This window comes from Rattus norvegicus, chromosome 4 (genome assembly GCF_036323735.1).
Source record: "Rattus norvegicus strain BN/NHsdMcwi chromosome 4, GRCr8, whole genome shotgun sequence".
NCBI lineage: Eukaryota > Metazoa > Chordata > Mammalia > Rodentia > Muridae > Rattus > Rattus norvegicus.
This window is the reverse complement of record NC_086022.1, coordinates 40,545,777-40,689,955: the sequence shown is the minus strand read 5'-3', so window position 1 is coordinate 40,689,955 and position 144,179 is coordinate 40,545,777. Positions and strand designations below refer to the sequence as shown.

At 38.4% G+C, this 144,179-nt stretch overlaps 1 long non-coding RNA gene across 1 annotated transcript; it reads left to right on the top strand.

The window, feature by feature from the left end:
- The first annotated feature begins 45,359 nt into the window (after positions 1-45,359).
- LOC102547989 (uncharacterized) lies at positions 45,360-125,477 on the top strand. The gene is made up of 3 exons (XR_353145.4): positions 45,360-45,631; positions 117,178-117,261; positions 124,146-125,477. It is a non-coding gene; the product is annotated as an uncharacterized LOC102547989 (long non-coding RNA).
- The last annotated feature ends 18,702 nt before the right edge of the window (positions 125,478-144,179 follow it).

Genomic DNA, 144,179 nt, shown 5'->3' with positions numbered 1-144,179 from the left:
TATTTTCCATTTAATTTGATGTTGGCTATTGGTTTGGTGTATACTGGTTATTTTTGAGTTTATATACTAATGGAGCCTTGTATCTATATGTTGGAGCATTTTTGGGGTATATGCCCATAAGTAAAATAGCTGGGTCCTCAGGTAGTACTATGTCCAATTTTCTCAGTAAATGCCAGACTGATTTCCAGAGTGGTTTTACAAGCTTGTAATCCTACTAGCATGGAGAAATGTTCCTCTTTCTCCACATCCTTGCCAGTATCTGCTGTCCCTATATTTTTTTAGGGTTCTTAGCCATTCTCACTGGTGTGAGGTGGAATCTCAGAGTTGTTTTGATTTGCATTTCCCTGATGACTAAGGATGTTGAACATTTCTTTAGGTGCTTCTCAGCCATTTGTTTTCCTCAGTTGGGAATTTTGTTTAGCTCCATAACCCATTTTTAATAGGGTTATTTGGTTCTCTGGAGTCTATCATCTTGAATTCTTTGTATATATTGGATATCAGCCCTCTATCAGATGTGGGATTAGTAAAGCTCTTTTTCCAATCTGTTGGTTTCCATGTTGTCCTATTGACAGCGTTCTTTGTCTTACAAAGCTTTGCAATTTTATGAGGTCCCATTTGTGGATTCTTGATCTTAGAGCATATGCCATTCATGTTCTGTCCAGGAAAATTTCCCCTATGCCCAAGTGTTTGAAGCTCTTGCTCACTTTCTCTTCTATTAGTTTGAGTTTATCTGGTTTTTGGTGGAGGTCTTTGATCAACTTGGAGTCAAGCTTTGTACAACGGATTAAGAATGTATTGATTTGCATTCTTCTACATGCTGACCATGAACCAGCCCCACTTGTTGAAAAATGCTGTCTTTTTTCATTGGAATTTGCGAATTGCTCTTTTTAACTCTAGGAAGAATTGAGTTGAAATTTTGATGGGGATTGCACTGAACCCTTAGATTGCTTTTGGCAAGGAGGCCATTTTTACTATATTTTTAGGGTTCTTTAGTCATCTCAATGGCTTTAGTTCCTGGTTGTTTCTATTGTTTTAGATAATGGAATGGAACCTAACCTCAATGATCCTGGTGTGCCAGGCTTCTGATGGCTCTCTTTGGGCTATATGATTCCAAATCACAGCCATACTGCTCAGGGCATCTGCTGTTCCCCAGAGGACTCAGTGCACTGGGAAGATGGGTGTGGGAAGTAATTCTAACCTGTATGCTTCCAGATCTGCAGGTCTGATAAAGGTGAGTGAAGAGGTGACAGGTAATAGAGGTTTCCTATGATAGCAGGCAGCTTAGGGGAGCTCTTAACTTTTAAAGTCCTGGTATAATGAGAATCAAATCTTCACAATTTATTCAGAAATTTAAATAATTGAAGAACAAAGTTCAAAAACATGATTTATATAAAGCACCTGCTTAATTTTAGGTTAGCCATGAGTTTCTTTGTCTCATTATGAAATTGTTTCCTCGTTTCTGTATACTTGTGGAAGAACATTTAATTGTTATAGTTGATGTTCTGTTTTGGGTAAATTGGCTACATGGGATATTAATCCATATTCAGACTTCAATAACAACTTTGCCAAAGATATTACTGACCTAACTATATATTCTTACCTTTACATTGTCAAAATATTTACTCCCTTTAGGCATTTTTCTTTTGATTTTTTAAAAATTTATTTTTCTCATCAAATCCCATTAGCAGCTTTCCCTCTCTTCCCAGTACCCACTAATGCAGATCCTCCCTGCATTCCACCATCCTCATACCCCTCCCTATATTACCCATCCTCATACCCAGCCCAACCCTTCTCTCCAACCTCCATCCCACCCCACTCCTGGCACATCAAGTCACTGCAATACTAGGCACATCTTTTCTCACTGAGGTCAGGCAAGGCAACCCAGTTAGGGGAACAGGATCTGCAGGCAGGCAGGTAGGCAAGCAACAGATTCATGGACAGTCCCCACTCTAGTTGTTGGGGTACTCACATGCATACCTGCACATTTGATACATATGGGCAGGGGGCCTAGGTTCAGTCTGTGCTAGCTCTTTAGTTGGTGATTGTTCAGTCTCTGGCAGGCCCCAAGTGTTCAGGTTGATTGGCTCTGTTGGTTTTGCTGTGGAGTTCCTGTCCTTTTTGGGTCGCTCAATCCTTCCCTCAACTCTTCCATAAGATTTCTTGAGCACCATCTAATGTTTAGCAGTGAGTCTCTGCATCTCTTTCCATTGGCTGCTGCGTCAAGCCTCTCAGAGGAAGCTCTTGTAGGCAGGAAATTGGGGTTTGGGAATAGCCCTCACTCTAGTTGTTGGGGAATCCCACATGAAGACCAAGCTGCACATCTGCTACTCTTGTGCAGGTGGTCTAGTCCAGCCCATGCCTGATCATTGGTTAGTGATTCAGTCTATCAGAGCCCGAGAGGGTCCACGCTAGATGATTCTGTTGGTCTTCCTGTGGAGTTCCTGTCCTCTTTGGGTTCCTCAATTCATGGATAATATAGCAATCTTCAGTGTGTAGAGGAATAGCATTATTATGTAAAACTCCCTACTCCAATAATTGTAACCTTCCTTATATGCTTTCCTATTACAGAGTACTCCATGAGTGAGTTCATTTTTATGTTAAAGTAGATGTTTATTTGTATACAGACAAAACCCCATGTTTTTTATTTCACTCTATCTAAATGCCATTGCACATAATAGTCACTATCATTTGCCACTAAGAAAGGAATAAACGTTAATTAAATATACATTAGCACTAATCAAAAGAGTTCTCTAGTATTCTACAGTGACTTAAAGAAGTGCATATCACCTTTATGTACACAAGAAGAATATATAAGTGAAAGACATTTTCATAATACTCTCTTTACATCATTTCAAATTTTTATTCATTTTTAGAGAATTCCATGTAATGTATTTTCATCATATTCTTTCTTGTCTCCCAACTTCTCTCAGATTTTCTCCTCCATATGGACACAACTTCCTATTCATTCAATTAAAAAAAGGCCACTAAAAACATTGAGTCTGATTTATGTTGACCAGCTGCTCCTGAGCATTGGACTTGCCCTGGTGTGTTTGATATATTCAGTGAGTGATACACCATTGTAGAAAACCTATTTTTCCTCTTAGCCATCATTTGTAAATAGCTTAAAATATCCTTAATAATTATTTTTACTTAAATTTTGCTCTTTTGAAAATTTTGTACATTAGCACTGTATTTATATCATTTCCACTCCACAGGTCTCCCGATTCCAAACCCTCTAATGCCCCCACTTCTCTTAAATCAACAATTATTATTGTTACAGAAACACACACACACAAACACACACACACACACACACACACACACACACACACACACACGCTGCCTATAAAGTCTATGTGGTGTAACTAATGGGCACATGTATATAGCGCTGAGCAATTGAAATTAGGTTTGTTCTTAGAAAAAACTTGTTCTCTCTTTCCCATTAGCCATTTATTGTACGTAGCTCTTCATCTAGTGACAGGGCCATATGTAATTTCTCTCACATACAAGTTATGTTATTATATAGGCAACCATATTATTGAAATTTTACGGATGCAACATCCGTTATGTTTCGAAGGTGATATCCAGCAGCAGATATGCTGGTTTTCTGACTTTTATTCACACATATCCTTGAACTTTTCCCTTCCAGGGTGCTCCTCATGTGCTCCTCATGTCTTAGGTGTAGTGCGTGTGCTGTAGATGAACTAATGGAACTGGACATGTGATTAATTTTTCTCTATATTTTGATCAGTTTTGGATTTTTGTAATAGTCTCTACCGCAGAAGAAGATTTTATGGGAGAATAAAAGCTACAATTATCTGTGGGTATAAGGGAAAGTACTCAGGACACAGGAATCATTTGGTAGTTTCTCCTCTATTGTATATGACTTAACAAGTCACAGATAGGTGGCTATATTTACAATACCTGGCATACCAGGCATAAATTCATTCCTATTGAATAAGTGCAATCAGATAGCTGTTGTTTATCCCCCAAGAAAATAGTGCTAGTATTGGATCATTAGGCATATCTTGCCTTGCCAGTCATCTGTCCATAGACTTTACAGATGAGTTGGACTACTGCTTGTTTTTCTCTCTTATCAGTGTAATTAGCAACTTCAGATACTATGAGAACTAGCTCATGAGGAGGAATCTTCCATTTCAGTTACAAATTGATTCTTCTAAGCCACATATCTGAAGCATGTAGTATTTTCAGCAATAGTGTGAGATCGACCTTCAAATTCAGAAATGCAGCTAAAAGCAATAGTGGGAGTATATAGTTTTGGGAATTTCTCGGTCCCACACAACCAACTTGAGGAAGCTTTTCTGGTTTTTGTTACTGGGGTTTTGTTAGATAGTCTGTGAGCCCTGGGAGGAGTATTATTACACTCTGTGACATAACTCTAATTAAACCATGTTCACACACACACACACACACACACACACACACACTCACTCACACACATGCACACACACACACGCGCGCGCACACACACACACATATATATAAAATCATACATACAGAGGTGTTGCTATCTGGCTTGTTTTCCATATAAAATAATCTTGTATTACCCCATGCAATGGCCAATGGCAGCTAAATATTGTGTCTTCTTTCAGTGTTTTCTCTTTGGTTTCTGTGGACTCTTGTTTTGTGTGGTTGGATAAAAGGAAAAAGATAAAATATCACTGTAGTACAATGACTGGGTGACAATACCGCTCATGAGTAGGCCAGATACTGTACAATGGCTGCTAACAATCATATGGCCCATCCCATTGAGAAATAGTTAAAATAACATAAAATTCACATTTCCTATGAAGTTCAAGCACTCTCTGTGGCTATTTTCCTACTTACTATGGAAATTAGTCTAGTACAGGAAAGAAGAAGCTGTGGTGGATACAGAGCTGAGAGAAACAGGTGTCCTACTGAAACCATAGCCCCTGGCTCCAAGAGATACAACATTACCTTTTCTTTTTATAACTTTGTTGTTCTGTCAAAGACTTCATTCTGTAGTAATAAATCCCATCATAGTTTAAACTAGCTTGTGACTCCCAAATTCATGGATATAGATAATATTTGCTATATTTGTAAGAATTTTTGTAGTTGTATTAACCTAATAATTGTAGGTGGAAAACACATGATTGGCCTAAAGCTTGACTCAATATTCTAGATAATCAAAACCTTAAGCAACAGGTGAGGTTTGGTATGATAACAATAAGGTTCTTGGGCAAGTTGGATGGGTCATGTAATGGGGAAGCTAAGCATTGTGGTTCTCAAACTTTCAAAAATTTATCCTGGGCCACACTAGTTTCTTTTAGAAGGAGCAGAATGTTGGAATTCTATCCTTATCACTCTGTTGACCTGGAACCGAAGTGTGATGTGACAAATTTAGTTTAAACTATTTCCCACAGGAATGACTCTGAGCAGCAGATGGCTTTGAGAAAGAACTGTTTGTCATCCAACCAGTTTATTCACTGTTTAGCAAAATTGGCTGAGGATGGTTAAGCAAAGGGATATATTTTTACAAAGCACCTTTTGTGACCTGAAGTGTTTTTTTTTAGATACAAAAGTCTATTTACTGTTTTCTTATGGAGATTCTTGCCTTTCACTTTATGAGACAGAATAAAAATAAATGTAGCTTACAGGAGGTTTACCTCACTGACGGGTTGATGTTTTCCTTTGTATAACAGGTACAGCGTCAGCCTGTCTCATTTTATTAAATATGACATATATATTCTGAGGTACTGGTATTCATGTGCCAAGTTAGAACATATATGATCTACAAATGTTTCTTTTGTTTATGAGACTTTTGTTTCCAAGCATCATCCTCCTTAGATGTTGATTCTTCTCTGTCAGCCGAGGAACAAAGTCACACTATCTTATAAAGCAAATCTCTCAGATTAATGAATATGTTCCTGTCTTTGCATCTTGGGAATAAAGGTATTGAAAAGTGACAAGGCACCATTTTTATTTGTCTAGTGTGAGTTCATGAATACTCTTATGTATTTATGTATGAACTGATTAGTTCAGAGAAAAATGTGTCAATATATATTCTTCTTTGCACAGCAAAAAGGTTTTTTAGTTGCTAGTATAATTAATTTGCAGGGAGAAGCATAATCTATAATTTAGATCAGCTGTCTAGGGAGGAAATGCTTTGTGTCTGTGGCAGTTAATGTATCTTACTAACCATATGATCATTGTCAGTAATGTTTTAGAAATATAATGTCAAAATAAAAGCAGCACTCAAGTTCAAGTACTCATAATGTATTTTCTTCTGCAAAGGAAACATTTGTTTATCACAATATTTATAAAGATATATGACAAATTAATCTGAGGATAATAGGGTTCAAATATGGTAATGTAATCCAGGGACTGTGAGGGAAATGATGTAAGCGTCTTCACTTCATTATCGTGAGTGTTCTTTCCAATAGATCTCATCTTGAGGTTCTTTTATAGGTGGTTAAGAGACTTTATAGAATGGTACAGATGTCAGCATGCAAGCCACTTAGCCTTCTTCCCTCAGTTTTCCAATTGTGACAAACATATTACAACACCCACCTTTTAGTCGTTTGTAGACAGAGTTCTATTTGTGTAGCTTTTACCACAGTGCTTGGTGCACTGAGAGTGCTAAGTCAAAGGAAGGCTGGTGACTACGAGGCAAACAGTCGCCAGTGTGGTCATGGAAGAGCATTCTCACTATTCTTGGGCATAAATGAGAATGGTGTCTTAAGTACTTCCACACTACTTCATTACTTCTTGAAAAACTACTCAGTCTTAATGACTATTTGATGCAAGGCTGCTATTTCACACAAGACCTTCTGTGAGTCCTAAAAATCAGAGTGTTCAAATATTCTTTGATCAGAGAATTGAGGAATTTATATTAATTTGAGATAATGGTCTTTAAAGGGTATTAGAGAAACCATAGGAAGAAAGTAATTGTGCTTTTTAATTTTCTGCACATCTTGTCTTTTTCCCTCTAGAAATGAAGGAGTGCAGATTCTCTCTGTTCACTTGGGTCCTGCTTATTAAATGGAACCACAGGCTAGAGCAAGAAACATGGAGGAAGAACTCTGGTCTTGTTAAATGGCCAGAGCTGTTACTGGCTGATATACCTAATGGGAGCAAACATCGAGATGGGACACAATCACCAGCAGAAGAGACAGTGTCTGGTTCTGCCTGCTCTCTTCACACATTGCCATGACCAACCTTTTCTTGGTTCTGCTTAGTTGTAGGCTCTTTCCCTAATTCTACTAATTGACTAAAACATTACTTGGTTCCCTTCAAATAAAGCCATTTTATTTTTTCAAGTAACTTAAAAATTGCAACATTTTTTTCATCAGTATACAACCCCTTTTATAGAAAAGAGTTAGGTTGTTTATTTTTTCATGTGATAGATTTTTGAACAAACTATATAGTTCAAAAATATAAAATTCACATAGTTAGGTGTGAGTGAAAATTTTAAATTATTTTTCTCATACAATATAACTTAACTGCTCCTCCCTCTCCTCTTCTGCTGCTGCTGTCATCAGATTGGGCATAAAGCTGCAGATTCCTTAGGTTTAGAACACTACCTAGTTTTTGACTGTAGAATGGCAACCCCATCCCTCCACTTGATGGCAGGGGTCTTTCTACAGGAGGTAGACACTACAAGTCTCCTTTCCCCCTTGTTGGGCATTTCATCTAAGAACATTTCATCCTTTGAGTTCTGAGAGTCTCTCACCTCCCAGGTCTTTGGTATTTCCTAGAGGGCCCGCCCCCACCTCCCAGTCCCTGAGCTTGTATATTTCCATTCATTCTGCTCTGCTCTTTCCTGCCTTTATACCTGATCATGTTCCCCGTTTTTCTTCCTCCTCCCCTCTTCCATTTAGGTTCTCAAGGACAAAAGTAGAGAAGAGCCAAAGGGAAAGGAGATTGGTCTAGTGACCAACCCAACCTAACTTGGAATTCATCTCCAGTGGATGCTCCAAGGCCTGACACTATTACTGATGCTATGGTGTGCTTACAGACAGGAGCCTAGCATGGCTGTCCTCTGAGAGGCCCAACCAGCAGCTGACTGAGACAAAGTCAGATACTTACACCCAACCAATGGACTGAAGTCAGAGACCCCTGTGGTTCAATTAGGGAAAGGTTGGAAGAAGCCGAGGAGGAAGACGACCCCATAAGAAGACCAGCAGTCTTGACACTGAATCACCAACCAGGCAGTACAAATGTACTGGGTAGAGGCTCTGACACATATACAGTAGAGGACAGCCTGGTCTGGCCTCAGTGGGAGAAGATGCACTTAACCCTCTAGAGACTTTTGGCCCCAGGGAGTGGGGAGCTCAGGTAGGGGCATCCTTTTAGAGATGGAGATGGGGGTGGAGGAATATGATGAGGAATAGTAGGAGGGTGGACCGAGAGGGGCAATGACTGGGCTGTAAAAAAAATAAACGTTAAAAAAAAGAAAAGAAGCTTCCTGGTTGCTGCCGCTGCAGAGAGCCCCTGGGCAGCACCCCACGACCGAACCTGAGCCTCGGGACACCAGGTAAGACCAAATTTTCTGCTGCAAGAAAGCTGCCTGGTGAGCTTGGGACACACGGAAACAGAATTTCTCTAGGACCGGGCACGTTCTGTGTTTACCGGAAGTCCCACACCCGCGGATCCAGGCCTGCAGCAGCTCTCTGCTCCCAGACCCGGTGAGAGAGAGACCCAACCGCCTGGTCAGGTGGGCACTCCTGAGGCTGCAGAGCGGAAGAGACCACCAACACTGCTCACCCCTGCCCACAACCCTGGCCCAAGAGGAAACTGTATAAGGCCTCTGGGCTCCCGTGGGAGAGGGCCCAGGAGCGGCAGGACACCTGCCTGAGACACCCCCTGAACCTGAAAGAAACAGACCGGATAAACAGTTCTCTGCACCCAAATCCCATGGGAGGGAGAGCTAAACCTTCAGAGAGGCAGACAAGCCTGGGAAACCAGAAGAGACTGCTCCCTGCACACACATCTCGGACGCCAGAGGAAAAAGCCAAAGACCATCTGGAACCCTGGTGCACTGAAGCTCCCGGAAGGGGCGGCACAGGTCTTCCTGGTTGCTGGCGCTGCAGAGAGCCCCTGGGCAGCACCCCACGAGCGAACCTGAGCCTCGGGACCACAGGTAAGACCAAATTTTCTGCTGCAAGAAAGCTGCCTGGTGAACTCAAGACACAGGCCCACAGGAACAGCTGAAGACCTGTAGAGAGGAAAAACTACACGCCCGAAAGCAGAACACACTGTCCCCATAACTGATTGAAAGAGAGGAAAACAGGTCTACAGCACTCCTGACACACAGGCTTATAGGACAGTCTAGCCACTGTCAAAAATAGCAGAACAAAGTAACACTAGAGATAATCTGATGGCGAGAGGCAAGCGCAGGATCGCAAGCAACAGAAACCAAGACTACATGGCATCATCGGAGCCCAATTCTCCCACCAAAACAAACATGGAATATCCAAACACACCAGAAAAGCAAGATCTAGTTTCAAAATCATATTTGATCATAATGCTGGAGGACTTCAAGAAAGACATGAACACACTTAGGGAAACACAGGAAAACATTAATAAACAAGTAGAAGCCTACAGAGAGGAATCGCAAAAATCCCTGAAAGAATTCCAGGAAAACACAATCAAACAGTTGAAGGAATTAAAAATGGAAATAGAAGCAATCAAGAAAGAACACATGGAAACAACCCTGGATATAGAAAACCAAAAGAAGAGACAAGGAGCTGTAGATACAAGCTTCACCAACAGAATACAAGAGATGGAAGAGAGAATCTCAGGAGCAGAAGATTCCATAGAAATCATTGAATCAACTGTCAGAGATAATGTAAAGCGGAAAAAGCTACTGGTCCAAAACATACAGGAAATCCAGGACTCAATGAGAAGATCAAACCTAAGGATAATAGGTATAGAAGAGAGTGAAGACTCCCAGCTCAAAGGACCAGTAAATATCTTCAACAAAATCATAGAAGAAAACTTCCCTAACCTAAAAAAAGAGATACCCATAGACATACAAGAAGCCTACAGAACTCCAAATAGATTGGACCAGAAAAGAAACACCTCCCGTCACATAATTGTCAAAACACCAAACGCACAAAATAAAGAAAGAATATTAAAAGCAGTAAGGGAAAAAGGTCAAGTAACATATAAAGGGAGACCTATCAGAATCACACCAGACTTCTCGCCAGAAACTATGAAGGCCAGAAGATCCTGGACTGATGTCATACAGACCATAAGAGAACACAAATGCCAGCCCAGGTTACTGTATCCAGCAAAACTCTCAATTAACATTGATGGAGAAACCAAGATATTCCATGACAAAACCAAATTTACACAATATCTTTCTACAAATCCAGCACTACAAAGGATAATAAATGGTAAAGCCCAACATAAGGAGGCAAGCTATACCCTAGAAGAAGCAAGAAACTAATCGTCTTGGCAACAAAACAAAGAGAATGAAAGCACACAAACATAACCTCACATCCAAATATGAATATAAAGGGAAACAATAATCACTATTCCTTAATATCTCTCAATATCAATGGCCTCAACTCCCCAATAAAAAGACATAGACTAACAAACTGGATACGCAACGAGGACCCTGCATTCTGCTGCCTACAGGAAACACACCTCAGAGACAAAGACAGACACTACCTCAGAGTGAAAGGCTGGAAAACAACTTTCCAAGCAAATGGTCAGAAGAAGCAAGCTGGAGTACCCATTCTAATATCAAATAAAATCAATTTCCAACTAAAAGTCATCAAAAAAGATAAGGAAGGACACTTCATATTCATCAAAGGAAAAATCCACCAAGATGAACTCTCAATCCTAAATATCTATGCCCCAAATACAAAGGCACCTACATACGTAAAAGAAACCTTACTAAAGCTCAAAACACACATTGCACCTCACACAATAATAGTGGGAGATTTCAACACCCCACTCTCATCAATGGACAGATCATGGAAACAGAAATTAAACAGTGATGTCGACAGACTAAGAGAAGTCATGAGCCAAATGGACTTAACGGATATTTATAGAACATTGTATCCTAAAGCAAAAGGATATACCTTTTTCTCAGCTCCTCATGGTACTTTCTCCAAAATTGACCATATAATTGGTCAAAAAACGGGCCTCAACAGGTACAGAAAGATAGAAATAATCCCATGCGTGCTATCGGACCACCACGGCCTAAAACTGGTCTTCAATAACAATAAGGGAATGCTCTACTCAATGATAACCTGGTCAAGGAAGAAATAAAGAAACTTTTTAGAATTTAATGAAAATGAAGGTACAACATACTCAAACTTATGGGACACAATGAAAGCTGTGCTAAGAGGAAAACTCATAGCGCTGAGTGCCTGCAGAAAGAAACAGGAAAGAGCATATGTCAGCAGCTTGACAGCACACCTAAAAGCTCTAGAACAAAAAGAAGCAAATACACCCAGGAGGAGTAGAAGGCAGGAAATAATCAAACTCAGAGCTGAAATCAACCAAGTAGAAACAAAAAGGACCATAGAAAGAATCAACAGAACCAAAAGTTGGTTCTTTGAAAAAATCAACAAGATAGATAAACCCTTAGCCAGACTAACGAGAGGACACAGAGAGTGCGTCCAAATTAACAAAATCAGAAATGAAAAGGGAGACATAACTACAGATTCAGAGGAAATTCAAAAAATCATCAGATCTTACTATAAAAACCTATATTCAACAAAATTTGAAAATCTTCAGGAAATGGACAATTTCCTAGACAGATACCAGGTATCGAAGTTAAATCAGGAACAGATAAACCAGTTAAACAACCCCATAACTCCTAAGGAAATAGAAGCAGTCATTAAAGGTCTCCCAACCAAAAAGAGCCCAGGTCCAGACGGGTTTAGTGCAGAATTCTATCAAACCTTCATAGAAGACCTCATACCAATATTATCCAAACTATTCCACAAAATTGAAACAGATGGAGCCCTACCGAATTCCTTCTACGAAGCCACAATTACTCTTATACCTAAACCACACAAAGACACAACAAAGAAAGAGAACTTCAGACCAATTTCCCTTATGAATATCGACGCAAAAATACTCAATAAAATTCTGGCAACCCGAATTCAAGAGCACTTCAAAACAATCATCCACCATGATCAAGTAGGCTTCATCCCAGGCATGCAGGGATGGTTTAATATACGGAAAACCATCAACGTGATCCATTATATAAACAAACTGAAAGAACAGAACCACATGATCATTTCATTAGATGCTGAGAAAGCATTTGACAAAATTCAACACCCCTTCATGATAAAAGTCCTGGAAAGAATAGGAATTCAAGGCCCATACCTAAACATAGTAAAAGCCATATACAGCAAACCAGTTGCTAACATTAAACTAAATGGAGAGAAACTTGAAGCAATCCCACTAAAATCAGGGACTAGACAAGTCTGCCCACTCTCTCCCTACTTATTCAATATAGTTCTTGAAGATCTAGCCAGAGCAATCAGACAACAAAAGGAGGTCAAGGGGATACAGATCGGAAAAGAAGAGGTCAATTATCACTATTTGCAGATGACATGATAGTATATTTAAGTGATCCCAAAAGTTCCACCAGAGAACTACTAAAGCTGATAAACAACTTCAGCAAAGTGGCTGGGTATAAAATTAACTCAAATAAATCATTTGCCTTCCTCTACACAAAAGAGAAACAAGCCGAGAAAGAAATTAGGGAAACGACACCCTTCATAATAGACCCAAATAATATAAAGTACCTCGGTGTGACTTTAACCAAGCAAGTAAAAGATCTGTACAATAAGAACTTCAAGACACTGAAGAAAGAAATTGAAGAAGACCTCAGAAGATGGAAAGATCTCCCATGCTCAAGGATTGGCAGGATTAATATAGTAAAAATGGCCATTTTACCAAAAGCAATCTACAGATTCAATGCAATCCCCATCAAAATACCAATCCAATTCTTCAAAGAGTTAGACAGAACAATTTGCAAATTCATCTGGAATAACAAAAACCCAGGATAGCTAAAACTATCCTCAACAATAAAAGGACTTCAGGGGGAATCACTATCCCTGAACTCAAGCAGTATTACAGAGCAATAGTGATAAAAACTGCATGGTATTGGTACAGAGACAGACAGATAGACCAATGGAATAGAATTGAAGACCCAGAAATGAACCCACACACCTATGGTCACTTGATTTTTGACAAAGGAGCCAAAACCATCCAATGGAAAAAAGATAGCATTTTCAGCAAATGGTGCTGGTTCAACTGGAGGGCAACATGTAGAAGAATGCACATCGATCCATGCTTATCACCCTGTACAAAGCTTAAGTCCAAGTGGATCAAGGACCTCCACATCAAAAAGACACACTCAAATTAATAGAAGAAAAACTAGGGAAGCATCTGGAACACATGGGCACTGGAAAAAATTTCCTGAACAAAACACCAATGGCTTATGCTCTAAGATCAAGAATCGACAAATGGGATCTCATAAAACTGCAAAGCTTCTGTAAGGCAAAGGACACTGTGGTTAGGACAAAACGGCAACCAACAGATTGGGAAAAGATCTTTACCAATCCTACAACAGATAGAGGCCTTATATCCAAAATATACAAAGAACTCAAGGAGTTAGACTGCAGGGAAACAAATAACCCTATTAAAAAATGGGGTTCAGAGCTAAACAAAGAATTCACAGCTGAGGAATGCCGAATGGCTGAGAAACACCTAAAGAAATGTTCAACATCTTTAGTCATAAGGGAAATGCAAATCAAAACAACCCTGAGATTTCACCTCACACCAGTGAGAATGGCTAAGATCAAAAACTCAGGTGACAGCAGATGCTGGCGAGGATGTGGAGAAAGAGGAACACTCCTCCATTGTTGGTGGGATTGCAGACTGGTAAAACCATTCTGGAAATCAGTCTGGAGGTTCCTCAGAAAATTGGACCTTGAACTGCCTGAGGATCCAGCTATACCTCTCTTGGGCATATACCCAAAAGATGCCTCAACATATAAAAGAGACACGTGCTCCACTATGTTCATCGCAGCCTTATTTATAATAGCCAGAAAATGGAAAGAACCCAGGTGCCCTTCAACAGAGGAATGGATACAGAAAATGTGGTACATCTACACAATGGAATTTTACTCAGCTATCAAAAACAACGAGTTTATGAAATTCGTAGGCAAATGGTTGGAACTGGAAAATATCATCCTGAGTGAGCTAACCCAATCACAGAAAGACATACATGGTATGCACTCATTGATAAGTGGCTATTAGCCCAAATGCTTGAATTACCCTCGATCCCTAGAACAAACGAAACTCAAGACAGATGATCAAAATGTGAATGCTTCATTCCTTCTTTAAATGAGGAAAAAGAATACCCTTGGCAGGGAAGGGAGAGGCAAAGATTAAAACAGAGACTGAAGGAACACCCATTCAGAGCCTGCCCCACATTTGGCCCATACATATACAGCCACCCAATTAGACAAGATGGATGAAGCAAAGAAGTGCAGACCGACAGGAGCCGGATGTAGATTGCTCCTGAGAGACACAGCCAGAATACAGCAAATACAGAGGCGAATGCCAGCAGCAAACCACTGAACTGAGAATAGGTCCCCTGTTGAAGGAATCAGAGAAAGAACTGGAAGAACTTGAAGGGGCTCGAGACCCCAAAAGTACAACAATGCCAAGCAACCAGAGCTTCCAGGGACTAAGCCACTACCTAAAGACTATACATGGACTGACCCTGGACTCTGACCCCATAGGTAGCAATGAATATCCTAGTAAGAGCACCAGTGGAAAGGGAAGCCCTGGGTCCTGCTAAGACTGAACCCCCAGTGAACTAGTCTATGGGGGGAGGGCGGCAATGGGGGGAGGGTTGGGAGGGGAACACCCATAAGGAAGGGGAGGGGGGAGGGGGATGTTTGCCCGGAAACCGGGAAAGGGAATAACACTCGAAATGTATATAAGAAATACTCAAGTTAATAAAAATAAAAAAAAAAAAAAAAAAAAAGAAAAGAAAAGAAAAGAAAAGAAAAGAAAAGAAAAAAGAACCCGACCTTGTGTGAATGACTAAGCATGGGATCTTCTGGCCTTTAGTGTCAAATTTGGGCTGCATCATTGGTCATTTTTGTATTGAGGTTTCTAGATCCCAGAAATGAGCACTTTATAGTTTTCCTGGGTTTCCAAACTGCAGATGACAATTATGGGACTGTTTACCCTAGTATGTAAACTAATCAATGAATTCCCATTGTAATTTGCATATTCTGTTTTTTCCATTGCTTGGGAGAGTCGTAACTAGTTTACCAGTGATACAGATTGACATTGAGAACTGAAGGTGACTACAGAAAGCTGCATCATAATAATAGATCACCCAGTTCTTATCTAGTGATGTCAGGTGGTGCTTTCTAAGATAAAGGAGATAGTTTACATTTACATTATTTAAAAAATAGCCCCTAGCCAAATGTTGCATTGTTCACTTGAAATGTGGCTAATAAAACAAAGGGAGTGGATTTCATATTGTATTTATTTAATACATTTAAATGGAAATAGTTACAAGTATCTATAGAGAATCTTATTAAATAATAAGCACAGCCCTCTGCATGTGCATTTTATGATGCCTTTATATAAAACCTTGAGTACTATCCAGGCAGTTTCTACATGCAGGGATAATGTCTAGGAAACAAAGATGAAACCAACACCTTTTTTGCCTCAAATGTATTTTGCTTATGACTCCTAATCATGTAATGTGAACTTTACTAAGCACAGTGTTTGCTACTCTTGCATAAGAATGTCTTAATGAGCAAGAATGTAATGAATGAAAGTTATAGGCAATCTCAGTGATACCTTGGAATCTAATAAACCAAGAACCCAGCAGCCAGGTCAATACAGAGAATGACTACATTCAAACACTTTATTAGTTCAGTAATTAATTACTGGAAGCTCTGACTGATTCTTGAATAAGTAGTGCTCTTCCATACACGGAATAATTAATAGGTTTAAAAAGTGAGAGGTATGCTATGTACCTTTCAAATATATATGAATACATGGGTACATGTTCACTAAAATATATAAAATATACTGTGTTAGTTGCTAACAATAAGTACATGATTTATATGTTGGTGATACTTATTTAAGAAGAAACTAAAGTCCTTTACGGAAGGTGTGAAAGACTGACCATGTGTTAGAGAAGATGATGCTGAATTTTATACAGAGTGTCTAGCAAATAGTTGAAGAGTAGATCATATTAGGATTGTTCTACATGAGAAAAAAAATAAAGCAAGCATCTAGAGGGTCTATATAGAAGGAGCCCAATACTGCTGTTCAATGGAGTAGGATGGGGGGAGTGTGCTGTTGTGTAAAGGAAGAGGCCTAGCAAGAGAACAAATCCAAAATCCACAAAGGACCAAATTTCTTGGGCCTTGTAAGGTCCTTGGCCTTAAGGAATAGATTTGCACTGAAAATTGTCAAGACTCAAGTATAGAGATATCAACAGTAAAAAAGTAAATAAAAAAGTATCCAATGAACTAATATAGCTTTCTACTTTATTTTGAGTCATATTAATGACACATTCTTCTTGTAGTTATTATCTTGGACTTTTGCTGGAGAACTGAGCTTTGATCTTAGGGAAATATGAGGAGATACATCGGTGGCTGATGCAGTGTATGAAAGGGAGAGAAGACCTGTGTAGGTGATTAGGAAGAGAGAAATCACATCCAGAAATCCAGAAGTAGAAGTCTTTAAACCATATCCCTAATTGGTGCTGGAATCCTCATCGTAAGCATCCATCTCATGTCTTCACAGTGCTTTCTCAAGAGTAGGTTAGTGGGATTTAATGAATACTACTTAATACTTTCCAGAAATAATTTTAAAGATTTTATTCAGAGGAACTAAGAGATTCTCTTGACAATTTGAGGTAGGTAATATGAGACACTGAGTGGGTACTACTTATTGGGAGTTCAATGATACATGTAGATCAAATTAACAAGACACAATTTTTTTTTCAAACAGGAATCTGCACAAAAGAATCTACAATATCATCTGTTGTGTAGTGAGAAACATGGTAGAATTCATGAGATGTTTTCTGGGTGGGTTGAAAGACAAAAGATTGTGCATACCACAGGAGGTCTATCAAAACGTGCCCAACATTCTGATGAGGAAAATTACTTTGAGCTTGAATTAAAGCTCTAGTCCTCCTAAAGACCCGTTGTTATTACCACTAATGATTAGCTTTTGACCAGAGAATTATGTGAAAATTTGACTGTTTTGCTAACTCTCTCATTACTTGGTCCTGCTTGCACACCTGTCATAATGCATGCTCCAGCACACAGTATAATTATAGGATTCAAGCGGTGCTCTCTGTCCAAACTCTTTAAGGCACCAGGCTTAGAGCTTTGAAAATGCCACTGCCTTCTTTGAAGCAAGAATACTGCTTCCTAATTGGGGGTTGATATTTGAACAGAACCATTTCAAAAGGGACACTACATAAAAAATAATAATAAAGGGTTGGATTTAGGATTACAATGGAAGTCTATTAAGAAAATAAAACATTTATAATATATGGTACTGAATTTTCTGCCTCAAATACCTTGGCGAATTAGCGCTTTGGGACATATATGTGGCCAATCTAACACAAAGCAGAAAAATGAAATGTTTTATTTTACTAAATGCCACCGGGCGTGTATGACTAAGACTGCTGTAGATCTCAATGGACCAGAATGGGAGGAAAGGAATTCAATAATTTAAGTCAGTTTTATTGATAGAATTATATTTATGATAAAGTGACCTTTTCCTGCTTCTGGCCTGTGGCTGGCTACAATTGAAATGGTAATACTTATCTCTGTGTGTTTTGGCTTCAACATTTCATTTTAAATTCTCCTTTTGCCCCTAACTAACTACCTTGCTTGCTTTGTTGTTATAAGTAGACGATATACTGATGAGTGGCTTGTAGATTTGACCTGTCAACTACCTCTCTAGTCATCTGGCATCTTCTGTTGCTTCATGAGTCATCAGGAGAAGCCAAGTTTGCTACTATCCACCTTTGCCATAGTCAGCCTGAGTGGAAACTGTTCATCCTTCCTTTCTGCCGATAGAAAGATACATGCAGGAATGGGGGTAGTCTTCTGTTCAAATTTCCTGAAGACAGTGTGGTAAATACACACTCCATCGGTCAGTATAGGGAACTGAAACTTTGTCAGGGATTCAGTGCAAAGTATAGTTTAATGGAGTCAAAAGTGCTCACAAAATTATCCTGGTAGCTGTCAGAGAAGACACCTGAGAATTGCCACAGGACAGGGCACTTGATACTACTACCAAGTAGTGTGGAGGATACACCATGAATGCTCACATCTGCTAGAAATTGCTTCATGGCCACCCATGTGTCCACTTTTTTTATTATGACCTTGGCTTCTTTTCTACATTACAAATAACTCATGGACACATCCTACTGGAGCATGTTACATCTAGAACCTGACAGCTAGAGAGTCTGGGGAGACTAGTTAACCGATTGTTATGATAAGAATATGTGTCAGTAAACAATAGTTGGTAAGTAAAGAGAGTTGAACCACCCATTTTGAAATATATATGAGAGTTCAAATGAGAAGAAAAGCACTACCTTGATTAATCCATTGTTAATGATGTTTTCATCACTTGCTGTTGAACCTAGTATTAATTCAAAATCTCTTCGAGCTGGAATGCTGTACTCAGCATGTGGTATTGGATTGTCCTAATAAGACCTTATAACAGATTGGCAAGCTGGTGACCCTTATTGTGTCTCTGCAAATATCTAGGAACAACATCCCCAGAAGTCTCCTGGAAAGTGGTCCATCTGTCAGCTGAGGATAAGCTTTAATAATAATGGTAAGGTTAATTCAGAATGTTGGGCTTTTGTTGTTGTTGCTTTCAACAAGGCCATAGAAGTAAGGTATTCACTTAGAGAAGAATTGGTTAGCCTGCAAGCAGAGATAAAGGCAATATTGCTACGCTAAGCTCCTCCATCTCTGCCTCTTACTGCAATGCAAACTGAGTGTTTGGAAATTTAAGGCCTTCAGGGTTAAAATAGCCAGCTGTTTCTATAACGCAAAGCTAGACAGCAACTTCAGCAGAGGGAAGCATTTCTAAGCCAGTTATGAGAGCAAAGCTGGTGGCAAAGATCAGATGAAAGGTCCTGCTCTTTACTCAGTTTTACTGTAGTAGACTAAATTGCTGATCCCCTCTATAAACCTCAGTTCGTATGTTAAAGCCCCAGCCTCCAAAGAGACTCTATTGTGTTTTAGGACTTTTAAAGGGGGTAATCAAGATTAAATAAGGTCATTAGGCTATGGCCTTAATTCAACAGGACTATAGCATAAAAAAGAGACTTTTTCTCCCTCCTTCTCCTTTCTTTTCTCCCTCATTCTCCCTTTTCATCTCCCTTCCTTTTCCAACCTCCCTCTACCTTGTTTTCTTCCTCCTCTCTCTTCCCTCTCTCTCCATCTGTTCACGCAGACAGGAGGATACAGCACAAGGATAGTCTTCATCAATCTAAGAAGGGTTAGCCTCTAACTTTGTTGAAACTTTGATTTTGGATTTCTAGCCTCCAGAAAGATAAATTTCTATTTATTCACAATACCTGTGGTGTTTTTTCATGGCAGAAAAGCACACTAAAGCACCTAGTTTTTTTATATTGCTTTGGTGGAGTGAAGTTCTTGGTTTTAAAAAGCCACAAGGCTGTTGACTAATTAGCATCTTATGATTGCAAGGAGCTGGGCTGTTACAGATCCACAGCCAAAGTGCTTTGGGTTATTTTTAGCTCCCTTAGTAGTCATTTTTTTGTCTACCACTATATCTGATCTAATATCCTTTTAATAAGAACTTTCGTCAGGTATTAACCAACTTCTGTCTTCCACCGATTCAAAAGCTAAGGAAGTCAAGTTATCAAATAGCACCTGACATCTACCTCAGAAATTTCTTCACTTGCTATAACTTTCTGGACTTTTGCTTCTACTAGTGTAATTATAAAATCTTTTATTTTGCAATTGTATGTACTGTTTCCATGTTGAACCAAATTATTTAGGATATCCTGAATTTGTGCTTTCAGTTATGGTCATTTGTATTTTGACTTAACAATAATAATGATCGAAAATATTATTGATCTTGAGGTGAGGTGGGATAGTAACTGTCATCTCATAATAAATAACAAAAGAATAGGCAGAGCTCAGTAATTATAATTAAGATTCTTCATGCATAAAAACTACGCCTTCCTAAGATCTTTGATTTTGGTTGTTTGTATTTGGAATTGGCTGGAAGAAAAAATTTGAAAGTCTTCTAAAAGCTGATGTTATACAGCTGTAGGCCCACCAAATATTGTACTAATTACTTAATCCTAATGCTGCCTGACATACATGGATGTCTATTAGCCGGTAACAGGATATGTCATCTTTAAAGGACACTCTAAGGACCAAATTTCAAGGCTCCCTGTACAGATCAAAACAGGCATGATATAGCAGGGAGAAATTTGCAAACACTGACAGCAGAATTTGATAATTGACAAAGTAGTTGCTTACCCCACATAAGTAAAGCTTTGCCAGAGTACCTACTGTGGAAACAGACTTTGTCATGGAAGCTTCGTATGTGGAGGTTTTATACCCAAGCTTGATGCTTTTTATTACCCACTCATTGTAGACTTTGAGGTGGTTGCTAATACTGTAAAGGGCATGGACTTGGGCTCTCAGGGAAGAAAAGAAGTATTTCACACAGAAAAACAAAGATTTTAGAGCTGGCCAAAATGCCAAAGTGTCAGGTCTACTGTTCGCCCTTTGCTATCTCTTTCTTCTAGTTTGAGTGTATCACAGCTCAGTACAGGCAGAACTTTCCCGTTTACTTTGCTTCCAGGTGCCTTTTTTTTTTTAATTTTTAAAATTTTTCTATTTATTTACATTTCAAATGTTATTCCCTTTCCTGGTTTCCCATTCATAAATCCCTTAAATCCTATCCGCCCTCCCCTTCTTGTATGAGGGTGTTCCCCCGCTCATCCACTCATCCCTTCCCGCCTTCCTGCCCTGACAGTCCCCTACACTGTGGGGGGGGGTCAAGCCTTGGCGGGACCAAGGGCTTCTCCTCCCATTGGTGTTCAACAAGGCCATCCTCAGCTACATATGCAGCTGGAGTCATGGGTCTGTCCATGTGTACTCTTTGGTTGGTGGTTTAGTCCCTGGGAGCTCTGTTTGGTTGGTATTGTTGTTCTTATGGGGTTGTAAACCTCTTCAGCTCCTTCAATCCTTTATCTAATTCTTCCAATGGGGACCCTGTTCTCAGTTCAATGTTTTGTTGCTAGCCTCCACCTCTGTATTTGTCATGCTCTGGCAGAGCCTCTCAGGAGACAGCTATATCAGGCTCCTCTCAGCATGCACTTCTTGGCATCAGCAAAGATGTGGAGAAAGAGAAACACTCTTCCATTGTTGGGAGTGGGTTGCAAACTGGTACAACCACTCTGGAAATCAGTCTGGAAGTTCCTCAGAAAATTGGACATTGTACTACTTGAGGACCCAGCTATACCACTCCTGGGCATATACCCAAAAGATGCTCCAACATATAACAAGGGCACATGCTCCACTATGTTCATAGCAGCCTTATTTATAATAGCCAGAAGCTAGAAAGAACCCAGATATCCTACAACAGAGGAGTGGATACAGAAAATGTGTTACATTTACACAATGGAGTACTAGTCAGCTATCAAAAACAATGACTTCATGAAATTCATCGGCAGATGGATGGAAATAGAAAATATCCTGAGTGAGGTAACCCAATTACAAAAAAATACACATGGTATGCACTCATTGATAAATGGATATTAGCCCAAAACTAGGATCACCCAAGATACAATCCCTAGACCACATGAAGCTCCAGAAGAAGGATGACTAAAATGCGAATGCTTCAGTCCTTCTTAGAAGGGGGGCCAAAAATATTAATAGGAGAAAAGACAAAGTTTGGAGTAGATACTGAAAGAAAGGCCATTCAGATGCCTTTCTAGTAGTTTTTGCCAATGGTACTTTAGAATATATGTGATGAAACTTCCTCAAAGATACTGTATGTGCATGCGCACTGAGCTTTCTCTATTACTTTTCATATTGTACCATATGAGGTGATGGATATAGTTATCTTGGACAATAACATATTATGTTTTGGCTTTTTGAGTCATAGCCTGGTTAGCCTTGAACTTCCTATATATAACTGGGAATGACATCAAGTGGTTGATTCTTCTGACTCTATTTCACTGTCTTTCATAAGCTGCTTTCTAAAAACTTTCGAATTAAATAAAATCACGTAAGTCTGATGACAGCTTGGTTAACATAGTGGGTTTCGGGTCCATCAAGGATACATAGTGAGACCTTGTCTTACATAAAAGAAAGCAAAAATTAATGCAGAGTTTCAATGATTAGCTTGTTGGCTGACAGAAAGTCCTTGAGTTTTTCTCATGAATCAGGAAATGGTTAATATAAGCATCTTATATATTCTAGAAATGATAATACATTTCATTCAGTCCCACTACTATTTTAAATGTGCTTTGGAATGTATAAATTTTCTTCACTAAGAAGGAAGCCAAATAAGTGTAGAGGAAGGGTTTACTTATAATACAAAATACCCCATTCATTTTTTTTCAATTAAAAAGAAAGAATTCAATACAACCCCAGTGTAGTCTTTGTTTTTCTCTGGTTTCCCTTTTGCCTTAAGCAATAAAAGGATTAATTCTTTACAGTAATTTGAATAGAGTTACTTGTTAAGAATTCTCTGCCAAGATCAGTTAAAAGGGATTAGTTTTAAGCTGCCTTAATCATAATATTTTTAAAATAGAGAGTATCAAGGAGTAATGATTAATATAGCTACATCTGATTTTTTTATTGTGTTTTTTATGGAAACTAAGAGCTTGCACTTGCTAGACAGGTGCTCTACCACTGAGCTACATCTCAGCCAAGTTCACATACCCACAACCCCCCCCCCACTTTGTGTATTGAAAGGTGATGTATTGGCTCAGGACCCCCAAAATCATGTTCTTAGACCAAATTCTTAGCAGAAAGAAAATATATTGTCCATAGAGGGAGAGAAGATGGGATACAAACAGGAAATAGAAGGAGAAGGGAAAAAGGAATGAGGGAGAGGGGGAGGGGTATTTGCCCAACAGGGGAATGGGACAAAAGACTGCCTCTGGATAAAGAAGAGATAGACAGACATGGCTTCTAGGCAAATGGCAGTTTATAAAAGTAAAATGGGAAACCCTGTCTTAGGATGAAGTGTTTAATTTGTTTGGGTGTAAATTAGATAAGGGGGGTTGGTTGCTGGACTTCAATAATTTGATAGCCGGACCTTGGTGGTTAGCCTCTGAAGGAGGAGGTTAGCTAAATAAAGGTATAGACCTTGCTGGCTAGCTTTAGGAATGAGATCTAACAGTTTTTAGCAAAAAGAGGGGATAGGGGAGAAGGGCAAGTCTTGCCAGAGCCTTGCTCAACATGCTTCAGCTGGCCAGAGTCCCTTCATGAATTCTCTTAAAACTGCTTATATACATTTATCTAGAGTTCATGGTTGTAAGTTTTTAATGCTAAAGCATACTCTGAAAGGTATAAGTTCCTCAATTTATAAGATTGTATTGTATAGCATGTCATAAAATACATTCCCTTTGGCCTAAACCGATGCATGAAGATTATGAATTTATTTCCTATTTCCGTATACTCTCAATGAACTTTTACATGGGTACACCAAGTCTTTGATTCTTAAATAGTGAGTAAATCACTGTAGATAAGATATTAAACACAACAGGGGATCAACAGAGATATCTTTATATGTATTTTTGAATTTACGTAAAAATTTCAAAGAAAACAGAAAGTAGAATGTTTCTGCTTTAGGGTTTGTATCATGGCAGAACTGGTTTTGATCTACATATTTCCCAGCTTACTATCTATCCTATGACAGTTGTCCCAGGGCTATTAAAATAGTTTACAGGGACGTACAACATTATTCAGGAACCTCTGCCTCACAAAGAATCTGGTAAATTATTAGGCTGTGGGGGCAAGAGAGGAGAGCCATTCAGGAGAGGTCTGGAGAAATAGTCTAGAAGTCAAATGTCTAGTCTTAAGAGTTCACAGAAGAGAAATGAATGCACAATTCAGAGTCTGGGAGGCCATTAAGTTCAGCACTGCAGACACAAGGCACATTCTTATTCTGTGGCTCTTATGTCTTTCACTCTATTTTATATTATTTTCTGAGTGTGTTGCAAAAGGACTTCAGATACTGTAGCCAAATCCTCTCTCTGGCTGGGACAAGAGTAGAATCTAAATACAGCTACACAGAAGCCTTTATGGGATGCTTTAATAGCTAGAAAAGCTGAAGGGGAAAAAGAACGTCTAGGTAGAGAAATTTATGTAGGAAATTCCTATCATTTTTGCATATAAAAGGTATTTTCATTAACCTTATTAATCCCCAAATAAATAACCCCCAAATAAACAATCCCCTTTTCTACCTTTAGAGCGTTCATTCCTCTATCATGGACTTCAATCATTTTTACCCACGGCCATGAAAATGGGAGGCTGAGAATATGGAAGAATATTTTCTGTAGTCTGGCACCCATATTTCTTAATTAGATTGTAGTTTTACATTCACTGTTTCTTACATGGACAATGGGCACAGTGGGCCACCTTTCACAGTGCCTGGTAAAACATTTGTTTTCTGGTTATAATCAAGAAAGAAAGGGCTATGCCTCAATAAACATTTCCTGAGGAAAGAAAGCTGTCAATCATCCTGTATCATGTTTATTGACAATACAGGAATCTGATTGGCTAATTTCAGCCCCATGCTTTTCACAGCAAACTGATCTGCTGGCTGTGATTCTGTATTTCTGTTTGTTGTTGTTTTGCTTTGTTTCTTTGTTGTGGGGGGTCCCTTTATCATCCCAAGGCAGGCCATTTTACTTTGGTAGCCTCATTTAATCTATTCGTAAAATGAAGACAATAATGGGACTTACCTTTTGATGGCCTGAAAGGACTATGCTAAGTGCTTAAGCAGGTTAATAATACAAAACATGTGCTCACAAACTGTTTTCTATTATTCTCCACCTCAAAAATTCTAATCAGTGATGCTATCAGCCATCTTCATTTAATAGACTGTTGAGTTTTAAGTGACTTGTTCAGTTATCAGTAGGTGGTAAACACATTAGAACTAAGGCCTTTGTTTTTTTAAATAATGTTTTCTTTCCTTCCTTTTTCCTTCCTTCTCCATTCTTCCTTTCTTCCTTCCTTTCCTTCTGTCCTTTCTCTTTCACTTTCCTACAGTCCTTTTCTCTTTCCAAATCACAACTTTGGTCTTCACAAAGTAGACGTAAGAGTATCAAAAAGCAAACAGTCCAATACCAATCTGTATTTACATATCAGTGATAAAACACTGATGATTCTTGAGAATGTTCATCAGCTCCCTGGGTAATGGCATCAACAAGATCTTACGATGTGCTCATAAAAATCTGCGACATCAATTTTGGTCATATAGAAGGAACATTTTCCACATGTTAAAAAAATTATGGCTTTTATCTTTGAAGAAACTGCAACCACAGCTGTCTGAAAAGGTAAGTAAATTACTATTTAGAATGTTAATATATAGTTTTATTCTTTCTTTATTTATTCATTTATCTTTTTTTTGCACTTCAGCTTTTATTTCTCTTCTGTCAATCATCCTGTATCATGTTTATTGACAATAGAGGAGTCTGATTGGCTAATTTCAGCCTTATGCTTTTCACAGTAAACTGATCTGCAGGCTGTGATTCTGTATTTCTGTTTGTTGTTGTTTTGTTTTGTTTTGTCTCTTTGTTGTGGGGGGTCCCTTTAGCATCCCAAGGGAGGCCACTTTACTTTGGTAGCCTCATTTAATCTATTCGTAAAATGAAGACAATAATGGGACTTACCTTTTTGATGACCTGAAAGGACTATGCTAAATGCTTAAGCATAGGTTCACCCTCTAACTGTTCCACAGCCCATACCTCCTCCCCCTACCCTTTATCTCCCCAAGGATGTCTCCAACCTGCCCACCTCACCAGAACTCTAAACTCCCTGGGGCTTCCAGTCTCTTCAGGGTTAGGTGCATCTTCTCTGACTGAACCCAGACCTGACAGTCCTTTGCTGCATATGTGTTGCCGGCCTCATATCAGCTGGTGTATGCTGCCTGGTTGGTGTTCCAGTGTCTTGAGAGATTTCATGGGTCCAGGTTTAGTTGATACTGCTAGTCTTCCTATGGAGTCGCCTTCCTCCTCATATTCTTCCAGATTTTCTCTAATTCAACCACAGGGGGCAGCAGCTTGCTCATTAGTTGAGTGCACATATCTGCATCTGACTCTTTCAGCTGCTTATTGGATCTTTTGGAGGTCAGTCATGTGGATAGGTCCCTTTTTCTGAGCACTCCATAGCCTCAGTAATAGTGTCAGGCCTTGGGGCCTACCCTTGAGCTGGTTCCCACTTTGGGCCTGTCACTGGACCTTCTTTTCCTCAGGCTCTTCTCTATTTCCATCCCTGCATTTCTTCCACACAGGACTTTTAATATTTTCAATATAAGAAGGTCTTGCCTGGAAGATTTTCTGAGTGTATGACTTGGAAAAAAGTAAGTGCATTTTCTCTGTATGACAGCAAGTCCAGTGAGAGCTGTCTATATGTGTATAGGTGTGGGGCTTTCCATGTGAACATGCAAACATACCAGTAAACACATTCTCCTCTTCCTTCAGCATCTATTAACTGCCAAGAGCCTCTTGGTGAGAGGTGGAGACCAGAAACCATTTATGTCAGCTATGCTAGAGTTTTTCCTGGCTTGATCTTGAGCAGGTAGCCCCAGCATCTGTGAGTTCATGAGAAGATAGCCACATCATCTAGAATATAGCATTTAATAGCATTTCCCCCATATTCTTGCTCTTGCAATCTTTTTACCTTCTCTTCTGTAGTGTTCTGAGCTTTAGGGCATCGAAAGATTAGAGTTCATAAAAATGTCTTTCCTGTTAAGGGCTAAGCACTGAGAATTTTATTATGCTTTGCTACATTGCAATCTATTGGAAAAAGAAAGTTTTCTAAGATTGAAAGAAGTCTGGGTGTATGGGCATAAGCATAAATATTAAGAAGCTTACTCTATCCTGCAGCAGAAGGTTTACCTTAGGGATTGTGACTCCATTGTCAACTGCTTTTGACTAGGACTTTTGCCAGGTATGGAATTGCCTCCTGATGTGCAGACTTCACATCCAATCAGAAAGTGGGTTGTTACTCCATATAGTTGTGCCACTATTGCAACAATAAACACATCTAAAGTTGATATTGCACTATTCGGGATCTAGTAGTAGGAAAGACCAGTGATGTGTTTCTCCCACTGGCAGCCTGCATAGCACCTTCTGGTCAAACAAAACAAAACAAAGCAGAACAGAACAGAACAAAACAGAACAGAACGAAACAAAACAACAAAGCAAAACAAAACCAACCAATCAAAAAGCCATGAAGTTGGCAGAAAGACATGTTGAAGGGTGATATCAGAAAACTTGCATGGGAGAAATGGAGGAGGGGAATGTGATCTTACTCTGTTAAATACAGGTATGAAATTCTTGTTGTTAAAATAAAAATAAAAAAATTTAAAAAGCAAGGAACTTCATACATTTTGGCATTTGTCAGTTCCATATTTTGCTACAGGTACTGACTATGTTTCTAACCTTTCATTTAAGAGCTACTTAAAGGCAAAGGTCTTGCCTGGTCGGCCAGGGTCTAGTGCACAGTCAGAGACTGAAACTAAATTCTTAGATAACTAGTTATGCTGAACTAACTTGATTGCACTGAATATGTTTCAAAATAGTCTGTTTATATGAAGGATGTGTGAGATTTCTCAGCATCTAAACTATACCAGGGAAAGACTTGACCTGTGTTTAAGACACTTGAACACAAAAGAGGGGCCAGTGCAGACTGTGAGACACAGGTGTTCCCTGCTCTGTGCTGGCAGTCGCCTGTTCCTGACAGGCTGCCGCGCTGGGCACAGTCACGCTCCCAGGTGGTCTTCAAGGACAGTTTGCATTTCAGCCAAGTCATTCTGCTGAGGTCGAAGAGAGGGCTTGGGCATAGACCCAAGCATCTATGGACGGCAGAAGTGAGTTATTGGAAGGCAAGCTTTGACATTTGGGGAAATAATTTCTGACTAGTAATAAAGAAATGATTAATTCTCTTAGGACAGTTATGCGGTATTTAGTTCTATCTGAAGGTCAGTAGAGACTGAATGAATATTAAAGAAAAAAAAGATTCTATTGTTAATATTTTAACATGATGTTTACTTAAACATTAGCCCATAGATGAATCTTAGAACCTATGAATATACAATTTCTATGCATTTCACTGTACACTTTTTTAGGAGACCAGTAAAGGCCATGGGGGACTATCTAGGCACAAACTGAGACCTTAGTATGGTTTCCTCCTGTGAAGCCTATTTTGGACTCTGTAACTTGAGGGTCATGTAAGACTATAGGGATAATTAAAACTCAGCCAGACATTCAAGTCAGAGCTGCTTCAGAAAGATGATTAATCTACAGTACCAGAAAGTGTGACCATACCATCACACCGCTGTCTATGCCCCATTCTACCCATTATGCCCTCTTATCCATAAGACCATTCATGTCACCCAGTCTGCCTTTTAATTCCACCTTCAAGCTCTCTGGGCTTGTCCTCTCTTCTTCATCTCCAAACACAAATACATACATCCAAACCCTTGCTAAAAGCACTGTGATTTATGGTTTGAAACTTGGGCTTTTTGACATACAAATCCTTTTACATCATTAAGATCGTCAGGCAACTGTCTCTTGACTATTTCTGAAATAGAACTACATATTAAATCCATGCTGTTTTACAACTATGATTGGCAACATTTAAAAATGTTTCTCAATGAAGCATGACATAATTGCGTGTCTCATCCCTGAGAGCACCACTGATGGATGGCATATTGTGGTTTTCCCAGAGTCACTTTTCTTGCATGGATACTTACATTTTTTTTCATGTGCTTATTTGGGTTCCCTCTCTGCTTCCAGTTTCTGTTTCTGCTTTGAACTCTGCACAACTCCAGGTGGACTTTTCCTACATTATAGACACAAAGTATACTGTGTTTCTTTGCAATGCTGGGATAGTCATTGACTCATGAGGTATTTCTTATTGACTTGTTTATTTTCTTTTAGATAAGTGAAGTGCAGTAGAACTGGGAGAAACACATGCACTTTATGGAAACCAATTCCTTGAGACATGAAATGGAATTACATAAAAATATTCTTCCTTATAAATATCACCAACTATTTTCCTCATTTAAAGCTAGCATTTGTCTTAGTTAGCAGAGTAGGAGGATAGTTATATATTTTCCATTTGTGGTTTTGATTAAAAGTAAAAATTTGCTCATAAAGTTAAATAATTCTAACTATCTATATTTGCTAAAAAGAATTAGTGAATATAAACATAATGTGGGCATTATGACTTAAATTTTCATGGAAATTTTATTTTTAATGTAAGTCTTTAAATATTTTTGAGATTTAAAATAATTCTTTTGAGTGTAAGAGTGGATTGCTTGTAAAGATGACTGTTCACCACACATGTGTCTCTTGCAGATGCCATAAGATAGCATTGTATCATCTAGAACTGGAGTTACAGATATCTGTTAGCCATCGTGTGGGTACTGGAGCTTAGCCTGTGTCCTCTGTAAGAGCTGCTAGTACTCTTAATTACTGAAAAAAAAATCTCTTTAGGCCACTATGCAACCCTTTTTAAGGATTTATGCTCTTTACTTCTACTGATAGACCTGATTAATTTTTCCTTTTGTTTACAATGTTCTTGCAGTCCTGATATTAAAGCAATTTGGAACTGATAAATCACTGCCAACATATGTTAAATACATTTGGAGGCAAACCTAGAATTCTGTTCAAACTATAATGATGTTACACCTTTGAAAATTATTTTAATTTCTTGATATCATATCTTTAACTCTCACGTGTGCTTTTCGTCTTCCTTCATGCCCCGCCCATGCAATTGAAAGCCAGGCCTCGTGTTAATGAGAATATGTACAGCTTGGGATGTATTATGCTTTAAGTCATGGTGAGAAAGTATCCAAATAAAACAACTTAGAAGAGGAAACCATTATTCAGGCTCATAGTTTCAGACTGTAGTTGGCTGGTTTCAGTGCTTCTCGGCCCGTGAAACAGCAGAAACGTCATGGCAGAAGGTTATGAAGTACCAAAACTCATGACTTCATAACATCCAAGATAAAGGGGAATGAGAGATATGGGGGATGAAGAAATAGATGAACAGACAGATGATAGGATGAATTCTTCAATGGTTACTTCCACTGAGAAGACCTATCTCCTAATATCCCTTTCAATAAAAATTAATCAATGGACAAGTCCCTAGATGATGTTAACACCATCATGATCAGTAAGACTGTCAGATGGGACCAAATCTTCAGCACTTGAAAATTTGAACGGACAGTCAATAAATAAATATATATTTATATATATATCACATTTTAATAATATAGTATACATATTTTTTCTAAGCCTTTTATACTTATTAGTAGAAGTATTATTATTGGAACTCAAATGAACTTGTAAGTGAAAATAATTAGCAAACATAAACAATTCATTTCTCTAGAGACGAAAACACTGTTTATGGAATATTTATGAAAAGTTCTGTTTTTATGTTTTCTTAAAGGAAAATCATTTCAACTTCTTACATAGCTCTTAGTTAAATATATGCATATATGTGTAAAATTATGGTTGGTGTATGCACACACATACAAACACACCTCCTTTCTCTCTGAATGGTCAATATTGGAGACACCAGTGAAAACAGATGAGTACATTGATTATGCAGTGGTTAGTTTTTCTATTTCTGGGACATAACAATTCTGTGTGTTCCTTCCTATACTTTGTCTCTTTAAGTGGTGGATGCAATGGCTTTTTCTATGTGCAGTGTTTAATGTCAGCTCCAATGTAGCTCCTGTGTGTCCATTCTCCCTCCTCTCACCAGGCTATGTGCCACATCTCTGAACTTAACAAGGCAGAAAGGAGCATCTTTAGTTCGGAACAAGGCACACAGTTCAGAGACCTTCTACAGTCAATAGTTCTTGAGCAAAATGAAAACTGAAATAACCATATGCTCAGAGAAAATTTCACAGGAGCTTTTAAGTCCTACTGGCTCTTAACGAATGAAAACTCAGATGCTTCCGGTCAGAAAGAGTTTGTTAAGACCCGCAAGATGAAAGGGACCGAGTGCTGTGTCAGTTTCCTCCGGGTGCTGCCATTACAATTCAAGATCCTTTCAAAGTGTTGAATCCAGAGGCTTACTATCTTTCAGTGCAGAACATTCTTTTCCCTGAAGTAATGTTATGTTCTCCATATTTTATATTTTAGAAAGTATCTGAACTCTTGCACCATTCTTTGGTTACACTTGGAATTTTCTGATTGTTTTCTACTTTTTTAAATCAAGTATACATCTACGTATGAGTTTATGTGATTTCCTAATGTATGGAAGGATAAAAAATACAATTCATTTCTATCTGATTCATAAACGTGAATAACAGGAACTGGAACACTGTGTTTGGTTAGACATCAGGCTTAGATTCGCTTCAGGCCTGCAGGAACAGAATCTGGGTACTGCCTGATAGTGCTTTTGGGGTTTTACAAATAAGTGTGTTTGGAGACAGTCAGCTCATTTAATGGGATGCATGGTGAGAATGCAAGATATTCAGATATTGCCTCAATGCCTTGAAAAGCTATTGTAATAATTTTTATGACCTTGCTTTTAATGCGGATAGCCAAAATCCACTCAGGGGAGTCCTCAGTGCTGGTTCACAGGGATTCTCAAGGGCACCCAATTGATTTGTTCAGTAGAAATGTGAAATAAGTGTGTGTTTCAGTCACTAAATTGGACACAAAGTATAAAGTTGCCCCCTACAGTACTTCCCTAGCCCCAGCAAGGCACAGTCGGAGAAGGAAGCTTGGCTGCTCATCTCCACGTGCCAGATCACCCTCAGCTAAAATGTTCATTCTACCCTCTAAGTTATTGAACCATGTTTATAAAACTTCCCCTTTATGTTCCCTTTTGTTAAACAGACTCCATACCTAAAGATTTCAACCCACACTGTCTTTTTTTTTCCTGTTTGTAAGAGACTGAATGCTTGTTTACACTTCAAATTCATAGGTTGAAACCAAAACTTAAGTTATAGGAAAGGAGAATCAAGGGTCATATAATTAGGTCTTGATTTGATCAAGGGGGTGGGGAGATCCTCATTATGGTATTAGTGAAACTGTAGTCAGAGAAAGGGAAACAGAAAAAGGTTTCTTGGGAGCCAGGAAGCCTCTTACTAGGAACTGATTTTTCAGCACCAAACTGTACGGAGAAAGAGACACTAAAACTGTGAGAAAGAACTTTCTGTTGTTTACAAGAGTCTCTGATATTTCACTACAGTGACAGAGGCAGACTAAGGCAGTGTTGCCATAAGTAGTCCAACGAAAAGTGATGTCATCACCTGCACTCTGGATTTTATCTTGTCTTCAATGTTTTCAAATTGCCAGGTCAGCTCTTACTTTATAATAAACCATCATAGATCGTCAGTATCTACATCCTATTTAGTACTCACCACTGTAGCCTTACTTTCAAGCTTACTGAGTCTTTCTGAAGAGTTTCAAGTATAGCAAGATAGTTTTCCCTATATTTATTTCTTAGGTAGTATAATGGAGATGGAATGTGTTGTTTGCATCCGTTGGCAGTGCTGAAAAGAATATCCTAAATGTATGGATGAAATTTTATCATTTTAAGGATGAAATTTTCTACAGTATTTCAAGTGATATGACCTTCCTGACCTGGTAATTTTCTTATTCTTTGCAATGACAATAAAAATTAGGATAGTGGATAAATTATGATCAAAGTAGTTCATATGCATGTATGAAAATGTTTCAATAGGACCTAGTATTTATATAATAGCTGGTAGAAAATAAGGATGGGACGTGTTAGCTCTATTAACATACATGTGAAGGCAAAGATGTGCTTAGCCTTAAATCTAGTGACACTGAGTCTGTCTGAGGAGGAATGCTTCCTGGTGTCTTGTCGTGCACTTATGTTATAGGCCTGAAATCTTGAACTAAGGGGATAATAAAAATCCCAACCTTCAAACACGCTTTGATCTCTGTTTGTAGCACAGCTAAATGGTGCTATTGCCTTACATGAAGGAACAGGGAAAGACAGAGGGCAACGTTCATATGAAAACTTAATTTCTATTCAATCATTTGCTACTTTGTTGGTAGTCTGCAACTGAAATTTACATCCTCCGTGTGTTTTCTTCATGCATGGAACAGGAAAAACAAAACGTGATTTGTGAAGCAGAGGCACGGTGACAGCCAATGGGGATTTTTTTATTTGTCCTTTCCTGTGAATTGGCATAGGCACCACGAAGAAGTTATAATGCAGAGGTTAATTGAAAAAGGAGATAAACAAAGCCCCTTGAAGGTCTCTGAATAATTTCTCCTGGCAGCATTGACAGTCTACAACCATGAGCCACTAACACCTACACCAAACTGCTGGAGATTAAAAAAAAAAGTTAAAGTTAATTGTCTTTCTGTTCCTTTCACCTCATTTCAGACCAATTATAACTTGGAAAAGTCATTCAGTCTAATTTGCATTAATGCACCTCTATGGAAAAATAGCTCAGACAGTATATTTGATTTTTTTTGATGTTATGGATATCTTTAAAATACCTGTCAAAATTCCCAAAGGTAAACTATTTGTGAAGTTCCTAGACAGCAATTCTGAAATTTTAAATTACAGATGTTAGCAAAAATAGTTAAAAATCTTAAGGGGATAGTATTCTCTGGAGTCTGTCAATGGATCCACGAGTGTGTCCCATTTATTTCTCTCAAGAGCCCCTCTTTGTGCACCTTTTAACCAGGCCTACTTCCTGGATAAAGATGCTCAAGGGGAGGGAAGTTGAGTTGCAAGGGAAGGTTACTCAGCTACAGAGAACGAGAAGACCATTTGAAACCCATACCACCGGACTTCAAATTCCTTATACTACAATAAAATGATGGTGTTTCATTGCTATCTTATGCTTATTTTGTTTTTGAGTGTCATAGCAGTATCAATTAAACCTCTCTTTCTTCATCTATTGGTAGGGCAGGGTATCTATGATAGGTCACACTTCCTTCGTGATCAAGCTCATGTGCTCATTCGAGCTACTGTCTAGATCTGTAGTATTTAGACTATTCTGTTTACCAGTCAAAGCAGCTGCAAACCCAAACAGCGACCAATGTTTTCTTGTGTTAGTTTCCTCCAGGTGCTGCATTCACAATTAAGTGTTCAGTGTTAAGTGTTAAGAAGTGTTCAGTGTTTTCATGGGAATATTTTTTGTTCATATAGTCATTCAAAAGACATCATTATGGGAGAAGATTAGGCATCCCTGGATATGCTTGACGGCTTGTTTTCTCTTGGCGTGGCATGAAAGTATTATTTTTATTGCTTTTCACTGACAGAGTAAGGAGCAGAAGCTGAATGTATTCAGAACCGTTTGTATTAATAGGTGTGAGTTTCCACAGAGGCCTTTGTTTCTGAAGTGCTGAGCTCTCGGCCCCTTTCTGTGCCTTTCTGATGGTAAAGTGTTCATAATCACTAGGAACATCTGGCCGCAGACCATCGCTCCTCATTTGGAAGACACAGCTCTGAGGCTATTAGGGCTTCTTTGTGCTGAACACTGTGCTCTGACTATTTCTCCTTTCCTGTACTCTGTGAGAGTGTCTCACCACTGCTCCTTCTAGCCTAAGGTATGTGTTTGGCAGTTGCTCAGTGACAGCTTCCAAAACTTGAGATGGGAAAGCAACAGAGACACTGTGTTGACTGACATTGTGGTTTCTGTGTTTTCTGTCGTCTGCCAGAACTAAATAATAAATCCACAAGTGTGATGAAGGAGTGAATCTGCAATGTCTTGGGGGGAGGGGCATATAGGATGTTTGCATCTACACATTCAGCGTTAGGACCATGGCCTTTTGACTCAATGCCAGCTATTCCAGGAGAAGGAAAACTGGACTGGGAGCAGGGATTCCAACTCCAGCCATAAACCTTTTCGAGCATTAACTTCATCCTCACTGAGGAGAATTATTTCCCCACTGCTTCCCTGGTGCGCTCATGAGTTCCAGCAGGCACTGGAAAGAAACTGGCCCACTAAATCAGTCTTTTTCATCATCATAACAACTTCTGTTTGGCCTTCACAATGTACATTACCTTCAGCCACATGCGCTGTGCCAGAGCATCCTCCTCTGGTTTGACCTCCGTGCTTCTGCCTTGGTGATACATATTGTGTCTCCTCCTAGAGTCATCTGAAAACAAGGCTGGGAGGGGACCATGGTAGTGATGGGAGCACCAGGCTACTCATATTTGCCTCCAGGTACTCATTCAGTTTGGTTTCAGGCATGAAGACTGGAGCCAGGTTTACTGAAGAAGGGGAAATTAAGTCAGGGCAGTTAATATGACTGCTCGGTTTTACTCGATTGGAGGGGAACAGGAAGAGGGGGGGGGAGAAGGGAGAGGGGAGAGAAAGGGGAGGGGGAGAGAGGGAGTCTGAAGACATGGAGATACAAAGAACAACAGAGAAACATGGAGAGATACTGACACAGGGAGACAGAGAAACAGAGAGAGGGAGGGAGAATAGGAGACAGAATTAAAAAAAACATAGCAGTTACAAACAATGAGGAAATAGAGCTGTACTTTCATTAGTGATAAATACATAAGAAATGTCAAATTGTGATGTCTGCTGCTGGTTTTCTGTGTAGGGTTTCTAGTAGGAAGAGTGGTGGTAGCTGAGAAAAGCAAGTGGCAGAAGGGGGAACTAGTGGCCTGAGCAAAACACTTGCCAACCTCTAAGACACGGTTATTCGGTTTTTAAATCCTGTTCCATTTTTAAAACCATGTGTTTAGGGTGCAGCCCTTCTCACATATAATTGTAATCATCATTGCGAATGACTACTCATATGGTTCTGTAAACACACATATCCACTCACACACCACAAACACACACCACATAAACCACACACACACACTCATAGACACACACACATACAACAAACATGCACACCACATAAACACACTACACACACATATCACACACTCATAGACACATACACAGCACACACACACACATACACAGCACACACACATTCATAGACACACACACCTCAAACACACCACTACACACACACACCACTACACACACACACCACTACACACACACACACAAACACGCACACACACAGACACACACACAGCACACACACATACACACACACACACACACACACACACACACTGGAAAAAGAAAGAAACTTTTTTCTGAAAGAAAGCTGTTCACATATTAAAGAAAACTTTTAGGGATTTAAGGGCTCCCTTAGAGGGTGACACAAGCCTGAAGGGCATGAGGTAGATGAGAAAAAAAATAGTGAGGACTTCTGCAAACTGACTTAGCTGGAGTGTAGGCCACTGAAAACTGGCAAAGATTTAATTGAATTGGGTAGGGACTGGAAAGGTTAGAAAGGGGTTCTTGATGTAAAATGGCTGCTGTAATCACACCTGTTCTTCTGCCAAAGTTTAATTACTTCTGTTTGTTTGTGTCTGAATTTTTTTGTAGAAATGGTGATTTCCAATTTATATTAAATAAATATAGATGTAAATAGAGTGTGTCTTAACTATACCATTTGAATGGTAATTATGGGATTTATAAAAGTCCAAATGTGTTGGTACACTCTAGATGGCTCATGTGGCTGGAGGTAAAACCGAAGTTTAAGCTTAAACAGAAAACATTTATGAATGTTATATAACCTCACCCAGAGCCAATGTCCAGCTCTAAATATTTGGCACCTCTCTGTGAAGTTCAAGTCTCTATGATACCCTGGATATCCATGAAATTGATGATTACAAAGAAACTCCAGAAAGCTTTGTTATAAAGACATCGGCTAGCAGAGCTTTGAAATATTGTTAAGAAAGTAGAATGATAAGTTAGTTTCTATCTGGTCGGAAGGCTTGTTCTGAGCAAAATGAAAAGTACATTTGACAGTGCCTTATAAACATAGGTTATGTGTGTAAGCATCCCACCAGATCAAAACATCACGTTAAACCCTCCTCAGCTCAAGGGCGGGGCCATCGTATTTCTTATGAGGGTTGGCAGTAAACAGTGGAAGATTAAATATGAGTTAAAGCTTAGCCGTCTTTAGCTTCTTACTTCAAAAAGAGCTTTGCAAATTACACCAAGAACTAGTCTGAAAGAACAAGCAAGGACACTTAAAGTTAAATAAGAATATAATGTCTTTGGAAGTGGAACATGAAAACTAGCATTCCTTTGCCAACCGTAGCCCGAATTTATTGCCATGTGCTTCTCTTATTAGCATTGATAATTAAAGTAGTATAAGGAATGTCTTGTATTTGATGTTAATAGTGTCGTGCTGGCTGCTGCGGGACCCTGGGCCTGATCTTTATCCCCTCTGCAGGTAAATCTTTGAGTTCACCTTTAAAAAGCACATTAAACATTCTGGAAGAGAGTCTTTAAACTTGTAGGTTCTCCAGTGATCTCTAAAGTGTCAGAAGCTCAGATTAGAGGGCAGCATGTTATAACCGACTGACTGCTGCCTGTGCTGGGTAGAAACTGGACAGCATAGAAACCTGGCATTGCAAATCTTACGCTTCTATTTTTACCTGGGGTTGACCTTGAGGATCCACTGAAGCCTTGAAGAAAATATTAATACAACAGAGCTATACAGTTTTTGCATGGCATTATTTTTAAAAATTGAAACACAACATTTGGTAAAATTAGTGATGATGTACTTTGTATTTGTAGTATCTTGTCAAGTAAATATGTGATTAGATCATTATTTATCCTAAGGCAAGTGCATTTGAATTACACATTTCTATGATGTTTTATGGATCTTGATAGTTTTATGTTTTTTCTTTTAAAGCCAAGGAGTGCACTTAGTGCTTCAAAATTATGTGCATAGGTGTAGGGTAATCTACTGAAGCATAGACAGCCTCGTCCTTGGAGAAAGACACCTCTCTCCTTTTCAAGTTGCACATTGTCCATTGCTCCTCATCAATGGTTGGAACTTTGTGAGTCTCTGTTTTAATCATCATGTACTGCAAACGGAAGGTTTTTTTGGATGAGGTTTGGGAAGGTATTGTGAAGTCATTAGAAGTCAGTTTGATACTACAACCACTTAGAATAATAATAATAATAATAATAATAATAATAATAATAATAATAATAATAATAATAATAGCAGGTTCTCCTTAGGGACCTATGGCATGACTAGCCATGTTCTTGGCTTCATTAACAGTGCCCGTCATTGATTCAATCTTATAGAGTGAGCTTTAACTATAATCAGGAAGTGTTTGCTTAGGTTTTACTTCACTATTGCAGCAGTGGGTATGTGACTTGCCAGTCTAGTCATTATTAGTGATCACAGGGTTAATATCTGCCTATGACTAATAATTACCTTCTCCCACAGTCTCATGGCAAAGCATCCCTCAGCACTAGGAAAACTAGTTAGTAGGGATGGAGCATCTAGATTAGTGTTCTATGGCACAAGTTTGTGGTGCTTTCGGCAACATGGTTACTCTTAAATTCTGGAGGGTTAGCCAAGAGATGTAGCCAGAACCTAATTGTTTGAGGGTCAATGGGACCCCAGTGACAACCAACTCCAAAAGAAGTATTCCACACCTGACCTATAGTGTCTAGGAAAGATGAAATCCCTCCCCATTATAGTAATGGTAACTCCATTTAAACTCTTTATGCATGTTTCTATGTATGTACTTTAGGGAGTTTCTATGGTGATATGTTTCCATTTGGCCTTTCAAAGTCTTTGGTCTTAGTTCTTCCTCTCTACATTCTGTACTCTACTATGTTTGCTCATATCCCAACCCCTTTAGTTCCTTTTACCCCGTAATACAGTTTCATTCTTATACTCAGTCGTGTGATGTAACACACTCATGGGAGGGGCTATCCGATCATATTTGTAGTCCGACTTATACTCCATAATGGGTGGGAATTACAAGGACTTGCACACTGGGGCTGGAATCTGGGGGTCTTCTTAGCATTTTGCTTTCCATATTAGCCTTGCACAATACCCAGAGCTGGCTAATTGTAAGTATTTTGTTTTTAGATTTGTCCCACAGCTGTAACTTGGTAACATTATCCTAGGTCTCGGTATTTAAGACAAACTTAGACCGTTCTATATTCTATCCATATTGAACACACATGAGAATTATAACAGAATTTTTTAGAATGTGTAATTAAAATTCCTGACTTCATCTGTTAATTTCACCTTTTTTTATACTTAATACTTTAGAGAAACAATAGGATTATTTTACTTGCTTTAACTTTTAATAAAAATTATAAAAAATCAAACAGAAAAAGTTCAATCAGGATTAGTGGTTGAAAAGTTTTTTTTTTTTTAAGTGTTAAGCTTCACTTGACAAACATTTATGAGATCAGCAAATCCTATTCCAACAACCAGTGAAGGTACCATTCTGGGCTTATTTATATCATACAGTGCTTTAAGGTGTATATTATTGGTTTACAATCCATAGTAAATACTAAAATGAGGGGGAAAGAACACAGTTCCCTACTCATTTTATGAGAAAGCCCCTCTCCTGGGCACACTTGAAAAATGTCCCATTGAGAGCAAAGATGTACTATGAAGACAAATAGGCCTAAATCAGAGGAACAATTCAAACAAGAATATTAACAAGTTAACGATGGAGCAATCCTGTGGCTAAGGTATAAATACGTGCCACATCTGTGAGCCCAGCTTCTGCTGGGGCAGCAGGGTCCAGGGAGCAGCTAGTGTGTGCGAACATTGTTACTACTTGTTACAAAGACTCCTAGTCAGGACGACATAAACAGTTCTCTCAGTCACTGGTTTTGAAAGACTGCAAGGCGAATTCCAATGCTCCTTTTCTTTCTTTCTTTGGTTTGTAGGTATTGTATTGTGTGTATAATGTATGCATTTGCTAGTATGGGCAAGTGTATGTGGATGCTCATGTTTGTGTATATTAACCTTTGTGTGGATGTCAGAGGTCAGCATAGGACATCTTCCCCAGATCATTCTTTATCTGTGAGCTTCAGAGATCCCTCTACCTTTCTCCATCTCCTCAGAACTGTGGTTACAGATGCTTACTGAAAAACCCAGTGTTATATGGCCTTGTGGATGTTCAAATTTAGCTCCTCAGATTACACAGGCACTTTACCAACTGAGCCATCTCTCCTGACTACCTAAGATCCCTTTTTGAGCAGTTAAGTGGTTACGTTTTAGAAACGCTGCACTGCAAAACAGAATTTAATGTCTAACTACCTGAGTATAGTGTTTTTCTTTCCTTTTTTTTTCTTTCTTTCTTGTTATCATGCCCTGGACCTTTGATGTCTGAAAACCAACAGTGGTCTGAGAGACTGAAGTAAGCTCCTGTCTCATTATTACCAGCCTATTCTTAAGGCTTGATGTTATTTTTATTGCACTGTAACTAAATCAGTAATCTCACTTCTCAATTAGGACCTTACCTCCCACACATGTAGAGCCAAGTTGAGGTATTTATAGTTCTATTAGATTTAAACACCCAGACAGAAACTGTCTTGACTTATGAACGCTGTGCAGACTTACTAGTGCCTCTAGGCACATCTAGTATGGTAGAAGCAATTTTATTTTTCTTCAAACATTAATGTGTTTGACCAAATGGTCATTTTCCTTTCATGTGTTTTTCCCCAGGTCCTATTGAGTAGAGTGTAGGCTGCTTTCTTTCAGATATTAGAAAGTTTAGCTCAGGATAATTAATATAAAGTTTCTAATTCATTTCTAATTTATGCCTTTTCTATATCCCTCTGCATTTGTGAGGAGCCAGCCTGGAGACTTGGAGAGGGGAAGAGTTGTGACTTGCCATTTACTGTCTCTGTTACTATATCCTTGGTCCCCGGTAGTATTTGAGATAATAATTCAAACTCAGTCATTGACCCAGGGCTGATCTCTTTTGTGTATTGAGGTTTCTCCAATTAAAAGCAAGTGGCCCCTTGGCTCCGCATGACTGGCATTTGAACCACACCCACATATGAGGTTCATGTGTAAATGATTCAGTTTATTGCTACTTCTTCACAGCACCACCTGTGATGCAAACAAGCCTGCTCCAGCTTTACTTCTCAGGACTTGAGCTGCTCACCTTACCGGGTGTGTACCTTCCTCTGAATTGGTTCCATCTGACGGATTGGAAACACAGGTATCTGTGTGACAAGAAATGGTTGTGCTATTTTATAGTCTCAGAGGGCTTCTCCGTGACAACAAAAACTCATCCAAACAAATAACGAGATGCTTTGACTTGTTTTCAGTATTGTAGTGAAAACTATTCTTCCTAGAAGGACAACCTTTCTTCTTCGAGTACTAACTAGATTTGCCACTACTTAGCTTCTGACATGAGATAAGCCAAGATTTTATTTTTTCTATCCATCCATCCGTCCGTCCGTCCATCCATCTGTTCGTCCATCCATCCATCATCTGTCCACTCTTCCATTCATTCTTCCATCCATCCGTCCATCTGTCCATCTGTCCATCTGTCCATCTGTCTGTCTGTCTTTCCATCCATCTGTCTGTCCATACAGCCATCCATTCGTCTGTTCATCCACCCATCTATCTATCTATATCTATCTATCTATCTATCTATCTATCTATCTATCTATCTATCTATCTATCTATCTTTATGTAGGGTGTGTATGTAGTTTGTATCTGTGTCTCTGTGTGTTGTGTTGAGAGGTATTTGTGGGTCATGGGGATTTCTAGTGCTCACACACTGCCTTATGATTGTGATCAAATTATAAGCTATCAGCTATTCCTTTGCACCTCCCTTAGGAACTCAGAGCCCTGACACTTTAAAATTAGTTAGCATTCTAACTAATTTGTGTTTGATTAGAGCAGTAGAAATGCAACTAAGTCAGTTTCTGTTTGTGTTGCCCACCCTTCCTTGTAGCAGCAATTTATCCTAACAAATCTTGGGTGTTTGAAGTATCTGGAGCTTGTAGTGTGACAAGGGGAATCTTGGGTACAATTTAAGACTTTCAAGCTTTAAACAGAGGGACATAAGCAGAGTAAGTTCATAAAAGAGATTGTAAGGGAAACGTAACAAAAACAACATAAGACTGAAGAAAAGAGGTTTACAGAAAAGTTGAATAGAATCAGACTGATGTGTTGCTTATTTTAAACCAGTGCTGGTATATAACTAGGTGCAACTCATGCAGTGATTTCTCTGCATTACTGTCACTCTTTCCTAGGTTGGTTGAGTTCTGGTGTCTTCTGCTGTGTTTGGGGTGGTGGGCACTTTTGCATGGATCAAATAGGCTGGTTATCAGTCCTTGATGCATTTTAAAAGAGGACAGAAATATACTACAACACAGCCAATAGAACTTTAGATGGCATTGGACATTAGGATAACGATGTTTAGCTCTAAGCTATTCATTAGGAGGCTATGTGATATGTCATGAATCAGGCTTTCTCCACAAACTGATTTAATTTGTGATGGTAAGTGCTTTGCCTTTAATTGTGAAGAGATTTTGTGACAGCTCATAATCATGGTCTTCTTGGTTTATTCATAAATAGAATGTAGATTATGAATGAAAAATGTTAAGGGAGATATTGTATGTAAGACATGTAATACAGTGCCTTTCAGATTTTAATAGCTCAGGGGAAGGGTATCACAATCTTCACTGTGAAATTTGAAAGCAATGGCATAGTTGAGTTATAGGTCACTTTGGCACATTCTTTTAAATAGAGGACTACCAAGCAGTCCTAATTGCGTGTATGTAATAGCTCTTGAATGTGTATTTGTGAACATTGACATACGTTTGTCTATGTGTGCACATGAAGGTCAGAAGTCAAACTTGGGTGTCACCTCTCAGGAGCCATCCACCTTGTTTGTCTGAGACAGGGTCTTTTATTTGGTTTCAACTCACTCTTTAGGCAAGGCTGGCTGGCCACAAATTCAATGGATTCTTCTCACTCTGCTCGCTGGTATTGGTGTTCCTGGCTAGTGTTACCATGCCTGCCTCTTTTAAAAAATTGGTTCTGGAGGATTGACCTTAGGTCTCCATTTTTGCTTGCTAACCACTTTACCTAATGAACCATCTCCCGAACCTTTATGTCATTAACAAGATAACATTAGTGTGCTACAAAAGCTAGCTTAAGTTCTATTTACAGATTCATAGATGGAAAAAGTCAGAAAAGTGGGAGTTCCACTCATTTGGGAGATTAGTAATGAAGCAGTCTGAATTTTTTTTCTATCTGGCTTGCTGCTTGCTTTTACTTATTCTTTGTTATAAGCAAGTTAGTTCCAAAGAGATGTTTAGCTGTTTCTTTATTTCCTCCCTCCCTCTCTCCCTTCCCCCTCCCTCCCTCTCCCTCCCTCTCTCCCTTCCCTCTCCCTCCCTCCCTCCCTCCCTCCCTCTCTCCCTCCCTCCCTCTTTCCTTTCCCTCTCCCTCCCTCTCTCCCTTCCCTCTCCCTCTCTCCCTCCCTCCTTTCTTTGTCTCCTTTGAAAACAAAGGATCAGGGCATATTCTCAGCTGTCCTTAAGCAGGGCAGCTTTCTGCCTCCAGCCTCCTGAATGCTGGACTTGCAGTCAGCCATTGCTATAATGCTAGCCTCTGCTTCACATCATAGGAGGGAGCCTTCGTGCTTTAGCAAATATATCTTAGACTTGCCCAGCCAGCCCCGTCAAACATTTTAGGACTTAAAACTTTGCTAAGTGTATTAAGTACTGAACTGTTACCTATACTGTGTTTTTGTGTTGAAAGTCTCAAGCATCTAACTTCTGCTTCTCTTGCTCCAACCCGGAATTTACACCAGGTTAATTGTGTGTGTGTGTGTGTGTGTGTGTGTGTGTGTGTGTGTGTGTGTGTGTTCTCTGTTTATTTTTTTTTTTTTGAGGAATTTAGTTTAAGGGAAGTGTAGGCATTTTATTTTGAAAGCTTTATTTATAGCAGCTTCATTTATGGCTCATGACCTTTATGTCCTATTTAGAAAGTCTTTTCCCTGTAAAAGACCATAAATTTACCTATCAAGAAATCCCTATGAAATTCAGGGCATTTAAAACTTTAATTCATTGGAATTTATTTTAATTGGTACAGTGTGCTTCGAGCTATTTTAATTTTTTTTTTTTATGTAGACTACAGGAGCTCACACCTGTAGCAGGGGATCTGCATGGGTTCAAACAAACACTAAATGCCAGTGAGGAGCAGTTCCCATGCACACAGGGATGCTGGCACAAGTCCCTGCTCCCTCCTGGCCTCTGCTTCACATCACAAGAGGGAGCCTTCGTGCTTTAGCAAATACATCTTAGACTCACCCAGCCAGCCCCTTAATTCCTAGCTTTTTGTCCAGCCTAGATTTGTTTCTTTTGGTTATGCAAAACTGTGTATTGAGGTGGCCCGAAAATTTATATGAGAAAGTGTTCTACAAGGTAAAAATCCTAAATATTGCTAAACTCATTAAGATACATTCTTCTACATAAGGAAGAAATTTAACATTTATTTAATTAGTCTTTCACTCCCGACACAGTTATTGAAATACCCTTTCTTAATAATGGAGTTCAGGTCAGATTCAGAGTTGATCGCCGAGGTCTTAAAGTGAAAAAACTAGGCAGTCAATTCCCCACCCCCTTTCTTCTGTATGTGCAATAGAAGCCTGCATGTGGCACAGAAAATAATGAACACTAACAAGTACCACTGCTCATTCCATGTTTGTTTATCAAATGATCACTTTATTTAATTAAGCAGATATATTTTAATTTACTCCTACCTGTTGGTATCACACAGTTGCAAAATTTTGTTACCTCCACGGTTGTGGGTCTAAGGTAACTGCAGAGGAGAGTCTATTGTTTCCAATCAATGGTAAATTGATACTTTCCTGATTTTTCCTCTATATAATATGGAACATTGAGACTGTTTTGAGTGCAAGCCGTTTGTACTGTGACGATCATTTGCACTTCACCTTCTAGAACATGCCATAAGAAATACACACTGTCAAGCTGTCTCTTTCCCTAGCTGTGAAGCATATGCATTTATGAATGTTCAGATGATAAGTGTAGTGTAAATGTGAAGTCCTCTCAAAAGACGGAAAAGGGCTCCCAACTATTCGAGCACATATCCGAGGCTAAACATACGGCCCTGTCATCACAATTTCCTACATCCCCTTTCTTGTGGTTTTAACCTTCTAGTTTATTTATTACTGGACTGCCTTATCTCTCCAGCCTGCTGCTCCAGACTGCTAGGCCAGGATGCAATGAAAGCATAAAGCAAGGCAGCCGCGGCTGATCATAAAATAGAAGGGAAATGGCCACAGCCTCCGCTGTGCTGCAGCTGCCCAGGTTTTATAGCCTGAGCCAAACCGTTGCGCAGTGCTGATCATGCTTAGCTCCCGTTTCATTTGGCATCGCCAGTGAACCTTAGACTTCGCGAATGTGAAGGTTGTTCTTCGAATTCCGGGAAAATTGTCAGCCCGAGGAAGAAGAGAAAGGATATAGCTGGAGGACCTCAAATGCCAAGATGCCTTTTAAAGGGCAAACAGCCTCTCAGGTGAAGAAATGTCATGCAAATGAGATACATGGTAGGAGGAGGGTGGGGGGGAGTTAAGAAGACCTCTTTTATGTCCCCCCCCCCTTTCCAGTGCATCCCCTTCAAGAAGTGAGCCAGCCAGAGACTTGTGTCGCCTGCTGGTTGACTGAAAGTAGCAAACTGGGTGACAGCTGATTCAGTATTTTCTGGGAGTTCATTAGGCCTATGGGTTATGTAGTGTGTGCCAGGGTTTCTCAGGCAGTGCCAAAAGAGAAGAAAGAATTCACTAAGTCTAGATGCCCTGCACATCCTCAGTAAAATGTATCCTAATAATGCAGCATTAATATTTTTATAGCAATAATAAGGATGATGGTATATTTTTGATCATCAAGTTCAAAGAGACATTTTGAGTGCTGATGTATGATTTTTCAAAAAGGCTGAGCAAACGGTAGTTGCAGTGATCAGCTGACTGGAATATCGATTGATACTCTTATTTTAGAGGAAATTTCCAATTCCTATTGCAATGTAATATATTTAATTTTTCAATATACCCATAGCTAGACATTTACTTGTGTAGAATGTCAACCTGGCTAAATGAATGCTATGTACAAAGGTTAAATGACAAAAGATATTATTCATATTTGTGGGACCAATACAATATTAGGACACATTAATATAATGGATAAAAGTCAGTCAGAGAAATGAGTATACCTGTCACACCAAGTATCATTTTTGGTAGTGATAAATTCTCTCAAAAATTCCCTTTTCTTTGTAGAATGTGCTATCTTCTGAGTTATAATTATCCTCTGTCATAGTACCCATTTACCCGTTCTCCATATCTCTCCTTCCCAGCCTCTGGTAAACACTATTCTATCCTTGCTTCTTTGAAGTTGAATTTTTGGCCTGCAAATATGACATATGGTACTCAACTTTCTGTGTCTAGCCTATTTTACTTGAACATAATGTTCCCCAGATCCATACATATTCATTTATGATATCTACTGAAAATTAATGAAGGTGGTCCAAATGTACATTATGAAGGAAGTTGTCAAAGATGGGATGCTAAGCAGTTATTAAAGAAACAAAAAGGAAATAAGCATTTTATTTCTGAACTCAGCCATTTGAGGGCCATGTGATCAAAATATATGTCTGTGCCTCTGTCTTCACATCTGTACAAAGGTGTCATTGCACTATCTGCTCCAGACAGTGGGATGGGAAGGGAATGAATGATCCATATGAGACTTTGAACATTGTGAGGAACACAACAGATAATAACTGTTACCTCATCAAAGCCATCATTTTTCTGTATTTGCAAGAGAACTGGACAAGCTAAATGAAAAGGAAACGCAATAATTACATATATTGTCATGCATACAGATAAAAATGTGGTGTAACATTCACTATATCAATGATTCTTGTCATCTCTCTGGCTGGAGTTACGATAGGGTTTCATATTTTACCCTGTGTATTTCTAAAATGTTTGAATTTTATCATTAAACACTTTCAATCCCTTTTTCTGTTTGCAGTTAGTAATTAGTCTCATACCATCATGGGTCTTGGGTTTGATAAGGGTAATCTGTTATACTTCATATGGTCAGAGGATCTAGTAGACCCAGATTCTGGGTAACAGACATTGATTCTAGATCTGTCTCCCTCAAACCAACTTCTTTTGTGTCAATTGAATTGGATCAATTGTAAAAAGAACAAAGACCCTTTGTTTTAAGGAACACATTTTAGGATTACAGAAAGTTGAGTGGAAGATAAGGCCATTCCTCATAAAGCCTCTCTCCACATACCACAGCTTTACCCACCATCAGCACACAACTGGAAAATATCACTGGGATATCATTACAAATCAAACTCCAGGGTTCCATCTTATTGGCCACTCCTGGCTATGCACATTCTGTGTGTGTTTTCATATGTATATATATGTATATATATATGTATATATATATATTGACATATATCAATGATGTGTGCCATACAGTTTCACTTCCCTAATATTTTTTCTGAGTATAATCTATTTCTCCCTTACTCCCTGCTAGACCCTGACAACCAACCTCTTTTTCCATTGTTTAGCTTTTTCTAGAATTCTGTGTTATAAGACGAACACAATGTATTGATTTCTTTTTTTTTTTTTTCTTTTGGTTCTTTTTTTCCGGAGCTGGGGACCGAACCCAGGGCCTTGCGCTTCCTAGGTAAGTGCTCTACCACTGAGCCAAATCCCCAGCCCCGATTTCTTTATTCTAGTCTTATACCACTCAATGTTCACATTCACATTTAAATTTCATTTATACCTTTGTGTGGCTTGTTAGCTCATTCTCTTTCTCATTGAACAATATTCCACTCTTGGGACATGTTTACTTATGTGCTCATTTACTGGAAGACAACTTTGTTGATTCCAAAATTTGGTAGTCATAAATGAAGCTACTGTCAGCATCACAAACATGTTTTTGTACAGCCATCCATTTGAAAATCAGTTTTAATTTTTTTTTTTAGTTTCCAATCTATTATCGATTAATACTTTAAAATGAATTGTTAGCATAATGAAATAAATGAACGGGTTCAAAATACAATGCTTCACTGTTTATTACTTAATTCAACAGACCCATTAGTACTTCATCAAATGAATACAGAAGTTTTTAAACATTCAATTTACGTATTTCATTTTGAGCCATGAATAATAATAGTTCTGGACTGGTCCCCATCCAGATTCTATGTTGAGTAGCACTTACTCCAACAATTTAGGTTACTTGTAGAAACAGGGGTGGGAGTACCTCCCCCTTTAGTGTGGTAACACCTCCTTCACCTTCCCTGTCTGCTCGTAGATTTCTCTGAGTCTTGCAGTGAGGTAGATCATCTTCTTCTGGTTCCTTATTCTCTGGCTAGGATAGCTCATTGCCTGCAGCCATCTGCCTTGGCGTTCGTAGACAGATATCTATCATAGGACCAGTTTTAGTTAGCTAACTAACTAATGAATAACTACAAACTAAACAGATTTAAGTGTAGAAAATAGTTGCAACCTTAAGAACAAGACCAGTTATCTTTCTGCTTTCTGTAGAGAGAAGACATTAGCCTCCATGTATATACTAAATCTCCACTGTTCTTTCCTTGTTCTGTGGTATGGAAGTAGACTTGCATTCGTTCAGTTTATATTATAGCCAAAATTTAACAGCAACCGAAAGCTACTAAACTCCATATTTATAGCTGTACAGACATATTGAGTAATGTATTAATTTTACATATAAACAAATATGTGAGATCTATGAACATTTTATTCGGCTTTCATGTAATAATTTAGTACTAAAGTTCATTATTTTTGATGAGAGTCATTTTCCCTTACCAGTTTTAATTTATCTTAGATTTTCTTTTTTTCCTAGCTTGTTTTGATGCTAGAGTAGGCCCCTTCCTTCCTTCCTTCCTTCCTTCCTTCCTTCCTTCCTTCCTTCCTTCCTTCCTTCCTTCCTAACTTTCTTTCTTGAGTAGGTGTCGCTTTTTATCGCATATTTTACTTATATACACTTCCTGGTTTCCCCTCCGGCAGCCCCCTATCCCATCCCCTCCCCCTGCTTCTATGAAGGTGCTCCCCCAACCACCCAACCAATCCTGCCTCCCTGTCCTGGCATTCCTCTACACTGGGGCATGGAGCCTTCACATAACCAAGGGCCTCTCCTCCCATTAATGAGTAGGTGTCTTTTTAAAAAACCATATAAATAGTTAGCAATGAAGTGAGGAATGTGCCACCTAATTAGAAGCATGGTGGTTATATTTTTGTTACATCATTTTCTGTGATAAAATATGTGTTAGCAAGTCCACATTCTTCAGTGTCCTCAGCAGTTCAAAGTAAAAATCATAAAATAATTCCTGTGGTTTTTGTCTATATTGACATATAGATACATTGATCACTTGAGAAGTTATCATGAAAAATATAACACATTTCTAGGCAGAAGTACTTATATACTTCAGAATATAAATTCACTGTACAGTGGTTTACTTCTGCTTTACATTATTTTGCATTAATCTTTATTTGTGATAACTATTCTAACCTTTTCCTCCTCTTTATAACCCCTATTGTTTACTTTCTGAGACCAAGGCTGACTTACAGCTTCTCCTCTCATTCCTCTGTGTGTGCTCAATCAGATCTTAAATCTTGTCTTCACTCCTTAGGTATTACAAGTCTTCCTCTTCCCTCAGTTCTGTGGGGATTTATATCGGTTATTGCTTTGTATCTAACATCACCTTGCTGATTTTGTGACAATACGTTTTCTCTATTTTTTTCTCTCAAAAGTCTCTTTCTTGATCAATGTTTCTGATTTTGCCGGTTCTTTCTCGTTGGATGGAATTTTCGATTAAGGCAGTAGTAGTGGAGATGATAAAATGAAAATAATTAATCCTAGACACACAATTTAGGTAGAGTTGACAGAACTTGCTGATAAATTTGGTAAGAAAGAGTTGAAACAGAGGCATCATACAGATTCTGGCTTTTTAATTAGAACTATTGGTAAAATGGTTGCATAATTTACTGAGAACTAGTGGGGTAACACTGCTAGAGTAACGGATATTGAGATTTCTAAATAGCTGGTTTTAAGTCTGATCTGTTAATCAACTAATAGGGAAGGTCAGTGTAGCAGTCGGATATACCATCTGGAATCTAAGATGGGCTTTAGATGAGGGATATAAGAGCTCAACTCATACAATGATTTGCGTGTGTGTGTGTGGTGTGTGTGTGTGTGTGTGTGTGTGTGTGTGTGTGTGTGTGTGTATGCCTGAATGAGAAAATCTATAACTGTTGTCCTCAAGTATCTGTGTGCACCAGAATCACACTGAAAGCTGCTTTGCCAAGACAGATTTCCAAGTACTAATTTCCAGGTATTTAATTAATTTGGGTTAGGATAAGGTTTGATAATTTTCATTTTTAATACCTCCAGATGATATCTCCTGCTGGTCCCAAGGACACATTGAAGTTCACTGAAGAGGAAAAAAGAATAATTAAGTAAATACGGAGAAAAGATTGAGAATCGGGATCAGGCATACCAATAGTTAGGATGTTCACAGAGGAACTTGAGAGGAGATGGTCATTGAAATTAGAAGAAATTTAGAACACAGTGATGCAGAGACTGAGAGAAAAGTGTTGCAGGAAATGTCCTGTTGAGTGAAAAATGGAAGCCGAGTAGCCCAGTAAGAAATGACTCTGCAAAATATTTTATACAGCAGACTGGAGAACTGCCGACAAATTCTTCTTGGGACCAAAGATGATCAGCTTTGTGATCATTTGGAACAGTAGTGTATCCTTATGTGTCACCACATAAGTGGTGTGACATATACAGCTTGGTTATGGTGTTTCTTTCATCAATACCTGTGAACCACGATAGTTTATAAGAGAAAAGAAACTTAAGGTAGTGCTATTGATCAAATGTTGATTTGCTCTAACATGACTCCACTTCTAAACTAGCTTGCCTCCCCCCTACTTACTGAGCATATGCATTCTGCCTCATTTCTCAGTGTCCTAGGATAGTGCTATTAACTTCCGATTTTATCTGACTCCATTCTGGTACTAGATGGGTAAGGCATATAATGAAGCCATGGCCTCTCACTTCGTATGAGTGTTTTCATTCTCAGATTTCGGATGCCTTTGGATGAGCCCAGTTCTTTGATCTAGTCTTCATTGGCACTACTTTTGGCCTAAGGTGCTTGCATGAAAATCCTTTGAAAACCTTAAGAAAATGAGTTCAAGGCTCTTCCCCACTTTATCTTCTGTTAGTTTGAGTGTAACTGGTTTTATGTAGAGGTCCTTGATCCCCTTGGACTTGAGCTTTGTACAGGGTGATAATTTGCATTCTTTTACATTCTCGTTCTGACTTCCAGTTGAACCAGCACCATTTGTTGAAAATGCTATCTTTGTTCCATTGAATGGCTTTAGCTCCTTTGTCAAAGATCAAGTGACCATAATAGGTTTATGGGTTCAATTCTAAACCATTGATCTACCTGCCTGTCTCTGTACCAGTACCATGTAGTTTTTATCACCATTGCTCTGTAATACAGCTTGAGGTCAGGGATGGTGATTCCCCAGAAGTTCTTTTATTGTTGAGAATAGTTTTTTGCTATCCTTGGTTTTTTGTTACTCCAAGTGAATTTGAAAATTGCTCTTTCTAACTCTATGAAGAATTGAGTTGGAATTTTGATGGGAATTGCATTGAATCTGTAGATTGATTTGGTAAAATGGCCATTTTTACTATATTCATCCTGCCAATCCATGAGTATGGGAGATCTCTCCATCTTCTGAGCTCTTCTTCAATTCCTTTCTTTAGAGACTTGAAGTTCTTGTCATACAGATCTTTTACTTGCTTGGTTAGAGTCACCCAGAAACTGCCCCACCTGGGGATCCAGCCCATATACAGCCACCAAACTTAGACAATATTGCTGATGCCAAGAAGTGCATGCTGACAGGAGCCTGATATAGCTGTCTCCTGAGAGGGTCTGCCAGAGCATGACAAATACAGAGGCGGATGCTCATAGTCAACTATTGAACTGAGAATGGGGTCCCCAGTGGAGAAGTTAGAGAAAGGACTGAAGGAACTGAAGGGGTTTGTAACCCCATTAGAACAATACCAACCAACCAGGGTTCCCAGGGACAAATCCATCATCCAAAGAGTATACATGGACAGACCCATGGCTCCAGCTGCAAGGCCTCCTGCAGAGGATGGCCTTGTTGGGTATCAATGGGAGGTGCCAAAATAGATTATCAACTTAGAGGTACTGATAAAACACTCAAACTCTGACAATAAGGACCCCTGCCCTTGTTTTAGTGGACTATTGGAATATAGTGTGGACTGTTCTCAGTTTTGAGACAAGCCAGTTTAAATGAATGAATCTTGCAGTCATAATTCCCTAATGTTTTACATACAATCAGTGTTGTATGTTTGAAGTATCTGTGGGATTAAAACCATACAAACACAAAATTTCATTGCATCAAAGTAATCGGATATCATTAAAAGGCCTGCATGCATGCAGAACTATACCATTACATAGTAGAACCTTAGTCTGGTTGATCAGCTCAACCCTGAAGGAATAGAGTTAGGGTGAATAATTATTACTGTGGTAAGATCGTTGATCTCAGAGAGCTGATCATGAGTTATTGAAATATGGGGTCCCAAATGCCAAGACAACTCCTTTTTAAGGTCACCATAATTTTTAAGGAAGGATGAAAGGACAAATGTACGATTTAATGGCCTATTAACAATTTCTTGAATGGCCAACTCAAATTGCAATGTTTGAACATAGGTTATTGTAGGTGCACACTTTTAAGTGTGACCTTAGCTTCAAATTTCTTTTAGGCCAATTACTTTTGCAAGAGGGCAATTTTCAATGAAAACCAGTAAAAAGAAACATTTCAGGCTGATTTTTCTCCATTAGATCTATTGTATCTTTTTAGTGGTGGTAATTCTTACTAACTTCTAGTTTCTAAGACTAAAATTAAAACCCATGGCCAGAAATGTATATTTAACTTAACCACTTATAAATTAAGCAATGAAACGGAGTGTTGTAATTCAGTGTTTGGAAGTCTTTGAAAGGTTGTTTTTCCTTCAGTACATGGCTTGCCACTTGAAGGTTACAGTGATAGCAAGACAAACACATATTGTACAAGAAAATTTACCAGAAGTTTGATGGAACATCCTGGGATTAAGCAAAACTAGGGAGGATCGTGAATAAGAACAGCTCTTTGTAAACCGTAAAGCATCGTGCAAATATTCATTGTAAGAAAATATGAAAGGGAAATTCACTTTGCAGTCATCTAGTACTTCTCTGAGGCTGACAGAAATATCACTTCTCTGCTAGGAAAAGTGATGCTTCTGATGCTGAGACCATATATACACAGTAAATAGAATTGACATGATTGTTAGGGATTTTATTGCTTTGTAAATACTAACAAAGTTTTTGCCACATTGTTAAGCCAGCTAGTCTATCAAACAAGCATGCCAAGGGCAGTGAATTGGTACTGAAAAGAAGTTAGACTCCATAGAGAGGCATAGTGTTTTGTTTTGCAATTACTCTGCAATTAAGAAGAAAATGTACCACACAGCAAAACTTTATGTACTTATTCAAGTGGTGTGTTTAATTTTTTTTTTAGAAAATAATGATCTTATATTATCTTCCTGCTCATCTTGTCTTCCTCTCTCCCTCATACTACTAAAGGTCTTTATACCAAGTACTAACCACTTCTGGATGTCATATTTCCCCATTGACCTTATTTTTGCCCATAAATGTATGTCTGCCCTGAGGATGCTGTCATTTAATCTTAATGTTTTACTCCTGAGCCCCTGTGTTTGAATATTGCAGTGATTTCAGAAGTATTTATGCTTTAGGATTTAAAGGCAATAAAATGCTTTCTAGGTGAACATAGTACATCTTGTGTGTGTGTGTGTGTGTGTGTGTGTGTGTGTGGTATGTGTGTCTTTCTCTCTATGTGTGGCTATTTGTCTCTCTGTGTATTTGTGTCTTTTTGTCTCTGTGTATGCATATCTCTGTGTATGTCTGTGTTGGTCTATCTGCATGTGTGTGTCTGTCTTTGTGTCTGTGTCTGTATGTGTCTCTCTCTGTGTGTATGTGTGTCTCTCTCTGTGAATATGGTGTGTGTGTGTGTGTGTGTGTGTGTGTGTGTGTGTGTGCATTGATGTTCCTTTCATTACATTGCTGTTTTTACTACTTCTTAATGTTGAGGCTTTGAAATAATAGTTATTTCCTAAAATAAGAATTGTCTTTAATTTTTACTTTTTCAACACACACACACACACACACACACACACACAAACACACAGTGTCAACAGTAGGTTGTTGATTTCAGAGATAAATTTTGGATGCTGGTATTTCCTAATTTTGATCATTTTGCTTTACTTGTGTGTTTCTTTGCTTTTTCATGTACTCAGAATTGCACTGATTTGCTGAATTGGCTTCCCTTTTGCTGTTTGGTAAAGAGTATAGCAAATGAGCTTTAAATCTTGTTAAAATTACAGAAATTTCTTTTTCCCAAGGCTCCTTACTCCAAAATAATCCAATTTTAAACCTAATTCTTTTATGGTTGCTAGATAACTATTATGTTGAATGAAAAGTGACTTTTGTTTTCCAAGTAAATGGGGGAAATTTTCTGAAGCATGTCATGGCTGTGATGAACTAAGGTGTTCTTTTAAAACATGTTTTAGGGGCCAAGACAAGTGTATGTTCAGCATTGAGAGCTAAGGGACTCAACAATTGAAGTAGAGTTGATTGATCTGCTTAAGAGAGAAAACAACCCACGTTTTTTGACAAGTGTTAATAAATTCTCGCCAGCAGTTGTAGGCTCCTTTCAAGATCTTACTGTTTGTTTTTGAAGTAATGAAATAAATAGAGAACTATTATAAGGTTCTAATTGAATTTCACAGAAGTAGCCCTGATGTGACCCAAAATGGAGGAGCAAAAAGAAAAGCCCAGCCCATAAACCTCCATGCTATGAAGCAACACTCTGAGAATATCTAGTAAAGCACATGGGGTGGAAAAGACAGGACCAACAATTAGTAGTACTAAATGAAGACTTTTAAGATATGGTGAATGGATGTTGATAACTTCTGTGGAACATGGGGAGATGATAAAAATGATTGGCAGCCATAAAAGAGAAGTGTTTATTAAAACACCTCTGAAATGGCTATGGGGGTGTAGCAAAACACCATCTTGAAAGGAACTTATTAAAATTAGCCCAGATGAAATTGATAATTTTACCACCTGCAACTTTCACAGTGTTTTCTTGGCTTCCTGAAAGCTTTACACACTTCATGGAGTTGTTAAGTAGCTTGGGCTTCTCCTTTTTGGTTGCCATGTTAGACTTCATGCTAACAGGAAGGTTGCCTTATAACAACATATGTAAAATGTTTTGTTCTTCTTGCTGGGCAATGACTAAAGAAGGGATAAATCTGTTATCTTCCCAAGATAATACAGATACAACTTTACCTATGAGTGTATTAGTTTATACAAATGAAGCTTCCTGTCTAGTATCGCTTGAACTCTTTTTGCAGTAATCAATGGGGTTAAGAAAGAAGGTGATGGGTTCCTAATTCTCATGTATATGAAGTGAGTCTAAGAGCTGAAGAGACTTACAGAACATCAGATAATTTTACATTATTCCCACTACCTATCAATGGGAAAGGGGACCCAAGCACCACATTTTCACTATACGACTACTAGTATCTCCTTTCCCTTATAGGTGTGTTATGAGAATCTGGTGAAATCATGCACCCAGGTTTTGAACTCTGTCTCAGAGCTATCAGTAACCATATTGTCATGTGCTACTAATTCTTGGAATTCATAAAACAGGTCTATGTATCTCTCTCTCTCTTTCTGTCTGTCTATCTGTCTATCTATCTATCTATCTATCTATCTATCTATCTATCTATCTCTTAAGTTATAGTATAGATCATGTTCTCTAGATAATAGAACCTCTAACACTTGCTTAAATTCCTCATAAAAGAACTGCAGTAAACAGTCAGTATTGTTTCTACCCATTCCCATTATGATGATTCTGTGACTCTGTGAGTTCAAATTGACACATGTAGGGATATTCCTTATATCTACAACAATGACATCTCAATGTCCTTGAACATTGATTTTTTTTAAGTTCTTCTCATTTGGTTGTACAGTTTGTCAAGGGTTAATGTGGATCTGAGGATATTTGGATGGCATAGAATTCAGTTCTCAGAGGAACAAAAACCTGTGTTTCCCATGTCCGAGTAAATCCCTGGGGCTGTTTGTCTACTTGTTCTGCATATGATGGCCAGACATCCTGTGTCCTCAGGGAAGAGAAGCTGGTTGACATTTTTTCCATGTTTCTTTATTTGTAGACAGTGTGAACTATCCAGAGCCATTTTCAGCAGTAAATGGTATGAATAACACTAGTAACCTGATGCTTGCCTTGGAATTTGACTTGGGCTGTGAATGTGTCTGTCAGGGTTCTTGCCTCAGTACCTGAGGGACCAGAAGTGCAGAGAACAGTCTTTCTTTGTGAATGAGCGTAAAAGCTCTGACCACGAAAATATGTTTATGTGTGCTTCAGGGAGTCAAATTAAGATACAGTCATAAAGATGTTCCCAATCTTCCTTTTTTTTAAACATCATTATAAATGTTGGTGGGAATTTATTAACACAGCCACATGGAAAACAGGATCGAAAACCCACAAAAACTATATTAATGCTACTGCAATTCAGCAAATGGATGTGTATACAAAGGGTACATAAAGAGCCATCTGCACTCTGCTCATGGTAGCCCTCACCACAGCAGCCCAGGAGTGGAAACAATTCTAACAATTCTAATAAAGAAATGGGTAAGATGCTACTGGCTCTGAAATAAGAAGTTGCATTTTGTGTGACAGTGGATGAAACTTGGAGGTCGTTGTGTTTCAAAAATAAAATAGGCCCTAAGTGGCATTTATGGGATTATCTCACCCAATGTGAAATCTAAAAGCATTGATGTCACAGAGGTTGAAAGTAGTAGAGCGGTTTCCAGGGACTGGAGAGGAGATGGGAAGAGAAGGTTGACGGATGGTAATTGGGTTTTAATTGATAGAATAAATCGGTTTCTCCTGTGCTGTTATTGAGCAGTATGATGATTTTAGATGGTAACTTTTGTACTACCAATTTTAAAACATGGAAAGAACTTTGAATATATTCACCATCATTTCATGATTATTGTTTGTTCGTAGATATCTGCACCTTGACTTACACGACACAATGAGTCCATGCATAATGGCATCAGACGATGCTCCTAAAGTATGGATTATTTTAATGTATCAATTAAAATTACCAGCTTATATTCTTGCTTTAGCAGCAAATACACTAAATGTCGGAAAAACAGAGTTATTACAACTCCTCAATAAGCCAACAAGCAAATTTGTGAATTGTTCCATAGTTCTTTTTCCCCCCTTACTGCTGTTGGTTGCTTTTAAGCTCTACACATGGCAGCAGAGGCAAGCAGGTAACTGAGTTTGAAGGTAGTCTGGGTTACATAGCAAGCTCTAGGCTGAGGGTACATAGTTAGTCTCTATCTCAAAATGTTCCCACATATGACAAGGACACATGCTCTACTATATTCATAGCAGCTTATTTATAATAGCCAGAAATTGGAAACAACCCAGATGTCCTTCAACAAAAGAATGGATACAGAAAATGTGGTACATATACTCGATAGAGTACTACTCAGCAATGAAAAACAATGACTTCATGAAATTTGCAGGAAAATGGATGGAACTAGAAAATATCCTGAGTGAGGTAACCCAGATACAAAGAACACACATGGTATGTACTCACTGATAAGTGCATATTAGCCCCAAACCTCACAGTGCCCATGACACAACCCACAGACCATATGGAGCTTAAGAGGAAGGAAGACCAGGGTCTGGATGCTTTAGTCCAGCATTGAGGAGGGAATAGGATCATTACAGGAGGTGGAGAGAGTAGAGACCAGCGAGGGAGAGAGGAAGAGATGGAATAAAGGGGTCAGTATCAGGTACTGGAGGGGTTGGGTGGTTCAGAAAATCAAATAAAAATATGTTACTGGGTAGGGTGCGTGTGTGAGGGACTGAAGATAGTTACTGGAGGGTCCCAGATACCCAGGGAAGTGAGAGGCTCCCAGGACCCAACACGGGCTATTTTCATCAGAGAAGGGGGAGATAGAGCCTGTAGAGACCACCTGCAGTAGATAGGCACGGCCTCTGCTCGAGGGATGGGGACACCCACCCATCTCAAAGTTTTTAGCCCAGAAATGTTCCTCTCCAAAGGAAAGACAGGGAAAAAATCATGCAGAGATTGAAGGAAGGGGCCTCCACTTGGGTATCCACCATGTCTGCAGACACCAAACCCTACACTGTTGCTGTGGTCAAGAGGCACTTGCTGACAGGAACCTGGTGTGGCTGTTCCTTGGTAGGTTCCTCCAGCAACACACCAATGCAGATATGGATACTTGGAGCCAACCATCAGACTGTGAACAGAGACTTTGGCGGGGGATCTGGCAGAAGGACTGGCAGAGCAGAGGGGGATTACAATCTCACAGGAAGAACAACCAGCTGATCAGACATCCCAGTACTCCCAGAGACTAGACCACCAACCAAGGAGTGTACAGGGAAGAGGGATCTATGGCTCGAGATACATACGTAGCAGAGGATGGCCTTGCCTAACAGCAAAGGGAGGGCAGGCCCTTGGTCCTGTGAAGGTTTGATGCCCCAGCACAGGGGGATGCTGGAGTGGGAGCGGAGGGTGGCTGGGGGAGCAGCCTCATAGAGGCAAATTGGAAGGGGGAGAGGCGGGATGTGCGATGGGGAGTTTGTAGATGGGTAAACAGGAAGTAGGATATCATTTGAGATGTAAATGGTGGAATGAGTAAGAAATTAAAAAACAAAAAATAAAAAGAAAATCTCGTTATAATGTATAGCAGCTTTTTATTAATTATTATGCTTACTTACCACTTTGCTATATTCGTGAATGCTGGAAAGCTTTGCTTCTTGTGATACACACACACACACACACACACACACACACACACACACGCACGCACACACATACACAAATACACACACACACACGCACGCATGCACACACATACACATGCACACACACATACATGCAAACACACACACACACACTCACGCACATACACATACACACACATGCACACACACACATGCAAACACACACACACACACACGCATGCACACACATACACATACACACACATGCACACACACACACACACACATGCACACACACAGATAGTGGTGAGGGATTGACAAAACAACACAGTTAGCACCATGCTGTGCAGAGCTAACACGCAGCTTGGGCTATTGCTCAAAAAGTATAGCACAACTCTGTGGTTTCTGGTGCTCAGGCCTAAGAAAACAGCAGCATCGAGAAACTGGATTTCTCATTCTCTTCCCTGCATCACACTTTAATGTAAACATCAGAATTCTCATCTTTACCCCAATGGGATGTGGACATGTTCGTCAGGGACCTAGGAACACTTAGGAAGAAGAAGGACGACAAGGGACCTCTTTGTAAAGGACAGCTCAAATCTGAAGTAAGACAAGATAAAGGAAGAGGGTGAAAGTCTAACTTTTTATAGCTTTTGATTTTATAAAATTGCATTACCTCAACTCCTATAACCTAAAAATAAAATCCAAGTTTTTCCTTAGGGGAAAAAGGACAGGTCATAAAAAAGGGAAAGGAAAAAAGAAGAAAGAAAGGAAGAGGAAGGAAGGAAAGAAGGAAGGAAGGAAGGAAGGAAGGAAGGAAGGAAGGAGCTTCAGCCTATTGTTAGAAGCTAGGATAAAGGAAAGAAGGGTAATTCTTTATTTTTATAAGAGCAGGCATCTTATAAAAGGACATTTGCTTAAATGTACTTCATTGTTCAAAGCCTTGGCATGTATTTTCTTGTTTTTCAAGTAATGTGAATATAATTTGTTGGATCAAAAGTGAATATGTCTAAACAAAACAAAACAAAACAAGAGAAAACAAAACATGGTTCAGCGTGCAGAGTAGAGCACCATAGCGGGGTATCTCCTTTGAACAAAATTGGTGTTTCTGTTTTCCTGGTGGAAGCATTTTTAGCTCGTCTCCGACTTTAAAACACATTTTCTGACCCTATTAGTGAATTCAGGTTTTAGAGGCTTTCTGTAATTTAGAGAGCTGGCATAAACTGGAGGGATTTCCATATCTAGATGCAGTTGAAGAGGTTCAATCAGGACTCTGGCAAAAATCAAGCTGGCTCAGAAGTGTTTTCATAAAGATTTTATCCCCATCAAATACCTTTAATGAAAATCTTTCCCAAATCATCACACATCATCAACGGGTATTTATTTAGTGTCCGTTTGCAAATCAGTTGATGCTGGATAGTTTTCAAACAGATTGAACTTCTGCAATGCCTTCCTACTGAAATTTACAGTAAATAAGAACCTAGGTAAAAAGAAAAACCACCTCCAGATGATTTTATGTGGAGACAAATGATACCTTTATTGGCAGACTTGTGATTTTCGCTGAAATGTGGTGGCCTTTTAATTTTAAATGGCATATGCAGATTCAGGTAGTGCAGACACAAATAATAGACACTCTCACATTCATGCAAAAATGCTTGAGAATCCATTGTCTGGTTGTCATTTAAAGGTTTGGGGGAAAGGGGCAGAAAAATAGAACAATAAAAACACCCCACGGAGCCTGAACATTTCCAGACCACACAAGGCACTACTTTATCAAGGGATGGTGGGCAAATGCACCATAACCATTTCAAAATAGGGAGTTTCTGTGGCAGGGCTGAAGAATAAATGAGAGCAAGTTCTACTTTTTTCTTCCTGGTCTCCAAAGATATGTGTTCTTCTTGCGGATAGAGAATCACCACAGCTCATCATCTCCCAGTGTAACCACCTAGGCAGAAATCTGTGGTTTTGGTAAAACGTCATCAAGGCACTATCATCCATTGAGGATTTTCTTTAAGCAAACGAATCTGTAAAAAACTACTTTTGAAAAATTTACGGACATCGATAGCTATGTGAGAGCATCCCAAGCCCCTCCCTTCCCAGGTGTCAGTAAAGGAAGACAGCAGAACTCATGATTTGCGGGCTGTGGGAAAGAAGTCTTTCTGCTTTTCACACATTTCTACTTATCAGAAAGTGAAGATACAAGTCAAGCTGTGGATGGTCTCACTTCCATCCGACCTTTCATATTGCTCTATCTACACTTTAATGCCCAGATTTGGATACAGTAGTATCAAGACTACAAGTTAGCTTACCCACTTCAATCTCTTAGGTCTGGTCGAGTAGTGTCTTTCTCTTCTCTGAATATCCCGTCAGATAAAACCAACAACAACAGCAGCAACAAGAACGAGAACAAGAAAAACAACAACAACAATAACAAGACTAACAACACATTAACTGGGTAGTGATAGCCAAAAAAGGAATGATTGCAGTGACATTTTATGGAATAAACTGACTGTATTTACCTTTGGGATCTTAGCTTTTGGCCAGCCCCTTGAAGCAAACCTAAATTTTACTGAATTGTAACTGGCAAGATAAATCACTATTTTGTCATCACAGGTTATGAGTCTTGAAGGACAAGTTGCTTTCTAATTTGTCTTTAAAAAATACAACTCTTTGTAATGGCAATAGGAATAAAATGATCTCAAAGCAAAACAGCTGTAGCAGACACTTTGCTTCTATGTTCCCCTCAGGCCATGCTCAGCTAGCTGCAATGTATCAGGTTGCCACTTAATTTTGTCTTTTTCCTATTCTCAATTTGTTGCTATTTTTGTGAGTCGGAAATAAGATGGCCTCCTTCAGACTTGCCTTACTCATCTATTAGATTCCTTACAAGAAACAGAAGTCATAGCAGCACCAGGATAACAATGTTTCCAACAGATAATGGATACATTTAAGTGGCTTGGTTGTGGTACAACCTTCTGTGCCTGGACCAAACGCCTTTCACTAGGTTGGTGCTTTAGCTGCCAGCGTCTGTGGGAGCTATACTCTGACAGCCTTCAATTCCATGTTTCTGGAGTCAGGCTGATAGGCAGAGTCAACCAGACTAGGGTTATCTGGAATTTCCCATAACTGAACATTGCCTGCCATGGATGTGCGATGGCTTAATCTTTTTGTCTCAGGCAGGTATCACCTATGAGATTCAGTGCATGCCTTCCAGCTACCTGTGTGACCAGGAGTGAGACTTTGGAAACTTTTATCTTTGCTTAGCTCCCTTCCTTCCTTCCCTTCTATAAACTGCTTTATTTTTTATTTTTTATATATATTTTTTTGTTTTGCCTCACAGTAGATCACTTGCTAAAGAATATCCTCTTAAGGTCTGCTTCTGCTTCTAGAAAACTTGACCTAACACAAGGTGAAGAACAGGCAGATGCTGTTTTCATTCAAGTTTTTGGGAGATGGTGGAAGCCAAATGTAGGAGAAAGGGCCTAAGAAGGGAGCATAGTTTTCTAATTTCAATATTTATAATGGCTGGTTAGCAATCCAGAAAGTGAACATTTAAAATTAAGTATGAAATAATTCAGTCAGCCTGCCTTAGACCAGTGCAGTATTCTCTTTGTTAAGAAATGAATTTTGCTAGTTATTTTGAAACCAAGCCATGTCTTCTGGCATGGTGTGACATTTGTCCCCTGGTCAGGGTCAGACATTCTGTGACACCAGATAGTCAATTTCAAGCATTGTTGGAGCCACAAAATGAGCCATTTCTATGCTAACAGAAGAGGCAGGTGATAGAGCCGGCTTGGGCTTCTGGCAAGCCTGTGGCAGGCTAAAGCCAGATGCCAAGCTGTTTTTCCGTCTGCTGTTGAATACACTCTGAATCAGTGAGAGGGGCTCTACACCTGTTGATTCGGAAACAGTGACAGCTTTGAAATTAGCAAATGATCTTTCCTTTCTAAGGTTTAGAAATAAACCTCCACAACAAAATCACTGATAGTAAAGAAGTAGTATGAAAGTTTGGGTCCTTCTTTTGAGCTACTCAAGAAAAGCTTTCAAGGGCTCAAGCAAAGAAGCTGGGCATTTGTAGTTTATTGAGCAAACCTTTAAATAATTATTATCTAATTGAAACTCAAGAATTCTCCCAATGGCTTGATGTCACTCCATCCTTAAACAAGGAGAGGCCTGGACATATCACTCACTTACTTAAGGTCACAAAGCCATTGAGTGGTGGAACAAAGACTGGCCTCCAGTTCAGATGATGCTTTCTGGATGTTCAGAATATTGCTTCGACAAATGAGAAATTTCAGACCAAGATGGGTTGGGGGAAGGGCAGTGATAGGGGGAGGATGGGGAGGGGAACACCCATTAGAAGGGGAGGGGGAACAGTTACAGGGGACGTTGGCCTGGAAAACAGGAAATGGAATAACATTTGAAATGTAAATAAGAAATGCCCAATTTAATAAAGATGGGGAAAAAATGATGGCCGATGCAGCAAATGTGGCAGCTGACATGATGGTTTAACATCATAGAAGAACAAGAACAGGTCAAGGGAGAGGCAGAACCTGGGCTCTTGGTGTTTCATGTGGTATCTCATTCATATGCACAAGCCTCAGTCTCTTCCTGGGAAGGGAAGCTTTCCTAATTGTCTTGGTTGCTCTCACACTCAGTCTAGAGAGAACATGGACTGTTTTCTAAATACTAGGGAGAAGCTTACGTCATTAAGGTGTCCACAACTGAAGCATTTCACTTTTTTTTTCTCTTTTCTTTTGCATTTTATTTTCAAATGACTGGATTTTTGGTCCATTATTTAATCTTTTTAAGGTTTGCATCACAGAAGGTATTTTATTGAGGTGACATAGTAAAGACAGGCAGTCTTATAGAGGGTCAGTCTCAGGACAGGTGTCTAGGATAGCCCTATTGGCCAAGATACCTGGTGGTGGTTTACACACCCCTGGTGATGCTAAGTCAGTGGTATAGGAGGCATTGCATTGGGTTTTGATATTAGAGTATTTTCTTCTTCCTCTTCCTCTTCCTTTTCCTCCTCCTCCTCCTTCTGATTACTATTCAATCTTTTCTTTTTACAATCCAGTCATTATGCCCCTCCCAGTCTGCCTTCTGATTGTTCCTCATCCCATTTCTCCTCCTCTGTTTTCAAGAGGATGTCCCCACTCCTCAGCCCCACCCCATTTCCCCACCTGCACTCCACCATACACCTCCCCACTCCCTGGAGCCTCGAGTCTCTCAAGAGTTAGGTATATCTTCTCTCACTGAGGCCTGCAGTCCTCTGTTGTATATATGTTGGGGACCTCATGTCTCAGCTAGTGTATCCTGCCTGGTTGGTGGCTCAGTACCTGAGAGATCACAGGGTTCAGTTTATTTGAAATTGCTGGTCTTCCTATGGTGACACCCTCCTCCTCAGCTTTTCCCTAACTCACTCACAGGAGACCTTGCCTTCTGACCGTTGGTTGGGTGTAAGTATCTACATCTGACTCTTTCAACTGTTTGACCCCTTGGAAGGCAGCCATGCTGAATGCCTCAGTGATTGTCCTTTCATACTATGATAATGTGGGGCTACAGCACCTGAAGGCCATGATTACACACTTAATGTCCTAATGTGCGCTCTACATTTTTATTGGGGGTCTCTTTGTCTGCTTTACAGAGAACTACTATACAGATATATTGAGGATCATTCTTCGATTTATTACTCTGACATAATATTCAGTCTATTACAAGTGAAGTGTCAAAGGGAAGAGAGAGATTTTACTAAATTTTATCCCATTTTAAAACACAAATGTTAAAGGCTATGGAGGGATCTTAGCCTACAAAATGCTTGCTTGGCAAGTATGAGGATAGAGTTTGAGCTCAGTAACACATAGTAATGCCGGATGTGGTAACACGTGTTTTTAGTCTTAGTGCTAAAGAGGCAGACCTGGAGGATCCCAGAAGATTGCTGGCCAGCCTGCTCTTATCCCTAAAAATGGCTTTGTTGAGGATGAGACCTGAGATTACTTTCTAGTCTCCATGAACATGTATACCCCTGTAATATGAACACATCTGTACATATTGTAGGTAAATCATTAAAGGAAAGCCTTAAAAGCTTTCTCCAAATAGGAATACCAACATTAGATTATATCATATTCTTACATTTTTCTTAAAAACATATACAATAAACCTATATTATTTTGTGAACAAGGCAAGCTAATATTTTAAGAATAGCAAAGTATTAGCATATTTAGTCTTATCTCTAATCACCGAGGAGGGCAGTGATTGCTTCTCCATTTTATATTCTAACAGGGCAGACATTTATGGGCTTAATTGAAAGTGCTAGGTAGAGGCACAAAGTCCCAACAGATGCCAAGGAACTGTTGGCAATTGTCAGCCACTGGGAGAGAAAGAGTCAAGGGTCAGCTTCCTCAAAGAACAAAGCCCAGGAGAAGTGGCTCTAGTTGAAGGCCACATTTCCAAGAGTATTTAGGCAGCATAAATTAACCTTGATGGGAGTAAAAAGGACACAAAGGTGAGTGGGGGAGGAGAGTGAGTGAGTCTGGGAAGAATTGGGGAATTCTGGTGGAACTTTGGTGGCTAGGCTTGCCCAGCACATGATTTTACCCCCTGAGACATCTCAGCAACACTTAAAGCCTTCTATTGTAGAAACATACCTAGAGACCTGAGAAAACTTCTTTATTACAGAACATAGATTTTATATTGTTTCTCTAACTATTAATGAATGGCATCTATTACATTGTAATACTTTTTTTCTGTTACAAGTTGAGGATTTAATTACACTACAAAGATATTTTAAGTTCAGCTGAGAAGTTAGATTATCAGAATGACTCAAGAACATTTCTGGAAATAAATTTATTTTGCTCTGAGATTTGGATGCAAATGCAAATAAAAAGCTTTGTTGTTTTTGGAATCAAAGTTTCCATCTTCAATGAGATATACCAAGTGTGGTAATAATCTCTCCTTTCATGAAGAGGGGTATGTTTTGCCTAGGCTCCAGAGTAGACAATATTCATCCATAAAATGACCTGTTTACCCTTTTCACCAGTGTGACAAAGTTTGTAGATTAATTAACCCTCTATGACTCTTCAGAAGTTGTTACTTTTCCTAAATATTCTACAAGAAATAAAATAAAATGAATAGAATAAAATAGAATGACATTTTTATTAAGATTCTTTGTTCTGAAAAATAAGAGATGATCAACTTCCTCATTCATACTTTCCCATATTCAGAGCTAATATCCTTAAAGAAAATAGTGGGCTATGGGGTGGTCATGAACTAGTTTTCCATATATATTTAAAATCTTCTTTTATCTTCTAAAAGTAACTGGAAGGCCAATTAAATATCAGTTGTCTCTCTAGAGATTGCTTATCTGAGAAGACACCCAAGTCTGTTATGGTAATAGCAAAATGAAACAAAACATAATTTTTAAAAACAAGGAGTGTCTTAGTTAGGGTTTGACTGCTGAGAACAGATACCATGACCAAAGCAACTCTCATAAGGACAGCATTTAACTGGGGCTGGCTTACAGGTTCAGAGGTTCAGTCCATTTTTATCAAGGTAGGGGCATGATAGCATCCAGGGATGGTGCAGGTGGAGCTGAGAGTTCTATGTCTTCATCTGAAGACTGCTGGGAGAATACTGGCTTCCAGACAGGTAGGAGTACAGTCTTAAAGCCCATGCCTGAAATGGTACAATTTCTTTAACAAGGCCACACCTACCCGATCAATGCCCCATCTCCTAATAGTGCCACTCCCTGGGCCAAGCGTATTCAAACCACCACAAGGGGGAAACACAGGAAGCATACACAAAAACCCATAGAAACTCAAAGTCAAAGGCCGCACTATGAGAGAAAAAGACCAGTAAGACAAAAATTCCCCTCAAAAGCAATATGAGACAAAAAGTCTACAAAGATACCATTTACAATTGTCATGGGCCTGTCCATAAGTACTGCTTATATACTCATTGAGGCTCTCTTAAGAAAACTAATTTATTTTTTCTTTTGCAAGAATGTATCAACTGAAGATAGCTTCTTGTTTAGGAGTAAGAAGCTTCACTTCACTTCTCAATGCTGGGACTCCTCTGACTTGAACCTGTCTTCACTTTCACCTCTCAATGCTGGGACTCCTCTGACTTGAACCTGTAAGCTCATGTGCACATTAGTTCTATTGAACCTGGGAGACAGCTTCCTTCAAGTCGTTTATGCCCTGTGACTCTTAAGCTTTTCTGTTTTCTTTTCCACATAGCACCCTGAGCCCTAAGGGAAGGCGATTAATAAAGAGTGTTATATTATTGTTTTACTGATCAGAAGTTGCTAATTACTTTATGATAGGAGAGCAAGTCTATGGGGTGAAGTGAAGTGTCTCTGACATTCCACCTATCTCAGAAGACCTGTGGAGTAGGGTCACAGTAATGACAAAAGTAGGTGATGTTATTATGTACAAGAGGGGACAGGAATTAGAAGCACCGTAGTCAAAGGTCAAGGGTATCATATTGATAATAGCCCAATGCATCATTCCTTGAAAGGAATGACACAGCTATTATTTTCATCTTCCCAGAGCTCTTTCTACTTTCTGCATTTCTCCTTCGTTCTTGTGAAATGCACATATATTTTAGTTTCAAGGCCACTGTAGTGGGAAAGAGATCTAGGAAATTCAGGGAATTCCATGTCCACCCTATTGTGTTGATTCTCACAGAGATGAGCCACAACCCTAACTAAACCAGAGCTCAATCAAGACCCCTTGCAGTCACAGTACTCTAAAACTTGTTGCCATTTTTCATCACCAGAAACTTTGAAGAATTGAAGTATTTTTATTTTCTTCTGTGATTCATAATTTTATCCATCATTTACAATAAAGTACAGTCATTTTTCCCCACGATTTGGAAAAATCACCACAATTGTTTGGTTAGAAAATAGAATAGTTCTTGCTTCATCTGAGCAATGAAAGAAATAATAGGTTCTGTGAAGTACTAAAACATAGAACAACATAGGCACTTAGCTCTGATGATTATTTTTCTTGAAGTGAGAACGGAACTGAAAGAACTTAGAATTTAGAAACATCACCAGTTCCTCCAGAGCCATATTAAAGAACTTAGAATTTAGAAACATCACCAGTTCCTCCAGAGCCATATTAAAGAACTTAGAATTTAGAAACATCACCAGTTCCTCCAGAGCCATATTCCCTGATTACCACATCATTGATGTCTGTGGGTGGGTACTAGAATAGATTTTTCCATGCTTCCACATGACCATGGTTATTTCTATACCTTAGGAAAGTTCCATTAAAAAGGATCACATTGTACCTAAAAATTTCAAAAACCAGTGCACTTTGCTTGGTGAACTTGAACTATTGTAACATTTGAGTTGCTAAAGATAAAGAAACATGAACATCTTGTGTTGCCACAGAAGGATGGTTTCTGATGATGTCATTTTGCATATAATCCTCTGATTATCAACAAGAGAAACATTTGCTAACACAGCATACAAAGTGTTTGTTTTCTCTTAAATTGAAGATTAAAGTTAACAATAAAAGAACAGGAAGGACAATAAACCATATACAGTTGCTAAAATAGCCACCCGTAGTCAGGCGTACATGTTATGCAAAGTATATCTGGTATTGGGGATTACTCACTTGTTGCAACAGTGTAAGAGTTATGCAAGCACACCCGTGGATCCCGGCCCACAGCAGCTCTCTGCTCCCAGACCCGGTGAGAGAGAAACCCAACCGCCTGGTCAGGTGGGCACTCCTGAGGCTGCAGAGCAGAAGAGACCACCAACACTGCTCACCCCTGCCCACATCCCTGGCCCAAGAGGAAACTGTATAAGGCCTCTGGGCTCCCGTGGGGGAGGGCCCAGGAGCGGCAGGACACCTGCCTGAGACACCTCCGGAACCTGAAAGAAACAGACCGGATAAACAGTTCTCTGCACCCAAATCCCGTGGGAGGGAGAGCTAAACCTTCAGAGAGGCAGACAAGCCTGGGAAACCAGAAGAGACTGCTCCCTGCACACACATCTCGGACGCCAGAGGAAAAAGCCAAAGACCATCTGGAACCCTGGTGCACTGAAGCTCCCGGAAGGGGCGGCACATGTCTTCCTGGTTGCTGCTGCTGCAGAGAGCCCCTGGGCAGCACCCCACGAGCGAACTTGAGCCTCAGGACCACAGGTAAGACCAAATTTTCTGCTGCAAGAAAGCTGCCTGGTGAACTCAAGACACAGGCCCACAGGAAGAGCTGAAGACCTGTAGAGAGGAAAAACTACACGCCCGAAAGCAGAACACTCTGTCCCCAGAACTGACTGAAAGAGAGGAAAACAGGTCTACAGCACTCCTGACACACAGGCTTATAGGACAGTCTAGCCACTGTCAGAAATAGCAGAACAAAGTAACACTAGAGATAATCTGATGGGGAGAGGCAAGCGCAGGAACCCAAGCAACAGAAACCAAGACTACATGCCATCATCGGAGCCCAATTCTCCCACCAAAACAAACATGGAATATCCAAACACACCAGAAAAGCAAGATCTAGTTTCAAAATCATATTTGATCATGATGCTGGAGGACTTCAAGAAAGACATGAACACACTTAGGGAAACACAGGAAAACATTAATAAACAAGTAGAAGCCTAGAGAGAGGAATCGCAAAAATCCCTGAAAGAATTCCAGGAAAACACAATCAAACAGTTGAAGGAATTAAAAATGGAAATAGAAGCAATCAAGAAAGAACACATGGAAACAACCCTGGATATAGAAAACCAAAAGAAGAGACAAGGAGCTGTAGATACAAGCTTCACCAACAGAATACAAGAGATGGAAGAGAGAATCTCAGGAGCAGAAGATTCCATAGAAATCATTGACTCAACTGTCAAAGATAATGTAAAGCGGAAAAAGCTACTGGTCCAAAACATACAGGAAATCCAGGACTCAATGAGAAGATCAAACCTAAGGATAATAGGTATAGAAGAGAGTGAAGACTCCCAGCTCAAAGGACCAGTAAATATCTTCAACAAAATCATAGAAGAAAACTTCCCTAACCTAAAAAAAGAGATACCCATAGACATACAAGAAGCCTACAGAACTCCAAATAGATTGGACCAGAAAAGAAACACCTCCCGTCACATAATTGTCAAAACACCAAACGCACAAAATAAAGAAAGAATATTAAAAGCAGTAAGGGAAAAAGGTCAAGTAACATATAAAGGGAGACCTATCAGATTCACACCAGACTTCTCGCCAGAAACTATGAAGGCCAGAAGATCCTGGACTGATGTCATACAGACCCTAAGAGAACACAAATGCTAGCCCAGGTTACTGTATCCAGCAAAACTCTCAATTAACATTGATGGAGAAACCAAGATATTCCATGACAAAACCAAGTTTACACAATATCTTTCTACAAATCCAGCACTACAAAGGATAATAAATGGTAAAGCCCAACATAAGGAGGCAAGATATACCCTAGAAGAAGCAAGAAACTAATCGTCTTGGCAACAAAACAAAGAGAATGAAAGCACACAAACATAACCTCACATCCAAATATGAATATAAAGGGAAACAATAATCACTATTCCTTAATATCTCTCAATATCAATGGCCTCAACTCCCCAATAAAAAGACATAGATTAACAAACTGGATACGCAACGAGGACCCTGCATTCTGCTGCCTACAGGAAACACACCTCAGAGACAAAGACAGACACTACCTCAGAGTGAAAGGCTGGAAAACAACTTTCCAAGCAAATGGTCAGAAGAAGCAAGCTGGAGTAGCCATTCTAATATCAAATAAAATCAATTTCCAACTAAAAGTCATCAAAAAAAAAAGATAAGGAAGGACACTTCATATTCATCAAAGGAAAAATCCACCAAGATGAACTCTCAATCCTAAATATCTATGCCCCAAATACAAGGGCACCTACATATGTAAAAGAAACCTTACTAAAGCTCAAAGCACACATTGCACCTCACACAATAATAGTGGGAGATTTCAACACCCCACTCTCATCAATGGACAGATCATGGAAACAGAAATTAAACAGTGATGTCGACAGACTAAGAGAAGTCATGAACCAAATGGACTTAACGGATATTTATAGAACATTCTATCCTAAAGCAAAAGGATATACCTTCTTCTCAGCTCCTCATGGTACTTTCTCCAAAATTGACCATATAATTGGTCAAAAAACGGGCCTCAACAGGTACAGAAAGATAGAAATAATCCCATGCGTGCTATCGGACCACCACGGCCTAAAACTGGTCTTCAATAACAATAAGGGAAGAATGCCCACATATACGTGGAAATTGAAAAATGCTCTACTCAATGATAACCTGGTCAAGGAAGAAATAGAGAAAGAAATTAAAAACTTTTTAGAATTTAATGAAAATTAAGATACAACATACTCAAACTTATGGGACACAATGAAAGCTGTGCTAAGAGGAAAACTCATAGCGCTGAGTGCCTGCAGAAAGAAACAGGAAAGAGCATATGTCAGCAGCTTGACAGCACACCTAAAAGCTCTAGAACATAAAGAAGCAAATACACCCAGGAGGAGCAGAGGGCGGGAAATAATCAAACTCAGAGCTGAAATCAACCAAGTAGAAACAAAAAGGACCATAGAAAGAATCAACAGAACCAAAAGTTCGTTCTTTGAGAAAATCAACAAGATAGATAAACCCTTAGCCAGACTAACGAGAGGACACAGAGAGTGCGTCCAAATTAACAAAATCAGAAATGAAAAGGGAGACATAACTACAGATTCAGAGGAAATTCAAAAAATCATCAGATCTTACTATAAAAACCTATATTCAACAAAATTTGAAAATCTTCAGGAAATGGACAATTTCCTAGATAGATACCAGGTATCGAAGTTAAATCAGGAACAGATAAACCAGTTAAACAACCCCATAACTCCTAAGGAAATAGAAACAGTCATTAAAGGTCTCCCAACCAAAAAGAGTCCAGGTCCAGACGGGTTTAGTGCAGAATTCTATCAAACCTTCATAGAAGACCTCATACCAATATTATCCAAACTATTCCACAAAATTGAAACAGATGGAGCCCTACCGAATTCCTTCTACGAAGCCACAATTACTCTTATACCTAAACCACACAAAGACACAACAAAGAAAGAGAACTTCAGATCAATTTCCCTTATGAATATTGACGCAAAAATACTCAATAAAATTCTGGCAAACCGAATTCAAGAGCACATCAAAACAATCATCCTCCATGATCAAGTAGGCTTCATCCCAGGCATGCAGGGATGGTTTAATATACGGAAAACCATCAACGTGATCCATTATATAAACAAACTGAAAGAACAGAACCACATGATCATTTCATTAGATGCTGAGAAACCATTTGACAAAATTCAACACCCCTTCATGATAAAAGTCCTGGAAAGAATAGGAATTCAAGGCCCATACCTAAACATAGTAAAAGCCATATACAGCAAACCAGTTGCTAACATTAAACTAAATGGAGAGAAACTTGAAGCAATCCCACTAAAATCAGGGACTAGACAAGTCTGCCCACTCTCTCCCTACTTATTCAATATAGTTCTTGAAGTTCTAGCCAGAGCAATCAGACAACAAAAGGAGATCAAAGGGATACAGATCGGAAAAGAAGAGGTAAAAATATCACTATTTGCAGATGACATGATAGTATATTTAAGTGATCCCAAAAGTTCCACCAGAGAACTACTAAAGCTGATAAACAACTTCAGCAAAGTGGCTGGGTATAAAATTAACTCAAATAAATCAGTTGCCTTCCTCTATACAAAAGAGAAACAAGCCGAGAAAGAAATTAGGGAAACGACACCCTTCATAATAGACCCAAATAATATAAAGTACCTCGGTGTGACTTTAACCAAGCAAGTAAAAGATCTGTACAATAAGAACTTCAAGACACTGAGGAAAGAAATTGAAGAAGACCTCAGAAGATGGAAAGATCTCCCATGCTCATGGATTGGCAGGATTAATATAGTAAAAATGGCCATTTTACCAAAAGCAATCTACAGATTCAATGCAATCCCCATCAAAATACCAATCCAATTCTTCAAAGAGTTAGACAGAACAATTTGCAAATTCATCTGGAATAACAAAAAACCCAGGATAGCTAAAGCTATCCTCAACAATAAAAGGACTTCAGGGGGAATCACTATCCTTGAACTCAAGCAGTATTACAGAGCAATAGTGATAAAAACTGCATGGTATTGGTACAGAGACAGACAGATAGACCAATGGAATAGAATTGAAGACCCAGAAATGAACCCACACACCTATGGTCACTTGATTTTTGACAAAGGAGCCAAAACCATCCAATGGAAAAAAGATAGCATTTTCAGCAAATGGTGCTCGTTCAACTGGAGGTGAACATGTAGAAGAATGCAGATCGATCCATGCTTATCACCCTGTACAAAGCTTAAGTCCAAGTGGATCAAGGACCTCCACATCAAACCAGACACACTCAAACTAATAGAAGACAAACTAGGGAAGCATCTGGAACACATGGGCACTGGAAAAAATTTCCTGAACAAAACACCAATGGCTTATGCTCTAAGATCAAGAATCGACAAATGGGATCTCATAAAACTGCAAAGCTTCTGTAAGGCAAAGGACACTGTGGTTAGGACAAAACGGCAACCAACAGATTGGGAAAAGATCTTTACCAATCCTACAACAGATAGAGGCCTTATATCCAAAATATACAAAGAACTCAAGAAGCTAGACCGCAGGGAAACAAATAACCCTATTAAAAAATGGGGTTCAGAGCTAAACAAAGAATTCACAGCTGAGGAATGCCGAATGGCTGAGAAACACCTAAAGAAATGTTCAACATCTTTAGTCATAAGGGAAATGCAAATCAAAACAACCCTGAGATTTCACCTCACACCATTGCGATTGGCTAAGATCAAAAACTCAGGTGACAGCAGATGCTGGCGAGGATGTGGAGAAAGAGGAACACTCCTCCATTGTTGGTGGGATTGCAGACTGGTAAAACCATTCTGGAAATCAGTCTGGAGGTTGCTCAGAAAATTGGACCTTGAACTGCCTGAGGATCCAGCCATACCTCTCTTGGGCATATACCCAAAAGATGCCTCAACATATAAAAGAGACACGTGCTCCACTATGTTCATCGCAGCCTTATTTATAATAGCCAGAAAATGGAAAGAACCCAGATGCCCTTCAACAGAGGAATGGATACAGAAAATGTGGTACATCTACACAATGGAATATTACTCAGCTATCAAAAACAACGAGTTTATGAAATTCGTAGGCAAATGGTTGGAACTGGAAAATATCATCCTGAGTGAGCTAACCCAATCACAGAAAGACATACATGGTATGCACTCATTGATAAGTGACTATTAGCCCAAATGCTTGAATTACCCTAGATCCCTAGAACAAACGAAACTCAAGACGGATGATCAAAATGTGAATGCTTCACTCCTTCTTTAAATGAGGAAAAAGAATACCCTTGGCAGGGAAGGGAGAGGCAAAGATTAAAACAGAGACTGAAGGAACACCCATTCAGAGCCTGCCCCACATGTGGCTCATACATATACAGCCACCCAATTAGACAAGATGGATGAAGCAAAGAAGTGCAGACCGACAGGAGCGGGATGTAGATCGCTCCTGAGAGACACAGCCAGAATACAGCAAATACAGAGGCGAATGCCAGCAGCAAACCACTGAACTGAGAATAGGTCCCCTATTGAAGGAATCAGAGAAAGAACTGGAAGAGCTTGATGGGGCTCGAGACCCCAAAAGTACAACAATGCCAAGCAACCAGAGCTTCCAGGGACTAAGCCACTACCTAAAGACTATATATGGACTGACCCTGGACTCTGACCCCATCGGTAGCAATGAATAGCCTAGTAAGAGCACCAGTGGAAGGGGAAGCCCTGGGTCCTGCTAAGACTGAACCCCCAGTGAACTAGTCTATGGGGGGACGGCGGCAATGGGGGGAGGGTTGGGAGGGGAACACCCATAAGGAAGGGGAGGGGGGAGGGGGATGTTTGCCCGGAAACCGGGAAAGGGAATAACACTCGAAATGTATATAAGAAATACTCAAGTTAATAAAAAAAAAAGAATTATGCAAGCTACTGCATTTGTTAGTTAGTGGGTACCATATAGCCAGGACTTTTACCATAGTGACAGACTAGAGAATATCAAGGCATTGAAAATTTTAAGACTAGATGTTTCTTTAACAATGTGATCCATATCATCTCCAACAGGAGCACTTGTACAGATTTGACAAGGGAAAAACTTGTATCTCTTGCTTGACTTATTTACATAATATAAGTTTCTTAAGTTTTTCCATATATATATTAAAATGGAAAAATTTATATATATATATGTGTGTGTGTGTGTGTGTGTGTGTGTGTGTGTTTTGCTTCTCTTCTTTCATATTGATTCTAGAATGGAACTTAGGTCATCAAGCTTGGTTTCATGTGCCAAGTAGTGCAATCTTGCATCCTTTATTTCTATTCTTGTTACTCGTTTTTTTGTATTTCTTTCTATCAGTCTATTCTGAGGTTTGACTCTAAGTCTAGTAGGAGGGTAGTTCAGTAAGAGGACTGTGACGTTAGCAGGACTTTAGAATCTTGGAACATTGAGAGTCCTGGGAACTGTACACCCATGCCATTGACAGTGGAGACCCTCATGGGAACAATAGAGATGTGATTAAAAATGCTTTCTGTAGGGACTGCTGGCCTAGCACAAAACTGAATTTACTAAAAAAAGCTTGCTGGAAAGATGTCACCACTGTAACACTTTATATGGGATGTGAAATAATTTAATATACTCTGCAGAGGTGATAACGAAAAGATGAGGATTATAAAGAAATTCATGTATTTTTTTCTTAGATTTACCAATTCCAAGATACGTATTTCAAGACACCTGAAAAATGAGGCTTGTTTTAGAGAGGAGGCTGTGCTATCATTAATTCAAAGTGGTGCCTTTACATTCTTAGTGGACCATTAAAAATGATATATCTGATAGTGATTAGCATCATAGAAAAGTGAAATTATGTTGATCTAATTTGGGGTAATATCAAGTCTACATGAATGCTATCCTCTTCTCATCATTGGCATCATTGTCCTTGTCCTCGTCTTCATCATCAATTATCATCACTGTCATCTCCATTTCAGAATTTATGACATGATGTTCTTATTTTTATATGTTTTAATTAAAGATAGTTTTTTCACACAAAATATTCCACAATTCCTTCTAGATCTTGCCCTTTATACATATTGTTTGCTCTTTTTCTCTCTCATTAGAAGTCATCCAAGAAAAGCAATAAAATAACAACAAAAACAAACCAGAATAGGATGAATCAAAAACCATAAAAAAGAGCCAAAGAAAAATACATAGATCCAGAAATACACACATTAGAACACTCAGAAATCTTATGAAAACAGAAAACCAGAAACCATAATACATAAGCATAAGACTTTCAAAGTTAATTAAAAAAACCGCCATAACATTATGAGACAGAAACACTCGAAAAACACCATTGAGCTGGTTGAGTTTATTTTATGCTTGCCATCCAAAATTGTATGGTGTGTAGAGAGTAGATGAACTTGAAATGTTTAGTCCTGTGTGGATGGTCTCCATCTCTTGCTTCAAGTAACTGATGAAGAGGAGATAGAGTGTTAGAGCCAGGGGGTTGGAAGGTTCCAAGGAAGCAAGACCTTCCAGACACAACAGACCTGATCTATATCTATATCTATATCTATATCTATATCTATATCTATATCTATATCTATATCTATATCTATATCTATATCTATATCTATATCTATCTAATCTATATCATCTATGTCATCTATATCTACCTATATCTATCTATCTATCTATTCCCAGAAACTGTGTCAGTACATACAGGGCATTTACAGGTCTGCTCCAGATAAGGTCCAGTGCCAAGAGGGGAAGTGAACACAGAAGCACTCCAGTTGAAAACTGCTTGCAAAGAAAAATTAGTCTCTCCAATGAAATTGCACTGGGTATACAAACCATGCTGTCATTGCTTTTCTTAGGAGCTGTATTCTATTTAAGGACAAAATAAATGTTTCCTAATCTACACTTGAGATCTCAATTTCATAGCCATATATTTACTACAGCTTTGAGAAGTTAGCCTGAGTGACTGTCAAAACTGTGCTGTGGAGATGGTTGAACCAGTATGCTGCTTCCTGGGCAGGCATGAAATATTTGGATCCCTAGCAGCCATACAGAGAACATCTGGTGTGGTATGACAGCATAAGCTTGTAAACTAAGTACTGAGAGCAGATACTCATTTTCTGGCCTGTCCATCTAGTTGAACTGGCAATTGCCAGATTGATTGAGAATTCCTCTTCAAAAAAGTAATGTGAAACTGGGAGAAGGAAGGGAGTGTGAGGGGGAGGGGGAAGGATGGGATAGAGGAGGGAAAGGGGTAGGGGAGGAGGAGGGGAAGGGGAAAGGGAAGAGGGAGAGGAAGGGGGGAGAAAGAGAGAGATGCAGAGAGAGACAAAAAGACAGAGAGAGACAGAGAATTGAAGAGAGAAACAATTGAGGAAGGAAGACATTTAGATTTCACTCTTTAGCTTCCACACACATTCTGTGAGGACAAAGACATCTGAATACATGCAAACACCACATGTTATTACAAACTCTCTCTCTCTCTCTCTCTCTCTCTCTCTCTCTCTCTCTCTCTCACACACACACACACACACACACACACACACACACAAGATAAAACCATATCCCAGCAGGTGAGAAACTGATAGTGTGTTACACCATTGGTGTATGATGCATAGGGAGGGAACGAAGAAGGTTGCTCACTTCGAGCTAGTCAAATACAAAAGAATCTTCAAGAAACAAACTTATATTTTAAAAAAATAATTGCACAGTAGTGGTGATAATGAAAACAAGACAATAAACAATATTTTACATGATAAACATTACTTGATACTGTTCAAAAATCACAAAAGCATTCTTATTTTGGATCAGTGCCAGATTGAGGTTTCAGTGAGTCACTACACGGTTTTGAGTGTTTGTCACATGGTGGGGGAGCAGGAGGATGTCACGTTCGTCAGCAGATACTCTCTTATCCTGAAGCTGCTTACTCTTATTCTTTTTTTTTTTTCTTTTTTTCGGAGCTGGGGACCGAACCCAGGGCCTTGTGCTTCCTAGGTAAGCGCTCTACCACTGAGCTAAATCCCCAGCCCCTCTTATTCTTAATACTGACTAATTAATCACTTAATCTTATCTTACGACCTCACCTCTTGGCCCAGTGGAATTGGGTTCTTTGCAGGAGAACAAAGGATGATATACAGTGGTGACCAGGTGAAGTCGTAAGAAAGATGGTCAGTAAAGGGGAATGGTGAGCTAGTGGAACAGGCTGGGGAATGAGAAAGAAGAAAGGGACCCCAGAAGACTTCTGGATGCCCAGAACTGCTTATCACTGATCTGTGAATGCCCGTTTAGTAACTTTCTCATAATATCATACCCTTTTCATCATGAGAACAGTCTTTATCCAGTGCCCAACTTGGTATTCTTAGATTAATATTTATAGTTTCTAAGGCAAATAGTAACTTTCCATATTTCATTTTATTATCTTTCTTTTTCATTAAAATGAACATGCTACAGAGATCAAGATCTAACATTGAGGTGATAAAAAGTGAAAACTGTAAATGTCAGTTTTCTTTTAATGTGGCCATAATCATTTAATAACTGACACTCAAGAAAAAATGTATATATTATGCTATATAAATTTCATATATCTACAAATATGTGCATAGGTATCAATGTTATATCAATATAATGGCATTTTACAAGATTACTCAAAATAGGAATAAACATAATTTTGTGTAATATTGAAAATCATGTTTCTAAAAAGCAATGCATTTTATTAGGAAATGTTATATGTATAATGTATATGTGTTATGTACTATATATAAAGAGTAAAAAATTATTTTCTGACAAGTCGATACATGTATATAATATATATTAATCATATCTACCATCCCAATTCCCTTCTTCCAAATCACTCTGGGTTTCTCTCTATACACCTTCCTTCCAACTTAATAGTTTTGTGTTTTAAAACACATATAATCCAATTAGTGCGGCTCATATGTGCATGGGTGTGTCATCACTTGAGCATTGATGTCCATCAGCGACCGCTCCTAAAAGAAAAATAATGCTTATTAACTCAGCAGCCATCAGTTGCTTCTAGTTCCTCATGGCACGAACAGAAGACCTATGCATATAGCAACTTCAAGACACTTTGTGGGAGAAACAAATCAGAAGACACAACTTTTTTGGCACGGTGCTTTTTGTTTTCAGCTTCCTTTAGTCTCACAGCTTTCTTCTGTTATCATCGAAGACTAGTGAATAAACAGAGACAACCGAGAGCTTTCCTACCTCCGTTGTTCCACTTCTGTTAAGGGAACTTTCTGTGCCCAATACTTTTTCAGTCTTAAAGTAATGACAACTGTATTCTATAATTGTTAAGATAATAATAAGCTAATATATGTAAAACCTTCCCACCGAAGCCATATTAAATGCTTAGCTAGTCACTCCCAAAGCATAAATATCAGTAATTTTTTAGCTGTCTACTAACAGTACCATGGTGAACCTCATTCATTTTACTGCTTCCTAAATCTTTTCACTGGGCTCTGTATAGTTCTAAGAAAAACAAAAATAATTCCTTAACACCAAATCATCCTCTTTTTATTGTTTTTCTTAGAAAATTAATATTCTATATGCCTCATTTGTTTATATTGATAGATCAATTTAGTCTAAATGAGATGCATTTGGTTCAATATTCATGAATGAAAGTGTTTTTAAGTTTCCAACTGCTTGTTGTAACCAGAAAATGCTCCTGAACAATTAACCTAGTTTCATGTAATTTGCAGTTTTTCTGCTCTTCCTAATGTTGATATTTTTTCTGAACTCACCAAACTATCCTGATTCTTACATATTTTTTTTTACTGTGTTCTATATTCCTTTGCTCTAAGATGGAGATCAATGGAAAGCCAAGCACTTTACATTGTGATAATACTTTCCAGGTGTCAAAAGGGAAGGCAGAAAATTAACATTGATTCTAACTTTACCTATATTCTTATTTAACAGCCGCTTGAGGCAGGTACTGTCTTCATTTTGCAAGAAAGTATAAGAGGTGCTAAGGGCACACAAATAATAAATGGTAGAGCTGGCTTGGAATTGAGGTCATCTGACTCCAAGGGATTGCTCATTTCTCCAAGTCACAGCTCACAGTTCTCAGGTATGGAAAAAGATATATCTGAGGGAACTTCTTGGGTCAGCAATAAATTGTGAAAGCTTACTTTCTTGGCTATTGTCTGTGTAGAAATAGCCAATCAATCATTTTAAGAGAATTTACATCTTGGAAAACATGTGCTGATGTGTGTATTTGTGTATTGAAAAGAGAGAAAGGAGTTGTCTCTGATGGATTTCGGTGATAGTAAACATTTGGATCGTATTTCCCATTGTCCCTGCTTTTGGCAAAATGGAATTTGCCATCCTGTATTCTGAAAATGGCTCTGAAAATGTCACCATCAGTGTTACTTTCCTGCACTCTGGCAGAGGCAGCCTGATCTGTACAGGTAAATGAACTGGAAGATTAAATCATTATCTTCAGGATTTGATTAATGTGGAGAATCAACATGAAAATATTTAATATTTTAAGCTATTTTCCCCCACAATTGTATATGTTTAATCTTTAATTGAACATTTTTTAAGCTCTCTGTGCAATTTTGACTTGAGGAAAAAGGTGTCACTATTGAAAGGGTAAATGAGGAATGAGAGAAAGGACTAAGGTAGCTGAGGGGTTTTGCAACCCAATAGAAAGAACAACAATATCAACCAAATAGACACCCTAGATCTCCCAGGGACTAAACTACCAACCAAAGAGTATACATGGAGTGACCCATGGCACCACCACATATGTAGCAGAGGATGGCCTTTTTGGGCATGAATAGGAGTAGAAGCCCTTGGTCCTGAGACGGCTGGATGCCCCAGTGTAGGGGAATGCTAGAGCTGGAAGGTGGGTGGGTGGGGGAGCACCCTCACAGGGGCAGGGCATGGGGGGATGGTATAGGGGGTTTCTGGAGGGGAAACGGGGCAGGGGGATATTTGAAATGTAGATAGAGAAAATATCCAATAAAAAATGAAAAATCAAAACAAAACAAAAAAACAAAAAGAAAACATTTTAAAAAGAGGGTTTTCAAAGCTCCTGAAATTAAAGAAGTGGATGTGATCCATCAGTCACAGAGCACTGCATCCAGGCTGGATAAGGCACACTGACACTGACTTCAATAGCAATGTGTCCTCTGCCTCCAGGTTAATTTCCATCAGTGAGCACCAGAAAGCTTTCCTGTCTGCTAAGGCCTTATAGGACCTCAGAGGCTTTCCACTGCATCGGTCTCCACAGATGACTTATCTTTCAGTCACTCACTGTGTGCCATTTAATGGTTCCAGATGTAGGTCTCGTCTGCAAGACTGTTGAGTTTATGAAGAGGTTTGACACAGTCTTCACTGAACAAAGCCTTTATAGCTCTAAGCTAGATTTATTTCACTGGACAAGTCCTTCATGTTCGATGACGTGCCTTCCACTCCCTAGGTATCTTCTCTCTACTACCTCTTCTAGTAAATGGATGGCCTAATCTAGCGCCGTGACATAGTGAAAACCACAGGCTACTTTTTTGGAGTAATCAATTGTCCATATTCTTAGATGTGTGCAAGATGAAACCCTTCAATCTAGCCAAGCAGGTTCCTGCAGAGCTCCTGGAGGAGCCAGGTCAATGAGGTAAGGGTTGATGCAAGCAAAAGGAGGAGAGTGGATTAGATGTGTGCACACTGACAGTAACTGCTTTCTTCCATTTATTTTTCTACTTAGAGAGAGAGTGACAGCCTGGAACCTCATGTCAGTTTCTCTTAGTTTTAAGTCTGGTATGTGCTGGTTAGTATTTAGGCTAGGTAGTATGGGAAAAGAAAATGTCAACTGAGGAAATCTCATGTCTTTCTTTGTCTTTGAACTTGCATTCAATATTCTACAGAGAATCTTATCCTGATATAATACATTTCATGTTTGACAGAGTACAGAGTTTTACTGATCAACCCAATAGACCTTAATAATAATAATAATAATAATAATAATAATAATAATTTTTAAGATTGAATTTTATATAACCATAGGCGTTAAATATTAAGCTTTACTCCTGTCATAAGTAATCATTATAATAGTACATGTCCCTGATCAAAACAATATAAACATATTACAAGGTTTCACACATAAGCATTGAATTTAAAATGTCAAATGATATGGATGGGTGAGGGAGTTGATTATTATGCTTTGACTAAAGGGATTGGAAAGTTGTTCCTTTGCTGCTGTGGAAAATTTGCATTTGGAAGGCAATTGCAGGTGAGATCTCTTACTCTTTTGTTATATGGAAGGCTGGTGAATGTCAGAGGGGAGCTGGGGAGTTTACAAAATTAGAAGTTTCTGCTATAAAGCTTCTGAAAGATTTATGAAGTCAAATACTTATGATTTTATTCCCTTCCAAAAGCTTATAATAGTGTAAGAAGTAAGATAGAGCAGCTAAAGAGATGGCTCTGTGTGTAAAATGATTTCTACGCAACATGAGGTCCTTATTTTATATCCCCAGTACCCACATAAAATTTAGGCATGGCAATTCCTGTGTTAGCAGAGGGGTCAAGAATTACAGATCTTAGGAACTCATTGGGCAGCTGGCCTACCCAATCAGTGAGCTACAGCTAGCCTAGCCAATCAGTGAGCAACATACTCAGTAAAAGGCACTGTCTTAAACAACAGAAAAAGGGATAGAGAAGGACATGTGGCATCAACTTCTGCCATTCACATAATGACACATGCTGTCATGCATACCTTAATACACTAGTAACACCTACACATGCATATATACACGTGTGGACCCACATTGTTGTTATATACACAAGTCAGTGGACAAAGATGGATACTCAGGTGTCGTGGATGGAAGGACAGCAGGGAAAGGACAGTTGTTCAGTCTTCCTAGAGCAAAGAGCAAGGTTTTTAAAGGATTATGCAAAAGGTATTTGATAAGCAATTGTATTAGTTTTAAAAGTGTATATGCTAAGCATGTAAAAAAAAAGCTATAATGTTAGATTCAAAGAAACACCTTTCATTACTACAGAGTATGCTAACTTCCTCACAGATTACTAAATTAAGAGAAAACTAGAAATCTTAGCAGTAATTCACCTCCTCCAAAGTCAATTACTTTTTAAAGTATGGGTAGCAAGTCAAGTATTTGAGGATGGGGTTTTAGAAAGAACTGTTTTGGAATACAAATTGAGATAAGTCAAGGACTAAACATAATTCTGGTGTCAAATTGCTACACTAAAGCAGTAGTTAAGTGAAGGAGAAATAGGAAAACATTAGATATTACAAAGTCAACATAATAACAGGAAGCAAAACACACTATCTGATACTAATCTAAGTATTAATGGTCTCAATTCACCAATGAAAACACAGAGTAGCTGATTAGATTAAAAAAAAAGACCTATTTTTTTGTTGCGACCAAGAAAAATACATCACCTTCAAAATAAACTTAACCATACCATGAAAGAATAGGAAAATGTATTTGAAGGAATGAAACTGTAAACCAAGTAGATATTTTCCCATATTTCAAACTGAAGTTATTCAGAAAAATACAAAGAAAATTATTCAACACTGAATAAGAGAACAAGCTATAAGGAGGATATTATGACTTTAAAGAAATAAATACTAAACATTAATGCAAGCATTTTCATATGAAACACTACTAGATGTAAAGACAGATTAGCTCCAATATAATGATAATGAGGGACTTCAATACCCTAAAATAGACAGTAGATATTTCACCAAAACAACAAAATAAGCAAGCAAAAAATATCTGAGTTAAATATCATAGATCAAGTGGACCTAACAGATAGTATAGCACTGCTGAATATTCATTGTGCTCCGGACCCCATTGGATTTTTCTCTGAGTTTGACCATATAGTAGGAAGACATTTTGTTCAATTACAGGACTTTTGATAATTTTTATCTGATCAGAGCAGAATAAAATAATAAACAAACAATAGAAAGAGATTGTAGAGGACATACACAAAATCATGGAGAATGAATAACATGCTGTTAGATGATTAGCAGGTCATAGAAAAATTAAGAATGAAATAAATGAAAATCCTGGGATGAAAGAGGAAAAAATCACAACATACAAAACTTAAGAGATAAGTGAAAACCTTAGGTCCTAGAAATAAGAAATGAATCTCAAGTAGATCTAAAGAAGTGAAGTCAGAGCATAAATTTATTATATGGAAATGCATGAAAATCAATATGAAGTATCAATATGGCCTCATAAAACTAAAAATAAACCCAAAAAACAAAACCAAAAAAACCAAAAACAAAAAAACAAACCTTAACTACATCAGCTTACAGAATAGAAAAAATACAAAGAATAATTTTTAAAAAACCCTAAACACTGAGAAAACAACCTAATTAAAAAGTAGGATATTTCTTACTTTTTTAAAAAAAAGAAATACAAATGGCTATGAAATATTTTAAAACTATTCGCCAGCAGGGAAGTAGATATTAAAACTTCTTTAAAATTTTTCTCTAAGTCTAGTTAGAATGTTAAGGATGAAGAAAATAAAAAGACTGCAAACGTAGGTGATGTGCAGAAGAGGGGACATTTATGTACCGTTGTTAGGAATACAAATTCCAGAGTCATTATAGGAAATTAGTGTGGTTCTTCAGAATACTAGTTATAGATCTATCATATGTCTCACCTACACCACTTCTTAGCATTTATGTAAAAAACTGTATCCTGCGACAGAAACTTATGCTTACCTATGTCCACTGTTTTCTATTGATATGGCTACAGCATAGAAAAAAATTAGATGTTCGTCAGATTATGAGTGCATAGTGGAAATGTTTACATATGTATAACAAAATCTGTTGTATTGGAAAACAAAATTTTCTGGTAAGAGGCTCAAAGGGACATGGAATACTACAGGGATTGAGATAACATAAACTTTACCTAGAGGTAAAGAACCAGTGAAATAAAACATTTAAAACACTGAAGAAAGTGGAAGCTTTTTTAGTTTTAGGAAAATCAATGCAATTGGAGATAGTCATACTTGGCAGATTAAGTCAATAACAGAAAGAAAAATACATGTTTATCATGAAATAGAAGTGAAACTGTCTTTAGGGAAACAAAGGCGACTATTATCTGTTTACCCATTTGACTATATGCTATCTCAGGAAAATTATCTCTACTTTTAGATTTCTACAGGCTTTTTGTTTTTAAATCTTCTTTTGAAACTGGTTGGGAAGAAGTTAAGCTCTTTAGTGGAACTTGTCAGACCAAGCCTAGAACCCCATAAATCTGTAAATATTTGTGTGGGAGCAATATACAGCCAGTTACTGACTGATTGACAAGAATTATACTTCTGTTATTCTTCCTATACTGAAATTTGTAAAGTTTAAAATATACTTCATAGTCTAGACATGGATTTTTATATACTTGTAGACTTGATTTTATGGGATTGATGAGGAGGGCTAAATTGTTTGAATAAGAACAAACAAGTTAAATATGCCTTATTATTATGGTTGTTTTATTTCTCAGCCAGTCTATAAATTCCTCTTTTGGCACTTTGAAATGTTTTTGAACCTTGAAACCTGGTGAGCATTTTTTCATTATTTGGGCTGATTTCTTTTGAAGTGATGATTTCTATAAGGGTAGCTGTAAAGTACAAATATAAATATAACGTAATAAATCCAAGGGTACTATCTAAGACACAAACGTTGCTAAAAGAGCAGGCAGAATGAACTTTAGTCACTTCTTAGTGCAATAGGCCCTTCTGGGAGATTTTTCTGAGTAATTTGGAATTTGAACATTGAATGTCATGTAGGCATTCCCAACTGATACTTTTCCTGCATACAACTCAGGGTTATTTGCATTTTATGTCCTGTGAATTTTGGAAAAAGATATAATATACAGCTATCTGTATTTCAGTAACACGCAGGATAGCCTAAGGGCTATAGAGGTCAGTTTGAAAGACCTGAAAGGAATAAAAATATTACTTTTCTTGATTATCAGATCCAAGCCTGGGAAAAGGGAGTCAGGACCATATGTCCTCATGTCGTATACTCCTGAAGTACACTCCTGACGAAGAAGAGGAGGTTGATTAAGAAAAAGGAGGCATCCTTGTTTAGATTCCAGAGCAATTATGTACTTTATATACTGGATTTAGCTACATTAATTCTGTAGCTTTGATGGCTTCTTTCAACTTACTTTAGTCATGGATTACCGACTGGTGGCGCTACATGCTGAGAGTGCATCATTAAGCTATTTATTTATTATTCTGACTTTATGGATTACATTTACTCAAATTTAGAAAGCATAGTTTACTACACACACACACACACACACACACACACACACACACACACACACACACACACACACACACTTCACAATACATTATACCAAACAACTTATCTGTATGGATGGTAATACCTCCAGCAGTTTTTTATTATTCAGGGTTGTTTTAGGTATCCTAAGGTTTTCGTGTTTCTAGATGAAGCTTTCTTGATGTTAGTCATTCATCATATTTAATATGAAATATCAAAATAGTTTTAATTTGCATTTCTATGACGTCTAAGAACATTAAATATTTTCATAGATGTTTCTCAGCCTTTGTTTTTCAGCACTTTGCTTTACACACAGAAAGAAAATAAAACTAGTATAGATGTTTATCTACTGATGAGAACGTAGGGAATATGTGGTCTATATGGATACATAGCAGACTTCTCTTCAGCTTGAGAGAAAGAAGAACAAAACTGAGTCATTGCAAGGAAATGAACAGAAAATATTATACTTAGAAAAGTTGAGCCAGATAAAGGCCACATGTTTTCTTACATGTAGCCACTCCCCATGAACTCTACTTGAGTTGCATGCAGAGGGTAGCACAATAGAACGAAAACATTAGGAGGAGAAGAAAAACAAGGGAAATGACTTAAAGGATGGTGAGGTAGTTGAATTCGGCTGATATGAAAGAAGAAGTGAAAATAATAGGACTGGAGAGATGTGTGAAAGTGGAGAGGGGGATACGAGGGTAGTTCACAAGACAGGTATATTGGGGAAATAGCTAATGCTAAAGTACAAACTAAGATGTATAAAGTAGCTGTATTGAGACATTTTATTTTATAAAATTATTAAAATATAGCTATGACTATTTTTGAACAGATACAATTTATGTTTGTAGTGGAGGGCATAAGATTATTCATCTGAGAAACTATAATTAATTAAACAAAAATATCAATTCCAGATAAGGGATAATTCCCAGGAAGGAGAGGCTGGTCAGTGCAGTCCTAGAGCCTCTTACGCAATACAGGCTTTGGTCATTATTTTTTGTTGTCTGTAAGATACCATTGTTGAAAACATCATATAGTATAGAGCAATCAAGCTTGTTGCTTCCTCCTTGCTGGCAGCTTTCATAATACTATAAAGTCCTATGTAAGCTGCTGGGGAAGAAAAGCCATCAAAAAGTCTTAGCATGATATCAACTTTGTAAGAAAAAAAATAATAAGCAGTTTGGTTAGATAAAGTTATTTCTGAAACAGTAGCTTGAATGTTATGAGGGTGACCAGGCACTTCCTGATTGAATTCAATGCCCACTTGACAAGAAGGACCTCATACTTCATACTGTAAGTCCTGCCAAAAACATGTGGCACAGGTCACTCCTGGGAGCAGTGACACATTTCCTCTAACAAGGCAATGCCACTTCTTTTTTTCTTATAAATGACAACATTTCATTTCAGAGGTTCAGTCTATTATCATCAAGGTAGAAGCATGGCAGCATTCAGGCAGGCATGGTGCAGGAGAAGGTGAGAGTTCTACATCTTCATCCAAAGGAAGCCAGGAATGGATTGTTCCACTTCTTCTGGGCCAAGCATTCAAACAAATGAGTCTATGGGGCCATTCATTTCTATTTAAACCACTACACAGTTGAAGGATAAAGAATAAGAAATGGTGGTACTTACAGTCCAATATGAGTCACCTATAACTTCTCTTTCAAGGTCGTAGGATTATCATAGAAGAGTTGTGCTAGAAAGGATGGAAAATCCATATGATGGTGTATGTATTAGGTAATGATGTCTTTTGGGCTGTTATGTGACTACTTCATTCATTAACTCAACTTCAGCCATGGTTATCTGCACAATATCTGCTCAAGATTGAATCTGTTAACATATCATGTAGAAGGAATGAAATTATGACTCCCCATAACTCCTGAGGGACTATAGATTGTTAATGGTGGTTGGAGGAAAGAATGTTATTTTCCTTGATATGAACTCACTGATAAGACTTGTGTTGCAAGAAATAAGTTTTTACTTAAACTCATGCACTCAACTGTGATTAAGCAAAGTGTAATACATTCTCTCATATATATATATATGAGAGTGAGAGAGAGAGAGAGAGAGAGAGAACAGAGGGAGAGATGCAATACATGAAGTAGGCAAGGCACTTGTTGAGAAAATAATTTTAATGGAAGAAGGAAGGAAGATAAGAGAAGGTAATGGACAGCAAAAATGACTAAAATTTGCTATAATTGAAATAGTAACAATTACTGTTATAATGTATGTTTTAAACATACTTTAGATCTATTTGTTTTATTTTACATACATATTTTATCTGTGCACAATTGTGTGCACTACATTATGTATCTGTATTTGCAAGGTCAGAAGGGGGTGTTAAATCCCTTGGAACTGGAGTTACTCATGATGGTGATGACAGGACAGGGGTCCTCTACATGAACAACAAATGCCCTGAATCAATGATGCATTTTTCTAGCTCCAACTATTGTATTCTGATACATAACTGCATTATATTTTCCTACCACTGGGAGTGGAATATGTTTCTTTATGTAAACATCATCTCAAACTTGAGTCATAAGTTGTACCACAACACTACAATGTCTGACAATAAGAGAAAATAGGAAATTTTCAAGTCCATGATAATGTTATAGGACTACCATACCAACATTTGTCATTTGCTGTGTGTATCACATGGATGAAAAGAGATCCCAACTATTCCATCTAGTTAATAGATAGCCCTCTTTATATATCTTATTTTTTAAATTTTTCCCTTTTGAAATTTTTAGACAGGGTCCCACTATACAGCTCAGCCTGTCTTGAAAGTCACTATGTTGGCCATGCTGAAGTAGATTTCACAGAAATTGACATTTTTAAAATCTTCTCAAATCTTTAGTTTCTCTTGATTTCCATTGCCACTAGTCTAATGTCTTTGCTATTAGACTTTCCTGAACATTCACCTAATATTCTCCCCTTTGTGTCATCTTCTCTAATACACTCTGGTGATGTTTACAGAGGATAACACAGAACACTTTTCTCACCATCCACTTCTTTCACATGAAAGCTAAAGGTCTTTATCACTTACTCTATCACGGATCTCTACAGTCCTTTACCTGTTTTGTTTTGTTTTTGAACAGATATCCCACTTAGGTGATTAACATCTTCTTGGTTTCCTCCTTCATAGTTCTACTCATGATGGGTGTTCTTTTCTTTTTTCTTTTTTTAAAAGAATTATTAATTATGTATTATGTTCTGCCTGCATGCATTCCTGCACACTAGAAGGGGGAACCAGACCTCATCATAGATAGTTGTGATATACAATGTGGTTGCTGGGAATTGAACTCAGGACCTCTGGAAAAGCAGCCAATGCTCTTAACCTCGGATCCATCTCTCCAGCCCCTGATGGGAGTTCTTAACCACACTTCCAAGCTTATTTCTGCTTTCACCTCCTCAGGAATCTATATCAGAGGGTTCATGACTTCCTGTTAGTATTTTTTTTCAGAGTCACCAGTGTGGTAATTAAGCTTGTATCTGTATAATTAGCTGACTAATATTTATTTCCCCTGCTACAAAATAGGCCCCAGGAGGGCAGGGGACAGATGTTTTACACATATTGAACCTCTGTAGCTTTGCCTAAGCAGTTGCTCAGTAGCTATTTGTTGAATGAATGAATAAATAAAGGACCAGACATTTGTGAAGAAATTGAAATTTAGTTGGGTAAGTGATGGAGAGAGATGGTGTTATTCAAGGTTCAATTTACTCTAAAGTCTAAAATTTTTCTATTTAAATTTGCAAATTATGTATTATTTTTAAAGCTATTTGGAAAGTGTTTCAATCATATTATAAATGTTATATTGGTGTTACACAGCCAAAAATACTAGAGACAAATATCACCTTGAGTTAATAAAAAGTAAGAAAGTAATGCATGTATATAAACACACGCACACACGCATACACACATATGCGCACACACACTTAAACACACACCACCACTACATCCAAAACTCAACTGGGAGAATTGAGCATAGTACCCTTAATTGGGAGAAACTGAGAATGTGCTGACTCTTATCAATGTAGCACTTGAAGTCTTAGGTAGAGCAGTAAAGTGAAAGGAATGCATAAAGGGACTCAAACTGGGAAAGAAGTGAAATTATTTCTACTTCTAGACTACTTGATTCTAGGCTTAAAAATCACTGTGTACTCCATCAGTGTAGCCATGTATTTTTCCAGCCGGCCTCTTCATTCCCCAAAAAACAATTCTGAGACTTAATATACATGAATAAATGCCTAGGCCAATAGCTTTGGGCTGTTCTTCAATGATCTCAACTATCAATAAACTCACTACCTGTTTATTCTCTTTTAAATCCTGCCACATGTGTCTCCTTCAGTGTTCAGCAAAAACCTCCTATGCCTTTCTGTTTCCCAGAAATCGATGTCTCTCTGCCGGATGTTCCATGTTCTAATCCTGCTTCAGATCATTGGCCATAGGCTTTTTATGTCAGGTAATACTTCCACATAGTACATTATACAAGTGATTCTCTCTACACATCTTCTGATCCTTTAGATGTGAAAAGCACTATCAGTAAAGTTTAGGATATAAAATCGACAGTAGTTTCTTAATATTTATTAATAATGAAAAAGAGGAAATTATTCCATTCATAAAACTTAAAATATAAGAATAAACAAAATTAATAAAATTAATGAAGTGAGCTAATTTTGCATTGAAACCTTAATACATGGAAGAAAAACATTGAAGGCATAAAACACTGAAAAGTCTTGATTGGCAGAACTGAAATTGTGTAAGTAGCTATAGGATCAAAATTAAACTACAACTTGCAAGTATTTTCCATAAAAATTCCAATGACATCCTTCACTTCTATGAAGGCTGACTTCTTTGGTGATTCTCTTGTAGATAAATAATTGTGAAATACGTTTACCTTGTTTGAAAACAACACATTCTGTCCTTTGGTTTTTTTCTTTCTCACCTGGATCTGTATTTTGAAAATTTGGAACTTTTCTATGGACTCTTCCATTAAGGAATTATGTCATGATTTCTGTCCTTCATGTACACTAAAAGACAAAAAAATAAATAAATAAACTGAATTTGCTACTGAGAAACTAAATACTTGCATGCTTTAAAGTTTATTCCAGAATGTATTTTAAAAAGAGTTGTTCTGTGGCTGAAATAAAAGTAAGAGGCATGGGGACAGGAAAAGTAGACTATGTATCTTTATCTTTACCAAACAAATGGTTGACTATTTTTGTTCATTTAATGTTACATAATTCAAAATAATAAAACAAAATTAATTTTTAAAATGCATGATGATTGTCTTAAAAAATTACCTTAGGTATTTTTGGAATCATGCCCTAGATTTTTATTTGTAAGCCTATTGCATCTTGAATGTATCTATTATATTAAATATAATTAAATTATTTACATAAATTAATTAAGGAGTTTGCAAATTGAATTGCACAATGGATCATTGACTTTACATCATAGAATTCTACCCTGAGCTAAATTAAAAGTAATCACGTGATGTTTTGATATCTGCTAGTAAAACTTCTAATAAACTAAAAACTTGGCTGAATTTAAGAGCAGCAATTCATGCAAAAGTCTTTGTTAGGTCTGTGAGAATATAAAAGCTATTTGGAGAAGACAATGAGTTGGAAATTAGCATTTTAAAATATTATATAAAACTTGTTATAGCTGTAATTTAACTTTAAGACCTTTTTTTGGCTATTCTGATTTGTTTTTCCCTTTAAAAACTATATCTTTAGCACAGACTGATTATGACCAAGCACAGGTCTATTAGTGAAAACATGAGGGACAGGACAAGACCATGGGCAATCTCAATCTTAATGAATGACTGCTGTGAGGGATCCCATCTCTTTCTCCCTCCATAGCCCAAGTTCTATATTCTGAACACAAGGAATTATTAATGGCTAGTTATCGCCAATATGGTTCAGTACATGCTGACTAACTCCTCTCCCATTTGTAAAGAGAAATGGCATCATATTCAAAGTATAGAAAGGGGAGTTCACATCATTGCAATTTTCATAAAATAATCAAACAAAAATTATGAAGACATTGTTCATGCCTTGCTTTCTTAAATTACTAGGATCAGAGAGGAGAATTTTTCAACTATTCTCATTTTTATATAAATTTCAACAGTCATTAAATCTCCTGAAACATTATAATAAAGATTCAAAACGTAAGAATACAATACTTTAACAGGTTTTTTCCCTAATTAGATCATTGAGATCTTGATGTAAGTCAAAGTAAGGTTGGAATGACTATAGGACAGTATGGATAATACAGGGACCTAGATTTCATAGCTAGAACAAACACAGGGTCCTAAGGTAAGAGATGGTGCAATCAGCCACTGTGAATAAAACATCAGGATTCAACAAAACACACTGAATCTTAAAAGTATGGAATCAGAACTATGAAATAGATGTGAAGCAGAAGCTAGAAGACTTCTTCCCAAGAAGAGGAAAATGTAGCAATTTATAACTAAAATCAGCTACTCATTCCTGTCCATGTGAATTAACTAGTTTAAATGCAGTATATCCTAAGCTTTTCTGAGTCACTCAGACCAAATTAATTGGTAGTTGATACTTATATGCCTCTTTATTCATACATTTATTTGTCACTACTTTATTCATCACCATTTATTTATGACTTAATATCTCCCCACACTTTGGAAATGTTGAATACATAAATTTAGAACATGATAAAATGATCTATAAATTATGGCACACACTTAACTCAAGTTCAAAGAAAAGCTTGGGTAATGGACAAAAGCCCCGTTGAAAGATGTGCTTATGGGATTAATCAAAATTTCTTGTGTTCTGAAGACCGTAAGATAGTAACAGCCATAGAATCCTTTGGACTACAAGATGTACATGACCAAGTAATAAAGGTTCATTGCCTTTCTTTGTGCAGTGCAAACTCTCATAATGGCAGACCACAGCCTTTACCCAAAGGAGTCAGGTTTGAATTTTATATAACTAATCCTGAGAAGACCTGCTTAGAAAAATATAAGGCTAGACATAAAGTAGTTTATTATTTTCCCTTTCATTTTTTGTTAAAGGCAAGGCCTCATTTTATAACCCAAGCAACTCTGAATCTTCCTGCCTCAGCCCCTAAGTACTCTGATTATAGACATGTTATCTCCATACCTGGTTATAGTTCCTTTTAAAATCATATATATGTATATATATGTATATGTATATAAACACCAATACATTATTACTATGGAAAGTGCAAAAAAGAGACTCTTTTCTCAGGTAATTCTGGTCTGTCAAGTTAACCATTAAGGCTAAAGAGAACAAATATTTTTTTATTAACTTGAGTATTTCTTGTATACATTTCGAGTGTTATTCCCTTTCCCGGTTTCCGGGCAAATATCCCCCTCCCCCCTCCCCTTCTTTATGAGAACAAATATTAATACTGGTTTGTTCTATCCTACAGTTAATCATCTTGTACTGATGTACTGACTTTGGATATATGTACTGACTTAGAATAATGTACTGACTTTGGAGACCACTGCTAAGTTTTATAGAGAACCAAATAAATTGAAAGAATGTTCTTCAGTGTAACTACAAGCAACATTTGAAGTTCTTAAAGAAATAAAACCATACATTTGTCTTAATAGAAGGCACGGTGATAGGGATATATATATATATATATATATATATATATATATATATATAAACTATTCTTCCTACTCCTCTCAGCCCACCTCCCGCCTTCCCTGTACCCCATACCCACTCCTCCTCAGTTTGCCTTCGAAGAAGTGCAGCATGCCTCCCATAGATATCCACTGAGCACAGCTTAAATACAATAAGACTAGGCATAAAGTCTCATATCAAGGCTGGGTGAGGCAAACCAGTAGGAGGAACAGGGTTCCAAGTACAGATGAAAAAGACAGAGATGCACCACTTCACATATTAAAAGTCCCACAGGGGTTGGGGATTTAGCTCAGTGGTAGAGTGCTTGCCTAGCAAGCGCAAGGCCCTGGGTTCGGTCCCCAGCTCCGAAGAAAAGAAAAGAAAAAAAAGTCCCACAAAACCAGCAGACTATATAACCATAACATATGCAGAGGATCTACCATAGACCCATGCATTCTCCTTGATGGTCAGTGCAGACTCCATGAGCTTCTATGAGCCCTACGTATTTTATATCCCATGGTTGTGCTCCACCAGATCCAACTGGCTCATAAATTTCTTCCTCGCCTCTTTGGCAGAGTTCTGAGCTCCAAGGGGAAGGTTCTGACGTCTAATCTGGGCTCTCTTTCCACCTAATGTTTGGTAGTGGGTTCCTGCATCTGCTCCCATCAGCTCCCAGGAGAAGTCTCTCTCGTGATGATTGGTCCAGGTGCTGACGTATGAGTATGTTAACACATCACTAGGAATCATTTTATTTATTTTTTTCTTCTACCATATACCATCTGGCCTCCAGCTTTTGGTCAACCAGGCAATTTCATGTCAAGTATAGGTTAACGGCTAAGTTTTTAGCATGCATGGCTTTGCATAATATATCCATTAATATATGTAAGGGTTTCAGCTCCTACTTGAAAAAAAGATACATCATTTCCTCTCTTAGCATGCTTTAAGCAAAAGAATTTGGAAAGCAGTATATGTTATCTTTTTGTGTAGTACCTGTGACCAGATACTTTGTGTGCAGATGCCTGTAGAGGCCAGAAATTGGCATTGGATTTCCCAGAAAATCCTACATTGGATAGGGATTACAGGTTCCTGCCGGCTACCAGACTTGGGTGCTGAGAACTGGATTTGGGTCCTTCTCAATATCAGTATGTGCTATTAACCACCAGGGCATTGTTCCACCCACCACCTGGTGTGCTTCTTCTGCCTTGTCTCTAGAAATTGAAGAAACAATATTACATGGTTTACTCAATTTTAATACATGGTTTCAAAACCTGGTTGCTATATTCTGTGAATACTTATTCCAAGAGTTCCTAACAGTTTTCAATAAACCAGGCTAGTCAAAGAATATCCTTCATTCTTTGGTAGCGGAATTGTTATGCCCTTATCACATGCAATCACCACAGGATAGACAATGGATAAAAGGAGTGGATCATGTTAAGAAAAATAATTTAATTAGTAAATTTTCCCATGTCCATGTTAATCCATGGAAGAGTTGTATGTTACAAATTTGATATATGACTAGTTCATTTTGAATGAAAGGCTGAGCAACTAGAAAGTTTGTATCTATCTTTTTCTTTTTTTATTTTTTTTTAATTAACTTGAGTATTTCTTATATACATTTCGAGTGTTATTCCCTTTCCCGGTATCCGGGCAAACATCCCCCTCCCCCCTCCCCTTCCTTATGGGTGTTCCCCTCCCAACCCTCCCCCCATTGCCGCCCTCCCCCCACCAGTCTAGTTCACTGGGGGTTCAGTCTTAGCAGGACCCAGGGCTTCCCCTTCCACTGGTGCTCTTACTAGGATATTCATTGCTACCTATGAGGTCAGAGTCCAGGGTCAGTCCATGTATAGTCTTTAGGTAGTGGCTTAGTCCCTGGAAGCTCTGGTTGCTTAGCATTGTTGTACATATGGGGTCTCGAGCCCTTCAAGCTATCTTTTTCTTATGGACTAGAACAGAAGTGTTCTTGAAAATTATGTACATTCATTTAACTGTTTTCTTGCAAAGTATCTTCCATTTTGCTAATTTTTAGAGTTGGATAAGAAGTGTTTTTGCAGTAGAACTGGAGATAAAAGAGTCAGGAGATAGCTAATGGGCATGGTTTTATCTTCTATCCCAGTCACCAGGATATAATCACCAGAGTCTCTGAGAGCTCTGAGGTGATATGATCTCTTTTTAAAAGTTTTTAACTGGTGTCATTAGTATGTATACTTGCTCATCCAACATTCATACTTTATCAAGTTATAAGTCATCTGGCCAGAATTTATTGTGTGTTTTTTATGGTGTAGACATTGCCTTAGACACCAGGCACATTAAACATGATTATGTAGCATCCCTGGACTCAAAAGGACCCAAAATGATGTGACTTACTGATGCAAGGTGGGATTGATTAAAAAAAATCTGTTTTGTATCATGAATTTGATTTCATATTATCAAAAACTTTCTATATCTTGTTAAGCATAAAATGATTAATAGCTAGATATGAATGTTCTTTCTTTTCCCCTCTCCCTTCCCCTTCCTTTTCATGCTTTCTGTATTTCTAATTATATATCTGCATATATGGACATCATATTTATTTTTGAATGTTCATATGTGTTCAGATGGATATAAATGCATATGTGAATGTATGGAGGCCAGAGGATAATTGCCACTGTTTTTCCTAAGTATTCCTGTAGGCTTAGCTTTTTCTCTAAATCTACATTTTCAGGGTTCTAGAATACTTTAGTCTCCCTTCTAACCTACCAAGAAGAGGTAGAAGAAAAAGATTTGTAGGAAAAGGGAGTTGTGGACCTGTTTAGAAATAGTTCTTTGGGGGCAATTCCACTCTTCATTGTCAGGATACCAGCAATAGCAATAGCAAACACCAAACATGAATCAGTAGCAGTAGTTTGATTCAGCAAAAATTGCAAGGTTCCACCAAGACAGCACAAGTCAGCAGAAGCAGCAAGAATCAGCTGGAATACCACAAGAAGTTCTTTGGTGTCTTTCTAAGAAGTGAAAGACAGTGAAGCCCAGAGAAGTGTTACATGGCATGGCAATGCAAAAGTGTCCTTTCACTGTTCGTGAAATTCTACTTATATTCTTTGCAAACATCATGCACCCTCTCAAGCACCTGCTTCACCGAAACATCATATGCCCTCTCATGTGTCTGCTTCAGCAAAATACCCTCCCACAAGACAGCTTTCAGAAAACTATCACCTGACATGACTGAGTGTCCAAAGAAATCAGAAACTTCCACTCATATTTCTCTACCTTAGCTTGCATATTATTGAGCAGACTCAGCTGATGGCCCAGTGAATCTCCAGAATCACTGTATGTCTGCCTCCTCAGAGCTGGATTTGCAGGTGTGTTTTACTATTATTGGTATTTTTTAAAATGTGGGTTCTTGGGTATGGAATTCAAGTTCTTGGATATGGAATTCAAGTGATTGCGAGGCAAACACTTTAATGACGAAGCTATCAAGTTTCTTCTCTTCCCTACCCCTATCCCTGCCCCCTCTTCCATCCCTGCCCCTTCCCTCATCCATTTCCCTCTTCCCTCCCTTCCTTTCCTCCCCTTCTCTCTCCCTTCCCCTCCCCTCCCTATTCCAATTTCCTATCCTCCCTCCCTTTTTTTCTATTGGAGTCAGTCTTACTATGCAAGATAAGTTGTCCCGGAACTTAATTTGTAGCCTTACAGGGCTTTGAACTTGGACGTTTCAAACCTTAGCCTTCCAAGTGCCTGGATTACAGGTGGGTGTACTGGATGCTCTCTGTTGTGGAGATCAGTTGCGATCTCCAAAGGGAGGTGGGAGTTGGACCAAGGATCAAGACAAGCTTCAGAAGGCAGGCAGGAACCAAGGTCTGGCCATTAATCAGGAAATAACTGTGGTGGGATCGAGCAGCTTCTAGCCACAAAAGCTTTGAGAAAGAGTTCTCTTCCTCAAAGTGTTATAACTTTATGTGTCAGATGCTCTCAGACAGTCCTTGATGAAATAATTTGTGTGTGTTTTGTTCCTTTCTAAACAGGGGCTTATATACGTTTTGGAGACAAAAAGCAGATGCTTTGTACTGGCTTGATCTGGGATGTTAGGGACGCATTTAGAGGGGTTTTGGGCACTGCCCCTTGTGACTGATTGACATTGCCGTCTCCATGGGGTGTTGTGGTCACATGTTCCAAGACAGGAACGTGGTCAAGAGTAAATGAAACTCCTACGATCCTCAGGTATGAGAATACCAGGGTTTCTGAACCCACTTGAACTTACAAAGTTCAAAGTTACAAAGTGGTGACACTTCCGCTGGCCCCAGAAGTGTGTGCTATCTATTTAGTTTGCACATTTTATCTATAGATGAAAATATGTAACACTCTGGCATCTTCACTGATACCTTTGCTCCTGGTGACCTTCAAGCTTAGTCTCTGTATTATTTATTCCTAGTATTTATAAAAATGTATTTTATGTTAGTAGTCATATAACAATGGTTTGTGTGCTTTCTGTCTGCTAAATCTTCATGAACGGGTTTATGTGTGAAGTTTTGTTTGATGAGTTATTTCTTGTTTTATCCAAAGTTCCTTCAATTGTTCTGTTCTCATAAAAATATAGTTTAAGTCATTATGTATTATGCATGATTCTTTATGATAAGTAACTCACTGCTCTTCTACCCTAGGGTATAACTATAAATACTCATAACATTTAGCCCTGGCTATTGAGCAAGCATGAAGAAAATTTAGAACCAAATGGGAGCCATTGCTTCACATTTCATGATTCTGTATGCAATTTCTATTTTAAAATGCCTCTTTTATTATTATAAATATATTCCTTCCTGCCTAATTGTAACATCCTGAAGAGCAATTATTGCCAATCGAGTTCACGGCACTTTAAAATAAGTAACTCCTGTGATTTGAAATGAGTGAAACAGTAATTCTATCGAAGAAAGAATATTACAACACCATTTCCTTAAATCTTATCTCCTCTAGTATGTATGGTCTTCTGGGGCTTGTTATAGATTTACATTGAATGCTGATTGATGAAAAAGTTTAATCTTGGAGTATAAATTTAAGAAAATGGGCGCAAGTTATTTTAGTATGCTCAGGGACAGCAGTATAAGAACATTGAAAATAGTTTTGGAAAGAAACTCCAAGTCTTACTATTAGTGCAGTAGAAATATGTCCATGTCCTTTCATCATATGCAGAATCCTTAGGATGGATTAGAAACTACGACATAGGAAATTGTGCCTCCTATCCTGGAAAAACTATTCAAATACAAAGAGAGCTAGAATGAGGGTCTAAGTGGGATGACATATGAAAAACATCCAAACTTCAATAAATGTTGATGCCGTAAGTGGCTGCATGATAGAAAATAAGGTAAACTTTTAACTGTGCTGTGTGTGCTTAATTAATAGTGGTCCATCAAGGGTCTGATTCAGTGATAATTGCAATGACAGGGAAGACTTGGCTCCAACACTTCATTACACTTCTATTTTTATGGGGGATTTCTTCATTTCCACTGGAATGAGCAAGTCAACATGCATGACTTATTCTGCAATGAACTTTGATGAATTTTTCTAAGTACATTAAAAATGAGTTGCATCCTTCTCTTAATGCGAGAAGCCCCTATATCTACACTGATAAACCCTCTGATGCACATGTAAGAAGGCCGGATAATGGGCATGAAGGACAATCATCTATATGTATATATAAAATAGATTTTTGCTTGTCAGTAATAACTCTGAACTGCCTACAGCATTCACCGTGCCTCTTAAAAGTCAGGTATTGTACTGAATTCAAAAATTCTCTTATGCTGAGCAGGGAAAGGAAAAAAAAATCAAACACTTTCTGAATTGGGCCCAAATATCCAAGGTTAATTTTCTGAGAAAGCTGCAGCGGCTAGATAAGGCCATCCCCTGCAAATTAGTTTTGCCTGCCTGGATTACAGCTAAATTTATGCAGCTTGCCTTATCCTTTCGAAAGCGCCTCTGAAGTGTCGTAATTAACTGGCACACATAAAGTGAGCGCATTTTCTGCTTGGTGGCGGCCATTCCTCATTTCATCTCCATTCTAACCCAAACGGAAAGGTAGTTTCTTATTCTTACTGTTAAAAACACACATGGATGAACTTGTGTGTGTGTGTGTGTGTGTGTGTGTGTGTGTGTGTGTGTGTGTGTTTGTGCACGTAGGAACACATTCTCCAATATTATACCTCCACAAGTCTTTGAAAACAATCATAAAACAGCTTCAGAATGCAGTCTGGAAATTTTAAAGAGGCAAAAATACTGCTGAGAGAGCACAGAGAAATTTTTCATAAATTGGAAATAAAGAGAACAGACACCTTTTATGAAGTGGCTAGACTTTTATTTTCTTCCCCTTTTCTTTGTAAGACTTGAGTTTTAAAACATTTCTTTTGTGCATTTCTTGGGTATTTGAATTTCAAGGGAAACTAAAAAAATCACTAAGAACTGGTGACACATATCCTTTGTTTTGTTTTTATTGCTGTCTTTATATTTTATATCTCACCTTTCATTTTTAATATTAATACAACCAGTAAATTTATTTTCCTAAATTAGCACCAGAAAAATCAGTAGGTACCATTTTGAAGATCTGATTCTATCTTTACATTTTTATATGTATTCATAAGTACATATGTGTACATTACACATGTATATATGATCACTTTGCTTAGATAAATTTTATTTTGTTGAACAAAAGGCTAAAGAAGTTAGTCAACATCAATGAAAGACTTTGTCACAGTCCTCCTTATCATACTATTTGACTTTTTCCAGACCATCGGTCAAATCCAGATCCTCTAGTGAATCGTGCTGACATTCTTCACTATGATGTATTTTGTTTTAGAACACAAAACATGGGCATTGAAGATGATCAATTACTACTGTACGTGTTTCAGGCTAACAGAGTCAATAATGATTGCTACTGGGAAATGTTTTCTTACTTCGACCACACTTTCATTCTTCTTTGGCTTCACTTCCTCTTCTAGTTATGAGGAGGATTAAATAAGTTAGTATATTTAAGGTGTTCATGTCTCTGCCTGGCACACAACACATGTTCAGTAAACGATAGCTGCTCCTCTTTATTTCTCAGCAGGATGCTGCTCCCACATTAGATTGTGGATCAGTCCTCTGCTGTTTACTCAGACGGCAGCTGCCTTCTCCCTTCTTTATGGCAGGTGAAGCGCATTAGTGTTTCATTTCTCTTGTTAAAAATTTCTCCTATTTCAGGAATCAGGCAAAAAGAATACACAGCTTTTCCCATTTTAATGACTATTTCCTGTCTTTCTTCCTTCCCCGCTCTCTCATCCTGATATCATCTCCGCCCTCTTTTCTTATCAATGAGAAATGAGATATCAAATGAGATCTTTCTTCCTTCTCTATTTTGTCACACTAGCCTCCTTTCTAGAAGCGCTCATCCCTTTCTACCAGCTACCACAAGAAACCCTTAGTGGTTCCTTAGAAGGGTATTATCTAATTACAGAAGACATCTGATACAGTTTAGAACAGATTGGCTTTCCTTGATTATTTCTTCCTGTGGGAAAATTATCATACCGACTCTGTCTTTGTTGGAAATAAATTCATTCCAACTCTATTACACATGCAAGAGAGAATCAACAGTGCAACATCCATCAGTGAGGTCTACAGATTTTAGTCTATTCTACTTATCATACAGATAGCTTCCAACTGACATCAACTACACCCTTGGGAATTTCCTGAAAGAAAAGCTCCCTTCTATTCTTCCTGACATCTGAAATGTGTATGAAAGTTTGTGGGAGGCTTTACCTTTTGCCACCATGTTAGAAGTAGGCAATAGAGTCAGAGGTTTCCTGAAAACATGTACTGTGTCTTTTATTTTAGAACACACACACACACACACACACACACACACACACACACACATATATATATGTGTATATATATATATATGATTCTGAATACTAGGGTGTGGGATAACTTTTGTTTGGAAGCCTATTTCAAAGCATAATACATGGGAAGGTTTGGGAGTGAACAATAGATAGTTATATCATCACTCTACAGAGGAACAGGGAGCAATGGCCTGTTGCACAACCTTTCCTGGGGACGAATGAACAAACATCAATATATCTGAGATATGGTGCAAATAGATGAAGGAGCAAGAAAACAATTCAAGTTTAACCTTGCGATCTGGTGAGTTAACTGGGATTACTAACAGGATATAGGTAAGGAGCTGCTTACAGAAGCAAGAACAGCTTAAGAAGAATTACATTGCTCAGGAGCCCATTCCAGCATGGGCAACAACTCATAACAAGTGTGTTCCTGAAGCTCCCTCCACAGCAGGAAAATTAAAAGGCAGAAGGCTCTATGCATGTGAATGGTAGAATACAGGTACTGTGAAGGAAGCAATAGCAACAATGCGGTTGGAGATTTAATTGGGGAGGGAAGAAGTAAGACAGTACAGAGGCAAAAGGAAGGAGGAGGAATAAGTAAAACTTAGGATGTCTGAAGCAGTCAGTCATAAATTATTGCATATACATTGATTTTTAGTAGGTTGATTATTTTCACTATATTGGTCCTACTGACCTATGAACATGAGAGATTTTTCCATTTTCTTGTGTCTTCTTCAATGTCCTAAAGTTTTCATTATGCAAGCCTTTCACTTGCTTGACTAGAGTTAGCCCAAGATTATTATTTGAGGCTATGGTGACAGGCACTATTATCCTAGTTTCTTTATCAGTAGGCTTGTCATTTGTATTTAGAATGGCTACTGATTTCTGTCTCTCAATTTTGTACTCTGATATTTGTTGAAAGTGCTTGTCAGCTGTAGATATTGCTTGGTGAAGTCTTTATGGTCTTTTATATATAAAATTATATAATCTTCAAAGAAAAATGTTTTAACTTTCTCCATTCATATTTGCATCCTCTTGATAACTTTCAACTGTCTTATTGTTCCAGCTAAGACTTCAGGTACTTTATTGATTAGGTGTGTTGAGAGTGGACACATTTTCTTATTCCTGATATTGGAAAAATGCTTTGAGTATATTTCTGTTTAGGTTAATATTGGCTATTGCCTTGGGCTTGGTAAAAATTGACTTTATTATATGGAGGAATCATATCAATTATATTTTACCTAAAGTAATATATAATACATACAAATATATAGGTAAATATAGTTTAGATATGCATAAACAGTAAATGAAATTATGTTACTTGGGGTGCTAATGCTTTCCCCAAGAACAATACATAATAAAACTCCCCCCAAAAAAGAAAAAAGAAAACCATGCTTTTAGTTGTTCAGGAAAGTCTCTGAGATATCCTAAACAATATGCTGACCCTGAGCTGCCTCCCAGAGGTTGAATGCAGATTCCTATTCATGAAGAAATTAGAAACTTTATATACAACAATTTCAGCTGGATCTGACCTGAAGAGCTCATCCCTAAGAACTATCTTCCACAATAGCTGATGGTAATAAGTAATCTTGTAAGGAAGCAAAAGAATAAATAGTCCTACCAAGCTTTGTCAACTATAAACTACAAGGACCAGTAGAGCACTCATATCTCGATGATGGCCAACAGCTCTCTAATTTGGCCTAATGGCTACTCTGTGGGAGGAAAATATTGGCTAGTATTGGAAATTTAGCCTATCATCTTTGGCTAGTGAGGTCATGGATCTTAGAGTAGAAATGGGTACTGACAGTTTTCCTAAAGTACAATAATTCCTAACTGTATTATAAATACTTATCCTTAAATTCACAGATAAATATAGCTTTGACGCCTCATCAAAAAAGATTCTTTTTGCAGTAGATGGAGACCATTATAGAAAGACACGAGTGGTCAAAATGCAGAGAATTCATTGACTTTGGGTTGTTCAGCCACAACTGATAAATCTACAATACAGCCCCCACATATAAAGCTCATGGAACATCGCAGAAGAGGGAGAAGAAAGATTGTAAGAGACAGGATCAGGAAGTCTACTATGAAATTGTATATTTCAGATATGACATGGAAGCTTCAACCAAAAAATTTCAACAATCTGGTTACCATAATTAGACCTGAATAATAAATATTAATACCATTTGACTTGTCAAACTGGATGGGGAAAATCTCATGGGCCTTATATGTAACTGAAGAATTACAAACATCCAACAACTGCTAGAAAAAAGAATTAGAGAAAAGTCTCCTAGTTGGTTATCCAATACCAGTGGCCAGCTTTAAAAAATATGTACATGCAAGTAACACTAAATTGACTCATTAAGTAGTTATGTAACTATTCTAGATACTATAAAATTGAAAATGCATTTATAAAATGCTGCATATTCAGTTTTAAGTTTGAATAATGAACAAGTTAAAAATATGTAATTCTGCATGTAAATATATACTTGATATTCTTTGCTATCTATTTACCAATTTAAATATACATCATGTGATAGACCATGTCAGTTATTTTATAACACAGATATTTTATTACAGATATTTGATAATTCGTTTAGAAAGTGTGTTACACAGAGAGCCCACACATATTTCTTCATGTATTTTTATTTCAAATATCTAAAGATATGAAAGGGGACTTTTAAATATAACAACTGTGCACAGATAGTCTCACTTTTATTGAACGCATTAGCATATTAGAATGACTACCCAGGGTGATCTACAGTGGGGCTTATGCATAATACCTCTAATCAGTGATCACTAAGAAATGTCAAGAAATGCATGATTTCCCTGCCCATGCAAGGAGAGGTTGATCTCAATTGCCTCTTTCTAAAGTTTTATTAACTCCTACAGGGAGGGATGAGGGGATGAATAACTTTCTTTCAAAAGAAAATCTAGGGACGTATTCAGAATACCATATGACTATTTGACTTGAATCAGTCACCTTGCTGAGCTGAGAAAGAATACGTCTTAATTAAATAGCTCTCATCCCACTTTAAAAGTCTCTCCATAATGTTTTCTTCTGAGAAATTTCATTGATTTTCACATTTGAAAGTACGTATTAAAATAATTTCTTAGCATTATGGTGATAGTTTTCATGTGGAATAAATTCTGATTCTCACTCAATCTTATACATCAAATACATTTTAAGTAAGATGTTTGTTCATATTTCTTATGTTATAAAATGTTTGTCACCGAGCTGATGCAGCTACTAAGTGAGTCCCTAGGTTCCATTTTTAGCACCATAAAATCAGCAAACAAATGAAAAATACTTTGTCTTTTGTGATAGATTTGAGCACTGGCTTCAGAGTTTCTTACACTTTGAGAATGACAGTTAAAGTTCATCATTTTCTGGAAAACTCAACAAAGTTCAGGCCTTGATGAATAGGAACAAAGGTATTAGACCATTAATTTAAGGCACATCACCAAGATCAGTCTGACTAAAACCTGAGAGCAAAAATTTATGAACACCTGAGTAAAAAAATATTAGTAATTTCTAGAAATAATCCAAGGGATCTAAATCAGGGCTCCTACTCTACCTCTGTCCCATACCTCTAGCTGTAATGATTGACTTCTAAGAACAGCAAGAAAGACAATGACCATAAGACTAGCTACTTTTATAAAGGATTTGGATTCAGTGTCATGCTGTCCAGAGTTAGATATAACCAACAATAGCCTTGTAGCTTAGAGAAGGAGAGATGTTTACCAAACAACCAGAAAGTATGTGAGAGCATGCTCATTTTGATCTTGCTGTTCACATGTGGCCATGCACAGAACATTTTCCCTCAGTTTCTCTTCCTTTGCACTGGGCTATTAGGTTAGGCTATGTTTAGTTGTTTTCTAGGATAAAAACATTTATTCTTGCTATGTATTAAGAAAGCAGAGGAAGTGATATCCAGCTTCTCTTTAGATAGGGGATAACTCCCCTTTCCCTAAAGGCATTACAAGGCAAAGCAAAGTGAGCAAGACACTTCTGGACAAGAAGCTACCTGCTTCTTCGAGCAGTGCCTGATGACAAGGGTTCTTGCAGTGTTCTCAGAAACTTTTCCCAGCACCAAGTTAGCAGCAGCTGTTCCTTCAGTAGCTCCTGACAGAAGTCATTGTCAAACCAGGGATGTAGCTTCCAGGGATTGACTTCAGTAGAGAGGAGTGTAATAAGCAACAACTTTGAGAGGGTCTTCCTGGCCTTATCCTGTGACATGTGTCTCTAGTAGTGGGGCTGGTTTGTCCAGCGTGTTCTGTACCATGGTGACCACTTGGTGAATGGCTCACTCTGCTTTCATCATTAGAAAGCAGGAGTTACTTGCTGGTTTGCTCTCTGTGACACATCACAGTTCAGTAAAAAGATGATAAAAGAATGTGAAAAAATAGCACTCTGAAGTATCAAAATTATTTAAAGTTGTGTCTGGGCCAATTTTAAAGTCTAATTTTTTTCACTTATTACTCTTTCCTATTATTGCAGGTAGATGGTATCATATTCTGGTTTCTGATTCTGGTTGTCTTGCTTGCTTGTTTCTCATTCTTAAATCTTTTCTCTGTCTCTCTGTTTTTCTCTCTCTGTTATATTTTGTGCATGTTTGTGTATTTCTATTTTTGGAGTGCAGTGTTCATATATATATATATATATATATATATATATATATATATATATATATATATATGTACATGTCTGCAGTATGCCGGTGCATGCGGAGGCTAGTGTACTTAACCCATTTCCCATGCTTTTGTTTAAATATTCTCTCATGGTACACAGAATTCTCCAATTCCTATTGACTCTTAGTGTTTCTCAGTGTTCCTGTCCTCACAGCATATGGAGAAGGCAGTTAAATGCTGATGTTCAGTCCTTCCATTTATGTTCCGAATCCAGATTTTCAGTAATAATTCCAGAAGGCATAAGAATCTTGCCAGCACTCCTGAGTAGTGTTGCACTGACTGTGTGTTTGGATACCTTCCTTCCCACCCGTATCAGATTTGCTTTCTCTGTTTACAGCTATCACTCATCTCAAATACTTTTCCCAGAAACAGATTGTTAGTCCAAAGATTAAATTCTCAAGTTGAAGATGTTTAGAAGCTGGAAGCTTTGTTTAAGCTCTCTAGAAGACCTGCCAACTCTTAGGAAACTTAGATTAGATTTTGTCGCTAATATATCAGCACCAAAGTAGTTTCTTCTGAGCTTTGCATCTAGGGTACTTTCTGATCTCCCAGAACAGCAAGTAGGAGAGCACTGCTCCTTGGCACAACTTTAAGTGACTCCTTAATGTGTGGGAAAACTGATGGCTATAGATTTTCCAGATGCTGATACAATTGAACTTGAAAAGATCCCTCCTTTTTTTCTTCCGTTTCTGTATCTCTCTGCATGTATATTCTGGGTCAGGATGCAAATTTAATTCCTTGAGAAAAGTTCCCCAAGGTACATATGCAAATGTACCCTAATTATGGCTATGCATTACATATGACTATGCCCTACCTTGTTAGAGTATTGGTTTCCATTATTAGAAATTTCCATATTTTAAATATTTATCATTGCTGTGATAAGTTAACATGGGATCATGTAATTGACTCTTTTACAAGTTTTTTTCCTCTCCAATATGTTAACATTGGGAAACTGGCATAATCTGATCACTGGAGCTGTATTTGATTGGAAATAAGTTTTGATCACATGATGTCATTACTGTTGAAAATTTCTACCTGGGAATATCAGAAGAGTTAGTAAACAAAGAACATGGAAAATAAATAGCTATAAATTATTTAAAAAATTGAAAACATATCAATAATCAATCGTGCATGTGGGGAGATAATATCAAGGATCTTGGTTTGACATATTTTAGACATATTTTAGAAGGCTAGGTAAAAAACAATTCATGAGAGAAGGTGATATGCTAGAAGAGTTATGAGAATATGTAAAGTTTATTAATAGTCAGGGGTAAGAGTATAGATTTCTTTTTTTTTTATCACATCGGGATACATTTATATCTTGGAACATCTCATAAATGACTTCTTCCTTTTCCTCAGTCTTTAAATTACACACCATTTATAGTTACATTAACTAAGGTCACCATAAAGTGGAATATGTAACTTGTTTGTCCAAAATTATTACCAAAACAAGTGAATTTCAAATAAATGCCTTCTCATAGCCTCCCATCTCCCTGGGGATAAAGTGGTCAGCCCACCTTTGTTAGCCCTTTCTCCACTCTACTGGCTACCTGTCTTCTGTGAGTCTAGTTTTTTTTTTTTTCTCTCTCTTTTTTTTTATTACCTTGAATATTTCTTATATACATTTCAAGTGTTATTCCCTTTCCCGGTTTCCGGGCAAACATCCCCCTCCCCCTCCCCTTCCTTATGGGTGTTCCCCTCCCAACCCTCCCCCCATTGCCGCCCTCCCCCCATAGTCTAGTTCACTGGGGGTTCAGTCTTAGCAGGACCCAGGGCTTCCCCTTCCACTGGTGCTCTTACTAGGATATTCATTGCTACCTATGGGGTCAGAGTCCAGGGTCAGTCCATGTATAGTCTTTAGGTAGTGGCTTAGTCCCTGGAAGCTCTGGTTGCTTGACATTGTTGTACTTTTGGGGTCTCGAGCCCCTTCAAGCTCTTCCAGTTCTTTCTCTGATTCCTTCAACGGGGGACCTATTCTCAGTTCAGTGGTTTGCTGCTGGCATTCGCCTCTGTATTTGCTGTATTCTGGCTGTGTCTCTCAGGAGCGATCTACATCCGGCTCCTGTCAGTCTGCACTTCTTTGCTTCATCCATCTTGTCTAATTGGGTGGCTGTATATGTATGGGCCACATGTGGGGCAGGCTCTAAAGGGTGTTCCTTAAGTCTCTGTTTTAATCTTTGCCTCTCCCTTCCCTGCCAAGGGTATTCTTTTTCCTCATTTAAAGAAGGAGTGAAGCATTCACATTTTGATCATCCGTCTTGAGTTTCGTTTGTTCTAGGGATCTAGGGTAATTCAAGCATTTGGGCTAATAGCCACTTATCAATGAGTGCATACCATGTATGTCTTTCTGTGATTCGGTTAGCTCACTCAGGATGATATTTTCCAGTTCCAACCATTTGCCTACGAATTTCATAAACTTGTTGTTTTTGATAGCTGAGTAATATTCCATTGTGTAGATGTACCACATTTTCTGTATCCATTCCTCTGTTGAAGGGCATCTGGGTTCTTTCCATTTTCTGGCTATTATAAATAAGGCTGCGATGAACATAGTGGAGCACGTGTCTCTTTTATATGTTGAGGCATCTTTTGGGTATATGCCCAAGAGAGGTATAGCTGGATCCTCAGGCAGTTCAATGTCCAATTTTCTGAGGAACCTCCAGACTGATTTCCAGAATGGTTTTACCAGTCTGCAATCCCACCAACAATGGAGGAGTGTTCCTCTTTCTCCACATCCTCGCCAGCATCTGCTGTCACCTGAGTTTTTGATCTTAGCCAATCGCACTGGTGTGAGGTGAAATCTCAGGGTTGTTTTGATTTGCATTTCCCTTATGACTAAAGATGTTAAACATTTCTTTAGGTGTTTCTCAGCCATTCGGCATTCCTCAGCTGTGAATTCTTTGTTTAGCTCTGAACCCCATTTTTTTTAATAGGGTTATTTGTTTCCCTGCGGTCTAACTTCTTAAGTTCTTTGTATATTTTGGATATAAGGCCTCTATCTGTTGTAGGATTGGTAAAGATCTTTTCCCAATCTGTTGGTTGCCGTTTTGTCCTAACCACAGTGTCCTTTGCCTTACAGAAGCTTTGTAGTTTTATGAGATCCCATTTGTCGATTCTTGATCTTAGAGCATAAGCCATTGGTGTTTTGTTCAGGAAATTTTTTCCAGTGCCCATGTGTTCCAGATGCTTCCCTAGTTTTTCTTCTATTAGTTTGAGTGTGTCTGGTTTGATGTGGAGGTCCTTGATCCACTTGGACTTAAGCTTTGTACAGGGTGATAAGGATGGATCGATCTGCATTCTTCTACATGTTGCCCTCCAGTTGAACCAGCACCATTTGCTGAAAATGCTATCTTTTTTCCATTGGATGGTTTTGGCTCCTTTGTCAAAAATCAAGTGACCATAGGTGTGTGGGTTCATTTCTGGGTCTTCAATTCTATTCCATTGGTCTATCTGTCTGTCTCTGTACCAATATCATGCAGTTTTTATCACTATTGCTCTGTAATACTGCTTGAGTTCAGGGATAGTGATTCCCCCTTAAGTCCTTTTATTGTTGAGGATAGCTTTAGCTATCCTGGGTTTTTTGTTATTCCAGATGAATTTGCAAATTGTTCTGTCTAACTCTTTGAAGAATTGGATTGGTATTTTGATGGGGATTGCATTGAATCTGTAGATTGCTTTTGGTAAAATGGCCATTTTTACTATATTAATTCTGCCAATCCATGAGCATGGGAGATCTTTCCATCTTCTGAGGTCTTCTTCAATTTCTTTCCTCAGTGTCTTGAAGTTCTTATTGTACAGATCTTTTACTTGCTTGGTTAAAGTCACACTGAGGTACTTTATATTATGTGAGACTATTATGAAGGGTGTCGTTTCCCTAATTTCTTTCTCGGCTTGTTTCTCTTTTGTATAGAGGAAGGAAACTGATTTATTTGAGTTAATTTTATACCCAGCCACTTTGCTGAAGTTGTTTATCAGCTTTAGTAGTTCTCTGGTGGAACTTTTGGGATCACTTAAATATACTATCATGTCATCTGCAAATAGTGATATTTTGACCTCTTCTTTTCCGATCTGTATCCCCTTGATCTCCTTTTGTTGTCTGATTGCTCTGGCTAGAACTTCAAGAACTATATTGAATAAGTAGGGAGAGAGTGGGCAGCCTTGTCTAGTCCCTGATTTTAGTGGGATTGCTTCAAGTTTCTCTCCATTTAGTTTAAAGTTAGCAACTGGTTTGCTGTATATGGCTTTTACTATGTTTAGGTATGGGCCTTGAATTCCTATTCTTTCCAGGACTTTTATCATGAAGGGGTGTTGAATTTTGTCAAATGCTTTCTCAGCATCTAATGAAATGATCATGTGGTTCTGTTCTTTCAGTTTGTTTATATAATGGATCACGTTGATGGTTTTCCGTATATTAAACCATCCCTGCATGCCTGGGATGAAGCCTACTTGATCATGGTGGATGATTGTTTTGATGTGCTCTTGAATTCGGTTTGCCAGAATTTTATTGAGTATTTTTGCGTCGATATTCATAAGGGAAATTGGTCTGAAGTTCTCTTTCTTTGTTGTGTCTTTGTGTGGTTTAGGTATAAGAGTAATTGTGGCTTTGTAGAAGGAATTCGGTAGTGCTCCATCTGTTTCAATTTTGTGGAATAGTTTGGATAATATTGGTATGAGGTCTTCTATGAAGGTTTGATAGAATTCCGCACTAAACCCGTCTGGACCTGGGCTCTTTTTGGTTGGGAGACCTTTAATGACTGCTTCTATTTCCTTAGGAGTTATGGGGTTGTTTAACTGGTTTATCTGTTCCTGATTTAAGTTCGATACCTGGTATCTGTCTAGGAAATTGTCCATTTCCTGAAGATTTTCAAGTTTTGTTGAATATAGATTTTTATAGTAAGATCTGATGATTTTTTGAATTTCCTCTGAATCTGTAGTTATGTCTCCCTTTTCATTTCTGATTTTGTTAATTTGGACGCACTCTCTGTGTCCTCTCGTTAGTCTGGCTAAGGGTTTATCTATATTGTTGATTTTCTCAAAGAACCAACTTTTGGTTCTGTTGATTCTTTCTATGGTCCTTTTTGTTTCTACTTGGTTGATTTCAGCTCTGAGTTTGATCATTTCCTGCCTTCTACTCCTCCTGGGTGTATTTGCTTCTTTTTGTTCTAGAGCTTTTAGGTGTGCTGTCAAGCTGCTGACATATGCTCTTTCCTGTTTCTTTCTGCAGGCACTCAGCGCTATGAGTTTTCCTCTTAGCACAGCTTTCATTGTGTCCCATAAGTTTGGGTATGTTGTACCTTCATTTTCATTAAATTCTAAAAAGTTTTTAATTTCTTTATTTATTTCTTCCTTGTCCAGGTTATCATTGAGTAGAGCATTGTTAAATTTCCACGTATATGTGGGCATTCTTCCCTTATTGTTATTGAAGACCAGTTTTAGGCCGTGGTGGTCCGATAGCACGCATGGGATTATTTCTATCTTTCTGTACCTGTGGAGGCCTGTTTTTTGACCAAGTATATGATCAATTTTGGAGAAAGTACCATGAGGAGCTGAGAAGAAGGTATATCCTTTTGCTTTAGGATAGAATGTTCTATAAATATCCGTTAAGTCCATTTGGCTCATGACTTCTCTTAGTCTGTCGACATCACTGTTTAATTTCTGTTTCCATGATCTGTCCATTGATGAGAGTGGGGTGTTGAAATCTCCCACTATTATTGTGTGAGGTGCAATGTGTGTTTTGAGCTTTAGTAAGGTTTCTTTTACGTATGTAGGTGCCCTTGTATTTGGGGCATAGATATTTAGGATTGAGAGTTCATCTTGGTGGATTTTTCCTTTGATGAATATGAAGTGTCCTTCCTTATCTTTTTTGATGACTTTTAGTTGGAAATTGATTTTATTTGATATTAGAATGGCTACTCCAGCTTGCTTCTTCTGACCATTTGCTTGGAAAGTTGTTTTCCAGCCTTTCACTCTGAGGTAGTGTCTGTCTTTGTCTCTAAGGTGTGTTTCCTGTAGGCAGCAGAATGCAGGGTCCTCGTTGCATATCCAGTTTGTTAATCTATGTCTTTTTATTGGGGAGTTGAGGCCATTGATGTTGAGAGATATTAAGGAATAGTGATTATTGCTTCCCGTTATATTCATATTTGGATGTGAGGTTATGTTTGTGTGCTTTCATTCTCTTTGTTTTGTTGCCAAGATGATTAGTTTCTTGCTTCTTCTAGGGAATAGCTTGCCTCCTTATGTTGGGCTTTACCATTTATTATCCTTTGTAGTGCTGGATTTGTAGAAAGATATTGTTTAAATTTGGTTTTGTCATGGAATATCCTGGTTTCTCCATCAATGTTAATTGAGAGTTTTGCTGGATACAGTAACCTGGGCTGGCATTTGTGTTCTCTTAGGGTCTGTATGACATCAGTCCAGGATCTTCTGGCCTTCATAGTTTCTGACGAGAAGTCTGGTGTGATTCTGATAGGTCTGCCTTTATATGTTACTTGACCTTTTCCCCTTACTCCTTTTAATATTCTTCTTTGTTTTGTGCATTAGGTGTTTTGAGTATTATGTGATGGGAGGAGTTTCTTTTCCGGTCCAATCTATTTGGAGTTCTGTAGTCTTCTTGTATGTTTATGGGCATCTCTTTCTTTAGGTTAGGGAAGTTTTCTTCTATGATTTTGTTGAAGATATTTACTGGTCCTTTGAGCTGGGTGTCTTCACTCTCTTCTCTACCTATTATCCTTAGGTTTGATCTTCTCATTGAGTCCTGGATTTCCTGTATGTTTTGGACCAGTAGCTTTTTCCGCTTTATATTATCTTTGACAGTTGAGTCAATGATTTCTATGGAATCTTCTGCTCCTGAGATTCTCTCTTCCATCTCTTGTATTCTGTTGGTGAAGCTTGTCTCTACAGCTCCTTGTCTCTTCTTTTGGTTTTCTATATCCAGGGTTGTTTCCATGTGTTCTTTCTTGATTGCTTCTATTTCCATTTTTAATTCCTTCAACTGTTTGATTGTGTTTTCCTGGAATTCTTTCAGGTTTTTTTGTGTCTCCTCTCTATGGGCTTCTACTTGTTTATTTATGTTTTCCTGGAATTCTTTCAGGGATTTTTGTGTCTCCTCTCTATGGGCTTCTACTTGTTTATTTATGTTTTCCTGGAATTCTTTCAGGCATTTTTGCGATTCCTCTCTGTAGGCTTCTACTTGTTCTCTAAGGGAGTTCTTCATGTCTTTCTTGAAGTCCTCCAGCATCATGAACAAAAATGATTTTGAAACTAGATCTTGCTTTTCAGGTGTGTTTGGATATTCCATGTTTGTTTTGATGGGAGAATTGGGCTCCGATGGTGCCATGTAGTCTTGATTTCTGTTGTTTGGGTTCCTGCGCTTGCCTCTCGCCATCAGATTATCCCTAGTGTTACTTTGTTCTGCTATTTCTGACAGTGGCTAGACTGTCCTATAAGCCTGTGTGTCAGGAGTGCTGTAGACCTGTTTTCCTCTCTTTCAGTCAGTTATGGGGACAGAGTGTTCTGCTTTCGGGCGTGCAGTTTTTCCTCTGTACAGGTCTTCAGCTCTTCCTGTGGGCCTGTGTCTTGAGTTCACCAGGCAGCTTTCTTGCAGCAGAAAATTTGGTCTTACCTGTGGTCCCGAGGCTCAAGTTCGCTCGTGGGGTGCTTCCCACGGGCTCTCTGCGGTGGCAGCAACCAGGAAGACCTGTGCCGCCCCTTCCGGGAGCTTCAGTGCACCAGGGTTCCAGATGGTCTTTGGCTTTTTCCTTTGGCGTCCAAGATGTTGTGCGGAGAGCAGTCTCTTCTGGTTTCCCAGGCTTGTCTGCCTCTCTGAAGGTTTAGCCAAGGGTATAGATTTCTAAATATAGTTTAAGGGTATGACTTTAAATTATTTTTATGTCTTATTCAGTATCAGTATAACTTTTGGAAATCTGAATATTTTACTTATTTTTCATTTTCCTTCTTTATTAAATGACATTCATAATTATAGTATTTATGTCAGAAGCAACTGTAAGAACAACATATGCTTTGTAAATTATAAAGATCCTATTCATACCAGTTTTGTTTAGCTATGAATTCATTCTATGAATTTAAAGAAAGGGAATAACATTTGAAATGTAAATAAAAAATACACAATTTAATAAAAATGGGTAAAAAAAAAGCAAGAAAATAATCTCCATGCAATGAAACCAAAAGAAGAGAGCAACATACAAGTAATTATAACTCTAAAATCAAAAATAACAGGAAACAACAATCACTATTCCCTAATATCTCTTAAATCAATGGACTCAACTCCCCCATTGAAAAAACAATCATCTAGGATATGTGCAGACTAAAATTTAGGTTTTTTTTTTTTTTTTTGGTTCTTTTTTTCGGATCTGGGGACCGAACCCAGGGCCTTGCGCTTCCTAGGTAAGCGCTTTACCACTGAGCTAAATCCCCAGCCCCTAAAATTTAGTTTTGATTATGACAGACAGAGGCTCTGGCATAATAGACTGTTTAGCTCAAAGTCAGAATAGTATGAATGAGTTTCACTTTGTGTTAAAAATCCACTAGAGTTTATGTTCAGGGCTCAATTTTATGTAAGTTTGAGGGATATTTTGAGAGTTGGAAATGCCCATATTTACCCTTTCATTTATTATGCCATGTAAATAAGTTGGGCAAGGGTTGCATTCAGATGTTTATAAATTAGGAGAGTGATCCACTGAGTCATTCTAACTAGAACTGTTCATTTCTTCACTTCAGGTTATAAGCTACATACTCAAAAGTTAATACTTTAAAATTAAATTCCCTTAAAAATATTCTTTTGACAGTTCAATTTTATCTAATTTTAAAGAATTTGGTTTAAAAATATTTTTGAGAAATCTCCTTTGAGAGCTACAATGCTAGGTAATTTCATTTTAATTTTTAAAGTTGTATTTTGAATTACCTTGCTAACTAGTTTTATAATGTTCTGTCACTCCAAAAAGACATAGATTTATTAAATTAAAATTGTGGAACAAGACATACAGATCCCAAAACAACATCCTCCAGGCCATTGCCATTGTACTTGATTACTTATCAAACTTATGTGGTAGGACTGCTGTGTAAAGACACATTTCAGCTATAAGACAGAGAAATCACTCTCAGAAGAACCAAGAAACTTCATATCTGCTATCTAGCTTCTATAGGATTGTAAAACACTATGTGGACTGGTGAGATATTGGGGATATCAATTGTTTTACCCAGTGTGGGCTTTCCATGCTACAACAGACATATAGGCCAAGCTGTGCCTACTGGTGTACAAACACCAGTACTATTATAAAGTATCAAATGGCATTCTGATTGAAGGCCAGATCTGAAGGAAGAAATTTCAAGCCTAGTGTTGTAATCTTGCCAAACCATTCCATAGTCATATGTCTTAGGGTAGAATCTGATGTTGTTTTGTTAAATGATCATTTAATAGAAGGAGCACTATTTACACATTTTCCTAAATGAATGAATATATATATATATATATATATATATATATACACACAATGCATACACCTTTTGAGATCTATTTCACTCATTTTTGGTGTAGGAACATATGGAGAATCTCCTTGATCTAGAATCATAAAGTATCCTATCTCCACTTTCAAACTCTGAGTAAACATATCATCTAATGAAGAACGATTTTCAGAGGGATGTAATCTATGGATTCATGTTACTGAGCAAGTCCTCTATTCCTCAGCTATATCCTGCTACCATTTTACTTCTGGTTTTAAAGCAAGGTCTCACCAAGATATCTGGACTTAGCCTTGAACTCACTCCAAAGTCCAGGTAGGCCTAAGATCATCCTGCCTTAACCTCTGGAGTATCTGGGATTACAGGACAACTCCACTAGGCCTAGCTTCATGAAGCTGAATAATGACATCTTTGATTCTCAATTTCTGTGATGAACACTGGAAGGTCTTTCTGGATCTTTCATATTTTAATTTACGACAATGATAGTTTTTATGTGCTTTGATGAAATTGTACTATAACTTTAAAATTCTTTATTTGGCTTATTTCAGGAAACTGTTTTGAAGGCCACCATTTAGAAATCTTATTGTTTTTAACTCTCAAATGTTCTGTCCATACCAAGAGAATGCATCTTTTCAACTTGAGATCCTGAAGGATTCTTTCCCTCATGATAGAGGATATCATGAACTTGGCTTTGTTGATGCACCAGAGTAAAAGAAGGGTGCAGGTATGATGGCTAATGGTACTAAGATATTGGGGATCATACTCCATGTCTGAAATACCCATTTTCCTCCACATTTCTTAAATGTGTTTCATATAAATGATAAGGTCTTTTTTTTTTGAAATCTGTCTGTTATTTATTTGCAACAAGATTAAACAAATTTAGAGTTCTACTGGAATGAAAGATAAAAACGAATGGGAAGATGATGGTTAGGCAAAATGCATGCAGTAACCTTTTAAATAGGTGAACCTTTATTTTTGACATTGTCTATTTGGTTATTAAGGATATTTGAACTGGAGATGGCTCCGTGTGCGAATGCAATTGCTGCCAAGACTGATGACCTGAGTTTGATCCTGAAACTCCCATGGTGAGTTGTATAAAAATCAATGAGGGATAAAATAGTTCATTTAAGTGAAATATTAATTAGATTGAGTATATCAGTTAGTGTGGATTAATATGTACCCTGGAGGGGAGAGCTGAATATTCCATGTAAACACACACACACACACACACACACACACACACACACACACACGCACACTCCACTAAACCTCAGGAACACTGTGTTTACAATGGACCCTATCATAGTTGGATAGAGATGGCAAATTACTTTATGATAAAATAAACTCAACACAATTAGAAGATTTTCTATATTTTTTCTGGTTTTCATAATAAAATATTTATAGCAAATTTATAGAAACTGAACAAAGGAAAGATTGTCTAATCAATTAATCTGGAGGATTACAAAAATAAGAAAACTCAAATGTTGACTAACATGAATGTCAATATTACTTTTTAACATAACAACATAGTTCAAATAATTAAGAATCTTCAGTTAAACTTTATTACTGATGTGGAATACAGCTCAAGGGGAGTCCCCAAGAACTGACACTATTACCAAGGCTATGGAGTGCTCACAAAAAGGGGCCTATCATGTCTGCCCGCAGAAAGACGCAACAAGCAGCTGAAAGAGTCAAATGCAGATATTTACATGCAACCAAAGGACAGAAGCTGCTGACACTTATGGTTGAATTAGGGAAAAGCTTGAAGAAGCTGAGGAGGAGGGATGACCCCATAGAAAGACCAGCATTCCCAACTAACTTGGACCATGAGATCTCTCAGATACTGCACCACCAACCAGGTAGCATACACCAGCATATGAGGACCCCAACACATAAACAGCAGAGAACTGCCGGGTCTGGGTTCAGTCAGAGAAGATGCAACTAATGCTCAAGAGACTGGAGGCTCCAGGGAGTGGGGAGGTCTGGTAGGGTGGGGCATGGGAAAGACATCCTCCTGGAGACTGGGGTGGCGCTGGTGGAAGAGGTATGGGATGTAGAACAGTCAGTGGATAGACCAGGAGAGGGATAAAATATGGAGTGTAAAAATAAAAGTTAATTAAATTATAAAATGATGATGATGATGATGATGATGATGATGATGATAAGAAAAGGTGCATAGCCTGTACAGTATGGACAAACTGGAGATGCACCATTCTCACATATTAACCTCTCCTGCAGCCAAGCTTGTCATAACCTCAAGTCAATGTGGAAGCCTCTACAAAGACCACTGAGCCAAGTGCCATGGTAACTTTGCAATGTAGCTAAAGAGAGCCAGACTTTGCTCATGGAATACTCAGACTGGAAGGGGGAAGGGCACCAGTGAACATCAAGGGATCCAAACCCAGCTTTATCTATGTCCTCTTTGTGCCATCGGACATACAGAGATGACTTCTGCTTTTGACATCTGACTAACTCGGCCTTACGTGTACTCATCATGCCGAAAACCAGTTCATAATCTATGTCTTCCAAATGCAGCAGATACGATTTTACTTAATTTTAAGTTATTTAGTAAAGTTTCTGCTTTGGCATCTGCTACTGATTTACAATCATGAATACTAGCAATCAAAGAAGTAAACAAATAAGAAATCAAACAAAATGATCACCAAATCTCTCATGGAATTCCAGAATGTGTAATTTGCTTCTATAAAGTTGTCAGCCCTCCCAACAGTCGCAAGCATATTCTGCTAAGGATAACACAAGGTCCTTTTAGCTGGGAAATGTCAGGCTCTGTATCATGTGATCTCCCCCGACTACAGTGGATTCAGTGAAGAATACAGACTTTAAAGCCAGGCTAGCAAAGGGTCAGAGGGTACTAAGCACAAACTTGTCGACCTGAATTTGATCCTTGGAGCCAGTTGATGGAAGGAGTAAACCAATGCCTGCAGTTGACCTCTGACCTCGAGAGGAGTGGGACAATAAAAAAAAAGTTTCAAAGAAAAATACCTTTGTTAGTGATAAGAAACCAAGGAAACTATAAACATTATGGATTTACTATTCATCAAGCTTCATAACAGATAATCTGTCTAACATTTATTCATAACATCATATAATTGTAGACTATGGGAGAAGGATTGCTTATTCTCTAAAGTATTTTCTACTTTTTTCACTGACCATAAACTTAAGAATCTCCACAATTGTTCTCATATAGGAATTAAACCTCACAATGTGAACACTCCAGGGTAATTTCTACATTGAATCAGGGCCATGTATCTGATAGCTGTGAAAACAGTGTCTCTATTGTAGAAATTTTAACAATACCCATTGCATTGCCATTTTATTAATAATATTAATTCTTTTTCTAACTCAACATAATATTTTAATAACTATTAGACAAAGTTATATAAAACTGAAGGGCTGGTAATGGGCTTAAAACACATAAATTCAATGGTTTTTTTTAGTCTTTTTAAAAATTAATCATTCAATTCGTTTACATCTCAAATGATATCCCGCTTCCCAATTATCCCTCCACAAATCTCCCTTCCACATCTGCAATTTTCCCCCTCCCCTTTGCCTTTATGAGAGTGAGCCCTCTACCCTCACCCTTTTAACTCTATACCTCCCTATCTTTAAAATGCCTGTCATCTCTGATACCTAGAACGTCTGTAGAAGACTCACAGCTAAACTGAAAGAATTTTGCTTTTCATTTTGTGCTGATGTACTCAAATGACAGCCAGCTTTCAGTGTTTTTGTGTAGAGGACATTATGTAGTAATCTACAATCATCTTTTAAGACCAGTACAGTTTGTTAAAGTTTTATGCTAAGAGATTCAAACTAAGGAAACCAAGCTAAAAAGAAAGCCATTCTATCTGTCTTGTCACTGTACAGAAGAAAACCTGTTCCGATGTAGGAGAGACGCATAACATTGCAGAAGTGATGCCCAGCATCCTAGGTAGCAATGACACAAATCTAATGCAAGCTGACATTGATACTCATTAGACTCTGATCCTCTAGCTGGCCCTGCTGATTCCTGGCTGGGTGGCAGTAGGTATTAAAGCTGAGGATCTTCTGTCACTTTTCATTTTGAGGATACTTGGCAATTTGCAGTGAAGAAACATGTCAGTTGGGAGCTTGACTCAAGCTGCCAGTTGGTAAATATGTTGGAATTGTCCAATCATTCCATGTCCTTCTGAAAATTCATGTTGTGGTTCATATTTTTGCATGCCAAATCTTTCGAAAGCAGAATTTTTTATTGTATGTCTTTTAAGAATGTCTACTCAGATAAAATTTTTAAATTTTAGACAAATAAGTTGATGCTTCATTTTTCATCACTCTTGCTACTTAACATTGAAAAATGCAACTCCCAGAATCCCCAAATTACTTTAAGTCTGAAAATAAATACTGTGATTCTTAATCTGTCTGCTTTCTAATTTGATAATTGTTGGCACTGTGATCAGAAGAGACATTTGCCATTCGTGTGTGATTTCAGATCCTCTGTAGACATTGGCAATGCATATAGAAATATTTCAAAATGACATCTTGAAGTATACATGAACAGCATGATAATTATTTAAAGTCATACAAAGAAAAGTGATTCAAAGGTAGATCTAAGACATGGAAGATGGGAGTATTACAAGGTTTGAGAGTTCAAAATTTTCAAGTCTGAAGGAAAAAATTATATCATTTGGAAAGCCAAGAGAGTGTTGGGGCCACTACCCATATGTCTTCTTTGTGCCGATTAGGAAAGGCACCCCTTGTGAGTGATTAGTCCATGGGTTTATGGCTTTCAAAGCAGATGGTGCTTTTGTATGAATATTTTACAAAAGCATCTTTTCCTCTGGGCAGATCAATCCTGTGCCAGAGAACATGGCTTGGCAAGAGGAGTATGGATGGATTTATATTTCTTGCTTCCTTTTTGTAAGGGCCATGGGCAGACAGTACTTTTCTCACCCATTAATGTGAGAAACAATGAAAGTCATGCAACAGTTAAAGAGAGTTGCTTTAGAATGATGAGAGCGTTATTGATAGGATGTGTTTTTGAAGTTATTATTTAACAATGAAGGATCTTTGATGGCAAGAAATACAAACTGTTGTTGATTAATGCACGTAGTATTTCTAAAAATAATGCAGAGTAGTTCCCAATATTAAAAAATGAAGCAAAGGCTTATGAAGTTGGGGGACTTTTGTCATAGCTGAAGCACCAGGACATACATGGGGAGTATGTTTTAACCCAGAACATTAGGTCTCAGGTTTAATGGAACTTCAAACTCACTATCACGGCTTTGAAAGTCTTGATAATCTGACGTCATGTTCCAGAGAAGAATGTCTTAAGTACATACAGACTGTCAATTTTAAATCTCCCCAAATAAAACATTCTTTACATTTTAACACTTAGGTGACAAAAACTAATGGAATTCTATTTTTATATCATAATTTTTAAGATTTAGATTCTGCCACCAATATCAAATCCTACAATTGTGACCTACTTGTGAATTATGCTGGTATGATAGTGGCAAAAATATTATGGAGGTAACCAATTTGGTTGGAGGTAATTCAATCTTTTTTTATTGAATTTAAGACACATTCCATGAATTGGAACCTAAACATGTGGCCAAGAGCCTAAGACTGACTAGGTCATCAGCCCTAAAGGAAAACCTTTTACTATTACTCTGCTAGCTGAACACAGCAATAAATTATGATTCCTAATGACACATTGCTATACCCATAAATCACAGATCTCTCAGCCATTATGAGCGAAACTTCTTGCAGCTGATGTCAGTAGGTGCTAATTTGAATGAAGACCAACAACTGAAATATCTGCAGAGTGAGAGACTGTGGGGCACTCAGCTTGAAGTGGATGTACTTCACCCTCACCTTGCCAAAACTCAGATGTCCATGCAGAAGAGGGCGTGGAAGAATTGTTACAGCCACAGGTGGTTGATGACACCAAGGAATGAGAGGCTTTCAGAAACAACAGGATTGATACACATCATGTCTCACCATGACTGTGACAGCATGCCCAATATCTAGACAAAATCTTAGCATTGAGAAGGGGAAGTGAACACAAATGCCCACCACACAGGTAGTCAGTTGATACCTGGTAGTCAAAGGGATGTCAGTTTTATACAGAGGAGAGACACTGGGTATACCAACCACACTACAGGTCAGACTCCATGCCCAGAAGTAGTTGGCTAATATAAAACAAAAATCATGTTTTTGTGTGTTTTCTATTTTGGTCTCATTTAGTACTTGTTTTATTGTCTTTAGGGTTTTTTTTTGTTATTTGTTTCTTTTGAGAGAGAGAGAGAGAGGGAGAAAGAGAGAGAGAGAGAGAGAGAGAGAGAGAGAGAGAGAGAGAGAGAACACGAAGTTAGGTATTATTGTGGCTTTTTGAAGGATTTAGGAAAGGAGAAAGATATGATCAAAACATGATTACATACATAATACAATGTATATATTAAACAAATTTTAAACTCTGAGTATCTGGTTGTACAGATTTAACCTTAAGCCCAAAGAGGAAGGGATCCTGAGCAACAATCTGTCACGTTGTTTAATGTAAGCCTCGACTGTAAGATTGGAAAGTTATGGAGCCTAACCATAGGAACCTTTGTTTGCAATAACTACCTTTGTAGTTAAGCAATATATTGAAAAATGAAACAATAGTTCATGTATGATACTTCTGTATGGTATTTCTAATATTTATAATAGAAATATAGGATGTTTCTGTTGCCATGGTAAGAATCAGTGTAAATTTTCAGACCTAATGCATGGATTTGAGAGTGAGCCTCCCAGTCTTCACATCACTCTTTCATTCCACCATGTCTTATGTGGGAGAATTTCTATAATCTCAGGAGTATGTGCTTGCTTGCCACCCACATAAGGACACCAATGGGACAGCCCTAGGCTGATAGAAGGCAAAGACTTCACAGATAATTTATGTTCTCTTTCATGTCCACATTTTGTCAGTTGCCTCTAAATTCTTCCTAATGTATTCCTTCATTATATAATTTCATAAAATCTGATGAAAAAAATCACTGAGTGTGCTTTCGACATTTCTCTATGATTCTATTGTGAAACATTTCTCTTGATGGTTTACAACATTTCACAGTAATTTGGGTTTCTAACTTTTCAGTGTCCAGCACAAGCTTCTTTTAATCTCTCAGCTCATACCTGTTTGACATCAGACATCCATACTGAAAGTTAGGCATCCCACAGATTCCACACCAGAGGCTTCCTAGTGGGCTCTTAGAACAGTTCATGTATCTCCTGGATGGACTGAAAACTCTCTGTCAGTCTGCTCTTGTTTTAAATGCTTTCTGTGACCATGCAAGGAATCAAAGGGTTTTAAAAAGTAGGAATGTATGGCAATAATCTCTTGTTTTAATGGGAGAAAGAGTTTGTTTTGGCTATGGTTCCAGAGGAGGAAGACAGCAGGTGGCTGGTTCAGGAACCAAGAGAACACATTTCTCCCTGGAAGCAGAAAGTAAAAAGAGGAAAACTGCAGGTGAAAGGGGATTATATATTCTCAAAACCCACCATTCGACATGAATGCAACTACCAAACTCCCCCAAAACAGCATCACCAAATGAAGACCTAATGTTTCAAACACCTGAGTCTATGAGAGACACGCTCACTCAAAACACCAGAGTGGATACATATTTCTACTTTTTTCTTTTTTGACAAAATAAAATATAGTAATAGAAAACTAGATCCAAGTCAATCCAAGAAGAAGTAAAAACTCCCAAGAATAGGCACAAGAATCACAGTCATTTAAAATACTAAGACTCATATAAAGTCACTAAGCAGACGGTATAGTATACAATCAGAGGACTTGGTGCAGAGTTGTTTAGATCTTGTGCTTGCTGATTTAGTCTTTGTAAGTTCATATGAGCCTTGCTTAGTTGATAAAGAGGGCCTTGTTATCTTCTATTTCCTCTAACTCTTACACTCTTTCTTTCTTCTCTTCTGCTAGGTTCCCTGAGTTCTGAAGGGAAGAATGAGGCGGGACATTCCACAGAACTGTGTTTCAAGGACTCCTGTTTGTGTAATGTCTGGCTTTGTATGTCTGCATCTGTTCTCATCTGCTGCAGGAAGAAGCTTCTCTTATCGTGACTGAATAAGGCACTGATCTATGAGGATAATGGAATACCATTAGTAGTCATTTTATTGATACTTTACTTTTTTGTTTTGAACAGAAACATTTTTGCCATAGGGCATTGAACTATCTATTTTCTGGCTCTTGGTCTCCAAAGCAATGTCAGATATGGGCTCTATCTCATGGAGTGGTCTTTAAGGCAGATCAATTATTTGTTTGCAACTCTCACATGTTCTGAGCCATCATTGCCCTAACATATCTTGCAGGCAGGATAGATTGTAGGTTAAAGGTTTTGTGGCTGGGTTGTTGATTATATTTCTCTTTTGGTAGCTAACAGAGTACCCTTCCACCCAAAGACACTGGAATGTAGGTATTAAAGCCCATCATGGATTTCTCCATATTCAGTGTGTTATGTGAGTTTCATTCTCAGCAGTGTGCCCTGATAGTTTGTAGAGATTAACCCACTGTACTGGTAACACTTGGGTTGTTTGGGGATTTCCAAATGACCCTTTTGGCCAATAATTCAATTCAGTCCAATCCAGTTCTGGAATTTGAGGCTTTGATGAGTAATGGCCAGTGACACTCTGTTGCCCCCAGTATTAGGAGACCTCACTAGCCTCTTCTTTATCTTCTTTAGTAAGTTCACACCATACCATATTTCCGTACCGTCCCTCAAATGCCCTTCAGTTCCAACTGTTCCTTCTTACAAATCTACTCTTAACTCTATCTCTCCTCTAGTTTCTGGATATATGAATAGAACAACAGTTAACAATGTTGGGCATACTGCCCCACAGGTGGCCCATACATATACAGCCACCCAATTAGACAAGATGGATGAAGCAAAGAAGTGCAGGCCGACAGGAGCCGGATGTAGATCGCTCCTGAGAGACACAGCCAGAATACAGCAAATACAGAGGCGAATGCCAGCAGCAAACCACTGAACTGAGAATAGGACCCCCGTTGAAGGAATCAGAGAAAGAACTGGAAGAGCTTGAAGGGGCTCGAGACCCCATATGTACAACAATGCCAAGCAACCAGAGCTTCCAGGGACCAAGCCACTACCTAAGGACTATACATGGACTGACCCTGGACTCTGACCTCATAGGTAGCAATGAATATCCTAGTAAGAGCACCAGTGGAAGGGGAAGCCCTTGGTCCTTCTAAGACTGAACCCCCAGTGAACTAGATTGTTGGGGGGAGGGCGGCAATTGCGGGAGGATGGGGAGGGGAACACACATTAAGAAGGGGAGGGGGAGGGATTAGGGGGATGTTTGCCCGGAAGCCGGGAAAGGGAATAACACTCGAAATGTATATAAGAAATACTCAAGTTAATAAAAACAAAAACAAAAACAATGTTGGGCATAATCTTTAAATGAAGGACAACTGTTCAATTGTAGGTATATAATCACCTATAATTTATGCATTTATGGGGTGTTTGATATTCTCAAGTTTTACATCTCTAGAGATTTACATAATAATATGTGTCATTGTGCTTCATCTCATGCAATGTGACACATATTACAATGTGACAAGGCATGGAGGAAGTGAAAGGAACCCTCTTCTCTTATCTAAATTGTAACAAACTTGGCAAACAGTGGCCTTTGAATTGAAAGTGGCTTATAAACAAGGAAAGTTATATGAGATTACTGCTGGATCTGGACTCAGTCAGAGATGATGCACCTAACTTAGAGAGATATGGGGCCCCAGGGAGTGGGGAGATCTGGTGGGGTAGGAACAGTGGGGACATCCCTCTTGGAGATGGGAGGAGGAGGACAAAAGGGATGTGGAACAATGGGAGAGTGGACTAGAAGGGACATAATGTCTGGACTGTAAAAAATGTTTAAGAAATAAGGAAAAAAATAGAAATGAAGAATCAGGAAGATATGGTTCTAATTAAAAAAAAATCAAGAGTTCTTGTTCTGTAGTAGATAGATCAACAAATGGAACAGAAAAATCTTCCTGAATATATTTCAGCTTTCTTATTGGTCAACATCAATTATGATTAAAGAACATCTAAAGATGGCTAAAGAAAGCATTGTCACCAAAAAATGCTATTTATAGGAAGCTAAGTATATATTTTGAAATTAGGGCAACAAAGAAAGCAATGGAAACCTCAACTAATATCAGTCGTCAGCAGGAGTGGGATATTGATGCAATAGATTTGATTATGTTTTGGAGAGGATTGTGGAAGGACTTTGGAAATTTTGGCTATAATATCCATTGAGTATTGAGAGCTTGGAAGATAAGAATGTTGAGAGCAGTGCAGAAGATGGAGGCCTGGCTTGTAAAGTTTCAGCGAGAAGTTTAAAGAATCTACTAGGACCATTTGCAACTTTTAATTGAGAATCTGTCATTCTGGGCTGGAGAGATGGCTCAGCCATTAAAGGATAGGCTCACAACCAAATATATAAGAATCTGTCATTCTGGTTAGCTGTGACTGAAGAGTCAGGTATGCCTAAGAAGAGTCTAGCACAATTGAAGTGAAACCTTTGCTTTATTGGGACAAATGCTGCTGTTTAGATAGCACTAAGAATTTAGTGGTAGCTAAGATTCACCGAGGTAAAATCTTCTGGTGTTTCTTTAGAGTCAGTATACAGATGCTGTGTTCCAGAAGTGTCCAGGTTGTACCTTGTGTTGGCAGCTGAAATTGGCAGATTTTATTTACTCAGGTTTTGAGGCATCATGAAGAACAGGTGAACCTTGGCACTTTGAAAGGCAAGGACAGGCCATTAGTGAAGGTCCAACCTTGGTGACAGTTGAAGGCTTAGGATTGAAAGTATCATGAAGAGAAGATGAGACTTGTCACTATAAAGAGAGTCTATGAGAGATAGGCTCAGTTTTCACAGGAAACCACCACCATTTTGGAAATGCCAGTATAAAGAATAATAGCAGCTGTAGGGTGAAGCAAGCCAGAGCCCAGAAGAAAAGTTGTATGTGCTATAGACTGCATATCTAGAAAAGTGACTCAAACACCTTGGAGAATCCCAGAATATCACAAGCAAATCCACAATATTGGATGTTGAGTGATCGTCACTGTTAGATGTTGGTTTTGCTTTATTCATATTGTAACTGTGCCCTGATTCTTGCTCTTGAAGCAAGGATGTATTTCATTTATTTTTGATTTTACAGGAGCCAACAGTTAAGAGGTTGAAGTCTTAAAGAGATTTTAGGTTTTAAAAGAGACTTTGAATTTTTAAAAAGACTGAGTTTTGAAGTCTTTGAATTTGTAAAGAATCTAGGACTTTTTAAAGTTTGTAAAATGTTTTATATTGTGAAATTAATGTTAATGTGTCATTTTGGGAATGAACAAGAATAAAAAGGTTGTGGTTTAACAGTGACCTGTTTGTGTCTCAAGTTGACACGGGGTCAACTATGTTAGACAATTTTATGTCCATTTGACACATATGAGACATGGGAACATAACTTAAGAAAATGGACCAAGTCCATTGTCAGTGGTACCATTCTATAAGAAAGCTGGCTGAGGAAGACAGTAAGCAACAGCCTCAGTGGATTACAGAGATCAAACTCTGCACATTTTTATTTATTATTAATATTAATATTATTATAAATGATTAAGTAAAAATTTTTAAGTTTTTTTCCTTTTGTTTTTACAAGAAGCTTAAAATCCATACATTAAGCAGTTGAGGGAGAATGGATACAAGGTATGTGAGATCAAAAAGTTAACAGACAAAAGGAAAGGCAGGGATAAAGAGTGGAGCAAAGACTGAAGCAAAGGCCATCAAGAGACTGCCCCACCTAGGGATCCATCCCATCGGCAGATACCAAACCCAGACACTATTGCTGATACCAAGAAGTGCTTGCTGACGAAGCCTGGTTTAGCTGTCCCCTGAGAGGCTCTGCCAGAGCCTGACCAATACAGATGCAGATGCTCACAACCAAACATCGGACTGAGCCTGAAAACCCCAATGGAGAAGCTAGGGCAAGGACTGGAGGAGCTGAAGGGGTTTGCAACCCCATAAGAAGAACAACATCAACCAACCAGACCTCACAAAGCTTCCAGGGACTAAACCACCAACCAAACAGTACACATGGTGGGACTTATGGATCCAGTTGGATATGTAGCAGAGGATTGTCTTATTGGCATCACTAGGAGGGGAGACCCTTGGCCATGTGGAGGCCTGATGACCCATTGTAGGGGAATGCTAGGGAGCAAGAATGAGTGGGTGGGTGGGTAAGAGTTCACTCTTATAGAGGCAAGGGGAGGGGGTATAGTGGTTTGTGGAGGGGAAACTGAAAAGGGTGGCATTTGAAATGTAAATGAATAAAATAAACAAGTAAATGAATAAAATAAACAAGTAAAAAATGAAAAAAAATCTACCAGAAAGATTTTTTTCTCATGTCAGCAAGATGACTGTCTATAAACAATAACGTGAGTTAAGGAATGGTTATGCTTCTCTTAAGTCATTCGTATTTCCTACAAATTTCCTTGGCCTACTTCCATGGGAAATATGCAGGAAGTATTCAACTTCTGTAAGACATGAAGTAAAAATACCACATGCTCCGAATTACTGTGATAGAGAGAAATTTCACCTAAAGTTAATCATCTCTTCTCCCAGAATAAATGATGTACCTAAAGCTGCAGTCTCATTGAATAATTGCTTTTTTTAGTGGATTTTGAGTTTCTTTGTAATATATGTGAAGTCTATAAAACAATTACCATATGAATGAGGTGACGATGACACCCTTCCACATCAGCTGATATTGGGTACACAGAAGGCAGGGGTCATGCTTGACTTTCTAGTATTTAAAATGTGTAAAATATTAATAGGTAGCTTGAATTCATGAAAATCATTGCTAAATAATTTCACATAGAGATCAAAGGAAAATTGATGGGTGTGTTCTGTTCTTTTTTTCCTCTTTGATTGCATTAACTTTGGGTCCTGTCTTTTGTTAAAGTCTTTTTTCATTCAAATTCACATTTAGGAAATCACCTTTGAAGGTGTAAAATATGTCACTCAACCTGTATGGAAAATGGAATGTTAATGCCTATTATATAGTTTCTATTCAATAATTTTCATAATGTATATAGTAAATAATAGGGAAATGACATCTCATATTCTTCTAACCCATCCTCCACATCCCCTTTCCTGGTTTATCTGTTTATGTTGGTCTTGTTCTACTGAAATCTCATCTGTTCACAATAATTTCAACCTTTACTTACGAAAGGCTTTGATAAGGTTTATTTGCTTTTCTATATGAGAAAATGAGTCTTGATGCCCTGAAAAGTCTAGAAGTGATTGGTTTGTGACATGCCTATTTCAGACTCCCATCTAGGCCTTCGTGGAGGCATTCTGCTAGACACCTTTAAGTATATTTAAATGTCAGAGTTCAATATAAAAGAATGACATTACATAAGTAATTAAATTTTTAAAAAGAGGCACATTCTTGAAACTAGAATCTTTATTTTGTATTACAGTGACAACTTACATTGTCACCAAAAAATGAATCGACAGACACCTCTTCTCCATCCTGAATACCTTGGAGGCTATCTTAACCCTTTCTAGATGCTATACTGTACTTACATAATAATCCAAGAGAGAGGACTCATGTACTTAGAATTGGGTGGTTGGAATGCTTTTTAAGAAAATGTGAGCTTTGAAAAAGTTAAAGTGGCAATTATTAGATAAGATGAGAACAAGAAAGATTATGCAGGAAGATGTTTTCAGGAGCTATAGCATAGAAGGGTGAAAGAAAGATTGTCAAAATTTGGAATCTAAAGTGCAAACATATTTTCAGGGCTGAACTGGGTTTCAATTATGAAGGCCAAGGAAAATTTTGGCAAGAATATAAAAATATAAAGTCACTTAGTTAGAGAGTTTGAAAGATAGGGAAGGGCCGATTGGGCCAATTTAGAGAGTATACAGATCTATTTGCCAATGAGGACTTTGGGCTGAAATAAGAACACATCCTCTGATGAGATACAAGCTTTGATAGTCTTGAAAAAAAGTTGAGTCAGTCCAATTTCACCCTTTCACTTAGATTTTGTCTTATATGGATGAAGTCTTGTAGTCACTGGTGAGTGCACTAGTTAATCTTCATTTTGAGCTTAACTGGACTTAGCAACAGTCTCTAGGTTTATCTGTGAGGATGCTCACAGAGACATTTAACTGAAGTAAGAAGAGCAGCCCTGAATGTGTGAATCACCACTCCATGAGTTAGAATCCCAGGAGAAAGGAGCTGGGTAGCAGGATATAGCTCGTTGTGCTTCTTGACTGCAGACATGAGTAACCAACTGCTTCACATGCCCACCACATACCAGTTTCCCAACAGGATGGGCTGCTTATGTCATGCCACAGAAACAAGATAAGTAAATGATGTAATAGCAGTAATATAATGAATTACATCCATACCAGTTTGGTATGTTGAAGATAAACCTGCACTCTTATCTTCATCTTAACATTTTTATAATAGCCAAGATATAGAATTAACTTAGTCTATCAGCATATAAACTAATGGATTACATATGTGCACATATGTATGTATAATGTATACATACATATACACATATACACACATTACTTAAGATAACTATACAATGTTTTATATATAAGTGTATGAACATACACAGAATTGGGTATTATTAAGCTTTTAAAAAGAAGAAAAGATCGCTATTTGTGGCTAAACCAAGACGCACAATCAGTCAAGCAAGGCTAGCACATAGAGACAGTGTGCTATTTTCTACATGATCCAGGCCTCTCACTTCATATGTAGCAGAGAATAGCCTTGTTGGGGCACAAGTGGAAGGGAAAGCCCTTGGTCCTGTCAAGGTTGGACCCACAGTGCAGGGGAATGTCGGAAGGGGCAGTAAGGGAGTTGGATGGGGGGGGACATCTGTATGGGACATGGGGAGGGGATAGGGGGCTTATGGACTGAAAACTGGGAAAGGGAATAACATTTGAAATGTAAATAAAGAAATATATCTAATAAAAATAGGACAAAAAAAAGAGAGAAAAAAAAATATCAGGACCACAGGAGCAGAAGATAATGGTGGCCACAGCTGTAAGAGAGGGCTGGAAAAGATGTTGGTCAAAGTGTAAAAAGTTCACTTCGATGATTAAGCTCTGAGGTTGGGAATTCCTGGCTATATTTGATAATAAATCACTTGATATTAGCTAGTGTTCTTACCATAAAATGCTACATTTATGAATTGTTTTGTAGTTCTGGGAATGTTTTATTTACTAATTTCCAACACACACACACACACACACACACACACACACACACACACATCTATCTATCTGTCTATCTATCTGTCTATCTATCTCTATATATCTATCTACAGATATAAAGAGTCACATTTGCTTTATTTGTCAATTAAGTTGGGAAAAAAGATTTGATTTTTCTAGTGCTGAAGAGGACAGCAGAGTCCCTGAGGTCTTTGTTTATGGTTAAGTCTTGCTCTGTGTGGAGATGATAGAAGGTTGTTTATATTGTTCTTTTAGAGGGTCTAGGGTATGAATAGTTCAGAAATACCACTAAGTCAGGTGTGCTGGTACAGTCCTTCAAGACCAAAACTTGGGAGCCAGAAGTAGGAAGATCAAAAAATTCAAGGCCAACTTAGTCCCTGTAGTGATTTCTTGGCTAGCCAAGAAACATGATGAGACCCCTATTTCAAAGAAAGAAACACCACTCACCTGATATGGGCATGAGGAATTAAACTTCTTTACACTACCATGAGTTAGTAACTAGTTAAAAACTTAACCTTGTAATTTAGTATAAGATAAAACATTTAAATTTAAGTGTGTTTTCAGATACTGCTGTTTTCAGACATAAAGAACCTGTATGTCTTAGAATGAGTTTTCTTCACATCAGTATTGTTACTCTTCACTGGTTTTCTGTAGAAGTCAATTAAAATAGATTAATCACACGTTCAGTCCAAAGAAAAAAGCTTCATTTTTTCTAAGTTAATATATACAGTAGTTTTTCTTTTTTGTTCTTCAATTTTTATTAAATTGGGTATTTCTTATTTACATTTCAGGTGTTATTCCCTTTCCCAGTTTCTGGTCCATCAGCCCCCTAACCCCTCCCTCTCCCCTTATATATGGGTGTTCGTCTCCCCATCCTCCACCCCCATTACTTTCCCCACAACAATCCCCTACACTGGGGGTCCAATCTTGGCAGGACCAAGGGCTTCCCCTTTCACTGGTGCCCCAATAAGGCTATTCACTGCAACCTATGCAGTTGGAGGGTCAGTCCATGTATAATTTTTGGGTAATGGTTTAATCCCTGGAAGCTCTGGTTGTTTGGGATTGTTGTTCTTATGGGGTTGCAAGCTCATTCAGCTCCTTCAGACCTTTCTCTAATTCCTCCAACTGGGGATCCCATTCTCAGTCCAGTGGTTTGCTGCTGGCATTCACCTCTGTATTTGACATGTTCTGGCTACTTCTCTCAGGAGAGATCTATATCCGGTTCCTGTCATCATGCACTTCTTAGCTCCATCCATCTTATCTAGTTTTGGTGGCTGTGTGTGTGTGTGTGTGTGTGTGTGTGTGTGTGTGTGTGTGTGTGTGTGTGTATGCCAAATGTGGGGCAGGCTCTGAGTGGCTGTTCCTTCAGTCTCTGCTCCAAACTTTGCCTCCCTATCCCCTCTTATATATATTCTTGTTCCCCTTTTAAAGAAGGAGTGAAGCATCCGCATTTTGGTCATCCTTGAGTTTCATGTGGTCTGTGCATCTTGGGTAATTCCAGCATTTGGGAAGAGCAGAACACTCTGTTCCCATAACTTGCTGAAAGAAAACAGGAAAAGAGGTTTACAGGACTGCTGGCACAAAGGCCCACAGGGAGGTCAAGCCACCATTAGAAACAGCAAGAACGGCTAACACCAGAGACAACTTGATGGTGAGAGGCAAGCGCAGGAACCCAAGCAACGAAAACCAAGACTACTTGGCATCATCAGACCCGAGTTCTCCCACCAAAGCAATCACTGGATATCCAAACACACTGGAAAAGCAAGACCTAGATTTAAAATCACATTTCATCATGACGAGGGAGGACTTTAAGAAAGTGATAAATAACTCCCTTAAGGAAATACAGGACAACACAAGTAAACAAGTAGATGCCCTTAAAGAGGAAACAAACAAAAAAACCCTTAAAGAACTACTGAAAAAATCTTTATTTTTAAGTTAAAAAAGTTGCAATCTAAGGATAACTTCTCCCTTATAAGAGGAATTCTATTGGGGGAGGGAGGGTATAATATAATATTACTAGATATTACCTTTCCAAATAGAGGTCTTAACAGTTTGTAAGTAGTCACTGCTTGATTTGGAAACGTCAGAGACAGTTTCTCTCCCACAGTATCACAGATTCTGTATCAATGGTGATGGATAACCTTATAAAGGTGCAGTCAGCAAAGAAAGAGAGAGAGAATTCATATTCATCAGCAAATCCCTGTCCCAAGTCATCATATAATGCTTTTTCAAAAAGGTGGTGAAGAATTATTTGACAGATATAAGAGCAATACAATTTATAGTCCATAGAATCTTATGTATGGGAGTGGGATGGTTTTAAACATGTAGATTTTGACTGGGATTACAAATAAGAAAATCAGGCTCTAACAAACCTATTCTTTTTGTTCTATAATTCCTATTAATATTAACAGAGAGCATTCAGGCAAACAGTGAGATAGAGGGAATAAAAGCAGATTGTTAACATCTGGTCACAGAACATCAAGGAGTGACATTGTGAAAAGGTTTTAAAGACTGTCTTTGTCTGCAGGTGTATAAAGTGCTTACTGAAAAGGGGGAAACGCTATATGCTTCCAGGAGATCTCTGGGAAACTCTGGCTTGACACCTTGCATCTGGCACAGAGTGATCTCCACTTGTGTGTTGCCTTAGGATGGTACAATAGTCAGAGTCTTCTCCAGAAATAACCTCATGTCTTTACTTTCTTTCTCAATCGATGTCCCTGGCTTATGACTATTAGTCACATTTCGTTGAAATCATAAGTTCAGGCCCATTAATAATAAATTCTTATTAACCTTTTCTAAAGGACAAGGGTAAGGTTCTCCTGGCAGCTGGATTGATTTCCATACTTGAATCTCTTTCCATTGATCTACCCCTTCAAAGAGCCTTTCAAGTGAAGTCCAACTGTTTTGATTGTATTCCTTTAGTTTCTCCTTTAACCTCTAACATTTGGTTCTACTGGGATAAAACATGTTGTGTGAGACAGATATATTATAGTTAGGAACTCATCATATCCTGAAAAGATGATTATAAAGAAGAATATCCAAAAGCATGTGCACAGGAAAAATTGGAGGAGAAAGATATTTTATGTATTTACTCACTTATCTATGCTTAAGGGAAAAGAGATTTTGAGAGCAGGGATTGAAATGAGGACTTTTCACGCATTGGATAATATCCCTTCCAATATAAACTAAGTTTCTGCTCCATGTATCTTGCCTCTTATCTTTTACTCCCTCACACATTGGAAAGCTCAACCATGCTCGACTGGAGAAAAATCAGTACAACCATCTACCTTGCCTGTATTGTACCTGCTGGTCTATCTTTGGATAACGAGGTATCTGACTGTGAGTGATTTCTATGCCTCTCAGAGGAGAGAGTCAAATATACAGTAAGTAGACTTTGGATGAGTGGGAACATCCTGTTTCAACTGGTGATCTGGTAAATTGGTTTTCTGCTTCAATTCAGCGAAGATTTTTCTGGAGTCATTAATGGAACTGTGAAGATGCCAACTTTTCTGTGCAACCCTTATCATATTTTCTCAGGAAAAGTGCAGGCTGGCACTTAGTTATTATTAATGGACCAATTATAAGCCCACAGAGAAGACAATCTTTACATCTGTTTATGCAATGTCCATTGGCTTTCAAACAGCTCAGACAAATCAAGAAGGGTGAAATTTGCAAGTTAGTGAGACACTCTTTGTACTTTGGAATAATGGTTTGGAAGTGCTAAGGGTCATGGAGTTATTTTTCTCAAAATAAAAACTTAATATCATTTTCTAATATTAAGAAGCAATGAAATAAGTCTTTGTGCAAAGTGACAAACATCACAGGAGATGTGTTAGGGGAATGCTATAATTTGCAAACAAGAATCATGAGATTATGTTTCAATCTACCAAAAATAGTTCAGCTCTTTCAGCAAGATGATAAGCTAAAGTTTAAGTTTGCATTTCATTTTTTTCTCCAAGTAAAAGTATGTTTTAATATTTTATAGAATTTTGATCTAGAGAATCCTAGTGTTTACTGTGCTAATACATTGGATTATACATTAAAGGTAACTCAGCCTTTGGCTGCAGGAGCCAACTCAATTTGGGTGAGAGGGAAGCCTTACTTTCCATAGCAAGTGCTTATTTCCTGTGTAAGGAAAATACCTGCTTCACTGGGCTGGGCCTGCTCTGAGTTCATGTGAAATAAGGAGTCTGTAGATGAACACAGGCAAAATGTTCAGCCCACTAAATACATGTACAGAGTGACCATGCAAGCTATATGCTCAGGACTACATGACTAAAGCCTTTACACTTTTATCAATAATCAGTAGAACAGCCCCCTTTGTTTTCTGATGTAGATAATGAAAGGATATGAGGCTTATGGAGGAAGAAAACAATTAACTATAGATGACTTAAGAAGCCTAAGGTGCCTTCAATTAAAGTTACGTAGCCAAGAACAGAAGGGAAAGATGATCAGACCTGGGAAACTACGGTTACGAAACTCAGACTATAACTAAGTGTATTGAATATCAACGGCTAATATCCTAAGTGGCAAAGATTTTCATGTTTTCCAAAATTTACACTGATATTCTTCTAGTATGTATCATTAGATAAGTTTGATAGAAATGAAAACATTTTCAGATTATAATTCAGGAAAACAAATATTGAAATAACAAGAAGACAGATATATACCTACCTAAATATTTTCTTTGTCAAAAATTGAAGCGAGAAACAGAGTGATGCTTTTTAGGTATTGAGAGCTTTGGTTTCAAACACCTCTCCTTGATATATGCCTAAAGGACTCCGTATTTACCAGCCATGTTCACTGCTGCTCCATTCATAATAGCTAAGGAATGGAAACAATCTGAATGTACTTGACTTGATGAATATATTACATATATATACATATCTGTATATATATACACACACACGCACATGCACACACACACATATATGTATACAATGAAATACTATTCAATAGTAAAGAAAAAATGAAATCATGAACTTTGCAAGTAAATGTGTGGGTCAAGAAAAGGTCACACTAAGTGAAATAACCGAGACCCAGAAAGATAACAATTGTATGGTCTTTCTCACTGGAAGCTCTTAGCTCCATATTTTCACAAGTGAGTATATGCCCTGGGTTAATTGCAAAACCCATGAAAGTAAAAAGAATTTTCTAAATATAGTTTGCCAGGGTTGTTCAAAAGATTCCCAAAACATGCAGGCAGCTGCTATTGCCCTTTGCTAATTCCCAGTAGGGAAAGGTAAGTCCTTGTTGCTAAAGACCCCATGCACTTTAGATACAGGACTCAGATGAGCTAAAACTGATCTAAGTTCCTCTTCCTTTATTTCATGGTACCAGAAGGCATCATGCAAGCTTGTAAAGAAGGGAGGCAACCAACAGACAGACTCAGTTATTACACCTGTGAAACACAGCACAAGTAGAATGGCATTACAACCAGAAGGGGCACTTATTAGTTTTTAAGAGTTCTCTAATTCTACTTAAGATCCAATCAAAAGGAGGGAAATCATGCTTGTTACTGGAAACCTAGCCTACTACACAGGCCTAATAAACTTATGAATTTTGGAAGAGAACCTAAAACCACCACTTTACCAAACCAACATAATACATAAGTACACTCCAAATATTTGTCCTTATTTTCTTTATATTTACAGTTTGTATTATCCCCACTCCTTATCAAAGAAATTTCTCTTTACAACATATGAGAACCATTACAGAAAAACCACAACCAATTAAAAATAAAGAATTGCAGAGCCCAGTCCCAGTGAATATGTGTAAACCACTGTAGTGGTTGTAAGATCAGAAAGATTGTTATGACCCAGAGAATCAAGGGTTCTGATATAACAGCATGTCTTCTAGAAATTTCAGAAGCTACACTGATACATTCTCACTCTAATGAATTCTTAAATATGAGATGAACAAGAATAACCAAAAAGGCATGCCAAATATATGGTGATAAGCCCATGAGGATTCGCCTCTATGCAAAGAACTAAGGCAAACTATGGGATACTGAGAATGGGAGAATTAGTCTTTCCTAGAGAAGAGCACACCAATTGGTTATCCAATACCAGGTTTTCAGCCTCGAGAATGTAACAAGTAAGATTATACAGACTGAAGAAGATGTATGTTTGTATATATGCATGTATGTATGTATGCATGTATGTATGTATGTATACCAGTATGTATGTATGTATGTATGTATGTATGTATGTATGTATGTGTGTATGTATATGCATGTAATAATAAGTAATGGAAAATTAGTCTAGGAAATTGAAATAAAGGTTGTATGGAAAGATTTTGAGGAAAAAATGGGAGGGAGAATGATGTAATTGTGCAGTTATTATTTAAAATAAGAAAAAAAACAAACTGTGCTATTAACCTTAGTTTTACCATTCAGTGCCTATTTGCTTCTGATTTGAGGGTAAGTTGTTCAAATCATACTGCTTTGATTCTGAATAAGGAAAAAAGTACTTGCAAAGTATCCTGAGTAGTACCTAAATGAGGGTAGTACTTAGTTGGTGCTAGTTGGCAACGCTTCCTGATTCAGATTTGATAACAAAGTATAATACATTTTCAGGTGCTGTAGCAACATGTCAAAAATAGTTAACTTAAAAAGAGGAAGTATTCATTTTGTGGATATATCAGACCAATATTTCTGACTGGCAAACCAGTCACATATCCTGGAGGTAGCATATGGTCCAGGAAGCTTACTGTAAGTGAAGGCTACTGAACTAGACCATTCTGTGGGTAGAAAGAAACCTTTATTAAGGATCAAAGTGCTGTCTCTTGGAGGAAAAGAAGAGTAGGTGTTGGGAAAAACCTCTTCAGTTTCATGGGAACTGGTAGTAGTGGGGGAACAGTAATGTTTGAGCCAAAACAGTCAGGGAGTTAGAGCACTAGGAGATATATTATAGGTCAAAACAGCCTGATGGCCAGTGTGGGAACTTTAAGCTGGTATGGTCTATTTGGGGTAATCAGGAACTAGATCCCATTTGGCAGAAGTAGTTGACTGTTGGGAGTGTGTAAAGAAAGTATTGTCTTTTCCCGATAAACAAAAACCTGGTTCATGAGATTTCTGAAGAATGCTGACATTAGGTTTTTGTTTGTCACGTCAGAGTACAACCTGAGCTGAGACCAGACTCTAACACAGGACATTGACAGTGACAATTTTGGGGGCCTGCTTTGGACCTAATGAAGACTGGGAAACAAAGATAGAGAAGTACGGCCAGGTTCTAATGTCATTCGCAAGAACATATTCATATATTATCTAAAGGAATTTTGTGGGACTCTGTGCTGGGGACTCCCCAAGGAGATCTCTGGCCTGGCTAGGTGTGTGGGTTTGGGTGAGCAGGAGAGAACTCAGGTAGGGAGGGGGGACTGCTTCTGTCTCCTCCACTGCTGGTCCTGCTCCTTTCCGCCACTGCTGCTTCGGTTGGTTGCTTGGTGCACGCGGGAGACTGGGAATTGCTTGGTGCACGCAGGAGACTGGGAATACGCCTGCCATCCCTAAGGGTCCCCTGGGGATTCGACTATCTAGACCAGGAATCAGGGTACCCTTCACAGCCCACTGCTCTGCAGAATTTCACTAGGCTTCATTCGTTAAAGGTCCTTCATTTGTTAACGGTTTTTCCCTCACCATGGGATGTTTGGGACAGGATGCTATCCACCTAACAGCTGGTATAATTAAAAGCACTACAACTGAATCTCATGAGAATTATCAAGGGAGAAACAGAGACTCATCACTGTGTCTGCTTTATCAATGTTATATAGACTGTGATATGGTAAATAATAATTTGTGTTTATAGTTCCGGAACTATGAACGTGGAAGCAAGTACCCTGACTGCCACACCCCCTCTCGAAAGTCAAGAAGGCTTCTTCATCTTCTTGTGCTTCATATATCTCTTGTATTGTGCTTGAATTTTCTGATCCCTTGCATGTTCAATTGCCTATCCCTGTTTCAAGCTACCCATCTCCTTTCTTGGGTGCTTGTGATATACAATCGGGTGTGCACAGATGGTTCAGGATAGCGTTCTATTGTAGGGTCAATGAGCAGCATAATCCTCATAAGCTCACACGTTCAAACCCGTGGGCTCCAGCTGGTGGCTGTGTTGGGAAGGGTTGTGGGATCTTTAAGAGTGGAACTGTACTGCAGGTAGTGGGTCAATGGGGTAGGCCTTGAAGATTTACACTCTAGCCCTGTGTGATGGTGAATATGCTTGGCCCAGGGAGTGGCACGATTAGGAGGTGTGGCCTTGTTGGAAAAGGAGTGGACTTGTTGGAGGAAATGTGTCATTGAGGGCTTTAAGACTCCCATCCTAGCTCCCTGGAAGCCAGTCTTCTCCTAGCCGCCTTTGGAACAAGAGGTAGAATGTTCAGCTTCTCCAGCACCATGCCTGCCTGGGCATTGCCATGCCTTCTACCAATAATGATAATAGACTGAACCTCTGAACCTGTACGTGAGCCCCAACTAAGCATTGTCCTAATAAGAGTTGCCTTGGTTATAGTATCTGTTCAAGCAGTAAAATCCTAACTAAGACAGCCTGCTTCCTGTTTACATTATGCTTTCTGAGTGAGAAAGCAAAATTCCAAATAATCTTGTTCCCGCCTCTGAGCCTTCCTGTTTTATGCCAAATCTCACTATGAGAGTCTAAAGTTCTGGACTATGGAACAAAATCAACTGCTTCTCCTTTAAGTTGTTTTTGTCAGGATATGTTACCACAGTAAAAGGAAAGTAACTAAGATATTTTCTCAATTCAAAATCCTTAATTATATACAGTGGAAAGATTATTTTCCTAAATCAGGCAATATTCACAGTGATTTGGGTGTGTGGCTAATTTTCAGAAACAGCACTGAAAGTATTATAACTCTTTTCATGTCATTAGTGGTTTTCTTTTTAAAATTTTGCTAATACCTTTAATATATTTTGATTGACATATAATTACATGACATTCCTCTTCCATTTCCTCATACCAGCCTGTCCCATGTACCTTCCCTGAGACTACTTCAATAATGATCCCCAATTCTCAAATTGATAGCTGCTTCTTCTTTGACAATTTTTGTTGTATTCGTATATATGTCCACATGAACATACATATATGCATAGATATGTACAAGTAGATCCTACTGAGTCTGATTTTGTTTGTGCACATATGAATTCAGGAATGACTAGTGCACTGGATAACCAGTAAAGGCCATTTCTAGAAGAGACTATTTCACAGCAGTTTTCCGGGTGTTCTCTCACAATTTTCCTATCCACTTTCTGTGGAGTTCTCGATGCAAGAGCTCATATAAAAAAGTATTTTTTGTGTGGTTAGGTTCCCCGTAATATGCTATTTTCATTATGTCAAGTTGACATTTTCTGTGCTAGTCACCAACTACTATAAAGAGAGGATTCTTTGCCACAGAGTGGTAGCCACACGTATCTGTGGGCATAAGGATAAGCTTTAGGATGTAGTAAGGAATTAAACTGGTCTAACACAGTGGCAGTAGAGGAGTTTTTTTCCTAGGGTAAATAAACTCACATGCCCTAAGAAGCTGGCTAGTTTTCCAGTATCAAGAATGATTTCCCTCTTGTTAAGTGGACCTTAAGGTAGAAAACTGTTGCTTGCTGGCAGCCAATGAGTGCTATTTACTGTTTATTAATGCATACCTTCACATGCTAGGAATTGTTAAGGTTCACAGGTGCTGCACTTAAAGGGACTCTGTTTAACAGTCTTACTCACCGTAACTTTTAATGTAAAATTCCTCTTTCTTATAACTGTCATTCTTTATAACCTCCTTCACAGTACAAGTCAGTCCTGGGAGCTTACTTCTACAATCTCAATTTCTAGCCCTGGAAATTTCCTTGACATTCAATTCATATGTATTGCTTCTGATCCTTGAGCCAATCTTTTCTCTCTTAAAGTGCTTTCATGTGAAGCAGATGGAGACCATTACAGAGCACCACAACTTGTGAAAATACAAAAAACAACTGATCCCAGTAAGCCAAAATCCAGTGGATACATCTACAATCCAACTTCTGCATTTAAGTCTCAGTCAAGGAAGAGGGGGTCGAAACACTGTAGGAGCCAGAGGACCAGGAGGTATTCTATGAGATCGTGCCTCCTAAAAATGACAGGGAAGGTATACTCCTGATACCTCACCAATATGGCCACCTAAACCAGACACAACAACATCAAAAGACATGCAAAGGGAGAAGGAGGAAAACTAAAAACTATAGATAACTATAGATTTTTGATTTCTGAGAGAATTATCATCAGATATGAGACATCAATATGGTTACCAGGTTCCAGGTTGTCAGCCCTGAGTTCATAGACCCACAAGCAACGGTAAATGGATGCAATAGGCTTTCTTTATGTATCTATTCATTTATATACATACGAAAGAGTAATGCCATGAATTTTAGGGGGTAAATGAAGGAAGGAGCATAGAATGGATGAGAGGAAAGAAAGGGAATAAAGAAATGATATAATTGGTTTTACCAGAAGTCCCACACCCGCGGATCCCGGCCCGCAGCAGCTCTCTGCTCCCAGACCCGGTGAGAGAGAGACCCAACCGCCTGGTCAGGTGGGCACTCCTGAGGCTGCAGAGCGGAAGAGACCACCAAAACTGCTCACCCCTGCCCACATCCCTGGCCCAGGAGGAAACTGTATAAGGCCTCTGGGCTCCCGTGGGGGAGGGCCCAGGAGCCGCAGGACACCTGCCTGAGACACCGCCGGAACCTGAAAGAAACAGACCGGATAAACAGTTCTCTGCACCCAAATCCCGTGGGAGGGAGAGCTAAACCTTCAGAGAGGCAGACAAGCCTGGGAAACCAGAAGAGACTGCTCCCTGCACACACATCTCGGACGCCAGAGGAAAAAGCCAAAAACCATCTGGAACCCTGGTGCACTGAAGCTCCTGGAAGGGGCAGCACAGGTCTTCCTGGTTGCTGCCGCTGCAGAGAGCCCCTGGGCAGCACCCCACGAGCGAACTTGAGCCTCGGGACCACAGGTAAGACCAACTTTTCTGCTGCAAGAAAGCTGCCTGGTGAACTCAAGACACAGGCCCACAGGAACAGCTGAAGACCTGTAGAGAGGAAAAACTACACGCCCGAAAGCAGAACACTCTGTCCCCATAACTGACTGAAAGAGAGGAAAACAGGTCTACAGCACTCCTGACACACAGGCTTATAGGACAGTCTAGCCACTGTCAGAAATAGCAGAACAAAGTAACACTAGAGATAATCTGATGGCGAGAGGCAAGCGCAGGAACCCAAGCAACAGAAACCAAGACTACATGGCATCATCGGAGCCCAATTCTCCCACCAAAACAAACATGGAATATCCAAACACACCAGAAAAGCAAGATCTAGTTTCAAAATCATATTTGATCATGATGCTGCAGGACTTCAAGAAAGACATGAAAACACTTAGGGAAACACAGGAAAACATTAATAAACAAGTAGAAGCCTACAGAGAGGAATCGCAAAAATGCCTGAAAGAATTCCAGGAAAACACAATCAAACAGTTGAAGGAATTAAAAATGGAAATAGAAGCAATCAAGAAAGAACACATGGAAACAACCCTGGATATAGAAAACCCGAAAGAAGAGACAAGGAGCTGTAGATACAAGCTTCACCAACAGAATACAAGAGATGGAAGAGAGAATCTCAGGAGCAGAAGATTCCATAGAAATCATTGACTCAACTGTCAAAGATAATGTAAAGCGGAAAAAGCTACTGGTCCAAAACATACAGGAAATCCAGGACTCAATGAGAAGATCAAATCTAAGGATAATAGGTATAGAAGAGAGTGAAGACTCCCAGCTCAAAGGACCAGTAAATATCTTCAACAAAATCATAGAAGAAAACTTCCCTAACCTAAAAAAAGAGATACCCATAGACATACAAGAAGCCTACAGAACTCCAAATAGATTGGACCAGAAAAGAAACACCTCCCGTCACATAATTGTCAAAACACCAAACGCACAAAATAAAGAAAGAATATTAAAAGCAGTAAGGGAAAAAGGTCAAGTAACATATAAAGGGAGACCTATCAGAATCACACCAGACTTCTCGCCAGAAACTATGAAGGCCAGAAGATCCTGGACTGATGTCATACAGACCCTAAGAGAACACAAATGCCAGCCCAGGTTACTGTATCCAGCAAAACTCTCAATTAACATTGATGGAGAAACCAAGATATTCCATGACAAAACCAAATTTACACAATATCTTTCTACAAATCCAGCACTACAAAGGATAATAAATAGTAAAGCCCAACATAAGGAGGCAAGCTATACCCTAGAAGAAGCAAGAAACTAATCGTCTTGGCAACAAAACAAAGAGAATGAAAGCACACAAACATAACCTCACATCCAAATATGAATATAAAAAGAAACAATAATCACTATTCCTTAATATCTCTCAATATCAATGGCCTCAACTCCCCCAAAAAAAGACATAGATTAACAAACTGGATACGCAACGAGGACCCTGCATTCTGCTGCCTACAGAAAACACACCTCAGAGACAAAGACAGACACTACCTCAGAGTGAAAGGCTGGAAAACAACTTTCCAAGCAAATGGTCAGAAGAAGCAAGCTGGAGTAGCCATTCTAATATCAAATAAAATCAATTTCCAACTAAAAGTCATCAAAAAAGATAAGGAAGGACACTTCATATTCATCAAAGGAAAAATCCACCAAGATGAACTCTCAATCC